Here is a 144,179-nt window from a genome sequence, read left to right on the forward strand (position 1 = left end):
GTGACATTTAAGAGTGTGACGTTTCAGTGACTACTCTGTCACCTTCATCAGACCAATGACCAAAGAAACATAGAAAAAACGTCGGTATAATATATTACCATCTCGGACACTACAGAGATGTCAGTGCTAGTATGCTTCATATTGGTCATTAGTCTGATAAAGGTTACAGTGTAGTCATCGAACCGTTACACTCTTAGATATCATTTTGGTTGTGTTTTATCACATATATCATATCTCGTTTGACTTATCTTGAGGTTCTTCAGACGGTTCCGAAGTATCAACCACCTAGGTCCCTGGCATCACCGACGATTCCTAAAAGGACGAAACAGCTGTTTGATGTCCCTAACATCACTGACGAGTCCTAGAGGGACAAAACAGCTGTACGATGTCCCTATCATCACTGAGGAATCCTAGAAGGACGAAACAGCTGTATGATGTCCCTAACATCACTGACGAGTCCTAGAAGGCTAAAACAGCTCAATGATGTCCCTAACATCACTGACGAGTCCTAGAGGGACAAAACAGCTTTTTGATGTTTCTAACATCACCGACGAGTCCTAGAAGGACAAAACAGCTCAATGATGTTTCTAACATCACTGACGAGTCTTAGAAGGACGAAATAGTTGTATGATGTCCCTAACATCACTGACGAGTCCTATATGGACAAAACAGCTTTTTGATGTTTCTAACATCACTGACGAGTCCTAGAAGGACAAAACAGCTCAATGATGTTTCTAACATCACTGACGAGTCCCAAACGTACGAAACAGATGTATGATGTCCCTAACATCACCGACGAGTCCTAGAAAGACAAAACAGCTGTATGATGTTTCTAACATCACTGACGAGTCCTAGAAGGACGAAATAGCTGTATGATGTCACTAACATCACTGACGAGTCCTAGAAGGACGTAACAGCTGTATGACGTCCCTAACATCACTGACGAGTCCTAGACGGACAAAACAGCTGTATGATGTTTCTAACATCACTGACGAGTCCTATAAGAGGACGAAACAGCTGTACGATGTCCCTTATATCACTGACGAGTCCTTGAAGGACGAAACAGCTGTATGATGTTCCTAACATCACTGACGAGTCCTTTAAGGACGAAACAGCTGTATGATGTCCCTTATATCACTGACGAGTCCTAGAAGGACGAAACAGCTGTATGATGTCCCTAACATCACTGACGAGTCCTAGAAGGACGAAACAGCTGTATGATGTCCCTAACATCACTGACGAGTATAGGAGGATGAAACAGCCGTATGGTGAAGTTTGATTCGTTCTTGCTACTTTATCACTCTCTCCTAATTTATATTAAAATGTGCTACATATATGTTATAGCGTGTGTGTCTTTTCTATAATTCTTTGTGAGTGATTCTTTGGGGAACGGAATGAAATGACAGAGTTGGGAACGTATGACCCGATCTTTATTTTTATTTTGTTAATAAGATAAAATCTGCTGAGTTTCATTAAAAGTTCGCAATGAAATTCAAACCTCAAATATTATATTCAGCGACTGTTAAAGGTTCAAACCATTTTGAAATAGAACATAACAAATGCTTCTGTATAGACGTGCTATTAACACTACATTTAGATACTGCTTCCTGTATGTTCCAGACTTTAAGTACACGCTACTAGCACTACAATCGGATTGTGTTCCTAGGGTGTAATCAAGCTTAACCACTTGCATTTTATTACTGTTTCTCGTTTGTAGTCAATCAAAATACCTACTACTAACACTATATTTAGAGTGTTCTCGTGTTAACACTACATCTGAATTCCCGTTAAGTTACACTGCGTGCCTCAGTAATCTCGATATTGTGTTGAGGAACCCGTATAAACTTTGCTATTGTGTACTCCGAATGTCCGTCATTACTCTCCGGAAATGTACTTTAGACATGAATTGCTTGTGTACTGTTCTTGGTTTTTGTACGTGGTTCATTGTGCTAAATCAACATTCACGGACATTGGGCAGAATAGGACGGTGTACCCTAGAGGAATTATACCTAGTAAGGGTACAGTGAGGACAGGTCTTCAATTCCACCTCTTTAACTTGATTGACAGATCACGATTAATGCGTGACACAACACGCTATTTGTGGTTTTTTTTTGAATTTCAACTCGAGTCCTGCCACGATTGACTAAACTTAGTAACAGAGCCAGAGTTTAAATTACACGTTTACTTACAGGAATTGATGGGATGTACCGAGATTGTGCGTCAATACCGAACGTGAAGACAGTATGTAGTAACTGAAACAGTGTCCGTCATTTAAAGATTAAACAACACGAGACCAAGTAAGATCCAACTTATCAACATGATTGTACATGGAACTGAAAATAAACTGGAAAGCGTGATAAAGGGGCAGTCAGTTGGTTACTAACAAATATCTCGGAAATGCTAAAGACACCCCCCCCCCCCCCCCGCACACACACACAAAGGAAGAAAATATCAAAATAATTACATGTAAATATATTCTTTTGATATGTATCTGTATGGATTTTATGATATAAACTGATATTAAAAAGATCAATGGAATCGAAAATATGAATAAATTTATACATTTAATCTTCAGTTCTATTACAGCAACATGTGGTACTAGCGACTGAATGTATATACATGTACATATATATAACATAATAACACAACTGACAAAGGGAGACAATTTTATGACTCGTACCCGTTACTGACCATGATGTGATTGAGACCACAAGGTGATTGGAAGTATAATACGGCATCTGAACATTATTGAAAATCGTTGCTTCATGTTTTATTGTAGGTGGAACTATCGTGTCTTTTACGGCCATTAATTTACTTTATTAAATGTTCACTTTACATTGAGGACAGCAAAGTCAGTACAGCAGTAAAGATGGTCTGAATTAGCATACCCGGTCCCAGTTTTTCAATATTTCGTAACTTATGACATAAGATGTCCCATAGGGAAGTATAACGGAATATATAAAGTTCCTTAACATAAAATTTCACATAGGGAATCAACACGGAAGTTACAAAGTTCATTATCTAAGATTTTTTCATTAAATATAAGAATGATTCCGTATGGGAAATTCTAAGTTAAAAAATCCTTTTAGTTGAGAAACGTTGATGAAACCAGAGCGAGTCTCACTATTACTGACTTTGTCTAACTGTGTAAATCGGCGTTGCATTCCTAGTTTGATGTCCATGATAATCTTTATTTGAACACATTATCCTCTTTTTATCGATTTTAAGTTGGGACTGTGGTTTCTTTTACGTGTCTCTGGAGATAGTTCGTGTCTATATTGTGTTACTCTGTCTCCTTCTGTTTGAATGCCGGTCAATGTCAATGTCGGACCATTGATCTCGAAGATCATTTGCATATTGCTATTGTTTTGTCACTGCTATCGAGACTACAAACGCAGTTCAAGCAGTATCAATACATATGGATATAGTAAGATTTCTGGTTCCAAATAAATCACTCCAATAAAGTAGACTCATTGTGGTTATGTAGTTATGAATGATTCTCAAACAAGTGTCGATCATCTGTCGCCTGTTTCTGTTTACCTTTATTTAATAGTGTTGGTTTGCAGCAGGGGACTAGGTAAACATTCTGATAAACAATATCACCAACATCAGCTGCAAAACGTGTCTATGGACATAGTAAGAGGCGACAACGTTCTGATGAAGTTTATTGAGGTATGGCTAGGTCGCCTAGAGTTGTCAGATTTTCGAAACAAATTGACGAAATTTATTGAGGTTATGCTTGGTCAATTAAACGTATTTTCGAGTCAAATTGATGGCGTTTATTGAGGTATTGCTAGGTCGCCTAGCGTTGTCATATTTTGGAGGTAAATTGATGAAGTTTATGGAGGTGAGGTTAGGTCGACTAGTGTTGTCGGATTTTCGAGGCACATTGACTGGTTAGTAATATAGAAAACAATATTAGCTAATACGCCTACTATATCAGCTCTTGGTTCTACGTAAAGTTATAATAAAGGGAATGTTTTAAAGGTATCTTGTTGGCCGTTAGAGTGATGCTGACGTCTCGTTCGGTGGATACGTTCTTATGACAGTCAAAAAAGTGGGGAAAATGTGTTTGTGAAACGACATTTCACAAGCAGAAGAAGAAGAAGAAGAAGAAGAAGAAGAAGAAGAAAAAAAAAACCCCAAACTAATTTGATGCAACAGACTGTCCTGTGGTATTTTCCACCTTTAATGGCGATTTTATGTACCATTAGTACGACAGCTGATGTGCGACGATGTCCACTTTTACGGAATGGTTTTGTTAATATTGTGTACCTTTATAGGACAGAACTGGTGTGGACATTGTCCACCTTTATAGGACAGAACTGGTGTGGACATTGTCCACCTTTATAGGACAGAACTGGTGTGGACATTGTCCACCTTTATAGGACAGAACTGGTGTGGACATTGTCCACCTTTATAGGACAGAACTGGTGTGGACATTGTCCATCTTTATAGGACAGAACTGGTGTGGACATTGTCCATCTTTATAGGACAGAACTGGTGTGGACATTGTCCATTTTTATAGGACTGGAGTGATGTGTTGGATTGTCCATTTTTATAGGACTGGAGTGATGTGTTGGATTGCCCACATTTATAGGACTGGAGCGATGTGTTGGATTGCCCACATTTATAGGACTGGAGTGATGTGTTGGATTGTCCACATTTATAGGACTGGAGTGATGTGTTAGATTGCCCACATTTATAGGACTGGAGCGATGTGTTCGGTTATCCACTTTTATGGGACTTGAGTGATGTGTTGGATTGTCCACTTTTATGGGACTGGAGTGATATGTTGGATTGCCCACATTTATAGGACTGGATTGATGTGTTGGATTGTCCACATTTATAGGAGTGGAGTGATGTGTTGGATTGTCCCACATTTATAGGACTTGAGCGATGTGTTGGATTGCCCACATTTATAGGACTTGAGCGATGTGTTGGATTGCCCACATTTATAGGACTGGAGTGATATGTTGGATTGCCCACATTTATAGGACTGGAGTGATATGTTGGATTGCCCACATTTATAGGACTGGAGTGATGTGTTGGATTGCCCACATTTATAGGACTGCATGGAGCGTGTGTTGGATTGTCCACATTTATAGGACTGGAGTGATATGTTGGATTGCCCACATTTATAGGACTGGAGTGATGTGTTGGATTGCCCACATTTATAGGACTGAAGTGATGTGTTGGATTGTCCATATTTATAGGACTGAAGTGATATGTTGGATTGCCCACATTTATAGGACTGGAGTGATGTGTTGGATTGTCCACATTTATAGGACTGGAGCGATGTGTTGGATTGTCCACATTTATAGGACTGGAGTGATGTGTTGGATTGGCAACATTTATAGAACTGGAGCGATGTGTTGGATTGCCCACATTTATAGGACTGGAGTGATGTATTGGATTGCCCACATCTATAGGACTGGAGTGATGTGTTGGATTGTCCACATTTATAGGACTGGAGTGATGTGTTGGATTGCCACCATTTATAGGGCTTGAATGATGTGTTGGATTGTCCACATCTATAGGACTTGAGTGATGTGTTGGATTGTCCACATTTATAGGACTGAAGTGATGTGTTGGATTGTCCACATCTATAGGACTTGAGTGATGTGTTGGATTGTCCACTTTTATAGGGCTGGAGTGATGTGTTGGATTGCCCACATCTATAGGACTGGAGCGATGTGAAGGATTGCCACTTTTATAGGAATGGAGAGATGTGTAGGATTGCCCACTTTTACTGGACTGGAGCGATGTGTTGGGTTGTCCACTTTTATAGGACTGGAACGATGCGTGGGATTGTCCGAGTTCAAGACATCGTCTTTATGTGACCATCGATTAAACCTTGATAACGTTAATCAAGTGGTGATTTCTAACAGTCGAGTGACCATAATGTGAGATTTGTCATCAAGCACAGGAAATTGTTCCATCACAACTCGACCTTCTTAGACTAGATGTGATATTATGTCACTTCACACAGGAACCTATCGAACCTTAACCAACTGACAGAAATTTCAAATATTTACCGTTTTTTTTTTTGTACAACATAAAACGATGAGATATCCTTGAATAGAAGTAGTTTCATGATTAGAATCAAATATTTAACGTTTAACGAATCAGTGCATATAGAATCTAAAATTATGTCATGATTGCAATTTAAAACTTTTCACGGTAAAAATGTATAAATAAATAAAATCATGGTGTATTAACCCTCAACTCAAGTTGTAACCTTAACCAGGCATCTTTACACAAAATGTCTTTCTTTCTGTTACTAATCAAATGATACACTGATAGGACATCAGGGAATCAGTTGTAACGATAGAAATCAAGAAGGTGAACAAAAGCCAAAATTTTCAAAAATACCCAATTTGTAATGTTCAAACTGCAGCGTGTTTCCGAATTTAAGCGCACCCAAAATGTTTGCCGTATAAAATAATGTAAGGAAAGTATAATTAATACGATCATCAATGAACGGATTGTTTTCCGCGGAAAAAGCGCTAAAATATGCACGTTTGCGAAAGTTTACATTCAATAGTTTGGACTTTGATTTAAACGGTAAAGCGATCTATGGAAATGAATAATAGTTTCCCGAACTCCGAAATAGTCTAAATATTCAATCTACAAAAGCAATTTTACTAAATCTATTGAAAACCATGTCATTGTGTGACCATGTTTTCCATATAGTTAAACGACGCTGTGGTTGCTCTAAAACACTTCAACAAGAAAACCCCCTATGCTGATTGTGTATTACAGCGAAACATTAATACTGTTCTTCTATGAAAACCTCCTATCCTGATTGGTATTACAGCAAAACACTGCATTGCTGAACAGACATCAACGTTAATTGTCATCCATACAAAACAACACAGCATTGCAGAACAGACATCGGGGTTAATTGTCAACCACACAGAATAACGTTAATTGTCGACCACACAAAACAACACTGCATTGCTGAACAAACGGCGTTCGTTTTGCTCTCTATGCTGATATATCATTGACACGACATTCAATGATAAACGTTATATACAGATATGTGAAATCTTTTAATCATTTTTGTCGGATAGATGGGAAGAAGACTAGAAATGTTTCGGAATGGAATTAATGTTTGAGAATGATATCAATGTTTAATAGTGTTATTGATGTTTGAGAATGGTATAAATGTTTGAAAACAGCATTGATATTTGAGAATGATATACATATTTGAGAATGGTTATAATGTTTGAGAATGGTATTTATGTTTGAGAATATGAATGTTTGAGAATGGTATTAATGTTTAAGAATGGTATTAATGTTTAAGAATGGTATTAATGTTTGAGAACGGTATTGATGTTCGAGAATGATATTGATGTTTGAGAATGGTATTGATATTTAAGAAGGGTACTGATGTTTGAGAATAGTACTAGTTTTTAGAACGGTATTCATGTTCGAGAATGGTATTACTCTTTGAGAATTATCACTAATTTTTGAGAATGGTATTAATATTTGAGAATGGTATTAATGTTTGAAAAGGGTACTAATTTTTGAGAATGGTATTGCTATTTAAGAATGATATAAATGTTTGAGAATGGTATTTATATTTGAGAATGATATTGATGTTTGAGAATGGTATTTATGTTTGAGAATTGTATCAATGTTTGGGAATGGTCCTAATATTTGAGAATGATATAAATGTTTGGGAATTGTATCAATGTTTTAGAATGGTATTAATGTTTGAGAATGGTATTAGTATTTGAGAATGATATAAATGTTTGAGAATGGTATAAATGTTTGAGAATGGTATTAATGTTTGAGAATGGTATTAATGTTTGAGAATGGTATAAATGTTTGAGAATGGTATAAATGTTTGGGAATGGAATTAATAAGACAAAACAATGGCATTATTACGTCCCGTTATTTCATTATTGGACATTTGCTTCGCCTTAGAGTGAAGAAATGTGATCACAATTACTTATTTAATGAGAATTGGCCCATGCTGCTGTTGACAATAACATTGAAATATTTATTTCATTAGAGTCTATATAAATAAACATTAAACGCTTACTAGCCTTTGAAGGTTGTACATGCCCTAACCATACTACAATAAATTCCCGTATAATGATAAACCCTTTGGACCATCCGTTTGTTATAATGATTACAGTTGACCGAATTCTGTATCTTCGCGAGCCTAATTAGTTTATACAGTGGTTGAGGTATTATGCCTGTTGGACTACCGGCCCTGGAGCTGGTGATGATTCGAACGCTGACATTTCCAGGGTTGTGCAGGGCCGTCATGTATCCAATGATTATTCTAACAAAAATATTCATAAAAAATGATAATTACATCAATTAAGGTGATTCAGCAATCTATAATTCAGGTATTGATCAAATGTCTGTACACATTGTCAGTGCTATAATGTACACTTATCAGATTAAATGTCGCTTCACGGGATTACACCCTAATGATTCAATCATCAGAAAAAGAAATACCCAACACTACAGGATTTTCTTTCATTGCTCATATGATGTGTATTTCTGTTATATTGTAATTATTTTGATGAAAGACTTAGGAAAGAAATAATTTAATTAATTGGGCATCGTACAATTGACGGTTGAAGAATATTATAGAAGGGTTTCATGTAAGATTGATCACACCACACCTATAGAAGGGTTTCATGTGATATTGAGTACACCACACCTATAGAAGGGTTTCATGTGATATTGAGTACACCACACCTATAGAAGGGTTTCATGTGAGATTGAGCACACCAATCATGTAAACCCCATTGTAGTCCCCATTTTAGGTTTGGCGTTTGTCATGTTGTAATTTCTCCTTTTGAGTGATTTCTGTGAACTTGTAGATACGATTGTCCCTAAGTGTAGTGATGATTTATAGCATTTTATTGATGTCCAAATATCATTCTGATAACGTTGATTTATTTCCCGAGAAATGATCGGTTAAATGACGTCATTATTTTTGACAAACGTCTACCGCCCGCAACTAGATTTTTATTATTTAAGAATACCCAGTCATAATATTTCTCATCAAATCCATTAAAAGCCGTATAAAACATAGATCAAAGACATGTTGAGCTGCTCATCTTTCATTAAAGGAACATAGAAGTATTACAATTAGAAATCGATCCATGATGACGAGCTTCTCTCCTGTTGAAGCCTGTCCGTTAGATAAAAGGCATGTCTAAGTGGTTCATTGGTCAATAAAACGCATCTACTCCAAATATCTCCCAGAACATATGAGAAGTGAATCAATCTAGACATGTAAACTCCATATCCAGATATGGCTTGTATGCTTTCAGCAAGAAAATGCTATTATGTGGTAAATATCAATATATAAAAATGGAAAGTAAATATTAATGAAATTTAATGGTAAATCGCAGTTCATCTTTTGTAAAAGGAAAAAACAAACACTTTTCTTAGGTATTGCCATCAAACACATATCCTATGTATGTACATGTAAATAATGACATAGAAATAGCATCCGTATATAAACAGGTTATTTTATAAGAATACAAATGGTTTGATTAGATAACAGTCTAGTGACGTCATAACGTTTTCGACCAATCAGAAAGAATCTTTCATCGCATTGTAATCCTCGTCATTTCAGCTCAGATCTTGTCTTATAAAGCGTGACGTTAGTCGAAACAATAGGACGTATAATAACTTTGTAATACACAAGTGATACTTTTGGTTATCCTTATCCTCTATGTACACAGTGAAACTGAATAATATCATTATCAGAGAAGATTCAATCCTAAGAAAATTGAGGTGAGATCCATATCCTTCCTTGGTCTTCTACAGGAATCATTCAAGATGGACAAGACATATAATTGTAGTATTTTTTCATGTTGACATTGAGTAAAATTTGCTAATCCAATCTAAACTTGCTAATGAGTCACTTTCACATTCTCTGTTTCAATAAGATATATACTCAGCATTTAATTGATTAAAGAATATTATTATATGAATAGTCACATGTCTTCTTTCGGGTTCCTTGATATGTGTTCAGGTAGTCATACCTATTCCTGGCGATGTCTTTACCAATCCTTCATTGCGATATCTTTCCGATTCCTAGCGATGTCTTTCCGGTTCATTGGGACGTCTATCCGATTCCTGGCGATGTTTTCTGAATACCTGGATAGTTGTGGATGACATATTGGTTTCTGATTTCGTCTATCTGATTTCTGTCAATATCTTTCCTATTGATGTTATTACTTTATATGATTTATCTTGATGTCTTTTCGGTCCAACCTTGTCATTTACTCATAACGCCGTGTGATCAAGTAATATTACCACACGGGTACGCACCAACGAATCACTGTGGCGTTCGTCTAGATGCTTTATTACTATCAACCACCATCAATCCGATACCTTACTATCTACCACCATCAATCCGATACCTTACTATCAACAACCATCAATCTGGTACCTTACTATCAACCATCACCAATCCGGTACCTTACTATCAACCATCACCAATCCGGTACCTTACTATCAACCATCACCAATCCGGTACCTTACTATCAACCACCACCAATCTGGTACCTTACTATCAACCACCACCAATCTGGTACCTTACTATCAACCACCACCAATCTGGTACCTTACTATCAACCACCACCAATCTGGTACCTTACTATCAACCACCACCGATCCGGTACCTTACTATCAACCACCATCAATCCGATACCTTACTATCAACCACCATCAATCCGGTATCTTACTATCAACCACCATCAATCCGGTACCTTATTATCAACCACCATCAATCTGGTACCTTACTATCAACCACCACCAATCCGATACCTTACTATCAAACACCACCAATCTGGTACCTTAATATCATCCAACATCAATCCGGTACCTTATTATCAACCACCATCAATCTGGTACCTTACTATTAACCACCATCAATCCGGTACCTTACTATCAACCAGCATCATTCCGGTACCTTACTATCAACCATCACCAATCTGGTACCTTACTATCAACCACCATCAATCCGGTACCTTACTATCAACCACCACCAATCTGGTACCTTACTATCAACCACCATCAATCCGGTACCTTACTATCAACCACCACCAATCTGGTACCTTACTATCAACCACCATCAATCTGGTACCTTACTATCAACCACCACCAATCCGGTACCTTACTATCAACCACCACCAATCTGGTACCTTACTATCAACCACCATCAATCTGGTACCTTACTATTAACCCCCACCAATCTGGTACCTTACTATCAACCACCATCAATCTGGTACCTTACTATTAACCACCACCAATCTGGTACCTTACTATCAACCACCACCAATCTGGTACCTTACTATTAACCACCACCAATCTGGTACCTTACTAACAACCACCATCAATCTGGTACCTTACTAACAACCAACAACAATCCGGTACCTTACTATCAACCACCACCGATCCGGTACCTTACTATTTATCATTTAGTGAATTTCCTCACTAAAAAAATGTCCAGGAAGAATTACAGAGATTTTCTCTTAAATCCAGTAGTGTTTTCCAAGGAAATGTTTGTCTTATGGAGGTATGCATTTATATAAAAAAAGGTTTGACCATTGGATATTGAGTCTATGTTTGATGTTTTAGGAGAACATTGATGACCATGTGTTAGGACGACTCCCAAGGCTAGGGAAGATAGAAGCAAACAGGCATGTCAGCCACAGCGTATTGCAAGGATGTTTAATCACTCAGCTTTGGAGTCAGCTACAGCGTAATGCAGGCATGTTGCTTGATTGAACTTCGGAGAGTGATGATATTCTGTTTTACCAACGTAAACGAATTACTTAATCAACATGTAGGCATTAAGTAAAAAAGACAATTCTAATCAGTCTCATGTGTGAGGTTATTTCCAGTAAGTTATGCATGCTAGTTACTTAATGATAAAAATCATCGCCTTTTTTGTATGATTTACATTTGTATATATTGCAGTTTCACAAACCGCACATTTTATAAACCTCCATCTTCAAAGTGGCTTTCATGCATTTTTGTAATTTGATTTTCTGGATACGCTATTGTAACTTATCGATTTTCTGATAAATAAATCATGCCGTTTCTTTATAGTCTACCACTTAGAGCGATTCTGCTTAAAATTCGAACACACACTCACCATATTGTCCACCGATCTATATTTCTGAATTATGCATTCAATCTAAAATAGGATATTTAATATTAATGGATTGGAATTTACACGTGAAAAAAGGTGAGTTTGGTATGACATTACATTTATATATACGAACATGAGTAAACATTACAGAGAATTGGATCTCTAAGTTCGTAATCATAGCACGGAAGATGGATAATCCAGTTTGGAATTTTAATAAAAATGTTTCCAACCTCGGCTGATTTAATCAATAACACAGCTGTATCTCAATAAGCTTGCCAATCTTCATTGCGTCGCGCCGTCATAAGTATTGATTTTACTGTAAGCAAATATGAAACTTTTGTATACATACAATACAATGTAGTATTCTATATAACAACAAAGATTGTTTCAAGGTCTCGCATAGAGGTCAAGATTGTTATAGGGTCTCGGATAAAGGTCAAGGACACTTCTCAAAAGGTTGTCGAATTGACTTGTGGGTCGTTTTACACAGAGAAATAGATCGTCATTTAATATTAAAGAAGACTTGTATGTGTAGATCTGAACATGTTGTCACTATAAGCGATTAAAAAAAACATACAACGTAAGGATAAATGCGGGACTGGAGGAGAATTCTGTAAATGCTAGGAGTTTTCATTTAATTGCAGAAACCGTATAAATATTGATTGCTGTTTGTGTAGAATAGTCGTCGACTCCTAACCAACTGATTTATTATACTTTTATACAAACATGTTAACCTTATTCCCCTTCTAAAATAACTTTGTTTGATACAGTCCGTTTTATTAATAATTTCATTACAGCTATCATAATATGGCTAAATCTAATTAATCATGTCTTTACTACTCCCAAATGACAGAGTAGCTAAATTTATCACTTTAGAGAACCAAGAGTATATCTAAAGGTCACGATTCCTACTTAACCAATCCTTTCCTACAAACGTGGAATTTCCACACTGACACATTTCGGATTGCCTACACTTAACTACCACGCACGGGCTTGTCAACGCAAACATGTGTGTTGATGATTATCAACTGTCTTAGATATGGTGCTATTAAAGCACAGCGTATTGATCAGAGAGTAATCAGCGGTGAATAGATGAGAAGAAATACGTGTGATTGTGGTAGATTATGTGTCACGTTGTTCACTAACGACTCCGTGTACTTAGATCAGGTCTATAACACCAGGACTTCTCACACCATCTCGTAACAGGTTGTTGTGGTGGTCATACTCACCACCAAACATCAATTCAGGATGACGACTGAAATAATTCATCAATGTATATCAAGTGGAAATCTAATTGGCATGGTTTGACTACTTCGTGGTTATGCATACAGTATACATGAGAAAGTACACCACCCACTCAGTACTTTGTTATTGACAGAGTTGTGTTCATAAGATATATCACAACTCACATGCCGAGTTTTATATCTGTCTTACAATATGTCACAGTAAAACCTTCATTGTAAACTCGTCTTTAGCAACCTTCTATGAAGAAGACTGCACATTACTTGGATAACAATATTGCACTATTAATATTATTGCGAGTGTCGTCTATCTTTGAAATCTACATCCAAGAAAGTCAATGCAGCAATAGCAACATTTGGAAATGAGAAATCATCATCAGAGAAAACGATGGAGACATTATGGCTACCCTAATTGTTTTGGAATGGGAAGACATTACTTTATGTTTACTGTAGTCTAAACTGATCATCGCAGGATCAAAATGCTTTAGTTTATTTATCATATCGAGATAAGAACAAATATATCCCCCAACTAGTGACGGTTAATCTAACTAGTTAATTTTCAAAATAGAAAAACACGAGCTTTAACGTACAGGGCCATGATCATAATGGGGGTCTGCAATCTTTTGTCTTGATCAATGCGATGTCTCACTTCCGCTACATCATCAAATTCTATTTCATACGACTATTCGATCTTTTCCTGGCGACAACATCTCAATGTTGACCGCTGCAAATAGTTACAACGGGGTCATGTTGATGTTTTTGATTGACAGACGACAACAAATATAATGAGCGATGGTATAAGTAGTCCATGATGAAAGGCCAGAAGTCGCGTGTGTAAACAAAAACAATAACACACTGTTACGGATTTGATCACGTGCCATATCGGTTGGTGTGTAATCTCTTTCAAAGCCTCTGATTGGTCATTTCTGACCCCCAACATATCTGATTAGATGACCTTTGGCCTTTGATCAAGGATTACTTTTATTAATCTTACTTATTTTGTTTATCCTCTGTAATTCAAGACATCAACATTGACATGTTTTATGGATTTACCGGGGGTCATCTTTGCCATGACTGGATGCGAGGGGTGTCCTCATGGAAAGGGTGATAAATATCTTGTGTTTAAGTCGTACGAAATATAGTTTGATGACGTGATGATGATAAAATAGACTACACACGAAAGAGAGATATCGCGTTGATCATGGCGAAGCAAAACGCCCCCCCCCCCCTCAACCCGCCGTGAAATATGAAATGGACCGCGATAGCCAAGAATAAAGCTTCAAAACAAAACATAACGAATGAACGACAAATGGACAAAATGGTTAAATCGCTGTCTCTAATCGTAGTCACTTGAAGAAACGGTTGCTTAGGCCCCCGGGCTTGCCTTTCCCTGATACAGTGAAAGGACGGTGTCACTCGATGCGGATATTGTCACCAACAGAATAAACAAATAAATATTTTCTTATGAATCCACTTATCTTTATTGCGATTTTTACATCCCAAACAAAAAATATATAATTCCATTTTTAAAATTTGTCTTGTACCCGTAAACGGTTAATTAATTCCATGTAACCACGCTGACATATGTAAAAGACACACATAGCTCAGCACTCCAGCATGGTTTCCGAAATGTTTGTTGAAATGCACGTTGTCTTGAATGAACAATGATCTTTTAACATCACTATAAACAATGGTAGCATACATGTACCTACCAAGCCGTTCATCTAAAATAGATAGTAAACTTTCCTTCATTACGAACTATATTTTGTCGCGTATTGATTCGGCTCATAGAATTTAGTTGATACGTGGGGAGATTTTCGTGTACTGCCTGATACATACTGCTGGTGTTATTGAGTGCTATGTTGATTTGCTGTAAATAACTTGTGTTTGCCTTATTAGCCCTACTTATTGTCATTCATTGATTAATCTTGGGTTATATTGGTTGAGTTAATTCTAATTAGACTCATAATACCTTAATTACAATATGTTGTTTAGACGTCTCGTGCTGTGAATGACCATTGTGGTAATGACAACAAGAGTTGTTGTTCCCCTTGTTTTGGAGCTCTCCGATTGTGAGTGGAAACAGATACTTTCAGTACTAGAACCACTAGTGACAAGAAACCACTAGTGACAAGATACTTACTTGTTCGAGAAAGCGTTCTAGGAATTGTTTATTGATTTAGTTTGTCATGGGTTCTATTGCTTGACCAGGTAGTATGCTTGTTTGCCATGCATTCTGTTTCTTTGTCATTTATTCTGCTGTTCTGCATGTTTCTTTGCCGTGTATTCTGTAGGTTTGACTTATAGACATTCCTTTTTTTTACGCGTACGTTTATACATTAAAACTGACTTTGTAACATTCAGTTGTTTGTAGTTTAATTCACACTAACTTTGTAACATTCAGTTGTTTGTAGTTTAATTCACACTGACTTTTACACATTTAGTTCTTTGTAGTCTAATTCACACTGACTTTTACACATTCAGTTGTTTGTAGTTTAATTCACACTGACTTTTACACATTTAGTTGTTTGTAATTTAATTCACACTGACTTTTACACATTTAGTTGTTTGTAGTTTAATTCACACTGACTTTTACACATTTAGTTGTTTGTAGTTTAATTCACACTGACTTTTACACATTCAGTTGTATGTAGTTTAATTCACACTGACTTTTACACATTTAGTTGTTTGTAGTTTAATTCACACTGACTTTTACACATTTAGTTGTTTGTAGTTTAATTCACACTGACTTTTACACATTTAGTTGTTTGTAGTTTAATTCACACTGACTTTTACACATTTAGTTGTTTGTAGTGTAATTCACACTGACTTTTACACATTTAGTTGTTTGTAGTTTAATTCACACTGACTTTTACACATTCAGTTGCTTGTGATTTAGGTTGCTCTGACATAGACCGCAACCATAAAGTTCTATTACGCGGCTTTCTGGAAAGAAACAGTTCTCATATCAGCAAAACGTCTTTATCGGACGGTATAAACAAATTAAACCGTACAGCTTGTTCATGTGCAGGTAAAATAATTTCAACAATTTCAGTTTCCTTTTTATCGCTTCCTTTAACTTGTCAATAAGCATTATTCAGTATTTTTTTTATAATATGACATTTAGCAGGCACATACATGTACATATATATATATATAATTCCTGGTTAGAATGTGGATTGGATTTTTTTCGTAAAAGAGGAACGGTATGAAGTTTGATATATTTCTCTTTAAAGGTCTGGAATTTTTCCCACATAAGAAGGTTTGATGAGGGGATCAACATGTGCACATTCCAATTTTGTGTATCTAATTAAACGGTTTAACATTGCTCAGTTCGTCTGGTGTTTGTTTATTGTCTTAACAAGTCAGTTTACACTAGCTTGTTAAAGCGTAATAACAAAAAACAACAACAATTTAATCAAGAGGTCTATGAAAACTGCTGTACTTCACACACTTTCCAGTCAAATGGTGTAATGCCGTCACACTTTATATATCAGGAAGAGGTTTCTACACTGACAAAGCATAGAGAAAACAGTCTGCGTGCGCATCTTGATGCGAGCAAGCATTAATTACAACCCGAGTGACGAATTTGCCGGTTAGTCGGCACGTCTCCACACGGAAATGTCTTCTTAAGCAGTCTATGTTTTAAGATTATGGACATACAACACGATCGGAACCAGAAATAAAACTCAATAAAAAGGTTGGCTTGAATACTAGATGAGCGTGTCGGAGATCATCAACACGCTATCCACGAGAATAAAAATACTCTTTTACTACACGTACAGCTATGAACAAAACTGTCACGAAACATAGGTTTTTTGTAGTTTTGTAAAATAATCCTTTTTATGGCTTTAAAAGAGAAGTGTATTAGTACGGTAACCATGGTTATAGGAGATCGAGAACAGTGACGAATGTTAGGTTACATGTTCCCAGTAATATTGGATATCATTACACGACCAGCATACATTTGTATAGGTGAGGCATTTGTATATCTGTGTTCAGTTTGACATTTGTTAAAATGTTACTGAGGCTTCACTAGTCGACATCATTGTATGAAATGTTTTGTGTGTCAGGTTTAAGTGACCACTATCAAATACGTCGGCGATTAAAGATTCAATGTCGATAAACAGAAACGTTTGATGTTTTCTGTTTCCATGGTGTTGTATTTCACAAAGCCTGTTTGATGACAAACATCAATATGCAAATCAATATTTTCACTAGAAACCCATCAATCTGTCAATCCTATAAAGAAGTCATCTTCCCTCTGTCATGTGAGTTTAGTAAACATCTTCCCACTGTCATTTTGGTAAACATATTTCCTCTGTCATTTGATTTGAGTAAACATCTTCCCTCTGTCATTTTAGGAAACATCTTCCTTCTGTCATTTTAGTAAACATCTTTCCTCTGTCATGTGAGTTTAGTAAACATCTTCCCTCTGTCATTTTAGTAAACATCTTCCTTCTGTCATTTGATTTTAGTAAACATCTTCCCTCTGTCATTTTAGTAAACATCTTCCCTCTGTCATTTTAGGAAACATCTTCCCTCTGTCATTTTAGGAAACATCTTCCTTCTGTCATTTTAGTAAACATCTTTCCTCTGTCATGTGAGTTTAGTAAACATCTTTTCTCTGTCATTTTAGTAAACATCTTTCCTCTGTCATGTGAGTTTAGTAAACATCTTTTCTCTGTCAAGCAGACTTATCTCCCTTTTCTTATATGTTATCAACTAATTTCTCTTTAAAGTATCATTTTTAGTGTAGTAAACTAATACCATTGATTATAACCATACCATTGAATTAATATACATGGGTATTATCATTTTATCACGAATACCATTTAAGTAAATCAAAACCATTTAAGTAAATTAAAACCATTCAAGTAAACTAAAACCATTTTAGTTGTTCACTAATTCCATTCAAGTTATTTAATACTATTTAGTATACTAACAGCATTAAAACAAACGGATACAATTTAATAAACAAAATGCTATATAACGCTTTATTATTACATAACAGGCGACCCACGTTTGAACGTTAGTATTACGGCTAGGATACCATTCCTCCGTGGATCAAAATTGATATCTTCTTCTGTTAACTGTCTAAACACAACTTGCCATGTACACTTTGTCAAAACAGGATGTTCAGCAGAACGAAGAGGTATGAATTTTCAAGACTGTTTTGTCAAAAAAGACGTTTGATACAATTAAACCACAGTTGTAATATGACGTCTAATTTAGGTTATCATATAAGGCATAGAGATAGCCGAGTAGACGGGAATATGAATGTTAGAACAACTAAATGATAATGATTATCAGTGAAGCTATAGATTATGCTGCTTTAATCAATAGAGTTACAAAATATGGTTAGTGAAATTTCTGAAATATTTATTTGGCGAGAAAGCAAGTCTCTAGAGATGGTGGACAGATAGCAGCGCCAACTGTCGGTTTCTATTATATGTGATGATATGCTGGCTTGTGTCAAATAATGGTGAAGGATTCTTCTGTTTCAGAATTAATTATGTGCAAATATGGACACATTTGGCCCCGTTCAGTGCCTATCTTACAACATGAACATGTAGGATGGGCAATACGGTTGGATGTCGTCTGATATCGGTTGCACTTGCGCGTTACAGTTATTTGTCTGTTACGACAGAATTTATCCTTAATCGAGAATGAAACCAGACCAATGTAATCGGGACGTGCAAACACATCATGATGTTACAAACTTAAAACAGATTTTGATTCCCGTCACAGATTACATCCATGTAGACTGACACGGCCTGTCAAGGCCTCGAGCTGTTTTCCTTGGTGGTACGACCAGACGGCGGCAATCCTAGTCCCTCTAGGGACCAGCTAGAGAGAGGAATCTATCGTCTTATCGTAAGTCAAGGAGCCGTATATCGGAGGCGAAGATTTTAAGTCTTCCGATTCTTTAAGATGTCTTTGTTGGTGATCCCTTGTGGCGTACGTCAATACAATTGTACAGATGAGACCGGAGAGATTGCAGACAACCAAGAGAGTATGGATTTGTCGTCGATGTCATACCTACAGTCCGTCGGGCATTGCTGTATCGAGCGATATTAGACCATTCGATGTTAATGCATGGTGTAAACTGTCTAAACATGCTCCATCTGCTGACAGCTAAATGGACAATATCTATCCTATTAAGTAGTAAGGGAATGTACGTGTGATGTTCTGCGTCTACTTTGATGAATAACATTTAGCCAAAAGATGACCAGTTATCTGCTTGCGTCCATAAATCCACAAAATATGTAAACTGTGATCCACAGGTTGTCATTTTCTGATAAATTTAAATAAGATTGAAATTTAAATTGGGAAATGTGTATAGATTATTTATTTTGTGTAACAGTGTATTTCTTTTAGATTGGAATATAGCTTTATACATTTTCTGATGTAGTACACAGAGGTAACTGTGGATGTTTGTAAGCGGATTTTGATTTAATTGAGCTCATTAACACAGTCAATGCTCCTGATATTTCTCAACTATCATATTGTCTAGGTGCCGAGATGTTTCTCGGGTTGGTGCCTTCAGAAGTCTACCGTATAGACATCGTAATATTTTGTTATCATTTGTAATAAATCTATTAAACAACTTGTTTTTTTTATTAAAATCTCGGTTCCGCAGAGCAAAGCTTACATTTTGTAGGCGTATTGACTTTGGAGTTGTTCATTCGGGTCCAACATAGGCTCAGATGTGTCATTTCATCAAATATACTTGGTTTGTTTTTATCTCCCTTTGACATGAGTCCATTATGGTAGGGATTGGTTATTAAATGTTTTTTTGTGTAATATCAAAGTGATTTCTGTATTGGTTGTTATGAGCCGTTAGTAGTGTTGATCTATATTAAGGAAAACACTTTTGTAATTATGTAGTTCGGCAGAAGTGATGCATTGTGACAAAGCTTTTAGCAATGTTGTTTAGGTTGTGATATCTGTATTTAAGATACTTGTCTCGGAGACTGTGGTGTCTTTTTTTCCTCTTTTGTCCCGATGACGTCTTAATTTAGTCTGAGATTGTGGAGTCCAGATTTTTTGTTTTTTGTTTTTGTTCTTTTTGCACATGTCAGTTTACAGTTCACTTTTTTATTCTATAGAAATCTGTGATGTCAGCATTTTTGGTTTTCCTGGCGATCTTCGTTTTTATTCTTGTGAACTTATGTGATATCAGTATTTTCACTTAATTATTATTTTGTTTTGTGAAAATTTGATGTCTGTTTTTTATATTTGTATTTTATTTTTCCTACAAGCTTGTGAAATATTATTTTTTTCTTTACAACTCTGTGTTGTTTTTCTTTTTCTTTTAGTTATTTTTATTTCTATATATTTGTGTATATATCTTATGTTTGCTTTTGTGGATAAAGTGTCTGTCTGATTTTGTTCGCTAAAATTTTGTGACTTCAATTTTACAGAATTTGTTTGATGTTCACATTCTTTAAAATCTTAATGTTTGTATGTTTGGTTTTATTCTGCAGAATTTCGTACAGTCAGTATTTTTCTAGTTTTGTAATACGGAATCTGCTTGTGATGTCTGTCTGTTTGTTAGTCCGCAGAAGAACTTGACGCATTATTACTTATTACAGGAATGCGGGAAAATGCCACAAAGTTTTTGGCACGATCTTCGCAACCGTCATAACAACAACACAAACAAAATGTAGTTCCATCTACAACACTTATTCTGTGAGATCTTTGGAGTTATTTTTGTGTTTTTGAACACGAGCAGAAGAAAAAAACCCGACAGCGAAGAGTACGTCGCGTGGTAACATGGTCCCCGACATTACTACACACTCTGATGAGGCTAATGTTGTTATAAAAATGAGTACAATTTTCGCAAATGCTTTACTACATACTGTTTAGGTATGTGTTTACATTTCTGTGTGCATTTGTAAAATGTAAAATGATGTTGATTGGTACTTACACAACCCTATCAGGTGCTATACAATATTGTAAAAGGGATCTTCCACATCATTATTATCAAATGACAATGGTCGTAAGGTTATCCAGCTTGAATCCTCGAATAATATTTAGTAAACAATATATTTGCTATAGTTTGGAAACGAAAAAATGGTTTCCTTTTTCACCATCGGCCTGAATTTGACCTAAGGATTTGGTAAAACTATTGACGACACACCAGGTTAATTATTTTGATACTGTTGTTCTTTGTAAATTGTATGTCTTGTGTCTGCATAGCGTATTTTATCATTATGTCTACAAAGTAATAAGTATCCAGATCGGATTGCTCGGATCAGATACCGTCGTTATTACCAGACATAAAGTTCACGTCGGGATTCAACGCCCCGGTTTCGTTTACTATCTATATCGATCACTTGCATTTGACACGGTGTCACTGCAGTACGCGTGTACCTACTTTATCGGTTATAAAACAACGGGTCAGGGGTCAGAACAAGCCCGAAGTGGAACACACCAGGTATGAGCACTTAGGGATAATTCAATTTATTGCAATTTCTTGCCAGTGAAATATAGAAATGTATCAAACAAATACGAACCTTATATTTTCACTGTAATGATGAGCAAGATTTTGCAATGAAAATATAAGTTTGGCAATTAAAATAGAAGTTTTTCGTTTTTGACCAATCAACACCTTTGTATTCATCTCATTGAAGCTTGCCGATTTTTTCAAGCGAAATGAAGATAGGTAGATGTGCTATTTTGCTGTATTTCTGAAATATGGTTTTGTGACAAAATACTAACTTGTCATTAGCTTTTCAAGCACAGACTCTCCGATAACAGCAGAGCACGCTTAAATTGCGTTGATCAGTCTTTTGAAAATGGCGCCATCAAGTTGACGTGGAGTAACGTCACAAAGAGATGACGTCATGAATGATGTAACTCGTGAAAATATCGATACTCTGTCCTACTCGTGAAATAAATGTTATATTCAACGGGAAACAATTCAATATCCTCTATTGACTAATATACTAAACTTATCGGCGACAAACAATGCCACTATATATTTTAACTATTATCATGAAACAGATAAACCTCACTGCTAGCCCTACACTGACTGATGATTGATTGCGACAAGAAGTTAGGATGATATCTGATAGTCCACCTTATTAAATATTAACTACAAAACATCAAATCAGTAAATATTGACCTTTGATGACGTTAACGTCAAAATGTAATGTTACATATAAAAATACGACATCGTCAATGGCTGTAAAATAACTCAAAGACTACAGTTTTAACGGTTTTTAAATAGGTTATTAAAGTAGTCATCTTAATGGAGCGATAATGACCAATACCGACCGAAGCCGGAGCTCCATAAATAAGCATATCGACAAAGTGCAATAACTTATATTTCATTTCGGTATCAAAACCAGAACACAGAATGCTATAGATATGATCACGTGACATTTAAACTGCACCTTATTCCATTACATTTACCACAACGTCATAAATACTGCATCCTTATTCAATATATTTCACTCTCGCACAACTAGACTGAATGTGTCTGGCAAATCTGATTGGCTGAAATTACGCGACGCCACCGAGCACTCGCACAAGCGTGCTATACGATGTTGTATCACTGTCGCAAAGTGCAATTCACGTGTTACATTGCATAACACGTGATCGCATGTAGACCAATCGGCATCTGTTACAAAACTGTTAATGTAACATAAGAACTATTATCGACGTCATACGTATGTAAATGGCTGAGCAAGTTAGTTTGTGGTACTTCAGGTTCAGTTAAATCAGTCAATATCCAAAATTACTCAATGAATTCAATTTGACTCTATTACAATTCGATTTCCTAAGTTCTCATCAGGATCTCCATACTGTCCTAGTAGGTCAAAACAACTGCATTATGATATTAATTAGTCGCCATTCACTAATTTTTACTAAAAATGCATTACCACTGTGGCCTTGGTACCATCTCACAATCAGAAATTATGCCATTGTTAACAATTTTGAGATATTTATACACGTATGTAAAATATATAATAAAGCTAAATTTGTGTTAAATCCATTCTATGAGCGTGTCGGTTACAACTACAGCTGTATATCATTTCTTCTGGAAAATTTGGCTGTTCTTGGAATTCAGATTACTGACGTCATATAAATGATAAGCGGGAAATTCAAACGCATTTTTGCTTCAGTCACAAAAAAGGCTATATGGATGTAAATCTAACCATTGAACACCTACCAGATGTTAGACAGTCGACATGAATACATTTTGGGTGGCAGGTAAATTTTCATGTAGCTCTAACGACATTACATTGGCCTTTCACCCATGATGATAATTGAGTTTGTTGCTTTCCATATAACCCATTTTCAAGTAAAAAGTATGGTATTTGTCAGTTGGGTATCATTTTCATAAGTTTGTAGAACTGAATCAATTGTTTAGCAAAAGTACAATGATAAAATTAGTGACTTGGAGTTTCTGTGTGATTGTTACACACGTGACAAATGCCATGGATATGTTTATAAGACTGACTTTATATTCAGTATGTATTATTTTATGTACCTATTTATAATTGAATTATTTTAGTTTATTGTCTGTGGAGTAAGGTCGCCTCTAAAGTTATTCCATACTTTCTCAAAGTTAAAGTCCTTTGTCGTTCTGATTCCGTAGTATTTGTACCTAATTGTTGCAACATATTTTTTTATCTCCAGAATTATACTCTATTTATCATAGTCAAGCACATTTCAAACTTTTCATTTACATATATATCTGGTTTTGACATAGTTTGATTACGTATTCATCTACCTCTTAGTATTATTCTTTTGTTGGATAGATTTCCTTATTTTTGAAACTTCTACTTTCCAATTTTGTCTACATTTGTTTTTTCATTTTGTTTGGCTTGATTTGGATCTCCTCAAATATCTGATTTTTTACTTTGATCACTTTTCCGGAAAGACTACATAAAGAGAGATTTGATTTGAAATTATATATAAATATTTCCAACAACGTTCAATACGCTTGTCTTGTAATGTACATTTGTATTTTTCTCTGGCTTAGAAATTTTGACCAAGATTTTAACCTATTAGGGTAGAATTAAGGGGCAATCTATCAGTGTACAAGGGGATTTTTTAATTGCAAATTTGTTGTCTAATTTTATCAGAAAAATCTACCTCTCGAGTTCCAATTTTCTGTTTTAAATTTAAATTGTAATCATCATTGTATTCGAAAAAAAAGAGAATTAAACACCTTCGTTTTAATATCATATGTGCCAGTTGTTAATAGAATGAAATGATCATCTTCGGACTAACAATAGTGATGATGAAAAAGAATTTACTGCTGCAAAACGGATTTCCCCTGTAAGGACGAATCAATGTAGAAGATCCCCTGGTGTGCCGTAAGTCAGTGGGCGTGAGAAAACATTGGATGGTGGTAAACTGTAGTAGGATTGTGGGATGTAATAAAGGATTTTTACTTAATAATGAATGTGACGATGTTCTACATAATGCAACCCTCACATCCCCACCCCCTAAAAAACTTAAAATATTCTCTAGGTAAGTATTCAAGATAATAAAGAATCATATTCTAGCCTCGAGCTACAGGGAGATCAGTCTACCATGCTCCTATCGTCACCTAGATGATGTTGTGAAGCTGCCATGATGACTTGAAACATCATTTGCACGGTTTATCATGGCGCCATGGATATCACCGGAGGCAAAAATCTGTTTGTTTTCTTGGAAATATTAGGGAGTTCATCAGCTTCACCATATCTGTTACGTCAGGAACAGACAAATTTGCCCGGGAGGAGTTTGTTTAACTTAATAATGTAATTAAGAAAGCATTGCATTTATACTTTTAGGTCATTGTCGTCGAAGAAATGTGTTTTCAAATGATCTGATATTAATTTTGAAACAGATATGAACGAGAAGGCAAAGGGTGTGTGTATCTCTTATTTGAGAGTGGCGGCGAACAGTCTTTGTTATAGAAAAACTATATAACATGCATCAAATGTTGTCTTCAGGATGGTTCCATTGCAATATACATATTCCGTTTTTCAATAGGGATTGTTTTCCTATTCATTGCCATTCATGTCTTACCGTTCAGAATTTATATGTCAAGTTTAACCAGTCGGCATATTTAGAATTAAAATTTTACCAGCCAGAATTTCGACATACAATTCTTGTTATTCAGTGAAGTGTTCCTTATATGAAACTTATCATAACAAAAACAGCATTAATGATTACTTTTGCATCTTTGATCTTCAACAGAGCCTTTTCAATGCTGTCTTTGCAAGACTTATCATGTAAGACTTGCTATTTAAATTTGGATATCATAATATTTAAGACTGTCATTCAACTATATCAAGTTATTCTTTATTATGACATTATGCCAGAGTTGCCTGAAATGGAAAAGTAACCCTTGGGGGCATAACGTATAATGACCGAGTTGTCCTAAATGGAAAAGTTACCCTCTTAGGCATTACCAAAAAATGGCCGAGTTGTCCAAAATGGAAAAGCAACCTTTGGAAACTTTGCTATAAATGAGAACGGTTATTGTTCATGAAAAACAGTGCTCAAGAGTGCTAATATCCATCCGCGAAGACGGTGATATCCTCCAAAGACGTTTATTGTTCATATCCGATAACAAAAGGACACTTTCTCAACTGTATGTTTAGAATTCACACAACCACTGTCATAAAGGATAGAAATATTGGTATCATAAAGTCAGCAAACGGCAGAGTGTGGATCAAGCACGACGGAGTGTATAGATCGGCTAATGCATGCAGTAATAACATGTATTCGTGTTCCACAGGTATAAATTTAATTCACAAACCAACATCGTAAAACAATAACGGAACGACACGCTAGTACCGACAGGTCATAAATGTTTATGGGATCGATCTAAATAATACGGTTAACACAACATACGGATAATACATATTAGTTTAATGGTCGACCTCCTATCACACCGGGGAGTGGTAGATTACCCGTTGTGATATGACGTTAAACGTATTTTATGCTCGTTGGTAGGCTTCCGTTGTCACCACCCCGGATAACGTTATAATTGTACCTAGATATACAAAGCGGGTAACGAGTTCCCAAATTAACTTTTTTGGGGGGTCTTTTTAGTTTGATTAAAAGTGACTTTGCTAGAATCAACTGGACATTTTTTTTTCAGACGGAGACTCACGTTGTAAACAAAATGTAAATAAGAACATCGCCATGTAAACGAAATCGTAATCCTCAAAAAAGATGAGACAAGGACAAAGTATGAGCATGATATAGATTTTATATGGACACCATTGGAAAGTAGAAGGGGTCACGACCAGATGTTTCGAAAGGGTGAGCGTCCTTTCCTTCGTCGACAACACCTACCATGTTAATCAAGATAAGGTTTCGTTTCTATATTTTGAATGATAATTCGTCTGTGTAAACAAAAGGCAAACCGAGCTTATGAAGCCGTCTTGACATTGTAAGTGTTGTATCAACAGCCCGGATGCCGTGCTTTCCTCGAGATTGCCTTCACACACGTGTATCTTCTTTCATATTGACAAAACGAGGCGTTTACTTGCCAGGTCACAACAGAAGTATTATCCAGGCAATTGATTATTTACCTGAAAATTGACTTTCATTTTATTGCAAATTTGGTAACATTTAAATTATTAAACGCAATTACGTATATTTGTGAACAACAATTTCTCGGAGAATTTTATTGGGAAGAGAATGGATTATAAACAAAATGTTATTCTCTATAGCACGTGATTTCCTATAGATCATTAGTTGGAAAATCTTAATTTAAAGATACTGTTGGGCATGAGCGGCTTGGGGTGATATCGGCCGATATTTTGACAAACACTTCATTCACATGCTATTAAAATATGTGTTGGATCAATGTATTATCACAACAGTTTCGCAGTACCAATAATCGATTATACGGTACCCAATTAGTGCTTGCCCAAGCGGCGTATAGCATAGATTCATTGACAAGTTTCCTTATAGGGACACAGAATCTCAGATTCTGGCACGTGGAAAAGAAGACACTGCATGTTAAGTGCCACCAGCAAATTAATAAATGTATACATTGGCTGATTACAAAGTATTTTTAAAAATATTTAAAATCCTAAAGTATGTCGAAAAAATAAATTCAAAATTACGGAATGACAAGGACAATATGTAATTGATACAAAGGTATCACCCAGTGTGAGATAGTGATATAACATACAGATAATATTACCATCACGCAATTGGAAAAAGGGACATTATACAATTGGAAACGGGGAGCCACGCGTTGGGAAACAGGAATGGGCACACAATGGGCAACAAAGGGCACCGCATAATGGACAACATAGGGCACCACACAATGGGCAGCATAGGTCACCACATAATGAGAAACAATCTCAGAACACAATGGGAACTTTGAAATCACTCAATGGGAAATTGTGTTATCACAAAAAGAAAACAATGACATCATCACGGGATGCCAAACAGTTGCCTCACGCAAAAGGTAACATTGACATACCGCAATGTTATTATGGGAACCACTCATTGGGAAACAGTGTCACCGCGCAATTCGAAACGGACATCATACAATGGGAAACAGGGGCGTCACACAATGAGAAATGTCGACATCAAGCCATGCTCAGCGCGGTAGACGTTAAACAAATTCAGTTAAATCACGCTCCACATCTATTGTATTTTCATTTTGCAAATTAGTTTACAACGATGATTCCAATTCACCTATATATACAGTGTATGTAGATACACCGTAGAAAGATGATGTGATGGTGTGCTTTCTCTGTATCACACAAACCCTGACAATAGTACGGCAATTCCCACGGCTGGATGGATGTCATTTCACATTACCAAGGTGACAGATGCCCTGAACAGTAAATTACGTTTCTTCGGAATCAACTCCCTGTGAAACGGAAGTAAGCACTACATGTCAGAACCGAACAACCTGAGCACAGCGCCTTATCAGTTCTACAGAGGAACGGCAAGGAACAAGCATCATAAACGACACGTGGTATCGTTCTAGAATAAACCCTAATTACACTCCACGTGTCACGGACACTTTAGGATCGATTATGGAAAGTTCTATATAGCTTCAGTGATTGCTCACAATTATCTGTTGTTATTTCTATTGTTGCAATTGTGATGCATGTTTTACATACGAGTGTACGGTATTATCGGGTTAGAAAGACATCGTCAACAAGAACCTAACTCACGTAAATGGTCTACGACATCCGTGTATTGTTATTTCGTAGAATGGCAGAAGGGCAAGTCCGTCTTGCCCCTGACAATCTGTACGGCTGGTATTCAACTGATATGTCAGGCCTGTTAAACACGAACAGAATGACACGTTGCAATTAATGCATGATATTCCAATTGAAAATTAACAGCTTCTTCACCGATTTAAGTACCGTTCTCGATTGAACGATCCATGTTGTAATTTGTAACAAGCTGATAGAAGACTCCCCAGTGTACAAATGTTGCAAATGAATGGATAAACTCGCGAAGCCAAAGCCAATGTGAAGTTTTATTATCATGATTCAAATTATTCGGGAACAAGGAAGAAGGACATGTTTTTTTATTGCATCAATTTGTATATTATAAAGTAAAAACACACGTTTTAATTTTTCCTTTGAAAAATTCTATCTTTATTTCTATTATCTTTTGCCTTTTTTGCAGATTTTGAGAAAAATTAGAATCGGGCGGCATAGTAATTGCTTGTAAAAGATCGAATGGTGGTACAAAAGTCACTCATGTCTATTTCCATGACAATCGATTCATTATTTCCTGACCGTGTCGTTCCCCTTTAATAGTACTCTACATCTTAGCGTTATTCTTAATTTTAAACCTGGGTTTCAACATTATAATTTTACTGTAGATTACTTATTAAGTATGTCACAACCGCGTGATGCAATAAGTTATGTACTTATTTCCATTTCTGTTTGAATAACTGAAGCCCAAAATTAACACATTTTATTTGTCATTGACGAGTTCCTTAACACCAAAAAAGTTGCGTGATAAAGCTTTATCTATCAAACATCCAGCTGTATACTGCATATATGTAACTTAATCATACTAAATTCATGTTTGTATATGTTTGGGACATCACCTCAACATTACGTTACAGTAATGTACTTTTGACGCAATTAAACTAAGTAACACACTGAATTCATGTTTTAATTGTCGTCGCCAGAATACAATTGCATACAAGAAGTTAGTAACCCTACACCAACACAGGTACACAATACAGTAAAAATGTGTTGTTTTCGAGCAGTTTTATACCCCCGTAGACTGTAAAAGTACTATTTGTGGTGTACTATCCCTACAACACCAAATACAAAACCTTGTAATACAATGTAATGGGTTCTTTATATATGACGTAATTGTGATGAAGTACTCCACGAGAACCAATAAAGGAGGTGTACTTGTACATTACCAGCGTCGATTCGAAAAACGAAAAGACACCATGAACGTGGAAGCGAAACTCTAAGCCTAATTTGGTTCAGAAATTATATATAAATGTAACAACATATATATTTACATGGATACCTATGGAAAGTACCAGGAGAATAAGACCAGGTGTTCCAATTTTTAATCTAGGTCAAATCTCGGAAATCATCTCTATTCAAAATGAAGGGTATTGTAATAAATAAATAACTCATTTACTAATAAGGCATGCTTAACTTTGACATTTTAATTAACAATGATAACAGTTGATAGATTATGCTAGCCGTTACGTTAACTTATTTCCTAACCGAGTTATTAGATTATGTTGATATACCTCTTCTTATAGAAACTCGGAACTAAATCACCATTAATTAATTAATTCGATCAAACTTGAAGAAAACTGTACGCTAAAATTCAGAATGAAGATTGGTTTATGTTACAAAATATTTCTCTTCGAACACAAAACTAGATTATTTGGTTGTATTGTCATCAAATGACAGGACACAGCGATACTGCCTGTGTTTTGCAAATATTTTTAAGTTAAAATATCTCTCCGGCTCTTATCGATATGATAAAAACCGGCTTCGCCTCGAGAAATAGACCTGGTCTAGAGAAACAAGAAGCTTGCTACATCCCCAACCCCATAATTCAATATACTGTGACGTTATATTGGGCAATTGATCTTGGCAAATAGTGAGCCTTCTGTATTAATATAGCATGCTGTGAGCTGTAGATGAGTTGTAAAAGTGTATAGAACATCTAAGGCAACACAAAATACAGTATATCAAGTGATTGAGGATTACAAGAACCGCAATGCAGTGTACCCATTTTTTTACGACATAACTGTATTCCAATAATGTAGCTAGGGAATTTTTACTTGATAATAAAGACATTATTTAGGTCAGAGGACCCAATATAGGTAGCGATTAGCATCGTTATTCCAGCTGATTCAGTTAAGGAGTTTACTAGGATTCACGACTTGATATAATTGGGTGGATTTGGCAGAAGGCGTTATGGTGGGTTTCGCGTGTCGAGTTTGAATCATCATTTACTATTTCTGTCCATGGTGTTTATGTTTTATGTTTATTATTGTCGTCATGACAGTTACCGTATTGCGGAAGAATGTTGTCCTGGTGTATCAAATATTTCAGATGAAGCTGTTGTTAAGCAACAATGGTTTGTGCCTTTTTTCTTATCTTCGTGATTTTAATTGGTAATTCTAACCCATACTGATATTGCTATTGTCTTGAACAACATATAAAAAGTCACAAGTGAAGTGATACATAAGAAAAACCACATATGTGTAAATTTGACTTGTCGGATCAACCTAATTTCATGTGCGGAGGAAAATATCACGAGTGCTGTGTTTCTCCCGCATAAGAAAAGATCTCAAATAAACACATATTGGCGGTTTTGCTTTTGTCACATACCTTTATCATTCTAAGGTTTTCTTAATTTTTGAAATACAATTTCGATTTTAGTCGCCAGCAGCGCTTGACTTATATAATCAGCAAGCCGATGATCACCGGACAGCTCCAGAAATACCAGAATAACAGATTGTTTTTTGTGCTGACAAAGACATTCCCTTGTTTCCGCAGCGTAAAACTTTGTTCAACTGTGAAACAGTCTTCCAAATTCAAACCCCCATTACTCAAACTCTCCATACTGTCCGGCCAATCATTCGTCATCTAATATAAATTACAATAGAATATTGTTGTCGTTTAAGCAGCAAAGTTTCTTATTGATTGCGTATCTAATATATTTAAGTATAATTAAAAAAAAAAAAAAAAAAGTGGATACAGCAATTTACAATTCAGATTTACGTTATATTTCGATCTGAACTAAATTCTCCCAACTATGTCGCGACGTCACAGCGCGTGCAGAACATATTCACAGTTCATAGCATGTCACATAGTATCGTCATCGTCGGACTCTGCAATTAGTAGGATTCTTTGGAATTTACTCCGAGGTAAAGTAACTTGAGAGGAAGAAGATTGTGATGATATTTGAAATTTGAAAACATTCGCACCGGAAAACATTCCCGTGTCAAGACTTTGGCAGTTTCAAAATGACCTCGGAATTGTTGAAGTTTAAACCGGTGCGACCACATTTTCATTTCTCGAATGTCCTAATTCACAGCAAGGAAGTGTTGATGATGCAGATTTTGATGATATATATGTTGTGGAACATTTTGTAGGATTTCAAGTGGCCTGTGTTTTGTGTAAAGTTCATACGATTCAATCGGACACCTGGAGAAATTATCAGGATATGCTAAAAGTTTGGGATTAAATGATCGTTGGTGAGTAGAATTCACCAAACAGTCTATTTTTAGTTTCCACTGATGGGATGGAAAAGTAGAATTCCCTTCAAATTAGCTCCGACTAGTAGATTGATACGACATCTTGTATTACACATATGTGATTCATACCCACTGAAAAAATAGACAGAAAGTTGTTGTATTACTATTGTGAGATTACATTGGTATGTGATAAAATGAGGCTAGTGTGGCTGGTCGTGAAAAAAACATAAATCTCCAAATTTATTGCTTACTCAAGGACAAATAATTTTCTAATTAACATTTTTATAACCCATTTTTGATTAATTTCAGGAAGCAATCTGTAACCCGTATTAGTGGACTATCTATTTTTTTCAAATTTGTGGCTTATTCCTGAATTGAACGACAACTGAAGGAGGTAAATTTTGAGACCGTCGACATCTTTAATTTCACAGAACGCGGTTATAACCAATAAATGGATAAACGTGTTTCAATCTCAACAACCATCACCATAATGTAACAACCACCATTTTTGTTATTTGCATATTTAATAAAATCAAATAAGTGCTGTTATTGTTGGTCATTAATTCCAAAATCAAAATACCGGTTAACACTAGCCAACTCTCAAAACAGCTATACAGTATTGTAAGTAGTTATAATTATAACAGTGTTCCCTGTTATATGTCAACAGCTTGGTTTTCTTTGATGTAACGCCCGACCACAAGCAATGGTCATTTTAGGACGGCATTTAGTATGTGGGTGTATGTGTTCAATATTTGTGCATTCGTATGAGTTTCCTTGTGGTAGTGGCGAACTGATGTGGTGCCGCCTCATAAAGTATTGTCAATGACATCAGGAAACCACACCCGAACACACTGCCACTCCCCTTCCATATGCTATTGATAAACAGGAAGTAGAAACTTCCGTGTTAAAGGTCTCTGATATATCTTTATGTAGATCAAGAAAAGAACCCAAAGCCTTCCTCACAAGGGAGAAAGCTCAACTTAAAGGTCAATTACAATGATTTTTTTTTCAAAAAGTTTAAATCACTTGAATAGAACCTTAAACTATTCTGAAAATGATTGTTCCGTTTTGTTTTATTAAATTTCACGCCAATCGCCAGGTATCGCAAATAAACAAACACCTGAGATCGCTATAGCAAAATATCACACGAGTGACTTTCCTTTGCTCGTGACGTCACTGATGACAGTCGAGAAGAAACGCGTAGCCATATTGAAATCACTGACCTGTAGTAGCTGACACATCGGGCATGGTTCAATGCGCTGCATATAATGGTACCGTCAAGTCGGGACAAGGGCTCAGCCTTTATATATTCCCAAAGGATAAGACACTGAGAAAGATATGGACGGCAAAGCTCAGAAGGCAGGATTTTTCCCCAAGCCAACATTCTAAACTTTGCGAGCGGCACTTCGAGGACGACCAATTTGCAGTGAACCCCATTGTATTGAAGTCACTTTCCTGGACACTGAAAAGAAAGAAATTAGTCCCGAATGCCGTGCCGACAATTTTCGATTACAAAAGGAAGATAGTAGAAGCAAAAAGGAAGTCCACGTTTCAAGCAAAAATGACGACGGATAGAGGTAAATTAATTGGAAGGATGGAGCATTTCTTACCCCAAGGCAAGAAACGGAGAAGGAGTTGCGAAAGAAGTGAAAGTAAAAGCAACATACGGTAAGAGATTGTGGTCTCAATTTGAAACATAAAAATGCATTTCTTGATCCTTATATGTACTTCAGTGAACAGAAGGTAAAAGTAAGTTATAAGTAATTGCTCAGCAGAGGATACTTTGAAGAATAAATAAAACAAGAAAGCTTTTCAGATCAGAAAAATGTATATGTATAACATTAATTGTATCAATTTTCATTTTACAGACAATGTTGAAGAACTTTTTGAAGACCCAATTCTTCGTAGAGAATTAAACAACACATTCACGCAAGCCAGAGCAGCATGCAACATGCAAAATAAGGAGCGCCCATCTCCACTCTCGAAGAGTTGCACCCATGAAAGGAAGGAGGACATTGTGCATAGGCATAAATCAAGATTTAATGGACTTTGAAAGTGCTAGAGTGAGCTTGATGGATATACGTTAGACTGACTTTTATAAGAGTGTAAATTCAATACCCGGAAACTATTGTCTGTTTTGTTCAACTTGAACATGAATTATATTGACATTGAAAACGTTGTGAATAATGGATTGTAATTCAGTTGAAAATAAATTGCTGGACAGTTAATAAATTCTGTACATAAAACATGTTTGACTTGTTTATTATTTGTATTGATTACTATTTAGTTCAATGATGGGTATTTTAATCCACAATATTGTGCTGATGGAAATGTTTTTCTAATTGACGACACAACACACGATGGCAACACTTTTCTGTTTCCTTTCCCAAGTCTTTGGTAAAATCCATTGTGTGAGGTTCCAGTAGGCTATGTATCTGTAGACTCTACAAAATATAAAAGAATGATGATAAGAAGGAACAACATGACTTCAAAATGGACAAGTTTCTGCTTAGTTTGTGCCATAATATTATTATCATTTAGCAAACATAATACATCCAAAAATATTTGCATGCTAGTTATTGAATTAAATTCATGAGAATTTCATCATCCATCTAAATGCAAGTCTGAAAACTGACAAACCTGACCAAGATTGTTCTTCATCTGGGAAAGTACAATGCAGGCTTGATTTTTATTGGATATGTTGACAATTGGATGTAAATTGCACCCAAAATGTTAAAGACAGTGGGTAAAAACTGTTTCTTCAGAATATAAACGTAATTAACTTACACATGGATGTCACCACACTTGCTGAGATCCTTCCTCTGTTCATTGTATCTGTAATGGCACATCTCGATGACATGCCTGTTGAGGCAGTTCCCCTTGAAACCCCCGTGATCTGTAATACAGGCCAGGCCTGCTTCCTACGCCTTTTCATGCACAAGATGTGAATATACACAACACTTATTTTCTAAGTCAGTTGGCTGTTTACACAGTTTCCACAAGTACACCTGCAATACATATAATGACTATTGAGTAGTGACTTTGACTATGACCACACAGATAATCAGTAAATTAGCGGTATATAGTAATGATATTAGTTTTCTAAAAGCTTACACGGATGTCAGAAAAGGAAACTCGTTATTGATATAAATTCACTATGAAAAAGGTGAAAAATAGTTATCGAAATGTATGGCCAATGCTAAGACGGTGTACAGGACTTCATTCCGCCATCTTGCGGCGTCACTCCACTACAGCTCAGAGGTATAGATTTCAATAGCGATTAAAGCTTATATTAATTTATCTTATTTTCTCACATTCACTGGATAACCATGGTGAAAAATTCATATACTAATATATGTAAATTAAGTAGGAACTTTAAGAAGCGTACATCTAGATTACCACTAACCTGTTCTCGTTTGCGATCGTTGGGCCATCAGAAACGGCGAACCTGTCGGAACTGTCTAATAAGAAGTCTTCTCCGTCCGAATCTGAGCGGTCAGAATCGTCATCAGATGATTCGTGTGACTTTTGTCCTTGACCTCTTATAGGTTCATACATATATGGTTGGATTTTGACAGAAAGCTCGAAGTCAACATCGTGTATATCATCCTTGCTGTCGTACACGGGTACTAGGGCCGCCATGCTGTTCTCGATTGTCATTAGTGACGTCATCAATATAGGATATCAAGAACGATAACTCGTGCCAATGCTCGATGTTCAGATGTTATTTACAGGTAAACGAGGTGACATAAAAATGTAAAAAAACTTTTCTCTCTATTCTAATATATTCTCTTATAATTGATGGATAATTTTAATTTTAATTTTCGTTAGAATTGACCTTTGAGGCTAAAAGCGAGGCAGTGTCAAGGGAGATATCAGGAAGAAAATGATGTTCAGAAAAAAACAACAAACAAAAACAACTGGAACCTTATACATGTAGTCCCCACTTAAAATTATGCAATCGGACAGGAGGCCATTTTAGGAGAAATACGCTTCTTTTAGGTCGTGTACCATTGATATAGGTATTATATGCTTATATGACATATACACTCTACCCTCTATCGTCCCACAGTAGTTGCGTCCGAAAAATATAATATTTCTTTGAATATTTGTTTTTCTTAATTTGTTCGCAATGTAACCTATTTCGTACTTTCAATTTTCTCTGTATTGTCAATAGAACCTTACCAAACATTATTCAATGTTCATAATTTCGATTGCTGTAGTGAACAAGGAACAATTTTTGCAATTGCATAATTTATAATTTAAATTTACGTTATATTTCCATCTGAAAAAATTCTCCCAAATAAGTCGCGACGTCAGAATAATTAACAGTTCATAGTATGTCATACAGTATCGTCATCGTCGCAGTCATTGATTAGAAGGATTCTTCGGTATTTCCTCGGAGATTCAGTAACTTGAGAGGAAGAAGATTGTAATGGTATTTGAAATGAAACACCGCAAGAAACATTCGCCCCGAAAAAAAAAATCCAATGGTAAGACTTGACATTCTCGGTATCGTTGTAGTTTTAACCGATGCGGCCGCATCTTCATTTCTCGAATGTCCTATTTCACAACAAGAAATGTTGATGATGCACATTTTGGTGACAGAGCTGCTTTTGGGACATTTGGTAAGATTTCACGGCGTTGATTCGTAGACACCATTGTATTATTGTTTACACTATTTACATATTTGTTGCCACTAATCAACTGCATGATCGTTGTCGGTGCGACGCCCGAATGCAAAAGTTTTGTTCGTAGAGTTGTTCGGCTACAAGGCCAGCATTGTTTGCCATTGTTTTGAACATCACAGAAAGTTTAGTTTTCCAACTGGCTGATTTTTAAAGCACTTTTTACCGTTCTCGTTATGATTAATACGTTGTAGCGATTCGGCAGTGTTCATTTCATCAGGCATATGATTTGTGTAAAGTTTATGGGTTTTCGTCGACCTTTCATTGAATTCAAAATTTCTAAATTCCGAGGTTGTCAAACCAGGCTGTAGCAGGCAACAGAACAGAGGGAAATGTTTATTTCAATAAAGTCGATATATCTAAAAATGTTAGAGGAGTTATTTGTTTTCAATTATATCTAGATATAGAATATTGTTTGTAAAATATTTCCATATCTTTAAATAAAGGTAATAAGATACAGCGGCAGTTCATTTCATCCAACCAACAGTCTATTTCAAGTTGTAATTGCTGGGATTGACAGGAGAATTCCCTTAGAATAAGCTCCGACTGGTATAGTGATACAACATCTTGTATTACACATATGTGATACAAACCCACATAAAACATGGACAGAAAGTTGTTGTATTACTATTGTGAGATTACATTGGTATGTGATAAAATGAGGTCACTATGCTGGTCGTGAAAAAGCATGAATCTCCAAATTTATTGCTTACTCAAGGACAAATAATTTTTTTAATTAACATTTTTATAACCCATTTTTAATTAATTTCAGGAAGCAATCTGTAACCCGTATTAGTGAAATGTCTTTTTTTCGAAATCGTGCCTTATTCCTGAATTGAACGATAACTGAAGGAGATAAAATTTTTGGCCGTCGACATCTTTAATTTCACAGATCGCGGTTATAACCAATAAATGGATAAACGTGTTTCAATCTCAACAACCATCCTCAAAATGTAACCACCACCATTTTTGTTATTTGCATATTTAATAAAATCAAATAAGTGCTGTTATTGTTGGTCATTAATTCCAAAATCAAAATACCGGTTAACACTAGCAAACTCTCAAAACAGCTATACAGTATTGTAAGTAGTTATAATTATAACAGTGTTCCCTGTTATATGTCAACAGCTTGGTTTTCTTTGATGTAACGCCCGACCACAAGCAATGGTCATTTTAGGACGGCATTTAGTATGTGGGTGTATGTGTTCAATATTTGTGCATTCGTATGAGTTTCCTTGTGGTAGTGGCGAACTGATGTGGTGCCGCCTCATAAAGTATTGTCAATGACATCAGGAAACCACACCCGAACACACTGCCATTCCCCTTCCATATGCTATTGATAAGCAGGAAGTAGAAACTTCCGTGTTAAAGGTCTCTGATATATCTTTATGTAGATCAAGAAAAGAACCCAAAGCCTTCCTCACAAGGGAGAAAGCTCAACTTAAAGGTCAATTACAATGATTTTTTTTTCAAAAAGTTTAAATCACTTGAATAGAACCTTAAACTATTCTGAAAATGATTGTTCCGTTTTGTTTTATTAAATTTCACGCCAATCGCCAGGTATCGCAAATAAACAAACACCTGAGATCGCTATAGCAAAATATCACACGAGTGACTTTCCTTTGCTCGTGACGTCACTGATGACAGTCGAGAAGAAACGCGTAGCCATATTGAAATCACTGACCTGTAGTAGCTGACACATCGGGCATGGTTCAATGCGCTGCATATAATGGTACCGTCAAGTCGGGACAAGGGCTCAGCCTTTATATATTCCCAAAGGATAAGACACTGAGAAAGATATGGACGGGAAAGCTCAGAAGGCAGGAGTTTTCCCCAAGCCAACATTCTAAACTTTGCGAGCGGCACTTCGAGGACGACCAATTTGCAGTGAACCCCATTGTATTGAAGTCACTTTCCTGGACACTGAAAAGAAAGAAATTAGTCCCGAATGCCGTGCCGACAATTTTCGATTACAAAAGGAAGATAGTAGAAGCAAAAAGGAAGTCCACGTTTCAAGCAAAAACGACGACGGATAGAGGTAAATTAATTGGAAGGATGGAGCATTTCTTACCCCAAGGCAAGAAACGGAGAAGGAGTTGCGAAAGAAGTGAAAGTAAAAGCAACATATGGTAAGAGATTGTGGTCTCAATTTGAAACATAAAAAATGCATTTCTTGATCCTTATATGTACTTCAGTGAACAGAAGGTAAAAGTAAGTTATAAGTAATTGCTCAGCAGAGGATACTTTGAAGAATAAATAAAACAAGAAAGCTTTTCAGATCAGAAAAATGTATATGTATAACATTAATTGTATCAATTTTCATTTTACAGACTATGTTGAAGAACTTTTTGAAGACCCAATTCTTCGTAGAGAATTAAACAACACATTCACGCAAGCCAGAGCAGCATGCAACATGCAAAATAAGGAGCGCCCATCTCCACTCTCGAAGAGTTGCACCCATGAAAGGAAGGAGGACATTGTGCATAGGCATAAATCAAGATTTAATGGACTTTGAAAGTGCTAGAGTGAGCTTGATGGATATACGTTAGACTGACTTTTATAAGAGTGTAAATTCAATACCCGGAAACTATTGTCTGTTTTGTTCAACTTGAACATTAATTATATTGACATTGAAAACGTTGTGAATAATGGATTGTAATTCAGTTGAAAATAAATTGCTGGACAGTTAATAAATTCTGTACATAAAACATGTTTGACTTGTTTATTATTTGTATTGATTACTATTTAGTTCAAGGATGGGTATTTTAATCCACAATATTGTGCTGATGGAAATGTTTTTCTAATTGACGACACAACACACGATGGCAACACTTTTCTGTTTCCTTTCCCAAGTCTTTGGTAAAATCCATTGTGTGAGGTTCCAGTAGGCTATGTATCTGTAGACTCTACAAAATATAAAGAATGATGATAAGAAGGAACAACATGACTTCAAAATGGACAAGTTTCTGCTTAGTTTGTGCCATAATATTATTATCATTTAGCAAACATAATACATCCAAAAATATTTGCATGCTAGTTATTGAATTAAATTCATGAGAATTTCATCATCCATCTAAATGCAAGTCTGAAAACTGACAAACCTGACCAAGATTGTTCTTCATCTGGGAAAGCACAATGCAGGCTTGATTTTTATTGGATATGTTGACAATTGGATGTAATTTGCACCCAAAATGTTATAAGACAGTGGGTAAAAACTGTTTCTTCAGAATATAAACGTAATTAACTTACACATGGATGTCACCACACTTGCTGAGATCCTTCCTCTGTTCATTGTATCTGTAATGGCACATCTCGATGACATGCCTGTTGAGGCAGTTCCCCTTGAAACCCCCGTGATCTGTAATACAGGCCAGGCCTGCTTCCTACGCCTTTTCATGCACAAGATGTGAATATACACAACACTTATTTTCTAAGTTAGTTGGCATGTTTACATAGTTTCCACAAGTACACCTGCAATATATATAATGACTATTGAGTAGTGACTTTGACTATGACCACACAGATAATCAGTAAATTAGCGGTATATAGCAATGATATTAGTTTTTCTAAAAGCTTACACGGATGTCAGAAAAGGAAACTCGTTATTGATATAAATTCACTATGAAAAAGGTGAAAAATAGTTATCGAAATGTACGGCCAATGCTAAGACGGTGAACAGGGCTTCATTCCGCCATCTTGTGGCGTCACCCCACTACAGCTCAGAAGTATAGATTTCAATAGCGATTAAAGCTTATATTAATTTATCTTATTTTCTCACATTCACTGGATATCCATGGTGAAAAATTCATATACTAATATATGTAAATTAAGTAGGAACTTTAAGAAGCGTACATTTAGATTACCACTAACCTGTTCTCGTTTGCGATCGTTGGGCCATCAGAAACGGCGAACCTGTCGGAACTGTCTAATAAGAATGCTTCTCCGTCCGAATCTGAGCGGTCAGAATCGTCATCAGATGATTCGTGTGACTTTTGTCCTTGACCTCTTATAGGTACATACATATATGGTTGGATTTTGACAGAAAGCTCGAAGTCAACATCTTGTATTCTCTTATAATTGATGGATAATTTTAATTTTAATTTTCGTTAGAATTGACCTTTGAGGCTAAAAGCGAGGCAGTGTCAAGGGAGATATCGGGAAGAAAATGATGTTCAGAAAAAAACAACAAACAAAAACAACTGGAACCTTATACATGTAGTCCCCACTTAAAATTATGCAATCGGACAGCAGGCCATTTTAGGAGAAATACGCTTCTTTTAGGTCGTGTACCACTGATATAGGTATTATATGCTTATATGACATATGCACTCTATCGTCCAACAGTAGTTGTGTCCGAAAAATATAATATTTCTTGAATATTCTTTTTTCTTAATTTGTTCGCAATGTAACCTATTTCGTACTTTCAATTTTCTCTGTATTGTCAACAGAACCTTACCAAACAATATCCAATGTTCATAATTTCGATTGCTGTAGTGAACAAGGAACAATTTTCGCGATTGCATAATTGATAATTTAGATTTACGTTATATTTCCATCTGAAAAAATTCTCCCAAATAAGTCGCGACGTCAGAATATATTCACAGTTCATAGCATGTCATACAGTATCGTCATCGTCGGAGTCATTGATTAGAAGGATTCTTCGGTATTTCCACGGAGATGAAGTAACTTGAGAGGAAGAAGATTGTAATGGTATTTGAAATGAAACACCGCAAGAAACATTCGCCCCGAAAAAAAAATGCAATGGTAAGACTTGACATTCTCGGTATCGTTGTAGTTTTAACCGATGCGGCCGCATCTTCATTTCTCGAATGTCCTATTTCACAACAAGAAATGTTGATGATGCACATTTTGGTGACAGAGCTGCTTTTGGGACATTTGGTAAGATTTCACGGCGTTGATTCGTAGACACCATTGTATTATTGTTTACACTATTTACATATTTGTTGCCACTAATCAACTGCATGATCGCTGTCGGTGCGACGCCCGAATGCAAAAGTTTTGTTCGCAGAGTTGTTCGGCTACAAGGCCAGCATTGTTTGCCATTGTTTTGAACATCACAGAAAGTTTAGTTTTCCAACTGGCTGATTTTAAAAGCACTTTTTATCGTTCTCGTTATGATTAATACGTTGTAGCGATTCGGCAGTGTTAATTTCATGAGGCATATGATTTGTGTAAAGTTTATGGGTTTTCGTCGACCTTTCATTGAATTCAAAATTTCTAAATTCCGAGGTTGTCAAACCAGGCTGTAGCAGGCAACAGAACAGAGGGAAATGTTTATTTCAATAAAGTCGATATATCTAAAAATGTTAGAGGAGTTATTTGTTTTCAATTATATCTAGATATAGAATATTGTTTGTAAAATATTTTCATATCTTTAAATAAAGGTAATAAGATACAGCGGCAGTTCATTTCATCCAACCAACAGTCTATTTCAAGTTGTAATTGCTGGGATTGACAGGAGAATTCCCTTAGAATAAGCTCCGACTGGTATAGTGATACAACATCTTGTATTACACATATGTGATACAAACCCACATAAAACATGGACAGAAAGTTGTTGTATTACTATTGTGAGATTACATTGGTATGTGATAAAATGAGGTCACTATGCTGGTCGTGAAAAAGCATGAATCTCCAAATTTATTGCTTACTCAAGGACAAATAATTTTTTTAATTAACATTTTTATAACCCATTTTTAATTAATTTCAGGAAGCAATCTGTAACCCGTATTAGTGAAATGTCTTTTTTTCGAAATCGTGCCTTATTCCTGAATTGAACGATAACTGAAGGAGATAAAATTTTTGGCCGTCGACATCTTTAATTTCACAGATCGCGGTTATAACCAATAAATGGATAAACGTGTTTCAATCTCAACAACCATCCTCAAAATGTAACCACCACCATTTTTGTTATTTGCATATTTAATAAAATCAAATAAGTGCTGTTATTGTTGGTCATTAATTCCAAAATCAAAATACCGGTTAACACTAGCAAACTCTCAAAACAGCTATACAGTATTGTAAGTAGTTATAATTATAACAGTGTTCCCTGTTATATGTCAACAGCTTGGTTTTCTTTGATGTAACGCCCGACCACAAGCAATGGTCATTTTAGGACGGCATTTAGTATGTGGGTGTATGTGTTCAATATTTGTGCATTCGTATGAGTTTCCTTGTGGTAGTGGCGAACTGATGTGGTGCCGCCTCATAAAGTATTGTCAATGACATCAGGAAACCACACCCGAACACACTGCCATTCCCCTTCCATATGCTATTGATAAGCAGGAAGTAGAAACTTCCGTGTTAAAGGTCTCTGATATATCTTTATGTAGATCAAGAAAAGAACCCAAAGCCTTCCTCACAAGGGAGAAAGCTCAACTTAAAGGTCAATTACAATGATTTTTTTTTCAAAAAGTTTAAATCACTTGAATAGAACCTTAAACTATTCTGAAAATGATTGTTCCGTTTTGTTTTATTAAATTTCACGCCAATCGCCAGGTATCGCAAATAAACAAACACCTGAGATCGCTATAGCAAAATATCACACGAGTGACTTTCCTTTGCTCGTGACGTCACTGATGACAGTCGAGAAGAAACGCGTAGCCATATTGAAATCACTGACCTGTAGTAGCTGACACATCGGGCATGGTTCAATGCGCTGCATATAATGGTACCGTCAAGTCGGGACAAGGGCTCAGCCTTTATATATTCCCAAAGGATAAGACACTGAGAAAGATATGGACGGGAAAGCTCAGAAGGCAGGAGTTTTCCCCAAGCCAACATTCTAAACTTTGCGAGCGGCACTTCGAGGACGACCAATTTGCAGTGAACCCCATTGTATTGAAGTCACTTTCCTGGACACTGAAAAGAAAGAAATTAGTCCCGAATGCCGTGCCGACAATTTTCGATTACAAAAGGAAGATAGTAGAAGCAAAAAGGAAGTCCACGTTTCAAGCAAAAACGACGACGGATAGAGGTAAATTAATTGGAAGGATGGAGCATTTCTTACCCCAAGGCAAGAAACGGAGAAGGAGTTGCGAAAGAAGTGAAAGTAAAAGCAACATATGGTAAGAGATTGTGGTCTCAATTTGAAACATAAAAAATGCATTTCTTGATCCTTATATGTACTTCAGTGAACAGAAGGTAAAAGTAAGTTATAAGTAATTGCTCAGCAGAGGATACTTTGAAGAATAAATAAAACAAGAAAGCTTTTCAGATCAGAAAAATGTATATGTATAACATTAATTGTATCAATTTTCATTTTACAGACTATGTTGAAGAACTTTTTGAAGACCCAATTCTTCGTAGAGAATTAAACAACACATTCACGCAAGCCAGAGCAGCATGCAACATGCAAAATAAGGAGCGCCCATCTCCACTCTCGAAGAGTTGCACCCATGAAAGGAAGGAGGACATTGTGCATAGGCATAAATCAAGATTTAATGGACTTTGAAAGTGCTAGAGTGAGCTTGATGGATATACGTTAGACTGACTTTTATAAGAGTGTAAATTCAATACCCGGAAACTATTGTCTGTTTTGTTCAACTTGAACATTAATTATATTGACATTGAAAACGTTGTGAATAATGGATTGTAATTCAGTTGAAAATAAATTGCTGGACAGTTAATAAATTCTGTACATAAACATGTTTGACTTGTTATTATTTGTATTGATTACTATTTAGTTCAAGGATGGGTATTTTAATCCACAATATTGTGCTGATGGAAATGTTTTTCTAATTGACGACACAACACACGATGGCAACACTTTTCTGTTTCCTTTCCCAAGTCTTTGGTAAAATCCATTGTGTGAGGTTCCAGTAGGCTATGTATCTGTAGACTCTACAAAATATAAAAGAATGATGATAAGAAGGAACAACATGACTTCAAAATGGACAAGTTTCTGCTTAGTTTGTGCCATAATATTATTATCATTTAGCAAACATAATACATCCAAAAATATTTGCATGCTAGTTATTGAATTAAATTCATGAGAATTTCATCATCCATCTAAATGCAAGTCTGAAAACTGACAAACCTGACCAAGATTGTTCTTCATCTGGGAAAGCACAATGCAGGCTTGATTTTTATTGGATATGTTGACAATTGGATGTAATTTGCACCCAAAATGTTATAAGACAGTGGGTAAAAACTGTTTCTTCAGAATATAAACGTAATTAACTTACACATGGATGTCACCACACTTGCTGAGATCCTTCCTCTGTTCATTGTATCTGTAATGGCACATCTCGATGACATGCCTGTTGAGGCAGTTCCCCTTGAAACCCCCGTGATCTGTAATACAGGCCAGGCCTGCTTCCTACGCCTTTTCATGCACAAGATGTGAATATACACAACACTTATTTTCTAAGTCAGTTGGCTGTTTACACAGTTTCCACAAGTACACCTGCAATATATATAATGACTATTGAGTAGTGACTTTGACTATGACCACACAGATACTCAGTAAATTAGCGGTATATAGCAATGATATTAGTTTTTCTAAAAGCTTACACGGATGTCAGAAAAGGAAACTCGTTATTGATATAAATTCACTATGAAAAAGGTGAAAAATAGTTATCGAAATGTACGGCCAATGCTAAGACGGTGAACAGGGCTTCATTCCGCCATCTTGTGGCGTCACCCCACTACAGCTCAGAAGTATAGATTTCAATAGCGATTAAAGCTTATATTAATTTATCTTATTTTCTCACATTCACTGGATAACCATGGTGAAAAATTCATATACTAATATATGTAAATTAAGTAGGAACTTTAAGAAGCGTACATTTAGATTACCACTAACCTGTTCTCGTTTGCGATCGTTGGGCCATCAGAAACGGCGAACCTGTCGGAACTGTCTAATAAGAATGCTTCTCCGTCCGAATCTGAGCGGTCAGAATCGTCATCAGATGATTCGTGTGACTTTTGTCCTTGACCTCTTATAGGTACATACATATATGGTTGGATTTTGACAGAAAGCTCGAAGTCAACATCTTGTATTCTCTTATAATTGATGGATAATTTTAATTTTAATTTTCGTTAGAATTGACCTTTGAGGCTAAAAGCGAGGCAGTGTCAAGGGAGATATCAGGAAGAAAATGATGTTCAGAAAAAAACAACAAACAAAAACAACTGGAACCTTATACATGTAGTCCCCACTTAAAATTATGCAATCGGACAGGAGGCCATTTTAGGAGAAATACGCTTCTTTTAGGTCGTGTACCATTGATATAGGTATTATATGCTTATATGACATATACACTCTACCCTCTATCGTCCCACAGTAGTTGCGTCCGAAAAATATAATATTTCTTTGAATATTTGTTTTTCTTAATTTGTTCGCAATGTAACCTATTTCGTACTTTCAATTTTCTCTGTATTGTCAATAGAACCTTACCAAACATTATTCAATGTTCATAATTTCGATTGCTGTAGTGAACAAGGAACAATTTTTGCAATTGCATAATTTATAATTTAAATTTACGTTATATTTCCATCTGAAAAAATTCTCCCAAATAAGTCGCGACGTCAGAATAATTAACAGTTCATAGAATGTCATACAGTATCGTCATCGTCGGCGTCATTGATTAGAAGGATTCTTCGGTATTTCCTCGGAGATTCAGTAACTTGAGAGGAAGAAGATTGTAATGGTATTTGAAATGAAACACCGCAAGAAACATTCGCCCCGAAAAAAAAAATCCAATGGTAAGACTTGACATTCTCGGTATCGTTGTAGTTTTAACCGATGCGGCTGCATCTTCATTTCTCGAATGTCCTATTTCACAACAAGAAATGTTGATGATGCACATTTTGGTGACAGAGCTGCTTTTGGGACATTTGGTAAGATTTCACGGCGTTGATTCGTAGACACCATTGTATTATTGTTTACACTATTTACATATTTGTTGCCACTAATCAACTGCATGATCGCTGTCGGTGCGACGCCCGAATGCAAAAGTTTTGTTCGCAGAGTTGTTCGGCTACAAGGCCAGCATTGTTTGCCATTGTTTTGAACATCACAGAAAGTTTAGTTTTCCAACTGGCTGATTTTAAAAGCACTTTTTATCGTTCTCGTTATGATTAATACGTTGTAGCGATTCGGCAGTGTTAATTTCATGAGGCATATGATTTGTGTAAAGTTTATGGGTTTTCGTCGACCTTTCATTGAATTCAAAATTTCTAAATTCCGAGGTTGTCAAACCAGGCTGTAGCAGGCAACAGAACAGAGGGAAATGTTTATTTCAATAAAGTCGATATATCTAAAAATGTTAGAGGAGTTATTTGTTTTCAATTATATCTAGATATAGAATATTGTTTGTAAAATATTTCCATATCTTTAAATAAAGGTAATAAGATACAGCGGCAGTTCATTTCATCCAACCAACAGTCTATTTCAAGTTGTAATTGCTGGGATTGAGAGGAGAATTCCCTTAGAATAAGCTCCGACTGGTATAGTGATACAACATCTTGTATTACACACATGTGATACAAACCCACATAAAACATGGACAGAAAGTTGTTGTATTACTATTGTGAGATTACATTGGTATGTGATAAAATGAGGTCACTATGCTGGTCGTGAAAAAGCATAAATCTCAAAATTTATTGCTTACTCAAGGACAAATGATTTTCTAATTAACATTTTTATAACCCATTTTTGATTAATTTCAGGAAGCAATCTGTAACCCGTATTAGTGAAATGTCTTTTTTTTCGAAATCGTGCCTTATTCCTGAATTGAACGATAACTGATCATGAAGGAGATAAAAATTTTGGCCGTCGACATCTTTAATTTCACAGATCGCGGTTATAACCAATAAATGGATAAACGTGTGTCAATCTCAACAACCATCCGCAAAATGTAACCACCATTTTTGTTTTTTGCATATTTAATAAAATCAAATAAGTGCTGTTATTGTTGGTCATTAATTCCAAAATCAAAATACCGTTTAACAGCTATACAGTATTGTACGTAGTTATAATTATAACAGTGTTCCCTGTTATATGTCAACAGCTTGGTTTTATTTGATGTAACGCCCGACCACAAGCAATGATCATTTGAGGACGGCACTTAGTATGTGGGTGTATGTGTTCAATATTTGTGCATTCGTATGAGTTTCCTTGTGGTAGTGGCGAACTGATGTGGACTTGATAGTGCCGCCTCATAAAGTATTGTCAATGACACCAGGAAACCTCACCCGAACACACTGCCACCCCCCTTCCATATGCTATTGATAAGCAGGCAGTAGAAACTTCCGTGTTAAAGGTCTCTGAGATATCTACATGTAGATCAAGAAAAGAAACCAAAGCCTTCCTCACAAGGGAGAAAGCTCAACTTAAAGGTCAATTAAAATGGGTTTTTTTCAAACAGTTTAAATCACTTGAATAGAACCTTAAACTATTCTGAAAATGATTGTTCCGTTTTGTTTTATTAAATTTCACGCCAATCGCCAGGTATCGCAAATAAACAAACACCTGAGATCGCTATAGCAAAATAGCACACGAGTGACTTTCCTTTGCTCGTGACGTCACTGATGACAGTCGAGAAGAAACGCGTAGCCATATTGAAATCACTGACCTGTAGTAGCTGACTCATCGGGCATGGTTCAATGCGCTGCATATAATGGTACCGTCAAGTCGGGACAAGGGCTCAGCCTTTATATATTCCCAAAGGATAAGACACTGAGAAAGATATGGATGGGAAAGCTCAGAAGGCAGGTTTTTTTCCCCAAGCCAACATTCTAAACTTTGCGAGCGGTACTTCGAGGACGACCAATTTGCAGTGAACCCCAGTCACTTTCCTGGACACTGAAAAGAAAGAAATTAGTCCCTAATGCCGTGCCGACAAATTTCGATTATAAAAGGAAGATAGTAGAAGCAAAAAGGAAGTCCACGTTTCAAGCAAAAACGACGACGGATAGAGGTAAATTAATTGGAAAGATGGAGCATTTCTTACCCCAAGGCAAGAAACGGAGAAGGAGTTGCGAAAGACGTGAAAGTAAAAGCAACATATGGTAAGAGATTGTGGTCTCAATTTGAAACATAAAAAATGCATTTCTTGATCCTTATATGTACTTCAGTGAACAGAAGGTAAAAGTAAGTTATAAGTAATAGCTCAGCAGAGGATACTTTGAAGAATAAATAAAACAAGAAAGCTTTTCAGATCAGAAAAATTTATATGTAACATTAATTGTATCAATTTTCATTTTACAGACTATGTTGAAGAACTTTTTGAAGACCCAATTCTTCGTAGAGAATTAAACAACACATTCACGCAAGCCAGAGCAGCATGCAACATGCAAAATAAGGAGCGCCCATCTCCACTCTCGAAGAGTTGCACCCATGAAAGGTGCATAGGCATAAATCAAGATTTAATGGACTTTGAAAGTGCTAGAGTGAGCTTGATGGATATACGTTAGACTGACTTTTATAAGAGTGTAAATTCAATACCCGGAAACTATTGTCTGTTTTGTTCAACTTGAACATTAATTATATTGACATTGAAAACGTTGTGAATAATGGATTGTAATTCAGTTGAAAATAAATTGCTGGACAGTTAATAAATTCTGTACATAAAACATGTTTGACTTGTTTATTATTTGTATTGATTACTATTTAGTTCAAGGATGGGTATTTTAATCCACAATATTGTGCTGATGGAAATGTTTTTCTAATTGACGACACAACACACGATGGCAACACTTTTCTGTTTCCTTTCCCAAGTCTTTGGTAAAATCCATTGTGTGAGGTTCCAGTAGGCTATGTATCTGTAGACTCTACAAAATATAAAAGAATGATGATAAGAAGGAACAACATGACTTCAAAATGGACAAGTTTCTGCTTAGTTTGTGCCATAATATTATTATCATTTAGCAAACATAATACATCCAAAAATATTTGCATGCTAGTTATTGAATTAAATTCATGAGAATTTCATCATCCATCTAAATGCAAGTATGAAAACTGACAAAACTGACCAAGATTGTTCTTCATCTGGGAAAGCACAATGCAGGATTGAATTTTATCGGATATGTTGACAATTGGATGTAATTTGCACCCAAAATGTTATAAGACAGTGGGTAAAAACTGTTTCTTCAGAATATAAACGTAATTGACTTACACATGGATGTCACCACACTTGCTGAGATCCTTCCTCTGTTCATTGTATCTGTAATGGCACATCTCGATGACATGCCTGTTGAGGCAGTTCCCCTTGAAACCCTCGTGATCTGTAATACAGGCCAGGCCTGCTTCCGACGCCTTGTCATGCACAAGATGTGAATATACACAACACTTATTTTCTAAGTTAGTTGGCATGTTTACATAGTTTCCACAAGTACACCTGCAATATATATAATGACTATTGAGTAGTGACTTTGACTATGACCACACAGATACTCAGTAAATTAGCGGTATATAGCAATGATATTAGTTTTCTAAAAGCTTACACGGATGTCAGAAAAGGAAACTCGTTATTGATATAAATTCACTATGAAAAAGGTGAAAAATAGTTATCGAAATGTATGGCCAATGCTAAGACGGTGTACAGGACTTCATTCCGCCATCTTGTGGCGTCACCCCACTACAGCTCAGAAGTATAGATTTCAATAGCGATTAAAGCTTATATTAATTTATCTTATTTTCTCACATTCACTGGATATCCATGGTGAAAAATTCATATACTAATATATGTAAATTAAGTAGGAACTTTAAGAAGCGTACATTTAGATTACCACTAACCTGTTCTCGTTTGCGATCGTTGGGCCATCAGAAACGGCGAACCTGTCGGAACTGTCTAATAAGAATGCTTCTCCGTCCGAATCTGAGCGGTCAGAATCGTCATCAGATGATTCGTGTGACTTTTGTCCTTGACCTCTTATAGGTACATACATATATGGTTGGATTTTGACAGAAAGCTCGAAGTCAACATCTTGTATTCTCTTATAATTGATGGATAATTTTAATTTTAATTTTCGTTAGAATTGACCTTTGAGGCTAAAAGCGAGGCAGTGTCAAGGGAGATATCAGGAAGAAAATGATGTTCAGAAAAAAACAACAAACAAAAACAACTGGAACCTTATACATGTAGTCCCCACTTAAAATTATGCAATCGGACAGGAGGCCATTTTAGGAGAAATACGCTTCTTTTAGGTCGTGTACCATTGATATAGGTATTATATGCTTATATGACATATACACTCTACCCTCTATCGTCCCACAGTAGTTGCGTCCGAAAAATATAATATTTCTTTGAATATTTGTTTTTCTTAATTTGTTCGCAATGTAACCTATTTCGTACTTTCAATTTTCTCTGTATTGTCAATAGAACCTTACCAAACATTATTCAATGTTCATAATTTCGATTGCTGTAGTGAACAAGGAACAATTTTTGCAATTGCATAATTTATAATTTAAATTTACGTTATATTTCCATCTGAAAAAATTCTCCCAAATAAGTCGCGACGTCAGAATAATTAACAGTTCATAGAATGTCATACAGTATCGTCATCGTCGGCGTCATTGATTAGAAGGATTCTTCGGTATTTCCTCGGAGATTCAGTAACTTGAGAGGAAGAAGATTGTAATGGTATTTGAAATGAAACACCGCAAGAAACATTCGCCCCGAAAAAAAAAATCCAATGGTAAGACTTGACATTCTCGGTATCGTTGTAGTTTTAACCGATGCGGCTGCATCTTCATTTCTCGAATGTCCTATTTCACAACAAGAAATGTTGATGATGCACATTTTGGTGACAGAGCTGCTTTTGGGACATTTGGTAAGATTTCACGGCGTTGATTCGTAGACACCATTGTATTATTGTTTACACTATTTACATATTTGTTGCCACTAATCAACTGCATGATCGCTGTCGGTGCGACGCCCGAATGCAAAAGTTTTGTTCGCAGAGTTGTTCGGCTACAAGGCCAGCATTGTTTGCCATTGTTTTGAACATCACAGAAAGTTTAGTTTTCCAACTGGCTGATTTTAAAAGCACTTTTTATCGTTCTCGTTATGATTAATACGTTGTAGCGATTCGGCAGTGTTCATTTCATGAGGCATATGATTTGTGTAAAGTTTATGGGTTTTCGTCGACCTTTCATTGAATTCAAAATTTCTAAATTCCGAGGTTGTCAAACCAGGCTGTAGCAGGCAACAGAACAGAGGGAAATGTGTATTTCAATAAAGTCGATATATCTAAAAATGTTAGAGGAGTTATTTGTTTTCAATTATATCTAGATATAGAATATTGTTTGTAAAATATTTCCATATCTTTAAATAAAGGTAATAAGATACAGCGGCAGTTCATTTCATCCAACCAACAGTCTATTTCAAGTTGTAATTACTGGGATTGACAGGAGAATTCCCTTACAATAAGCTCCGACTGGTATAGTGATACAACATCTTGTATTACACATATGTGATACAAACCCACATAAAACATGGACAGAAAGTTGTTGTATTACTATTGTGAGTTTACATTGGTATGTGATAAAATGAGGTCACTGTGCTGGTCGTGAAAAAGCATAAATCTCCAAATTTATTGCTTACTCAAGGACAAATGATTTTCTAATTAACATTTTTATAACCCATTTTTGATTAATTTCAGGAAGCAATCTGTAACCCGTATTAGTGAAATGTCTTTTTTTCGAAATCGTGCCTTATTCCTGAATTGAACGATAACTGAAGGAGATAAAATTTTTGGCCGTCGATATCTTTAATTTCACAGATCGCGGTTATAACCAATAAATGGATCAACGTGTTTCAATCTCAACAACCATCCTCAAAATGTAACCACCATTTTGTTTTTTGCATATTTAATAAAATCAAATTTATGTTGCTATTGTTGGTCTTTAATACTGAAATCAATATACCGATTGACACTAGCAAACTCTCAAAACAGCTACAGTATTGTAATTTGTTATAATTATAACAGTGTTCCCTGTTACATGTCAACAGCTTGGTTTTATTTGATGTAACGCCCGACCAACAGCAATGGTCATTTGAGGACGGCATTAAGTATGTGGGTGTATGTGTTGAATATTTGTGCTGTATGTTCGTATGAGTTTCCTTGTGGTAGTGGCGAGCTGATGTGGACATGACCCCCCCCCCCCCCCCCCCCCCCCATGCTATTGATAAGCAGGGAAGTAGACACTTTCGTGTTAAAAGACTCTGATATATCTATATGAAGATCAGGAAAAGAACCCAAAGCCTTCCTCACAAGGGAGAAAGCTCAACTTAAGGCCAAAAGTTAGGCAGTGTAAAGGGAGATATCAGGAAGAAAAAGATGTTCAAAAAACCTTATAAATGTAGTCACCACTTAAGAATTATACAACGTGACAGCAGGTCATTTTTAGGAGAGATAAGTTTCTTATAGGTCGTGTACCACTAATATAGGTACTATATGCTTATATGACATATGCCCTCTACCCCTATCGTTCAACAGAAGTCGCGTCCGAAAAATATGATATTTCTTTAAATAATTTGTTCGCAGTGCAACCTATTTCGTACAAGAATTCTCTCGACGAATTGAGGTTGTTGGCGATATGCCATGTTTTGTGTGTATATTACAGTATTTCTATTTTCTCTGCGTTGTCAATAAATCCTTACCAAACAAAATTCATTTTTCGTAATTTTTACATTGGTGCAGTGATACGAAGAACAATTTGCAACAATTTATGTAGTTCTGTTGTATTAAAGATGAACATCCTAATGATAAAAGATGTTAATAAAAAAATGATGTTGTTTATTTCCACGAGGTTGTATTGATAATATTGCTGTGTAATATTTAAAAGAAAAACGAGTGTATGGGAAAATCTGTTTTGCTTTGAAATAAAACTGAAATAAAACTAAAAACTTCAGTTTCTACTTTGAAAATGGCCGTCACGTTCCCAGATAATCACGAATAATAATTTATCTTACAACTGTGAATCAACTTTCTAACGGTACATGGTATATTTATGCTGCTTTACACATTAAACCTCCTAATCTTGAATTCAATATGGCTTCCTCGTCCTAGAATCTGAATGGCCATGTCAGTTCTGGTCCACATCGTAGTCCTAATTGTCAAAGTCTACATACCTAATACCTGTTAGTTGCGAAATCTATATTACTTTAGCTTTGTCTTAAACCTTTTCACTTTTGAATGCGAACGCTTACTGGCTTCCAAATGTATATATTATCCTAAAAAGTATAGAATACTGGCTACGTTGGCATATACCCCATGGGTCTCTGTGAAGTAGGACACCGGAAATAATAATCCTTGATGAGATAAATGTTGTCGAAGCTGTCATGCTGGATCCAAACTTTGCGTACTTTGCGTTGCTCTTATGCTTATGCCGTGAGCGGATATGATATCGTACAATGCCCCTGTAAATGATCGCGTAGTCATGATCATCATTTAGGTGGGTACTAATGTAGCCAGCTGCAAGTGATATTTGGTACAAAGTATTTACTACAGGATATTGTGCGAGTGTATTCCATGTTTAACTTAAGAAAGTCACAAATACCTGCAGTCTCGTCTAGTTTGACAATTAGTTACTCGGCGTTTCTGGTAAGATCGGGCTTATCTTTCATACGTTGAGCAAGGTGCTGTAAACACTAAGGCTTGCTCTCATTTTATCAGCCGTCGCCCTATCCTTTGCATCCCACTCTGGTGTTTTAACATTAACCGTTTCTCGAATGCCACTGAGATAGGCTGTTGCTATTCTAACGAGTGCCCCGTCGACATCCATGAAATAGTTGGAGGCAGGTTGAGTTTAGAAAAAAAAACAGCCATTGCTCGAATTGTCCGTGATATGACTGCACTGCCCGTCTAGATTTAGGTTTGGGTACATCAAGGTAAGCTTGTACGTCGCTATGTTGAGTCTGCCAAGGCTTTAGTTAGGACAGCATCTTTCAAATAACGTAATTCCAAATCTGGCAAAACATCCCTAAGCCCTCGATCAACAACGGCATTATCATCTCAGCCTGGAGAGACTACTCATGTTGGCTTTTACATCATTGCCGCTTTGAGGAAAACGCCCTACTGTGTCAAGAATGTAGCCATCAGGTAGAGCTATGATCATGAACTTCAACTCTTCTAGCCACAGTTGGAGATTCTCTGGAGCATGTGATCAGACATCTAAAGAAGAAAGATATATGTACCGTCAAGAATAACAGTCGCCCACTTGCCATAAAAAATGTTTCGGAGAACACTGTGTTGTACTCCAGAATGTTGTATCTTGTAAAATGTTTAAGTCCAAGGAACAATGGAACAGAAGTTATGTCTAATGTTTTTACTATGGAATGAAATGTTTTCGATATACTGGAAACTGACATGCAAAAAAGAGTTGAACACTGTTTCCACGACTTCCACATCTTCACTCAGAACGACAGTAGCACGTGCATCCTCGTGGTTGGGGTGTAAGTACCACTGTCAAAAGATGACAAACAAAGTGAATCTTTTTCTAGAAAATGTCTTTTCGTCCAACCTGTTCACTTTACAACCTACATCATCAACAGTGGAAAAATGCAGAGTAAATGAAAACTCTTGCTTTTATAGCATATCTATCATCAGTACGAATACCACCATTAGTGTTAAGAGCTTTCCCTATGAGAACAAAAACATGATGATTATTGACACGACATTTTTTTTTATAGTTTTGAAGCTCTTCATAGCAAAATGTAAAGTAGATCCTCTATGGATAATAATGGAATGTTCCAACATCAAGCAACCAATTGTGCTGGGAAGTCTGATGTTTCTAGCAGATTTCTTGGTTTTAATGTCTCTCCTAAAGATAACTTTACATACCGCACCTACACACCTTTCTCTCATTGTTAGGCGTCAGACGCTATTTTATAAATAGGATAGAAGCGCTTAATATAGTATTTAAAATCATGGACATAGAAGCCATTCACTCGAAGAAAATATAGAAAAGTAATTTTAACAGAATAATGAGATTGAGAAATCTTTGGTATATTGTTGCAAGATTGATTCAATCAATATCGGTCATGTTATATGTATCGTATTTAAAGTCTAATTATAATAAACAACGATGGTCATTAAGGATGTGGTCAGCACATGTCGGCGTTACCTGTAAGCGTGATACGGGTTATTATATATTATGAAAGGTACATCTGTAATAAAGGTTTGGGGTGATTGGGATGATACACACTTTGCACATATGGTAAAGTTTTGCTGTTTTGCAGGGTAAGTGATAAAGCTCTCTAAACGCTTCAATTATCTTTAATGGGCTGAATATGGATACATTCGAAACGTCACCAAAAAATTGATTTTTTTAACAAAATGCTTAAAAAAATCATCGGTGGTATACTTACTGTTTTAGTACTTAGTATTTAATTTATGATTTAAACTTTCCTATTTTGTTACAATAAATGATTATTTTTCTTTTGTGACAGTCTGCGTTCTTAGTTTAGTAATTTAGGCACGTAATTAGTTGATTATGGCACGAAGCAAGGTGTCGGTTAGTGGTATCTAAGGGAAAACAATTATTTAGGCCGACCCCATGGGAAATTAACGTTGCCGGAAACTCCATCTTTGACTTTTAGAATACGATAACATTGTTACAGGTTGAATATAAAAAAAACTAGAATTTAAAACGGAAATATAAGGATTAAACTGCCTTCTCTGGAAAGTTATTGTCCTATAACTCTCACAGGATTCCAGACAAATAAATTATAACGGGCTAACGTATACACTCTATAACACAGTCCCTTACGTCATACCATCTGCCTGTGATCTGGGGTGACTCCCAAGGTATTCCCAGCACAGACGGATACTCTGTAGCCGATGTTCATAAACAACAATTAATTATTGACTTGTTTCAGAATGTTCCAAAAATAGTTTGTAATGGCGGCTGTCTTTCGTGCATTATAATACTATCTAATTGGTTGGGGATGTGCTCTTCATCAGAATAACCATCATTAAAGAGACGTCCAGGGTATGATTTCTTCCCAATTTCCGCTGTTTTGCATTCTATTTCAATATGTCTGACATTTTTATTATCTGATATTTATTTATTCCATAATTTTGTCATTTTTTTTTATCATCTGACGTTTATTATTTCGGAATTTACTTTCGCAGCAAATGTTGTTAACGTCACATGATCTTTTCGAAACGCAATACAAAACAAAGCTTTTAGGAAAAAATGAACATCGCATGTGTTTGATAACAGAGCGTATGTTGTCTTCGCTATCTCGATTGTCGATTCATTCCAAGCAAGAGCGGAGATTGGCTCCCACAGTACCTCAAATGCTTTCATAGAGTGGGGTGTGCTGCCGGCATAATTTCGGTTGGCTGCTCACGGTGCCTAGACTGTTTGTAAGGAGTGTTTTGTTTGTCTGCTAACGGTGCGGCTGTTGTTTAGTAATCACTCCATTGTCAGAGCACCTGCTAACACAGTGCGTCAAATGATTATGATTATTACGATGAAATATCACGATTTCTGTGATAAATGTCGACTGTAAACGGGAACATAACTTTGATTCTGGTCAATGAAGAAATCTTCTCACGATCGTCGAAATTTTCTGTTTTCCTGAATCAATGTAATTAGATTAAACGTGCTATTAACCGGAATCGTAAATGAATAAAAAAAAACCCCTCGAGTATACTGTACGTCCTGATGTTATGCCCCCGTACTGTTCTTTGGTATCGATGCAACTCTATCTTTTGTGCGCATTTTACCCTCGTTTTGATTATTTTTGAATTACAATCAAGGCTTGTTTTTTCTTGTCTTTTGTCTCGTTACAGGGTGGCGATAAGTTGCTTCTTGAGCCTCAGCAAATTACCTACAGAACTTCGAGGATAGTTGCCAACATACGGTATATAGCTTGCTAACAGAGTGTCATTATTATTTTGCCAACAAAGCATCATCGACAATATTTTTAAATCACTTTAATGAACTCGTCTCTCATTAATATAAATGTTTTGTTAAAGCCATTTTACGTTTTGATCTCATGCGTTGATATTCAATCAAATCCAGGTCCAAATCCAAATATTCTTCAAGAAAATATATCTATGTCACATAAATGTCCATTCACTGAGAAACAAATTACACATTCTTGAAGCTTTATATTCCAATTTTGATTGATAATGTATATCTGAGACCCATCTCACTGAATGTATTTCTGACAACGATTTATCATTTGAAAATGTTGGTAATGCTTTCAGGAGGAATACTATAACAATAGTATTGATGTTCTGATATACGCTAAACAGAATATCAATATTAAACGTCGACCAGACCTGGAATCTTACAATCTGGAGCTAATATGGACTAAAATTACTATTCACAACAAAATCATTCTTTTTGGCTGTCTATATCGACCCCCTAATTTCTTAGTTAATTATTGAAATATACTTGACAATAAGCTTGGTAACTTTGTCGATACACAAAGAGACATTATTCTTGTAGGTGACATAAATCAAGACATGTTAAATCTTAATCCTAACTCACACCTTCATAAGCTTCTAGTAAAATAAAGATTAGAAAATACTGTCTCTGAGCATCTTAGGAATACATCTCTTCCCTTCCTTCCATTGCCCTGTAAGTACTGACATCAATCTTAAATCACTAAAAAAGCATACATACAAGAATTTTTTTTTATATTTTAACAATATAGACTATGAAACAGCTAACGAATGTCTTAGATCTATCGACTTGGATGCCCAAATACAAAGCTATTAACCGATTTGTACTTAATAAAAACAGTCACTTTAAGACCTAACGATAAAATGTGGAAGATAAATGATATTCGACTAAAAATAGGTCAAAGAAATCGTCAACATTCTAAAGCAAAATTACAAAATATGCCAGCCAGCTTCTTGGAACAAATCTAGAACTATTCGGAACCAGGTGATTTCTCTAACCCGAGCGACCAAATATCTATCTAAACTGCAATGAGCTTTAATTGACAAATCTATACTGCCTGAAAAATGGTGGCGAATCGCAAAATATGTAATGAACTTCAAAAACCAAAGCGAAGCTGATAATCCGTTAATCATTAATGGCGAACTGAAAATATATCCTACTCACAAAGCTGAATCATTTAATGATTACTTTACCTCCATATCCGTAACTGAGAAAAACGATCTACCCTCTGACTGTTCACAACCACCACACAATTTCAGCATCACTTTCAACATCACAGAACAAGACATCTCTGCCCAACTTCATCTGCTCAATGCTAACAAACCCGCAGGTCCTGATACCATCCCTCCTTGATTCATTAAGGCTGTTTCCCACACACATATAAAGCCTCTTCACATTATATTCAATAAGTCAATATCCTCTGGCATACTTCTTAATGTTTGGAAAAATAACCTGTTACCCTTATATATAAAGGTAATGGTTTAAGGTACGAACCATCTAAGTATAGGCCAATCTCTGTTAATCCTATTCTCAGCAAAATATTAAAAGTTCGAAATACATGCTAAATCATTTCTCTAGAAATAACATTATTTCCAAAAATCAGTCAGGTTTATTTACCTAAGGATTCGACAACTTATCAACGCCTAGCTATATATGGAACAATTACAAATCATTTGGATAAAAGGTAGAGAGGCAAGAATGATCCTTTGTGATATCAGTAAAGCTTTCGATGGTTTACTTTACAAGTTACAAACGTATGGCATAACTGGTAACGTATTAACATGGTTTTTATCTGATCTAAATAATAGAAGACAGAGAGTGGTCATTTATGGATTCAAATCTACTTGGAAAACAATACAGGCAGGGAAACCCCGAGGCTCAGTTCTAGGGCCATATCTATTTCTGTTGTTTATCGATGATATTGGTGATAATAGGAATTGAAATGTTTATTTGTTTACTGACTCTACTTCTTGATATACTCTCATTGCAGGTAATCGGCAGGAATATGCTGCCATTTCAAAAGAGGATATGAGAAAAAAAATCTTTATTGGCTGAGAAACCGGGCATACCTTTTTTATCCTCATAAAACTGTATCTCTTCTTTTTTTTCTTTTTTTTTCTAGGCGAATTGACTCTGTATTTCAATAACCTAGTTATTAACAATGTTACATACCATACGTACTTAGGTTTATTCTTCAACACAACGGCAAACTGGTCAACCCACATAAATTATATCTATGACAAAGCTATCAACGAATCAACATACTTAGAATGTTAAACATCATACTTGATAGAACATCTTTCTTAACTATTTGTACACCACATTTCTACCGATTATGGAATATTCAAATATTGTATGGTCAACTTGTAATCACTGAGTGTGACGTCTTGGAATCGATTCAATAAAAAGCAACTAGCATCATTATTGACTTAAGACGGGGAACAAACCATGCTATACTTTGTCAAGAATCTTGCTCAATACCACTTATTAAAAGTAGACATAGAAATATTGCATTTTTCATATCCATAATAAGAACTGCCCTCTTATATTCACGAGCTTTTATAACCATTTATTGATACAGGAGGCAGCTATCATTTTCGTCATAGTAGATTGCTTAATGTTCCAGCAGCAACACATCCTCGTGAATATTTTGTTATGAATTTGCTTTGATTACTTTTAAAGCTGTAAAAAGCTTTTAAAGTCAGCTGCTGTTTGACTCTGTATCAATCGGAGATTCATCCAACTAACCTTCGTTAGTTATTGATTTAAGTATTTGCCTAAAAATGCAATACAAATGCCCATATAATAATCAGGTAAACCAGTATCTCCTTATTTACCATTTCTAATTACGACATATGTTCCATGTGACAGCGTACACAACACTGAGAAAATACTCTGAACATAATTAATCTTCTGATACAAAACAGCAATGCAGGACTTTTATAAATTGCGACATTTGTTTCTTTAAATGATTTTTGTTTTGTCAGAAATGTCCTTAGGTCAGAGTGAACATGTCATTATCTCAAACTATGGATATTTTTCTGGAGCAGTACATTTATCTCTGGTTTATCGATCTAGAGACATTTAAAATGATCAACGCGTTCAGTAAAATTCACTTGGTCCACCTCCACGTATAGACTGTTTTCGTTTTGAATTATAAGGAATAAAATATCTTTCAATCATTAACATGGCTATTGTCTAGTTGTTTCAGAAATCAAATAAAATAATGATTTTGACATCTGAAAGTCATAACACATTACCAATATTTCGTCTTTTCTCTATGAGTGTCGTACTTCATTTAGAAGTGATTGGTTTGTTCCATTCTGTTTCATTATGTATATCTCTTGTGAGTATATTTCTACCATGATAAATGACCTACCTGATGTATGTTAATCTTGTATCGTAGATCAATTAAATCTATCATTAGAAAGAGTTTACTTTTACTGACTCTACATAATTACCATAAGAATTAAAATGCTGATAAGATATCCGACAGATCCTACTGCGTCATTAGAGGCTACACGTAAACAGACAACATGTTGATACATTATGGATCTGGCGGAAGGGTCAATAGGTCATTGAATGTCAATAAGTATGTGACAAGTGATTCTTTGTCCTCAAGACAAACATATTTCATCCCCTGTGGAAGCCAATGAAACCATGCAAAGAGACACACCTTTACAGTACACCTTAATGAGGATATTCACTCAACTAATTAGCACCGACCTGTCACGTGAGATCGATTATAAGAATTTAACGCGGCTAATCAATTACAGATGATTGATTTATATATAGATTGACATCCCGTGCATTCTGTTGGTAGCACATATTCACAACCGAGTCTGTTGGGACGAAATGTCAATAGAAAAAAGATTTGGTGTTGCATTGTTTAACGTTCTTTCAACTTTTAACCTCTGTGGGCGAGCTGCATGTGTGTGGTGAGTGTGTATTTTGTGAGGCTGTGGTATGTTGTATTCGTGTTTGTCTCCTTATGATAGCGCGGAACTGATATCATCTTTATAGTGATTCCTAAAGTGAATTATACTATCGACGACACCTAACATGACATGGAGACACCCCGTAAAGATAGTGAGGACTCGAAAAACACCACACAGGACACGACCGACACCAAACAGGACACGAAAAACACCACACAGGATACGACCGACACCAAACAGGACACGAAAAACACCCAACAGGACAAGAACCACACCCAACAGGACACGAACCACACCCAACAGGACAAGAACCACACCCAATGGGCCACGAACCACACCCAACAGGACAAGGACACAAACCACACCCAACAGACCCGAACCACACCCAACAAGACACGAACCACACCCAACAGGACAAGAACCACACCCAACAGACCCGAACCACACCCAACAGGACAAGAACCACACCCAACATGACACGAACCACACCCAACAGGACAAGAACCACACCCAATGGGCCACGAACCACACCCAACAGGACAAGGACACAAACCACACCCAACATGACACGAACCACACCCAACAGGACAAGAACCACACCCAATGGGCCACGAACCACACCCAACAGGACAAGGACACAAACCACACCCAACAAGACACGAACCACACCCAACATGACACGAACCACACCCAACAGGACACGAACAACACCCAACATGACACGAACCACACCCAACAAGACACGAACCACACCCAACAGGACACGAACCACACCCAACAAGACACGAACCACACCACACAGGACACGAACCACACCCAACATGACAAGAACCACAGCCAACATGACACGAACCACACCAAACAGGACAAGAGCCACACCCAACAGGCCACGAACCACACCCAACAAAACACGAACCACACCCAACAGGACACGAACAACACCAAACAGGACAAGAACCACTTCCAACATGACACGAACCACACCCAACAGGACACGAACAACACCCAATGGGCCACGAACCACACCCAACAAGACACGAACCACAAAAAACAAGACACGAACCACACCCAACAGGACACGAACCACTTCCAACATGACACGAACCACACCCAACAGGACACGAACCACACCCAACATGACACAAACCACACCCAACAAGACACGAACCACAAAAAACAAGACACGAACCACACCCAACAGGACACACACTACACAAAACAGGACACAAATCACACTTAACAAGACACGAACCACACCCAACAGGATACGAAAGACAATCAACAGGATACAAACCACGACCAACGTCACACGAACTACACTCAACAGGACAACATGTAATCAAGTCATGGGTTACCCTCCTCCACCTACCCTTCTTCAACCCAACCCTTACCCTTCTCCACCTATCCATCTCTTCCAACCCTAACCCTCCTCCACCAACCATATCCCACCCAACACTTACCATCATCCACCTACCAATCCCCTCCAACCCTAACCCTCCTCCACTTACCAATCCCCTCCGACCCTTACCCTCCTCCACCTACCAATCCCCTTCAACCCTCCAACAACCATATCCCAGCCAACATTTCCCTTCATTTCCTTTAACAACTATGATTTACGGAAATGTAATCCAAGCCAACACGTCGAAAATGGCTTTCCAGCTCCAAACAAAACGCAAGTATGGAACAAAAATTGAATCTCCACCTCCACAATACTGACTAACTATTACTTTCAGTGTGATTAAACTAGCAGAGCATACAGACAAAATCACGAAACTGTAATTCTAACTCAAAATCGATAAAACAAAAGCAAATCAGAATAAAAATATAGATTTGCATGGAGACATTTGAAGAAAAAAGCAGAAGGCGATTAAATGTTTCCGAAAGGGTAAATATTCTTCACTTTCGACGACACCCACCATATTAATCCGATAAAATTGACGACACCCGTCATACAAATCTAGGTCAAGTCGACGACACCCGTCATACAAATCTAGGTCAAATCGACGACACTCGCCATACCAACCTAGGTCAAATCGACGATACCTACTATGCAAATCTAGACCTAATCGACGTCACCTGCCATACAAATCTAGGTCAAATCGACAACACCGACTTAAAAATCTAGGTCAAATCTACAACACCCGCCATAGAAATCTAGGTCAAATCGACGAAACCTACCATACAAATCTAGGTCAAATCGACAACACCCGCCATAAAAATCTTGGTCAAATGCGGTTAACCTCACTTCAAAAAAATGAAAACTGGGGTGATGACAACTATAAAATCATATTAGGATATCGTCATTTATTAGCATTAATGAATATGAATTATGTAATGACTATTGTTCACCCTGAAATAAATATATTTACTTCACATTAACAGGTATTGCCTAATATCTCAAGATACATTCTTAATATGAACGTTATTTTTACAGTTCATTGTACTTGTCGTTGCATTTGAAATATAAAATATTTGTTTATAAAAAAGGTTTGAAAATTCATCACTCCGCATTAAATTTAAGGTCTAACCCCTAAAATGTGTTTGATGAAATACTGCATCTTTGGATTTAATTTTTATATTCCTAAAACCAATGTCAAATAGAGTTTTAGCTTTAACTGTCTTGCTCCTTTGGCGTTGATTCTGATATGATTTGTAAAAAGCATGACTCTTCCTATACATGGCGTTAATGGGATGCAAATTGCATGTCTTCAGGAGTTCACGACTAATCTGTTTCAATCTTAAAATGCAAAGTGGTTGAAAAATTCAATTGAAGTTGTAAAAATAGATTTATTTGATTCATAATTAAGATACCAACAAAACAAGAGTTAACATGAACACTTTGCTGGAGACAATAAAACTACGTATCTAAGAGACCATAGGTCTGATCTTGCTGTTTCCGAGTTGTCTTCTCCTTGAGAGAACTTCTAACAATAAAAACGTAGAAAGTACAGCGACCACAGCGAAGATGGCTGTTCCAAGAGAAACGATAACAGCTATCATATATTCATTAAGGAATTCTGTCATCATCGGAAATTTCATTGTACATGAAGGAATATTTTGATACGACCACATGTTTTGTTGGTGTTGTGGTTGACCTCACCGTTGAGGTCACTGACGCATTGTTGATTGAGCCGGTGATGGACGAGCCAGTCGAATCGATTCCCGTGGTAGTATTGCTATGTAAGGAGGCGTTAGGTTCTCCTGTTGAATTTTCCACTAGATACTGTGGAGTTATCACAACGCCAGTCGAAGAACCTTTGCCTGGAAATGATTGTGAGTTCATAGATGAGTTGCACGCCGAGGTTTCGAGAGGAAAGAAACGTCCGATAGATAGGTCCTGAACAAAAACCATCAGAGGAACATTATCCTGTGTCTCCAGTACATAAGCGCCGTCAGTGAGATTCAAAATGTTCCATATATGGTATTTTCTGTCCTCAAGAACAGTAGTCCTTACGGACGCCACAGTAGTTTTTGATTTCTCACTCAGTTTTCTGATGTCTAAGTTTTCCGACATGCTCGCGCTCATGGCAATGATACAAGTACTGTTTCCGCAATTTTGAACTACGGCTACATTACAGCCTGACATAAGGTCAACTGGGAGTGGTAAATACTGGTTCCGGTACACTTGCTGGTCATGTGATGTTCCACGCTGTACCCATGTGGTACATAAAGTTTGAATTGGCTCAGCAGACGACACAACGACTTCCGATCGACCAGTCAGGTTCACTCTCAGTGCCGTATATGCTAACATGTCGTAAAATGTGGAATTCCCTTCGCTTTTGACAGAAATGTTTCCACTCTGTGTACCTGAAACACATATATATAATATAAAATGAAGGTCATTATTATCACATAACTACTCGTCAAACATCATTACATTAATTGTGGTATGGATTAAGTATGTATAGTAATGAGGGCTAGCGGAGCTGTAATTGGTGACAGGCTCCAATTGTTTAATTGACGTCATATCTTCATGGCATAAAATTCATCGTGGTGTTTCTGTCACAATGAGTGAACATATCGCCATCTTCAGTATCATATCTGTCTGATAATATTCTGTTTCTACGATATATTACATCTCGTTCCGAAATTTTCATTAAACTTTCCTAGGGATCGTTGAAATAAAAACTCTTAGACCCTATCCATCAATGTCGAATGGAACGAGTACTAATGTAGAGTCTTATATATATATATACGCACCAGATGTACATCAAAACAATTCCACGATTGATCAGAGTTCAAATATTCAAATTATAGCGAAGCTCTTAGCCAAGAGGAATCTAACATCTGTCATTATTGACACCCGAAGCGTTTATCGAAAAATCCCTATAAAATCAGATATAATATGACTGTGTAGACTTGGCAGATGTCTGAGGATGTCAGTAATGGTCGGTTTCCTAGAGTTCTGATGCAGTAGTAACGTAAAAGACACGTCAAAAAGGATCGAGAGAAAATCGTATGTTAGACAAGAGTATTTTGTTTAAATAGCAATCATTTTGAGGAACATCAGAACATACCAGTCCGTCTAAATCATATAAACTATTTATGTAAATAATATAAAATGACGTAAACAATAAATCAATCGAAAAAGTTACTATTCCTACATGTTTGTAATTAAAGCTTATTTCATTCCATAAAGACTGCATCGTGATCTACATAAACACTATCCCTTATTTAATTATAACAGATAATAGAAATTAGATACATTGCATATAATTATCTACATTGATATAGACAGTAACCCTTAGTTATAACAGTAAAGTGATATTATTATCTACATTGACATAGACAGTAACCCTTAGTTATAACAGTATAGTGATATAATTATCTACATTGACATAGACAGTGACCCTTAGTTATAATAGTATAGTGATATAATTATCTACATTGACATAGACAGTAACCCTTAGTTATAACAGTATAGTGATATAATTATCTACATTGACATAGACAGTAACCCTTAGTTATAACAGTATAGTGATATAATTATCTACATTGACATAGACAGTAACCCTTAGTTATAACAGTATAGTGATATAATTATCTACATTGACAAAGTTACCCTCCGTGACAGATTATGATAAACCACTATACACGTGCTCTGAGTTAGCAACTCGCACTCAAATATAGAGAAACCAATCTACACTGAAATAGTGATTTTAATATTTTATTCCGTTATTCTAATATTGGAATGCAATGACTTAAATCCAATTCCATTTTCTTTATTCACGAGCGTGTTATTGTAGCATTGGATGCACAAGACATTCATATGTCGGTGATAGAAATCAATACACCTCTTTGTGAGGAATCATTACTGTTGATATTACAACACCCACTTCCTGCAATCAGACAGCAGATTCTTACAACTCATCAGAAACTAGCATTATATTTCATCATCAGGACAATATCCGGTTAAACGCGGTTAACGAGTTGACACATTAGGTTATTTTTTCAGTAAATTTCCGTTTTACTTTTATCTGTTACATGTATCAGTGCTGATTTGTCTATTGTGGAGACCTCGGAATCCGGTATAAAATATTTTTTTCATAATATAAGTATGAATTAAAAGCATTCGAAATAAGTGATGAAATCCTTTTTACAACACATGTACGTTAATTGTAATTGGGTATAAAATGATAAAGTCTATTTGATCTGAAAATTACAAGGGACGCCATGGTTTGCATTATGCGTTCATTCTAATTAAATAATATCATTATTAATTTTAGGTTGAGAATATGTTTTGATTATCGTGCAGATTATCATGCATAACATCCCGTTATAGAGTCATCCAACAACAAGTGGGGTTCAATGAGGGGTAATGCTCATTACCTATCAATGCTACTTAGGATTGCCTTAATTTCGCAACTTACTTTAGAGAAGGACCAATAACAGATCCATCGATATCTGTAAACTTAAACTTGATAAGATACGAGGTAATACGTTTGGTTCCTGCCCGAGACAGTTTATGTTTGTTATGAAGCTGAAGAAACATATCTGTCATGGTAACGTTCCTGAGGGAGAAACGTCCCATTTACCCAAGTTGATAAGAGAATGTATATGGCGGGTCTTTTATGTTGTTCAGTCATATAACCGCCAGGTATTGTAAGGGATCTTGATAGAAAATAACAAACGCCTCCCATTTCGTATATGTCTTAAACAGTGACATTTTGCAGTTATTTCGGTTTCGGCTTCTGGGGTTTATTTGATAATCATCAAATTAATGAGAATAATAACTTAGACGGTTTGAATTACAAACAAGTAAGCAGAAAGTTTATTTTCCTACAACATTTTTCATATCCGAATACATTAGACAAAATCAAGATTACAATTGTAGATTAAAAAGAAAAAGAAAAAAATGAAAATGATTAGAAAATAGGAAAAAAAGAAATGTTAAACTAATTGATATCTAGTGTGCCAACCTTAGGTAATATTTTATCACGGATAAGTATCTTATACATATTGAATATGTTTTGGTTTATTAACAATATTAGATGTTACCCATACCTGTGGAATATTGAGTCCTTCTATCATGCGAGCTTAGTAAAACAAAAATCTGATTACTGTAAACCCGGGCATTTCCGCGGGTTTTAATCTAGCAATTTCGATAGGTAATCTATACGCTGGGGGTTATTTCCGCGATCGATGTACCGTTTTCCTTTTACACGTGTTCAACATACGTCACAAATCAATACGCCCTGGGGGAATTGCCGTAGGCATTCCAGTCCTGTTTCAAGTATTCAAGTGTTTCAAGTACATTCTATGTATTATATGCTATCAATTATGTATTTTGATTATATCACAGAAAATGGATATGTCAACTATGTATATAATGTATGTGAACTGGGTACATTAAACACAAGTGACACTGACGTCAGGGAAGGCATTATTTAACGGATGTTAATAAAAAGTATGGAAACACTAAACAATGTACAAAAAAAGGAATCTTCAGGTTTTCTATCTCCTGAGCAATTTTAGATCGAAATTTGATTACAAATGCCGTCAATACACAGGATGATATTAAGTATATAAATTACCAGCATCATGATTCTCTGAAAAAAGTCAACAAAACCACGAAATTCAATTACGGTTGGTCGTTGTATGAGTCCTTAAAGCATTGCAATTTTGCAAAATGTGTTTTTTTCTAATTACGTTTTATACATTTTCGTATAGATACGAGTATTCATATCCAATGAATGAGCAGTAGTCAAAGCTGAGTATTAATTATACTTTTAGATCTGCACTACAACAATTGGTTACATAATAGATAATATCTATTAAACAGCATTTAATTTCAATAGAGATTGGATGTGTGTACCCTTGGGAATTAAAACATACAAAACTAGTACTGTCATTAAAACCGTTCAGCCCATGTACTTACGTAGATGATTTATAAAAGCTTCAAACAACCTTTAATCAACGTCATCTTCACAGACTTAATTGTATCGCACATATCATCAATGTAGTAATTTAAAACAGTAGGACCAGTAATTGACATTATAAAGAAAGTCAACGAACTTATCCAATCGAAATTCAAATACACTCAGATAAGTTCATCAAAAAGTACATGCAACCAATACATGCAACCAATATGCAGTTAACACAGATTGATTTCTTGGATGGATAATCGTACATGTAACAAATCTAGTTACATTTGACCAAATTCGAAGTTCACTCGATGGGTAGGTTGTATTTTGGAATTTTCATATAATCGATCACTGTAGAGAGTTTGTCTAATATATTGTGCTGTAGAGAGTTGGTACAGGACGTTATGCTGTAGAGGGTTTGTGTAAGATGTTGTACTGTAGAGGGCTTTTGTTAGACGTTGTACTTTAGAGAGTTTGTGTAAGACATTGTGCTGTAGTAGGTTTGTGTCAGACATTGTACTGTAGAGGGTTATTGTTAGACGTCGTACTTTAGTAGGTTTTTGTAAGACGTTGTGTTATAGAGGGTTTTTCTTAGATGTCGTGCTTTAGTAGGTTTTTGTAAGACGTTGGGTTATAGAGGGTTTTGTAAGTCGTCATGCTGTTAAGGGTTTTTGTAAGACGTTGTGCTGTAGAGTGGTTGTACAAGTCGACGTTGTGCTGTAGAGGGTTTGTACAAGACGTTGAGCAGTAGAGGATTTGTACAAGACGTTGTGCTGTAGAGGGTTTGTACAAGAAGTTGTGCTGTAGAGGGTTTGTACAAGACGCTGTGCAGTAGAGGGTTTTTGTAGTCGTTGTGTTGCAGTGGGTTTATACATGACGTTGTGCTGTAGAGGGTTTGTACAAGACGTTGTGTAGTAGAGGGTTTGTACAAGACGTTGTGCTGCAGAGGGTTTGTACAAGACGTTGTGCAGTAGAGGGTTTGTACAAGACGTTGTGCTGTAGAGGGTTTGTAAAAGACGTTGTGGAGTAGAGGGTTTTTGTGGTCGTTGTGTCGCAGTGGGTTTATACAAGACGTTGTGCTGTAGAGGGTTTGTGAAAAGCGATGTACTGTTCATGCTGACATTGTGGACACGTCTTTCAAAACAATTACAATAATCAATCAGTCTATAAGCAATGATCTAGCCGGACGTATTCCGCTTGCTTTATCCATAAAGGATTATCAGCTTTATTAGTACAATCGACATTACCGACATATACACCATACACATATAGGATAATCTTGATCAATTAAGTGTTATATTAACTTGAATATTAATATTAGGAGGACCTACCACTGATAACTTGGCTTTCGATGTTGTAATAACATAAATAAATACCTGCCGAGTACAATTAAAACTATTTCGGTAAAGGTTTTGAAGATTTGGTATGATATTGTTTGTATTTACACATCTGTATTTTTCTGCTTTCATTAACTTCTCTCTTGAGCAGTAGATAATCCTCACATACATGGAACACCACTTCATAGGTTTTTATCACAGATACATATCTACTAATCACTCAAAACACTTCAGCAATAATAGTTAAAGTGTTAAAAAAATACTCATTGATTGTTTTGGTGTTCATGATGTATAATTTATTTTCGTTCATAAAATCTGTTTGAATGAAAATTTTCGAATCTAGGGAGAGAAGTAGGCCCAGATGATAAAACCGTGTCGTTTAATTTTCGGCGTCATGAGTTTAGAGTCATCCACACCACCTAATACTAATCTAAGATACAGGCATAATTTGTTTACAATGTGGTAAACTTTTTTCAATTCCCACTTGATAGTTGGTGGTATATATACACACTCAACATACATGTACTTTCCCGGAACTATCAGTACCCGCATGTGCCACAAATACGGCTTCAGTACAATTATTTCTCTCTCTCTCTCTCTCTCTCTCTCTCTCTCTCTCTCTCTCTCTCTCTCTCTCTCTCTCTCTCTCTCTCTGATTTTGTTGAGACTGATTCACGTTTTGTATACATTTTCACGGGAAGTTCCGTTGGTAGATATTTTTTACTATACTACTTTCAGGGACGAATGTACAGTAAACATTACACAGATCTAACCTTACGGTATACAATGTCACAGTGATTCGTTACCAAGGACGTGCTCCAAATAGAATGATAACAGTGAAAATACCATCTGATTTGGGTTCGAAAGATGCAGGTTGTGAAGATCTGGCCAATCAAATAATTTAATCGGAAATCAGTCTTGCGGTACATAATCCCTGGCGAGTTTGATGCCTGTTATGTTTCATTGTGACCAATGTTATTTTCCTTCTAGGGTACTAGGTATTTTATATAATTTACAATCTTGATCTCAAATATGAAATATATATACCAAACTTAAAAAAAAAAAATGAAATAAAAACAAAACAAAAAAAACAAAAACTAAAACAAAAAACAAACCAAAACAAAAAACAAAAAAACATTTATACTAATGCAGTTCAGTTTATATGCTCTTATCTTGAACGCATTGAGAAAAACAAGAATTACAAGTTCTTTTTTTAGTATTGTGACATATTCTATTGTGCAGTTTCCAGAATGGTTTAGCATATGTTTTGTTAATTACTACTAAGCTTCAAATCGGATTTAATACGAATCGACAAAACCATTAAAAAATACTCAAACGCATCAATTGTACATCCAAACAATTACTAATTTTGATATGGAATGTGAATAGATTTAGGATTTTAAAAGTATTGTATACTTCTTTTAACGCCCCAAAAGTTAGATCATTATGCCTCTGAAACAACTAAGGTTACGCCATGTTTCTGTAAGTCTAGCAATTACATCTAAGGCATTTAATTAATCTATTACATCTAATGCATTTAATCAATCTTGGTTAAGATAAAATCTAACCAATATTTCCTCTAACAAAATATTGAGTGTTTTCCAAGAAAGGTGAACGGGCACTAAAAGTTCATTGATGTTAACTATACGGGAGTATTTTGCGCTAAAAGTACGACTAGGGTCCATTGAAAATACAACGAAGACGTAAAAGCGAGAATAATTGAATTTCTGACCGTCAACATCTTTGTTGAGTTTGATAACCAGATCTTCGAACAGACTGTTGGCATACCCGTGGGATCAAACTTTACCCCTGTGTGGGACGATTTGTTTGCATACAAAGCTGATTTGTTCAAGAGTTCATCGGAACAGGTATCAGAGACCTTTCAAAGTACTTCAAGTTGTTTATAGGTATATTGACGATGTGCCATCTTAAAACAAAAAAAGTGTATTGATCATGTTGATGGCGATACATTCTAGAACTTGAAATCAATGATAAAACGATTTCTTTAACATTAGCCGCTCATCATGAATTCAATTTCCCAAAAGTTCCATTTCTAGCTAGGAATATTAGCAGCCTTTAGTGTCACATGTGTCACTTGATTGGATAGTCGGGGGAGAGGGATTATTATCATGATTTTACGAAGAAGGAGAATTTAACAAAACAAGGTTTCGAGAGATGTAGGTTGATGAAGACCAAAAAAGGTTCATGGTCGAAATCATGATATCATTTACTTTTTACATTTGATAGGTGTCGTCAAGAACGCATAAGACGCTCACCCTACTGGAACACCTTGTTCATTTCAAGAATCACCATGCAAACCTAGAGTTTTGTTCATATTTCCCCACTTTTCTCGATTTTTTAATAACCATTTCTCATGAAATGCATGGAATTTATGATTATGAGTCCATACTATAAAGTAAACGAAACTATTCATGAAGTAAAACGGGAAAGGAAATCCCGAATATGGTAAAGAATGTAAATCGAAGTCAAAGATGGGGAGAGTGGACAATGATCTACCACCACTGTTTACCCTTTTTATATATGTTGACAGTACGAATATATTGCACATCTTCATGTATATGACGACGTCACTTGACCACCAAACGGGAATTCATACAGCGTATCAACCATTTCAAATGACAACAAGACTTTTCAATCAATATCATTTGTTTGTCAGATCAAAATAGATGTTTTGATATACAAGTGTAGGTTGCTTTTAATAAATTCTGAATCAGCTCACAGAGTGGCATCAAATATCGGATGATCGAGTCTACCAATGGCAGCATCTCCTTAACTACTTAATACCATTGGATAACATTTTAACCAATGAAAATAGTAGGGATTAATAAAATGTTGATAAAGCTTAATGTCCATTATGTTTGTACCATTTTTTTTCTATTTTCATGTATTCTAAATTTACTTTCTGGTCACATATTTACTCGACATTTACAAATCTATTCAGTAACATAAAGAAGACAGGCTTAAAGACAAGAATAAAAGCGGAAAGCCTTTTCTCCAGTGTTTCCAATAGATTCGAGCTATATATAGTCGTGTAAGGGTAATACAAGCTTTAACGGAAATTATTTCCACTTAAACATGTTATGTTTTCCGACTCAATATGACCAAAAACGGACACTAGGAGATAACGAAATAATTAATTATGTAATCGTATAAAAATCCATATATTTCGTCTGAATAGTCAATGAGCGTGATTCATTACATTCCTATAGGTTATTTTAGCACATAACGACAATTCGTGTATTATATTAAATTTATTTCCTTATCAACATGATAATTTCCTGCTTCTTTTATTTTGATTTCAAATAATGAAAGCCTTGTGTTAGTGCCGGCCTTTTTTGCATTGTACCGACATTATTTAAAAAGACTTCATGTTATGACAATAAACGTCCATTGTTCTGATCCATTCTTTATGTGCTGTTTGGCTAGTGTCGTGGGCCTGGGAAGTATTTACACCATGCATATCGATTTAGAATTAGTAAACATAGTAATAGGATTGGTATACTGTTTTGGTGACATTCGTTGACAAGGAATGGTTGCCAAGCAATGTCTCCTAACAATTATGACCGGATTGACACAATTTATTTCACAAGGTGACATGCATGTATGTGAATGTCATAAATGACTTCAAAGGTATCCGGGACCGTTCACATGAATTTCTTCATCAACTCGGGTGTTAAATGAATGGACGACAGCATGGTTTAGATGAAGACAGTCGCATTTCACCGTGAAAGAGCAATCAATAGAGGATCAATGTTACTTCTCGGACCATTTCACATGTAAATTATCCTTATGTGACGACGTTGGATTAAGCAACAATCAAGCTCAACATCGGTTGATATTTATAACGTAGTCAATACAAGAGAAAACATGGATATACAGAGCCTAGAAGCCATCGCAATTTACGACTTAAATGTAAGACAGTAAAGCTAATGTAACATTAAAAAAGGGTAAATTTCACCTGAATTCAGATGCAATAATATTAAGATTACTCGTTAAATTGTGATTCCCTGCCTTTCGTTTCATTTACAACATTGCTTGATATTAACCGGCGCATATCTATCAAACATTGCCGAATATCATGAGTTCCGCTTAACAAGTTGCATATATATATATATATTTTCGCTGCGTATCGGATTAAACTCACCTATAAATTTACATATGTGGACAGTGTCGTTTGACGGCGACATGATGTGGAACTCATGACCCATAGAGTTGGTGGATGGAAGTCGTTCCCACGTAAAGTCTGTACTGAAATTGCAGTGGCTCCCCTGCATCACCTGACATTACAACGATACCAAAACACTGGCTGCTGTTCATTCGGACACCATCGAGTGTATACGTAGAGTTCAACAATACCGTGTCGTAATTGTTGAATTGCATAGAGGCGACCATCTCCATGGAAGTATTCGAAGAGACGTTAGTATTCATATATACATTGACTGTTGTATTATCGTTCATCCCCACTAAATAAACACCTTGTTCGCCGTGTTGACTTGCGTCGTCTAGCAGAAGCAAATAAGATGTCGCACGTTGATGTGATGATGGGATATACATGACATCACCCTTGTCTGACAAGATCTGCATATTAGGGCGAGCGTCTGATGTGAATCGGTGAACTGAAAAAAAGAAGATATTGTGCATTAATCTGTCTTTACTTACCGATAACAAAAGTACAGAAAAGAAATAAAAAATAAAATCAGTTCGTCATATTTCGGTGGTCAATACAACTGTTAAATTGAATCCGATCGTTCGAATTAAACACTGCCAAAGTAACATGTACCACCAATGACCAGTAAAGGGATATTATTGACTAGTGGAATGTTTCCTGTTTTTTTTTTATCCGGAGAAAACGACCTCCCATACGCAACGCAAAGGCAATCAACCAATGCATTCACGATTAAAGCTTCGAATGCATTGAGAAAATAAACCTAAGAGGATAAACTTCACATTGTAAAACACTTCCTCCAACATATGGTTTAGTAACCTGCATTGATTTGAACAAAATGCAAGTAAGACGGATAGTTATTGAAGAATAAGCAGCTGAGTATGAACATGAAATATATCTCTCGACTGTAAGAAATGGTTTTAATGTCAAATACCCGGCACGTAGCAAAGCAGGTGGTGTGAGGCGCCTCGGCGTTTTACATAGCAGGTCGTGTGAGACGCCTCGGCGCCTTACAAAACAGGTCGCGTGGGACGACTCGACGCCTTACAAAGCATGTCATGTGAGATGCTCCAGAGCCTGGAAAGTAGGTCGGTTGTGATGCCCTAGTGGTATTTGCATCACTCGGAAGATCGTTATATTTTGTCCGATATACGACTTTGAATCCGTAATCTGACTGCTGAAATGGGAGAAGGCCAGATCACAGACACAGTTTAGAAACAATTGACCTCTAAATCACCGAATAAATAGCGAAAAAAAACCCGTCTTAGTCGGGCTTGGATAATTATCGTTGCTGTCCAGGGGAAAGCATGGCTCTGGTGCATCACATTGAATGCCGTCATAAGTGGGAATACTTATATGATCTCCATACTGAATCGGATATTATACTCGGTGTTCCCGGATCAATGATGACACCAACACCGACTAGCTGTCCCTGTTGTAACCCTTATCTTTAAAATTTACTACCTCGGCGGTGTCGTACCCAGCATTTGTCTATTTGACCCTTGCTGTTACAGTTGATGCCGAGGTTGACTGGTACAATCTATTTTAGAATGCTTCGGAGATTATCGATAGTACTAGTTAGATGGTTCGTTTACCATCTTAGTAATTAGAACACCAAATTAAATACGCGAGAGAACTGCAGCGACAAGAGTAACGATGTTTTTTTTTTTATATATCGGTAAACAGGACGATTTCGGGATTACAACCTGAGTAGGTTTCGACGTTATTTTATTTCCTTATATCATTGGCACTATTCGAATTACAAATGGACAACCGACTCTGTTGAACATCTTCTAGGCTAAGCAACCAAAGTAGAATATGTTATCAATTATCATTAATATATGGACACAACTCACTTCTTAGAATCCTATGATAAGACCAACAGTAATACTGATGGGAACCTCCTACCTTATATTTGATTTTGATTATATTTATGCGTATATGTGAGTTTACAGTGAAGAAAAAGTATCATATACATGTCACACCATTCACCATCCATAAAAAAAAAAGAAAAAAAAGAAGAAAAAAATGGAAAAAACTGCCAACAGCAATACATTCAAATAAATTCATATTTCTGAATTAGGAGCTGTAGATATCTGTATATCCTATCAGCTCATTGAACATCATGACTGCTATATCCATATTAGAGCTGATAATGTTTTTGTACCATGAATTATTACTATTGTTATCTATGAACAACATAAATAATTTTTATTATTATCAATCAACAGCTAAAAAGATTATATTTAGTTATCAATCAACAAAAAAACTCTATTATTCAATGTTATCAATCAACAACATAAATGATTATTTTTATTTATCAACTTACAGCAGAAATGGTTATTTATTGTTATATCAATCAACAACATAAATGATTTTTATTGTTATCAACTTACAGCAGAAATGGTTAATTATTATTATCTATTAAAAACAGAAATAATTATAACTATTACCAATCAATAACACAACCGATTAATAATTGTTATCAATCAAGAACACAAACTATTTTTACTTGCAACCAATCAACAACAGAAGGTATTATTTATCATTATCAATCAACAACAGACATGATTATAATTATTATCAATCAACAACAGAAATGGTTATAGTTGATATCAATCAACAACAGACATGATTATAATTGTTATCAATCAACAGCATGATGGAATATTGAGTGTTGTCCATCAACAACACAAATGCTTATTTATCGTCATAGGTCAAATGCAACAATGTTTTTTGTTATAAATCAGCAAGAGAAATAGAAATAATATTGTTATCTTTCACACACACAAATCATTATGTATTATTTTTGATTGATAACAAAAATGAGTATTATTACAAACAAAAAACATGATCTATTGTTGTCTATCAACCACAGAAATGAATATTTATCGTAAGCAGTAAACAACATTGGTTATTTTTCAAAAGTACCTATGATATCAAAGTATCACGTCATCCTGTTGATGAAAGTGGGACGCGGTGTTGTTTATGATGGTAAGACACTGTAGTTCAGTAATGACATATTGTTGGAATATAAATTATTGTTGTTGCAAGGAATACTTATCAATGTATATCATGTGCTTAAAGAATAATCGCTCTATGCAAATGATCAACAAATGGATCGCAAAGACAAAGAATAGAAAATATATATATATATATATATATACTATTAGTTTGTGTAAAAATGTAAAAATCTAGTGATAACCTGCCAATATGGACTTGTAAACTTAGTCAATATACGCTATAAACCTCAGCAAATAATGGTATCTTACAATGTACAATGTAATTGTGTTAATATAAAAGGGAAGATATTCTACAGAGACAATTGCGCGATATCATTTAATTTTACGTCACAGTAGTGTTGTTATTACAATGATATTGCTATATTTATGATATTGGCGCATTACATAGCAGAGCAGACAATTTATATGAAAATTTGTTTTACTACAAACTACAATATATTATACTTTCGACACATTTCATTATTAAAAAAATAAATAAATAGAAAATAATATAAAAAACCATCATCACTGCGAATTAGTGTCTTAATTTTTGAATGTAAAATCAGTAATGATATTGACATTTGACTTATACGGTATCAGTATTTCTTTCACAGTGAAAGCTCTACTGTATGTATGATATTAGGACAGAGCGATCACCGGATGAAACCTAACTTGCTAGACATTCACCAACATATCCCTAATTGCCCAGTATCTGATATCGGCGAAAATAGCACCTGCGCTCTGAAACGGCTATCTGACGCAATATCCTTCTCGGGTAGTTAATACGTTCCGTTTATAATCCGAGTATCTAGCAGACAAAATTAATTTATATTGATACATTGCCATCTTATAATTCGAATAAGCAGACGAATATTTCATTGATTCTTTCTGTATTAAATATGTTATCAGAAAAGTCTTCCTGAGCGGCTTAACACCGGAAATGACTGTCCTTGACCTTGTGTAGCCTTTGACACGACTTATATCAACTATACATACGCAATGCGAAGATGTAACGAGATTGTGTTTCGGACTGGATTGGATCTTTACATATAATAGTTCGGTTCAATGAGCTTGGTAATCTATTAGGTCTAGCGGCTTTCCTTGATAAGTATACGTAGAATTGCATTCCGAAAGAAAGTCTACAGGATAAGAGGAAACATTGGCTAGCAGCCTGTGTAAAACCTTGTCCGATTAAAGTCAACATGTTCATATTATTTTTATTGCTATGATATAGCGTCCAACAATTGGTATCGCAGAACATCCTTGTGCAACATGCCTGCATTTATACCGTAAAGAAACTCGTAATTAAAACTTTTTTCGGTTTAATTTCAAAGAAAAAAATCTTTTCCGTGTAATGAAAGCTGACTAGATCACGCGAAATCCCAATATGCATAGTAATTAAGCGAACATGGCAGCATACCACTGGTAATCACCTAAGTAAGGCGACACTATTATAACTTCTTTCAATTAACAACCTTTGCATAAAGGCATACGGTCATAATTATTGAAAAGTCCGAGAACACGCTGTGATCAATCGCTAATAGGTAGATGCTGCCGGTTATAGGGAGAAATTAATGTAGTTTATTCTATATGGAATATTCCCTTTCTGTGACTTCAATATTATCACCAACATCAGGAATACTTGGAAAAACTATATGTTTCAAGCGAGTAATTGGTACCTAATTGGTAGGTACAATAACAAGGATAATCATCCTTGTTATTGTACCTACCAATCTGTGTTCCTTTTAAACCATCCTGGTTAGTGTATCGACAATGTGTGTTCATTAAAACGCATCCTGGTCAATGACATACTTATTTTTAAAACTATTCTGGTTAGCGTACCTACTTTAAAATCATCCTTGTTAGCGTACCTACTTTTAAATCATCCTGGTTAACGTACCTACCAATATTTGTTCCTTTTAACTTATCCTGGTTAACTTACCTACCTATATGTGTTCCTTTTAAATCATTCTGATAAACATATCACCAATTTGTTTTCCTTTTAAATCAGCACGGATACTTTACCTACCAATCTGAATTTAGATATTTGTATGCATCTATTTGTATGATTCGTACTCTTGATACTTTGGATTTCTCGCAGCACCAGATAATGCTTTTTAGTGACGTCATCACCGATTGATGAAGCTTCTTATCTCTAACAAAATATAAGTTCAAGAAAGGTTAAGTACATACCACGTGATAAAATACGAGATGATCTATACATCACGGAAGAGTCCAGTGTTAGGTTTGTGTCGTCTGTATAGGTTTCGTTGTATCTAGTAGACATAGTTATATACAGTGCTTGTCCATCTGCGACATTAGGGTACGCTTGAAGTGTCATCTCACAACCGGAACTAGCTGAACCGTATGCAAGAGGTGCGTAGTAATATTCGCTCACGTCGCCGGAATTAACTGTGAACATAAAAAAGAAATGTCTGAAAATTTTTCTGAATTATTTTCATATAGTTTGTATATCTAGGAATTAAATGAACACATATTTTATTACATCACTGCTTCCTACACACGGTGTTTAAATGTCTCAGTTGATTCTGTAATCGTGTTCCCTGTATGACGATTCCCGTGACACATGTATACTTCTAACGGAGAAATTAACAAGAAAAGGTTTCGAAAGATGCAGGTGGATGAAGAATATGGGGCAGTTTTAGGGTCGAAATTATGTACTTAGTTTATAATGTTATATTTTTTTTACGATATGAAGCCAGACATGATCAATATTGGTTGATTGCCCAATTGTTCCAATCTCAACACCATTAATCCCATTTTAAAAAGGGGTGTTTCCCGTATCTATGTTTGTATTGAAGAAGTCGTCGATGAGGCAGAAGACGCTTGCTCTTGCGGAACACCTGGGTGTTATCTTCATTTATTTTCTCAATGCAAATATAGATTTTTTATACGTTGCACTCGTCTCATTTTATCGATTTTTATTTGGAATTATGCTTTCGTTATCATGTTGATGTTCCTTGCTTTTATGACGAACATTTTCTAGAACCTTTTTTTTAGAAAAAAAAAATGAAATACTTATTCAAAACCAAAAATTTAATTCTAGAGTTTTTGAATGAGACTCCTATATGTTTGGAGAAATAAGGTAGAGAGATAAAACACAAACAACAGTTTAATCTGATTACATATCGGTTGAGAAACGGAAAGAGAAGAAGGACCCCCTAAGAAGGCTTATAATTTACACTCATGATGCCACATTTTACTGTAGGACAATCAATACCTACTACAAGATTGATCAAATCCTGTCAATTACTTCCATCATAAATTCTAGAAGTAATGTGCTAGGTACATGTACTTGTGCTATAGATACATTTATGTACTTTAAACATACCTATATGTATTTGTTAGGAAATGGAAGTGACAGACAAGCATTCCTACCTCTAGTCAGGGAAACCATCCACATGGCTGCCATGAAGCTGAGTGCCGCTGAAAAAATCAAAAGGATGCTTGTCATTATTCCTGATATATTTCCCTCTCTACACTTCTTTTGTGAACAAGTTTTAATACAAACAGCTTTTACTACAAGTTGACATTAATACGTGTACATACACATTCATCACGAATATACATTCCGTATGCAAATGATCCCTTTAACAGAACAAACCATTGTTATGTATTCATATCAACGTCAGTGAATCAATTGCTCAAAACAAGGATGTATTTTTATTTCAACAGTAGCAACATCATTTTATCGATGTAGGGCTCAATCTGTAGATTTCCTACATAGCCATATAATTAACAATATCGTATCTTCATTTATCGATCTACTAAATGCTACTTATATTTCTAATATGAACGACACCGCAGTGTCATATCATAGGCTATTGAAGGTTCTACTATACTACTATAGGTTTAGTATAGCGCGTTACCGAAGGGATAGGATTTCCTATATCTGGCAAGGTACTGGTGCTATCTAACGTCTCAAACTACAGTACTTAGGACGCTGGCTTCTTGTGACCTTTTTTTGGCTTTTTTGTGACCTTTTTTTGGTTCGGCAAAGATTAAAAAAAAAAAATAATGATTAAGATTGTACATGATTATGATAGGTTTAACAATTAAAAAAAAAAAATATTTTGAGATGTCCAGTGGTGTTCTGGACATTTTAGTCATTTAATAAATTGACAAACACTCTCAATTTTATTTTGGTATTATATTCACATGTATGTCTACAAAATGTTTAGAGAAAAAAACCCTGAGCTTTAATGGCAGTCGGTGTACTTCTATTCAATTATAATCTAACCCAGCAAACACAACCACATTTGTGCCATTCGCAAAACCACAGTTTTTCCCATCATAACAACAATGTGCCCCGCTGATATCAACAAATCAGCGTCCCATTGAAATGGACAACACAAAATTGACCTGTTCTCATACACACGTAAATGTCATCCTCTGTTATGAAGAAAACAGCAGTATACCACTAGCATAGACTGCAAGACAGTTCCGCACCATCAGAAACAACATAGCGTTCCACTGTTAAGTACTACACGACAATACCTTGCCATCAGAAACGACAACATAACGTCAACTGCTTAACGGTACCATGAAGTGACTTACCATAGGAAACAAAAACAAAGTGCCTTACCACAGGAAACAAAAACAAAGTGCCTTACCATTAGAAACAACAACAAAGTGCCTTACCATTAGAAACAACAACAAAGTGCCTTACCATTAGAAACAACAACAAAGTGCCTTACCATAGGAAACAAAAACAAAGTGCCTTACCATTAGAAACAACAACAAAGTGACTTACCATAGGAAACAAAAACAAAGTGCCTTACCATTAGAAACAACAACAAAGTGCCTTACCATTAGAAACAACAACAAAGTGCCTTACCATTAGAAACAACAACAAAGTGCCTTACCATTAGAAACAACAACAAAGTGCCTTACCGTTAGAAACAACAACAAAGTGCCTTACCATTAGAAACAACAACAAAGTGCCTTACCATTAGAAACAACAAAGTGCCTTACCATTAGAAACAACAACAAAGTGCCTTACCATTAGAAACAACAACAAAGTGCCTTACCATTAGAAACAACAACAAAGTGCCTTACCATTAGAAACAACAACAAAGTGCCTTACCATTAGAAACAACAAAGTGCCTTACCATTAGAAACAACAACAAAGTGCCTTACCATTAGAAACAACAAAGTGCCTTACCATTAGAAACAACAACAAAGTGCCTTACCATTAGAAACAACAACAAAGTGCCGTACCATTAGAAACAACAACAAAGTGCCTTACCATTAGAAACAACAACAAAGTGCCTTACCATTAGAAACAACAACAAAGTGCCTTACCATTAGAAACAACAATACATCGCTCCACTGTTAAGCACTACACGACAACGCCTTACCCGCATAAACAACATAGCGCTCCACACCACAGGCGCTTGCATAGAAAATGTTATTTTCATTTTTTTTGACAGTGGTATGTGTAATCTGTGTACTTAACAGATTACACATACCACTGTCATATAAAAAAAAAATGAAAGTCATATTTTCTATGCAAGCGCCTGTGCTCCACACCTGACCTCACCAAACACATGACCTCATTCATTACACACAACACTGAAGTGTAATTAAACACACTATTATCTCGTCATTGGATACACTACGATAGTATTTATTAATAAATGTTTGACTATGTGGTGTATTTTGCTACTTATTTGACACCACACCCTGGAAATAGAATACATACAGTAACCTTAACAAAACATAATGCAGCTTTCTCATCAATTGATATTTGTCTGATTGATATTATAAAATAATCTTAAAATAAAATTTAGTCATATTGATAGCTTTAATGATTTTAAAAATTATCTTAACTATGATGAAATTAAATTGAAGCCTGCAGTCTTTATGCTACATTGAGCTTCCTGTAGTGGACCATGTATAATTGTCACCAAGACGCTGATTGGGACCAACAGGTTTCCTTTTCCGTGCACGAGAGATGATTAATTGTCTCACGCATGTATGCTTGGAATTTCAATTGATTTTTTTAAATTCTTTTTATTCTAATTTAATTTTGGCATGTTTAAGGCATGAGTTTAATTAAGAGCATGGCATTTCCGTTAAATTAATCTAAGATCATGACCACAGAGCTCAGAAAAACCGTCACACGAACCCACGGCTTAAGTGATCTCCTGCTGAATTCTACCGCTGAATTGTTCCTAGTTTTACACATAGTTAATTCATAATAATCTCCTAAATAGTTATTACAATATGTTAGTCTGTATCAGATTTTTTCTGGCGAACACTATTCTGAAGAGAAAAAGCTACTGTATTTGTAATGACATTAAACGATCACCTGAGATATATTAGAACCAGGCGCCACGTAAATCAATAGGGTATTCTTGTATTTTACACTTGAAATTAACAAAACCTCATTTAGTAGTACCACCATTGTAAATGCATCCATTGATTTAGATAATAGAGATGATTTCACCAATATAACGTGTTTGCACTCTTATATTTTGTTCTAAATCCGTACACCAAATCGTATCTGCCGTGTAAACAATTCAATATAGACAATTAGCACGTGCTGAAGTGAAGCTAACCGTACTTGAGACACACAAGTCCTGATCAATACGTACAAGATGAGGTTGATGAGGATAGTAAGTAGGCCATAATATCTTGACAGATTGACAATGGATCTCATTGTCAGCCTAGTCTATTTATAACTTATCCTAGGATTATAAGGTTTAAATACACAGGTGAGTTTGAGATAAGAACCGGGAGTTATACAGGTACTGATTAGGTAGAGCGCCAATGATGCCACCTCACTCAGGTGTCATGGTACAGGTATAGGTAAATGTAGAGCATTTAGGTTATATATACCATTATAGGCCTTACAGCATAAGGTACAGGTAAAGGTAAATGTTGGGAGAATGATGTAACCTTACAGGAAAATGTACAGGTATAGGTTAATGTTGTGAGAATGATGTTCCCTTATAGAATTAAGGTAAAGGGATAAGTAAATGTTGTAGGAAAGTACTCTTACAGGATAAGGTACAAGTAAAGGTTAATTTTGGGAGGTAGTACCCTTTCAGGATAAGGTACAGGTATAGGTAAATGTTGGGAGGTACAACCCTTTCAGGATAGGGTACAGGTATAGGTAAATGTTGGGAGGTAGTATTCTTATAGGATAAGGTACAGGTAAAGGTAAATGTTGGGAGATAGTACTCTTACAGGAAAACGTATAGGTAAATGTTGGGAGGTAGTATTCTTATAGGATAAGGTACAGATAACATATTCGGTAACACAAGGTATAAGTAGATATATGTATTTTTTTTCATTTCATATTTCTACTCAATTTAAACAACAAGAATATTTCTTTTTCTTGCATGACATCGAGCCTTGTTTGTTCAGTCTGATTTAACACTTGTTACACTTGTTTAATTTAGCTTGTGTCTAATCAATTTGTACATATTTAAAAAACAATCAAATTAAATAATGTCTAGACCACGCTATGATAAATAGCACATCACCTATTGTACATTGACTACCGTGATCTTGGAAGTATAGTTTTCATTAATTAAGCAAGTAAATAATGTATAGTTTGGAAAATCGGGTTTTATTCTCCCTGTCTTTTTTCCAGAATGTCCGTTTACATCTAATATTTTTACAGAGTGTCCGTTAACATTTTATATTTGACCGTTGTCTTGTTGACAGCGACAGAGAATTGCGGTATATTCATGCTTTTTACCAATTTTAATGCAATCAAATAAAAGGAGTGAAATCAATTAACTTCGCAAACAAAACCTATGTTATTCGGAAATGCAATGTTCAGAGAGCACTGATTTATGACTTTTAACGCCCGTTCTCTATAAGTTTAAAATAATGCTTATTTATTTCAGTGACGAAAAAGCAAATATCTAAAATACAACAGTACCACTATATCACAAAGGACAGTAGCTGATCCGTGTTTGTGGTGTACGACAGCAACAGTTAGTCATTTACATGTACCATGTATATAATACATATTAATTCCACTGAGAACTCTTCATTTTTGTAAAATCCTGAATAGCAAAACTAAGAACATTCACCCTCAAGCGGAGGCGATAATAAGGTAATGGGCTATGAGTCGATAGTTAACCCTGTTGTGACCGCAGGGGTATGTCTGTCTGGACGCGTATCCTGGACTGATAAATTTACAGCTTCCTCAGATGATGGAAACGTTCCAGTCTGGTAGGCCAGTGTATTTATGACGGCAATAATTCAATGTCCGATTCATATGTACATGGACATGGAAATTTCGACAGCGGGAATTAGCCTTTGCCCGTGGAAAATCTATACGGTATGGATCTGATGGTCCTTGATCTATTCTCTAAGGTTTCTCCTGAGGGACGTGGACAATACAGAAGACGTATTTATTGTCTGGATTCTGAGGCTTAACAACTGCTTAATACATTAGCTACTAAAATGGATGTTTGTATGATACGTCACCAAGCAAATCTATATTCAGCTTTCTTGATAAAGACGCTCTTTAAATAAAAAAAGACATCACATTTATAACAAGCAGAATGTTTCAAGGTTGTTTTTATATTGGAAGTTTTTTTAAGACAGAATTTTGGGTTTCCTAGATACTCTAATTTTTGACTTAATCACGATTATTGACGAGTCCTTGACACTTGGCTATGTGATACATTAATTATCACCGGTAATGTACCGATCAACAAATTCCTATCTAATGGGGCTGAATTCATTAGTGTGTCTATTTTACACCCATTTCAAATGGGTGTTAATCGAGATATCACCATAGCAAGTAGATAAACTACGGTACTGACATAATAAAACAATCTGATGCACGCGCATAGAATAGATACACAAATATTGTATATCTGTTTATGCACGTTAGTGATTTCTAGCTAAATGATCCGGCATTTCTGAAAGTTGGCATGTTGTCCTACAAGCAATGCTCAAAAATCTTAAAAAAAAAGCTAGTGTTAGTATTTGAATTCATATTTTCAAATAATGCATTCCCGCTAAAACAGGCATTTCTACCGACCGAAACTTCCTTTGCAGTCACGTAACCAATACAATTAAGTTAATATTTGAAATGTTTCTTACTGTCTTGACAAACAATCAACAATTACACTCGGAACTCTATGAATGTGATCCACATCCGAGGAGCCCCAATTCCGATATTCGATACATTTTTAAGTAAATTTGCAGTTGACTGTTTTTTGTTTGTTATCACATTACATTCCTATTGCCTTTTCCTTCAAAAGAAATCGAAACTTTCCACTGTTATTTTACATTGGAAAGGACGAAATTCATTTTTGATATTCGGTAATACAGATTTTATTCCTATCTGATATATAACATATTAATGCTATTCGGAACAATTGACTCCTTAACTAGTCAACATGATGGTATACGCATTCTTAGACATATTTTTACAAACTGACGGACAATCTTTGTGTTTAAGGTAATATAGACGGTATATGGAACTTCTGCCTATAATGACTACTGTACACATGTACTTAAAATGGCCTCATATAATCGTTTTCTCTTGCTCATTAGCTAATCGTCCGCTGTGCTTTGTTTGATTTATTGAACCATACTGATGCCTAGCAACGAGATGAAGGTAGCTGATATAGGGTAATCCATAATCTATTTGTGATGGAAAGTCATTGTAATCAGATCCATGACCATCGCACGGTCCAGTAAAACGAAGTTTACTTTTATCAATCAGAATAATACGATAAAACATGTCTTTTATCGCCAATGTTGGAAATGCTCTTCGTAAAAATATCGTTGTATTTAATAGGTCAGCATATGTATTCTATATATTCGTCTCTGTTACTATTACAGTATGACCATTATCAGAAATGGGGACACAATAAATTGCTGCAAGTCTGGATTTTTCTTCATTACTTGTTTTGCTTTTTTTCAAATAGAAATTAAAACGATAGAATTCCTTTTCATAGTGTAAGCCTTAAAAATAAGTTACTTATTAGATAACAAAATCATTATCAGACAAATACTTCAAGAAAAGAAATGTCAGAAAATCGAACAGGTATACGTACAAAATGTACATGTGTAGGTATCATTGAGATAATCTATGAATGCATGAAGAAATTCAAAGGTATCGGTGTCCCAACTAAGAACTCATGAATAGATGAACTCTTTGAATCATATCATAAAACACATTTTAATGAAACAAACTGGAATCATTTAACTAGAAAAAAAATGTTTTATCTAAGATATCTAATGCTACACGATTGACTTGTATCTTTCTCCATTTCACCGATTTGGTAAAGACAAAATTCGATGATTGTACTCGATGACCTACTTGACCGGAAGCTATATTTCCCAAGATTTTAATAAATATCTAAATTAATGCTTCATTAAAAATCACACACATAGATATATATATCAACAAGATCTGAAGTAAACAATATAGAAATGAATGTCTGATTTAAAGATTTTTCATTTGTTTTATTCACCCTTGATATGTTCCCATGACATGTGGAGAAAATAGACGCGAGCATTTCAATTTAAGGATATAATTCCAGGATAGAATTTACCCTCTTGTTTTGGATACTTTGTCATATCCTCAAGGCAGGAAAAGATTCTATTAGCCCACAGGTCAACCAAACAGACGAGCGTGCGGTAAAACATCACATATTTATCGTAAAAGTTTGTGTGCGTTGCTGTCTAGACAGTTTCTAGTCATGAGTAACATACATTTATCTTTTATTAGGATTGTCCAGGCATGTTGTACTTATCTCAGGCATGTTTTCGGTACGTCGAATGAGCTACGCACAACAGGATACAATATGTGTCTACCATTAAATGACTGGGGACACACATGATGTACCTGGTAAAGACGACGGACTTCTGTTATTTATAGGATTTGATATATTTTTCTCATGCTATGATTTCTGGAAATTCGGTGGGTACGCTACGCTTTAGTTAACAAAATGCAACAAGAAAACAAATAAAAGCAGAAAATCTGACACCCAATCGATGAAATAAAGGCATTTGATAATAGAAAATGTGTAACTGGTTTTTTTACATTAAGTAGTTACCATTTATCATAGTTATCGTGGTATTAGGAGAAACTATTTTTCTCTTAAATCATATGCGAAACACCGCGTGGGTAGGAGAAGCAGGTATACCATTATCGAGAAAGGGAAAGTTCTCTTAAGGGAAATCAGTCTGAATTAACCAGACATGTCGTTATTCACCAACATGTATATGCCACAATCAGAATATATAACATGACATTTAAGGTAAAAGATACGTGCTTTGAATCTTTCGTTACATCTATCTTTTTTGAAAAGGAAAAAAGAATAATGCAGGGCTACAGTAATAGCGGTCGTATATTCCTGATGGTTTTATGAGATTGATATTTATGTTAAATATCGGAAGCAAAAAACACACCTGTCGCACGATAATCATTAATAGTCTATTGGGTAAATTTCTGAATTCAAATACGCTAAAACTAGATAGACATATTAAGAACAAAGACAAACCACAACAAGTTGGAAGGCATAGTCCATACAGTCACTGGAGGCACTGCTATATATATACAACCATATTTAGTGTGAGTAAGCTATACTCAATTACTAAATATGTACGGCTATACAATCGACATCTAGAGGACATCGAGAAATAAGTGTGATATATTCTATATTTATAAATGACAACGCTATACACCCTAAAGGAAACCATTTAAAAATGTTATATTATCTTCGAGCTTTCTGTTTTTTCTCAACACATCCATTTCTACTCAGGATTTTCCGATGTAGCGTCGAAGTAGTATGTATTTCCAAGAATGGTGTTTTCACTGTTTGTTGACGTTGTCGTATAGCTCTACTGTTTGTTGACGTTGTCGTACACCTCTACTGTTTGCTGACGTTGTCGTATACCTCTACTGTGTGTTGACGTTGTCGTATATCTCTACTGTTTGTTGACGTTGTCGTACACCTCTACTGTTTGTTGACGTTGTCGTACACCTCTACTGTTTGTTGACGTTGTCGTACACCTCTACTGTTTGTTGACGTTGTCGTATACCTCTACTGTTTGTTGTCGTTGTCGTACACCTCTACTGTTTCTTGACGTTGTCGTATACCTCTACTGGTTGTTGACGTTGTCGTACACCTCTACTGTTTGTTGACGTTGTCGTATACCTCTACTGTTTGTTGACGTTGTCGTACACCCCTACTGTTTGTTGACGTTGTCGTACACCCCTCCTGTTTGTTGACGTTTTCGTACACCTCTACTGTTTGTTGACGTAGTCGTATACCTCTACTGTTTGTTGACGTTGTCGTACACCTCTACTGTTTGTTGTCGTTGTCGTACACCTCTACTGTTTGTTGACGTTGTCGTATACCTCTACTGTTTGTTGACGTTGTCGTACACCTCTACTGTTTGTTGACGTCGTCGTACACCTCTACTGTTTGTTGACGTTGTCGTATACCTCTACTGTTTGTTGACGTTGTCGTACACCTCTACTGTTTGTTGACGTTGTCGTACACCTCTACTCTTTGTTGACGTTGTCGTATACCTCTACTGTTTGTTGACGTTGTCGTATACCTCTACTGTTTGTTGACGTTGTCGTACACTTCTACTGTTTGTTGACGTTGTCGTACACCTCTACTGTTTGTTGACGTTGTCGTATACCTCTACTGTTTGTTGACGTTGTCGCATACCTCTACTGTTTGTTGACGTTGTCGCATACCTCTACTGTTTGTTGACGTTGTCGTACACATCTACTGTTTGTTGACGTTGTCGTACACCTCTACTGTTTGTTGACGTTGTCGTATACCTCTACTGTTTGTTGACGTTGTCGTATATATCTACTGTTTGTTGACGTTGTCGTACACCTGTACTGTTTGTTGACGTTGTCGTACATATCTACTGTTTGTTGACGTTGTCGTATATATCTACTGTTTGTTGACGTTGTCGTACACATCTACTGTTTGTTGACGTTGTCGTATACCTCTACTATTTGTTGACGTCGTCGTACACCTCTACTGTTTGTTGACGTTGTCGTATACCTCTACTGTTTGTTGACGTTGTCGTACACCTCTACTACTTGTTGACGTTGTCGTATACCTCTACTGTTTGTTGACGTTGTCGTATACCTCTACTGTTTGTTGACGATGTCGTATACCTCTACTGTTTGTTGACGATGTCGTATACCTCTACTGTTTGTTGACGTTGTCGTATACCTCTACTGTGTGTTGACGATGTCGTATACCTCTACTGTTTGTTGACGATGTCGTATACCTCTACTGTTTGTTGACGTTGTCGTATATATCTACTGTTTGTTGACGTTGTCGTACACATCTACTGTTTGTTGACGTTGTCGTATACCTCTACTATTTGTTGACGTCGTCGTACACCTCTACTGTTTGTTGACGTTGTCGTATACCTCTACTGTTTGTTGACGTTGTCGTACACCTCTACTACTTGTTGACGTTGTCGTATACCTCTACTGTTTGTTGACGTTGTCGTATACCTCTACTGTTTGTTGACGTCGTCGTACACCTCTACTGTTTGTTGACGTTGTCGTATACCTCTACTGTTTGTTGACGTTGTCGTACACCTCTACTACTTGTTGACGTTGTTGTACACCTCTACTGTTTGTTGACGTTGTCGTACACCTCTACGTTGTCGTATACCTCTACTGTTTGTTGACGTTGTCGTATACCTCTACTGTTTTTTGACGTTGTCGTACACCTCTACTGTTTGTTGACGTGATGGTATGCCTTTTTCTGTGTGGTGATGTTATGGTATGACTTTCATCGTGTGTCGACATACTGGTATTCCTTTTACTGTGTGTCGACATTTTCACAGATTTTCCCTTACCAATGTGTGTCGATATTGGGCTATGCCTCCTGTTCCCTCCTTATATTGTAAATGCTATGCAGCCCTTTTTTGAAAGTAAAGATACCCGTTGATGATAATTCCTGTTGTTGCCTTTGATATATGTCCTTTAATCGTCTGTCTGGCAGCTGCTCTCTCTACATTGTTTCCACTGTCGTCGGCGACCAAGTTCGAAAAAAAAGCAATAAAACCCAGACACATTCTTTCGTTTGACAGTATAGGGGTTCGAAAATGGTGTTTTGTCCCCGTTGTTTAAAAAATAACCCATCGAGGTACGCAACCTTTTGGACCATGTAATTATGAAATATTGACATTAGAATTTAAATAATTAATTTTGTTTATGTGTATGTATAATGGTATCCGACCTAAAACAGGAGTTTACTTTTCCCTCTTACTTTGTATCGTTATCAGACGTTTTGTTATATCTGTGATGGTAACACTATTACTTGTCATACCCTTCAGCATTCTCTGATGGTAAAACATTTTCACTTGAATACGATCGACCTTTAATAACATCCGCCGTCAGAATAGACTGACTGAAGTTTATTGCCGCGCTCTGTCAGATAAATGTCACCCGCCATACCGGCGTCGTTCGCATAACACAACATACGATAAAAGGCCCGGTTATATAATACAAACTGTATATTGTGTTGTGCCTATGGAATTTGAAAAGGTTTCCTGTACATAAATGATATGAGGAAAACTCGAGATATAAGCAATATAACTTTGTATTGTATTTCCTTTACAACTGATTCAAATATGTATGAATTGCTTCCAAAATAGCAACTTTTGTCGTAAGATAACGATAAAATCTTTCTTATTGAAATTAAAATTCTTCAAAATATGTTTTATTATTGATTAAATAAACCAAAATTTTCTGAATGTGTCCCTGTATGCAAATCAAAGTCATGTTCCCTATGTTACCTATCTGACAATATTCCATCAGTTTCTTTTCTGTGAGCGACGACTGAAAAAGATGGCACAAAGCGATCTTAGTCGCCTTGGAATAACGCACTAATGGAACTTCACGACATTTTACTGTCAGCATTCATGTTCAGATTCCGTAAGGCATGGCATCTAGCGATTTAATTGAATTAGCATCAATCAGATGGTAGTAGGTTTCCCTTCACACTGACCGACCAGCATACGGCCCTAGACAAGTCACAGAATATCGGTTATACTGCCCCCCCTCAAACAAACACAGACACGGATTGAATAGCATGCCGGTAACATGGTGGTGGCTCAGATGGACCAACCAGCATGTCAGTTATATTTGGATACTAGTCCCGGACCAATTGGCTTGTCGGTTATATAGTGGCCCTCACACAAGGTCCAACAACCATGTCAAATTGAAGTGATACACGGTTACATGTGCCATAAATTGTATTATGAAAAATACCGGATTCCTTTTAATTGGAATCAGATCATGTGTTCCAAAGGTCAATTTTATCATTTATTGGAACTTCTGTGATAGTATAGCCCACATGTCTGTTACATAACGACCTAGCACAAGGACTAGCCGTATGGACTAACCCGCATGTCTGTTACAAAACGACCCACCACAAGGACTAACCCGCAGGTCAGTTACATAGCGACCTAATACAAGGATTAGCCCGCATGTCTGTTACAAAACGACCCACCACAAGGACTTACCCGTTAGTCTCTTACATAGAGACCCAGCACAAGGACTTACCCGTTAGTCTCTTACATAGAGACCCAGCACAAGGATTAACCGTATGGACTAACCCGCATGTCTGTTACAAAACGACCCAATACAAGGATTAACCCGTATGTCTGTTAAAAAACGACCAAGCACAAGGACTAACCCGCATGTCTGTTACAAAATGACCCTCCACAAGGACTAACCCGCATGCCTGTTACAAAACGACCCACCACAAGGACTAACCCACATGTCTGTTACAAAACGACCAAGCACAAGGACTAACCCGTTAGTCTCTTACATAGAGACCCAGCACAAGGATTACCGTATGGACTAACCCGCATGCCTGTTACAAAACGACCCAATACAAGGATTAACCCGCATGTCTGTTACAAAACGACAAAGCACAAAGACGAACCGGTATGTCTCTTTAATAATAACCCAGCACAAAGACCAACCCGCATAACTGCTCAATGTGATACACGGTTACATGAGCCATAGGTTACCGGAATACCGGAATCCTTTAACTTGAATCGGATCAGGAGTACAATATTTACTCGTTAGTTGTGTAATACGACATATCAAAGCATCTTAATTCACACTGATCGATGATCGATCGCACTGACGAAAATAACGAAAATTCAATATTCAGTTTCCGCTTTTTTTTTTTGTGAACACAGCTCAGTTTGGGATGCACTTGCACATCATAATTCGTAATGGCAATAACGTTTTTTTTTTTGAGGAAATATATTCCATTCCCATGGCAAAGATATTTTCTGATTTTTTGAAAATGTTTTAATCATTGACAGGGAAATAAGAAAAGGAACCAACGAAATATGACGGGAAAACAAATCTATAACATCTCTAATAGGGTAGGATAGAGACTTCCTGATTATAATTCATCCATGTATTGTGTAAGTACCATGATACTGAGGTATAGATCAGTAAGATATCACTACGTCATATCCTGGGACATCAACTAGAGAGGTTACAGAATGCTGATGTTCTGTTTTATTTATCACATATATAACTGCTTTCATTGTTTTCCTTGGATACAGTATTCTTTTGGTTCACCATGGAGGCCTCATTGTCAGTCATTAAATCGAAGAATTAATGACTAAAATGGCTTTAAGATGCCTGCTATTCCCTTAATGATACCAGGTATCTGTGTTATATTTCGGTTCATTAATTGAAGTGAATATGACATACAGAACCTAACTAGAGGTATTGAAACGTGTAGTTGCTTGGTAGCATTGAACTGCGGTTGTGTTCGTGTATTCGTGGCAATGAAAAAGTCTCACAGCGCCAACTGAAGACATGTTCGTAAGAAGGGGTTGTTCTCGTAGGTATATCGTTTTGCCAATTTGTCACAAATGCTTCTGTCTGGGAGCATGCTGCGATTTGTCACGAACATTTTGTCATAATCCAGGTCAGAGAAGCACTAATGAAGAATCTTCTATTGTCAAGTCAGTTTGCTTGTACCTTCCGCAATCATCATACATTTAGAACAAATTTATAAAATAATAACTCGTTAGGCATGTCAGATTATACTCGGCAAAAAGTAAAAAGAAAATCAATGTTCTGAAAATGCCGTCAGTTATAAACATCAAAACAAACAGGCGAATCATTATCCTTGGATCTTCCAACAGACTTTTGGCATATATATGGAAACAATTTGTGTCCTTCTGCTGATAAACTGGTTTGTGTTCTCAAACAAATCTGATTACACAGAAGAACTAATCAGAACAGGAAATAAATACAAAGTTCTTTCATTTCACCTATGGGTATATTGACTATGTGTTTCTTCAAATAGCGAAAATTGCACTGACCATGTCGATCGGGTATCGGTATACCCTGTAGAACTTGTAATCAAGGACACGGAAGACTCCTAAACATCAGCTCATACCTCGATACTTCTCACGACTAAACTGTATGGCAAACATGATGCTTTAAATTTATCAATTGCTAACTTTCTATCTATTGATGGTAAGATGGTAAGAGCTCTGCTTTCCCCATCTAGAGTGTTCACATGTTCCATTCGATTTCCAAGGATTTGTTCCCAGTTTCACTTTCTTTTGCGTGACAGATGATGACTACTGACGAGAGAAACAAGTTGATAACGTCGAAGAAGCAGAATACGCTTACTCTTCCGGAGCCTCTGGTCCTATTCTCCTTGTATTTTTACAAATGTCTCTATGCAAATCTTTATGATTGTTTACATTTCGTCCTCGTTTGATAGTACTATGGTTCAGTTAATACGTCAGTTGTTTTGCAACTGTGACTTATCTCCATTAAAACTAACTACCGTTCATTATATACTGGACCATCTGTTTTCACTACCAGTTAAGTCTTGTTTTTATACATATATTTGATACTTTTAACGATTTAGTTAAGAACTTGTCGGAGGTAAACCTTTTCGCAAGCCGATTTTTGTTTGTCTAACATTCTCCTTTAAATTGCAAACGTGGGACTCAAAATGTTATCATTTCATGCTTAAAGATACTTCTACATTTGGCTCCTATCTCATCAAAAAGTCATAGAAAAAAAAAAGAAAAAAAAGTTGCTTAATGCAGTTTGATATAAGGGCGATTGTGTAAAAGTAGCATACTCTTTTTGCCTAGGCGATCGGTACTGAACATGTATGAGGGGCGCCTTGGTGATCACCAAAACATTTTCCTCGAGTACACTTGTTTCGTCTGAAGGACCCATCGCGCAAGTCCGTGCGGACCGACAAAAATGACTAATATCATTTTACATAATTTGCTTGGCAATAGTGATAAAACAAATCACTTCCAAAGCTTAGTCGTATAATATATCCATCACGAATTTCACATTTAAATATTTTCTCTAATGAAGACATATTTATTACAACAAATTACGTCATTGGCATGCACACATTATTAAAAAAATATAATGTACACATAGATCGACATCAACAGCAATGTCGATATCTTATTGGATAAAACAATTTAACCTTCTCTCAGATGAAAATCAAAATGTCAACATACGTATCTCTTACGCTGATGGTAGCAATATGAATACATAAATGAAATGGACTATGTTCTTTCAGTGTTGTTGTCTTTCTTATGTTATTTATTCAGTTTCTGTTTTACTTTCCTCTAGATCTGATGTGTTTTCGGTTGCTGTTGCTTTTAACGCTGGTCTTGTTTTGATGTATTGCCAATATGGTGAATTTACTAGAAATCCCTGTTATTTAAAATAAGATTCCTTAAATTTATCGCCAACATGCGCCAATAAAATCCCATTTTCATTATTTGAAACTCAAGACAATAGAGATTATGGTGGAGTGTGACGTTCAATCGTCAACATTCAAGGTTAACCTGACATTCACAAAACGTCACAACGTATATAAAAAATAGTCTCATTGTTATAATGATGTGTTACAACAGGTTGTAATTTGTCATTTAAGGCGGCATCATTTAGTGTTCAACTGGGCGGATGTATAATGATGACGAATGTTTCAAACGTAACCGTTCTCCAATCGATTTTTATCTTCAGTCAAACTTGAAGTTGATGGAAATGTCCCTCGTCACATCAATTAGGATACATTGTACAAAGCTAGATGTTTTTGTCTCGGAATTAAGCATTAAACGTTGAACCAAGAAGAAATAGAGCTATCGAAAGTGTTGTTGTTTGTTGTATGGTTTAGAAAAACGTATTTTGCCAAAATAACCGAGAATATTTGTGTTGTGCTAGTTTATGATTATGCAAGAAACTTTATTGTTATGAAAACACACAGACTCAGTTTACTGGTATAACACACAACATAACCTCAGTTTACTGGTATAACACACAACACACAGACTCAGTTTAACTATATACCACACAACATAACCTCAGTTTACTGGTATAACACACAACACAGACGCAGTTTAACTACATACCACACAACACAGACTTAGTTTACTGGTATAACACACAACACAGACTCAGTTTAACTACATACCACACAACACAGACTTAGTTTACTGGTATAACACACAACACACAGACTCAGTTTAACTACATACCACACAACACAGACTCAGTTTACTGGTATAACACACAACACACAGACTCAGTTTACTGGTATAACACACAACACAGTCTCAGTTTACTGGTATATAACACACAACACAGACTCAGTTTACTGGTATAACACACAACACACAGACTCAGTTTAACTACATACCACACAACACAGACTCAGTTTACTGGTATAACACACAACACAGACTCAGTTTACTGGTATAACACACAACACAAAGACTCAGCTTACTGGTATAACACACAACACACAGACTCAGTTTACTGGTATAACACAACACACAGACTCAGTTTACTGGTATAACACACAACACACAGACTCAGTTTAACTAGATAACACACAACACAGACTCAGTTTACTGGTATAACACAACACACAGACTCGGTTGACTGGTATAACACACAACACAGACTCAGTTTACTGGTATAACACACAACACACAGACTCAGCTTACTGGTATAACACACAACACCCAGACTCAGTTTAACTATATAACACACAACACAGACTTAGTTTAACTATATAACACACAGCACACAGACTCAGTTTACTGGTATAACACACAACACAGACTCAGTTTACTGGTATAACACACAACACAGACTTAGTTTAACTATATAACACACAACACAGACTCAGTAAATATATAACAAACAGGCTCAGTTTACTGGTATAACACTCAATACAAAGACTCAGTTTAACTATATAACACACATGCTCAATTAACTGATATAATACTGAACACAAAGACGTAGTTTACTGATGTCATACAGAAAATGAGGAATACATTTCCTGATGTCATACAAAGATTCAACTCTCTGCTGCCATACCAAGCTTACATTTTATAGATACAGTATCGTGATATGCTTTACGTCGTCGATGACCTAGTTTGCTTTGGTCTACATATTTTTGGTAGAAATGCCTTACAAAATAAGTAAATATGACAGGTGTTCATCCTTATTAACGAAACATTTATTTGAAAACTCCGTTATGTACTGAATCAATAAACATAACAACTGTCAGGAAAAATTAGAAAATTACACAAAACACTCCTACAACATTTAGTTTAAATGGTGCCTGTAAACCATAAAAACCGAAACAAAAACAGAACTTCCGCAATTTGTGTACAGTTATATATATATATATACAGTATATGTCCTTTCTATAAATATACTACCACAACTATTGCCCTACCTGTGTCTTTGTTACGGTTCTAAAGAAAAATAACCACGAGGATAAACGACATTTCTGAATATGTGTCGTTTCTTTAGAACCATTGCAATCGAAACCACCGCCATTTCTATATATTTGTGTCGTTTCTATAGAAACAAAACCACAACCACCGCTATTTCTTTATATTTGTATCATTTCTATAGAAACAACTACCACAACCACTGTCATTTCTGTATATTTGTATCATTTCTATAAAAAATAGCCATCATAATCACCGTCATTTCTGTATATTTTTATCATTTCTATAGAAACATAACCACCTAAACCACGGTCAATTTTTATATTTGTATCATTTCTGTATATTTGTATCATTTCTATAGAAACAACTACCACAACAACCGCCATTAACACCACCACCGCCATTAACACCACCACCACCATTAACAACACCACCACCACCATCACCATTTCTGTATATTTGTATCATTTATATAGAAACATAACTACCACAACAACCGCCATTTCTGTATATTTGTATCATTTCTATAGATGTGTATCATTACTATGGAAACAACTACCACAACAACCGCCATTTCTGTATATTTGTATCAATTCTACAGAAACTAAACCACCACAACCATCGCATTTTTTTGTATATTTGTATCATTTCTATAGAAACATAACCACCTAAACCACGGTCAATTTTTATATTTGTATCATTTTTGTATATTTGTATCATTGTTATCGAAACATAACCACCACCACCACTAACACCACCACCACCACCACCACCACCACTAACACCAACACCATCACCATGTTTGTATATTTGTATCATTTCTATGAAAACAACTATCATTGTCACTGCCGTTTTTGTATATTTCTATCATTTCTATAGAAACATAGCCACAACAATCACCGCAATTTCTGTATAACCATCACAACTTGTGAAGTCAACATTGGTGTTTCGTATATATTAACCAGGGGACATGTTCATATCCATTATACCGTATTTATTATCCTGTATATTTTCCGCACGGACATTTCAAGATGAACGTACATTATATGAGTGAAAAAAAAATCCTTATTGATAGCTTTGTATATTTCTCATTTTAGGCTATTCCATGTTTAAAGACGTATTAGGTCCCTAAGTGCGTAAATATAGCACGCTGTGATGACAATATACTCCTGGGTGTAAAGTAATTAAATCGTCTAACGATAGATCAGATCTTTTCAATAATTATTGATAAAATAAGCACAATTTTCTACCTCATTTAAAAGCAATAAAATCGAGGCGGACTATGAAAGAATTCATTTATCGTTGCACAATACTTACCTTGAAAGTTAAGGTCCGGACAGAAAAGTGTCAATTACCATCTTAATCCATTACGTTTTACAGTCATTCTTGTTTGCCCGTGGTCTGTAGGTGCATATTTCACAGTAACTTCCTTCAATTAAGTAACTAGAGCCAACATCAGAAACAAGAAACCCTGTGATAATCAGCCCAACACTACGCCCGAGTTTGTTTCTGTTGAATAATATTCCGTTAGTTCATAGGCGCTGAAGTAGTAATAGAATTGTATCCCGAAGACATTTTCGGTATCAAAGAAATAACGCACCAAACATGATAACACGCGCATTGTGGTAAAGCCATGTCAGTGATGCTGCCTTGTGTAGTTCTGAGAGGCCACAAGTCTTAAGTTAGTCCAGGTAGTCGACATTGTGTCGTTAATGAATAGTGTGATCATCAACGCGCGGATACAACTCATTTATTACATTGAGTTTCTTAAGGATCAATCCTTGTCTAAGAAGAAAAGCAACCATCAAACACACAAAAGGTGTCCTGTGTTGTCGTAATGTCTGTTAATGGCCAGATGTCCAGTCCAGTCTGTTTATCTCCGCAACAACAAAAAAAACCCCGGCCTAAGTGACAGAACGTGTCAGATATACTCTCTATTCTCCTTAGTTGACGTTTCCCCAGTAAACATTGCTGGCTTATGGAAGTGATTTGAGTGATGTTCGCTGGCCTATCTATCTATATAGGCCTATTACGGCTCACAAACTGTTGGCTTATTCCTGCCGTGATCGATAGCGCTGTGTTTATATACTGTGGCCTTCTTACGAACGAACTGCATGTGTAACGCCGAGCCGGCCAATCGTTGGCAGCAGTTTGTCCAGGGGAACAGCAAACATAGAAAATACTTGTTAAATTAAAAATGTTATCATTACATAATATAACGTGTTACGTTTACATTTGTGAAGAAATGTAAACCAAAAATATTTATTAAATGTAAAAGCATTCCATGACATTTCGATGGTTTCGAGGTTTCGATTATGACATCATAGGTATTGTTAGTAACAGTTCATTACATTAACAAATCACCACGCTTACAGGTAACAACTGCTAGTCATTCCGACTTAGACTAACTGTATACTGTTTCAATTTGAATCTCTAGTTTGATAACGGCCAGCTTTATTACGTCAGGTGAATACAACTTGATGCTCTTTCAATATCACATGTCTTACGCTATAGCTACTTATCAATGTGGAGCATCATTTCTACCCTGTGTATAACATAGGTACTCCGCCTTCAGTATAAATGATTGATGTCGAGTAAAGATACCCTGCGAATGCAATTATGTTTAAATTACCCGACTTCAGCAGGCAAGAAACACCCACTTATATTTTATACAGTGAAGGCTCAGTAGCATTTCGCAACTAAAAGTAATCAAATTTGAATTTCAAACGTTCCCACTTCTCTATATATACCAAATTGATGTGTACATGGTGTTCTACAGAGTAAATAGCAGCACCATTTAATTTGTAGGTAACTTTCTGCTATCAATTTTCTAACTCGGGATCAGGGGATAAGTGTCATTTATGTTATTACAACGTATGTTTGGTAATACTTGTATTCAGAAATGATACGTTGCTGGTCTCATGATAATTCATTTTAATTCCTTTAGGTATACACGAGTAAACATTCAGGTAAAAACCCGAACCTAGCGAACACTTTAAACAGGTGAAATAACGTAATATATATATACTAGATTTGTCTGCTTTGACTAGTCAGTGGGATTCCTCTCAGCAACATCTGGTCTAATATGACGTCATGATCAAATCATATTAAAATGACGTCACACTTAATTATCTGTACAGTATCACTCATTACACATAAAGAGAATAATCCAGTACTTGATCGGGATCGATTTACCTCCGTGGAGGGGTTATAACATGTTGCCCTTGACTCAGATCAATGGATTTCAATTACACACATGTATTATATCGAGTTAATCTGTCACGTGTTTAGTGAAATACAGGTAATATATGGCACGTGATTAAGTGTCGATTCAAACATGGCTGATATTACTTATGATTAGGTGTCTAGGTCAGGCAATTTTTATACTGTGTGCAACAAGAGGTCAACATTGATCACACTATCCAATGATATGGTTAACAGTAAAGTACTCATCATCTTACTATTGAAGCATTCAATAACACAATGGCGACTATAACACTCCCCATACAATGATAATACGATATACACTGGTCATACGTACTATAACACCTTGTTATAGTAGTCAATGTCCATACACTGTCCATACGTAATATAACACCTTGTTATAATAGTCAATATCCATACACTGTCCATACGTAATATAACACCTTGTTATAATAGTCAATATCCATACATTTGTTAAACTAGTAAATAACCATACACAAAATACATACATAGTTCATAGTAAAACACGTGGCCAATGGTGATATACAGTATTACGTTTTAAAATACTATTACAATGATATAATACACAACATTACATTCACATAATAATTATGTAATACAAGTATACGTCATTGTGTGTTTATTGTAAAAAGGATACCGTAATTTATCAATGACGTAATTAGACGCCAAGTGTTAAAGTTGAATAGAATCTAACATGGGTATGTTCCGTGGACAGGGATATCTCAACCAGAGTGTAAGAGTTTGGCCAGTCAGCACTATACTTGGCGAGTGCTGGCCGGCCAAACTCTTACACGAGGATTGGGATATCTTCGTTCTTGAAACAGACCCATGTTTGATTATTTTTCTCAGATACATGCAAGCAAATGTAAGATTTTATGAAATTTTTCATCGCGCTATCTTCAATACTGCATGGAATGTGCGTGAAAATTGATGACGTCATCATTTACGACATGGTATATACGCAACGTAAAATGATGACATCACGTTATTTCGAGCAGCGTCATATAGTGCGCCCCAGCTGCCTTAACAGCCTGTGTGAAATGGATAACCTTGTGAAGTATGAATTCTCCTGTACGTCATTGTATGATCTGTGTAGACCAGATTATATATCTTCGTGTGATTATGCGTCCAATGTAAATTGTTATATTACCATGACGTCATTAAGTGTCCAGTGTAAAACATGTAGCTTTGTGCGATGTCATTATGTGGCGAGTTAAAAATGGTAGGGGAAATAGAGTACTTGATTAACGTTTTGAGTTTGGTCTTACTATGTCCTACAAAGATACACATCATCCTGATAAGCACAAAAGAAAAAAAAAGTTCCTCTAACCGATAGTAGTAACATGCTACCTAATACTAAGTTTCATATACAAAAATGATTCCTGTATTTACCAGACAATTGATATTCGATCAGGGCTGAAACCAGACTGGAACACCAGTTATACGGGACTCGGGACATAACTGTAAGAAAATCCGGGGGTAGATCAATGTGTTCAACAGCAGCAGGTCGCCACTTAGATCCTGAATATACACAATGACAAAACACTAACAGAACCCTCTCACAACTGGCGCCAACTCTCTTAATTTTACAGCGGCTTTGATACGTCAACGTAGTACAACGACGCAGTGCCGAGTACGTCATCTCGCACGTCTCACTTTAATTGTTTTATATTATCTCCGAGAAGAATTACAAAAACACTAAAATATACTTTCGGTATTGTCCATTATTAAGCAAACTCGTTATATCATTAAGACGCTGATTTAAAAAAAAAATTTAACACGCAGATAAAGTTAAGGCATGAAAAATTGTGAATAAAATAACAATAATATATCAATAAGGAGTTCTTATATTTTATCCTATATTAGCATTATCATAGTAATACAGATGTCTCAAAATGGTTCATAGATTATTACCGTTAGTTATCGGGCTTTAACCCAACCATCGCGTATGCCAGTTCCATCGGGACACACAGTCAGAGCTGCTCTTCGGCGATAAAAGCCTGAACAATATATTTACTACACTGCCCTTTCACGTTCTTATTCACAATTGAGAGGACTGGAACACAACCGAGTAATGTACCCTTCTCAACTTTACAGGAAAATTCCGGAATTCAAACTAGCAGTCTTTGATCACCAGCCTAGACCGCCTTGCCTCCGATATATGTCATGGTGATATGTATTGTTAAACCATAGAAAAAATACAGTCAAATAAAACAAACATCTATTTTAACATAGCTTTATTTTACTTTAAAAAGAAATGTCAAATTGCAGCAAGAAGACAAGTATAATTTTTCGTTGAAGCTTTAGACGTTTCATCAACATACTTAACTTCATTAAATTATTTTGATTATGATTGGCAAAGTTTGCCACAGGAAGGCATAACATAATCTAATTCAAGGGAAAACCTTAAAGACCCCTCCTTAAATTCTGTAATGTTTTCCTACGCCTGTTCTTCTCCTAGATTCTTAATATTAGTAATCTTAAAGACCCCCCCCCCCCCCCCCCCTTAAATTATTTAATGTTTTCCTATGCCTGGTCTTCTCCTAGGTTCTCCATATTAGTAATTTGAGTTAGGACTACGGTTTCGTTTTAATATCGGTATTCTCTATTGGTTTTGTTCTGCGTCTTGTCATATTGAGATAATTGGCCTTCATGAGGATGAAAAGGTTAGGAGTTGTGCAAAGAAACATGTATTAAGGGAACGAAACTTCAATATGTTTGGTTTAGGCATAATTGGTATGGATATAAACGGAAATGATAAAGACGATCGATTACAAAGCATTCCATAACTTTCTGAACAGAAATGTTTATGACACAACACATAATACCATGTATAAGACACGTTAGGTTATTACAGACCTCGAGCACACCTAAAAGGTCAGACGTCGTTGAAGGCTGGCTTATCACGACAACTTTCGTTTCCTTGGACGATGTATTGCAGGTCATTGTCGTAAATCCTGTTATAGATCTTGTAAATACAACAAACATTTTTATTGTCTATTTCACTAACCGTCCGTATTTGCATCTGCAGCCTGTTTTGTTGTATAATTCGATTGACCCATTTTGGATGACCTTTCAATGTATTAGGTTTCATAAATGATTCGCTATACCAGCTGCGCCAAACAGGGTTTTATGGTTTTAAGTGGATTAATGCTAAAATTCGTAGGGAATTGCAATGTATAGCCATTACTAAGAGAGCATATAATCCCAATGGAACTAAAGGTACAGAATAAATATTTCATTATGTACGACAGTATCTATACTAAGTGTCATAAACACATTTCCAAACTACGAATATGAGACGATTTATATATACGATAAATAAGGCAACTCTGGGAATATGAAAAAAGAGGAAAATTCATGCCACAAATAAATCATCATATAGTGCTAACTCTGCAGTATAAAATACATATATCATGATTTGGGGCTTTAGTTTAGATAAAGCCTACTCACTTTAAATCAACAAAGATGTTACAGCACGGCTGTCTCAGAGACCATTGTCAACGAGAATACGACAAAGTCTTCCCGGAGATTAATTCTTCGTTTTCCTTGTATCTCAAATCCAATGATTTCATATAAACAAAATTATAATGAGAGTTAAAGGGTTGAGACTGTGAAACTTCATATAAAACAAGAAGTAAACACTGCCTAATAATAAACGACGGCGACAATAAAATTCATATACTGTCTCCATCTACCAGAATAAGCTGAAACTCTGTGTTATAATTTTTCTATCTGATTGTTTGTTTGCTTGCTGGGTTCATCGCCCTGTTAACCGATATAGTCATTTTGAGGCGGAATCTCCTTGCAGTAGCTTGTGACTACCTCACTGAATAACATATCGGAGATCCGTCGAAGCAATCAAGAGCAATTAGAGTAAAGTGCCTTTCCCAAGGACACTATCACGACAGAACACAGAGGCCCGTTTCAGAGCTTCCGGAGAAACACAAACCAGCACGAGTAGGGACTGTCGAACCACGCACCCTTGATCGCCACCTGTGATTACGCGAGAAGCGCCCTAACCGACTGAGCTATCGCGGCCCCGTATTTCTCTATCTGAAGGCGATATTTCTCACGGACACTCTGATATACTGGAAAGCTGTTAAATATCGAATCAGCCATCTCATAAAAATAGTGAAAAATATGGAAGATAATGTGTCTTTAGACAATAAAAAATTACAAACTAGGAACGGTTCCCGGTTAACCGGTTGGAAGACAATGCGTGTCGCCCATGACGGAAACAATCGAGATGACAACCTTATGTATACGATTATACCTGCCTGCAATTTAGAGGGGACGCACGGCCATTAAACATAATACACCTTTGAGGGTTAGACGATTTACAGGATCGGGCAGGATCGGGCAGAAACGGACAGAATCGGGCAGGATCGTAAACTAGAGGGACATGGGGAGCTTGTTCAGATGCTCTCTTCGGGAATTAAAACATTAAGTCAACTAAAAACTGGTCTTAGTGTTTTCCTATGATATTGTCAGTGTATACTGGAAAATATTTCTTACAAGCTGTACAAAGATATCGTTAACAAAGCATTAAAACAATTTCCCCGATGCCATCATTACTACGTCTGGGTTTTTGGTCGTATTTCAGAATAGTCTATAAACACAGTTTTGGATTGATTTTCGTTTTGTTTTGAACATTTAGGAGACTGTAACAACATCGCATTTATGTAAATATTACAAGGATCATGTGTATTTAAAAGAATACGAGAAGAAAAAATCCTACGGAAGAGAGTAGTACTCGTGGTAATGCGGTTTCCGACATTACTACACACTGTGATAAGGCTAATGTTGTTGTAAAAAATCAGTACAATTTTCGCCAATCCGTACAATTTTCGCCAATGCTTTCAAGCATACTGAATGTAAATGGTGTTTAGCACTATGTTTGGAATAAGGTTATGCCGTATGATAGTGAAAACAAATTCGGAAAAAGGGGAAAGTCAAGACAAATAAAAAGTTTGTTTGAATTTCTCAAAATCTATATTTCATTCCCATGTTTGCCTCGCACATAACATAAGTTTTTCATACCAAGAGAAGGAAGGCAATATTTCATTTTCGATAAAGTAATTATTTTGAAAAGTGTACATTGATTTGACCTTTTTATTGTTTACCATATTTACTATAAAATTCTGTCAGTCAAAACTATGTAAACAGTTAGCAAAAATAGATAAACGGTAACGAAATCGAACGAAATAAAACATCAAGCAATTCTTTTAACGTGAATTGCACTGGGAATTATTCGCTGTGGGATAATATCAGACCCGGGACGAATCAGACTATTTATATTTCCAATCAAACTTATTTGGATGTTAAACGCATGCTCTCAACGGACCATGTTAAGCCATGATTCGACCATTATGACAGGAGTTAGGTACGCCATATGTATGAGTGGGCTGTGTTGATTTAGTAATGAAATCATAGCGGGGAGCTTCCCATGCACCTTGTTCATTTCAGGCAGCTAACGATATCATTTTCTTTTGTTGATTGGTGTTATTTGGAAAACAGTTTTTGTTTTATTTCCTGTCCCTAAAAGTACATATTTCCCAAAAGTAATTCTGATTTTTCGCTAGTCATTAAAGACACTAATGAAATAAGTTGTACAATGCATGGGCGGTGTATTTGGTTAATGTAGTTTCCATGAAGTAATATAAGACTTGCTCTGATGGGAAATCAATTAAAATAGACGAAATGCACAATAACGTCATCATGCAGGAACAATATAAGCCATATAATTCGCTCACAAGTATATTACATTGAAACACAATGTAATATGAGCCATGGAAAGGAATTGTTTTTACCACATGGTGTAATGTTATTGTTATACGAAAATGGGCAGTTGTCATTGTGTATAAAAGATTGTAAATTAGTTTTTCTTCCGTATGAGATTTTTTAAAACGAGTCTAGGCGTTTTATTTTTGCGAGCCTTGCTGAGTTTCATACAATCTCATAGGTCTATGACTTTATCACAAAACTCAGAAAACTCTCATTAAGACATGTTTAAAAATCAAAATTGGCAAAGACAGAATCAAACGGATAAGCCATTTTGTTATGTCATTTTAAATTCATGAGGTAACGCCATTGTCCACATCATGACATCACAACATGTTTGACTGGCGTAGCCAATGGAAAACGCTCCAGAGTATACTGTAAAAGTGGAAATGTTCGCGGCGTGGAAATTTTCGCTTATTTCGCGATCATTAAATCTCCGCGAAAATATCCACACGCAAATATAATAACACGTGAAAATATTGACACGCGAATATTTCCACATCCAAGACGCAAGTTCCTGCAGTAAACCATGTCGTCCGTGATGTATAACGTTGTCATTGTCGGTCATTTGTCTGAGACATGGCTATGCTAATTTGAATAATTAGTAAAATGATAGTATTTCATCTAGTTTAATGTTGATTGATCATTAAACTTTCTTCATTCCATGATAATTACGATCGCTTCTACGTTACTGTACATATCAATCGCAAAGCTGGTCGGCCATTGTGTAGCTATAGGCCCACAAACAGCACACGTTTCATTTGTGACAAAATAGATAAACTTGCTTGTATTAGAAATGTTAATGTTGAGTCTCCGCGTAGTTGTATGTTTTATTTGAATCAGAAACTATCGATAGTTAACTGTAATGAATGGTCCGTTTAATATATTGAAAATAACAAGAACATACTGTTAGGCTACTGTAGAAATAGGTCTATATATGTTGGTAAAATTAGGTCAGAACATCAATAAGTCTGCTTTTAAATTGCCAAGTCGTATTTAATTACTACCAAACTTATTTGATACCTGCAAAATCAACTATCGCTAATTGGGACACCTGGCGTTGTTTTGACTAGACATGAATGCATATCACGCACTCGGCATAGACCGCGAGTGACGCCTCTTGTGTCCTGTCTACCTAGCTTGAGGGAGCAGGTTTACAGGTAATAGTTTGATTAGAAATAATTAAGAGGTGTTCAGTCGCAATTAAATATTGAACATACTTAGTTAACACTGCATTCAACAATACACGGATGATTTCTTAATTTACCACACAGTACGAGTACTGATAACGCATGCTATTTATACATTTTCGGGGCCTAAAGTTGCAATCAAGTGCCTCGTACGTGGTGTATTTTCAATGTAAAGACTAAATCAACGCTTAAATATCTGATATATATTAATGTTTTTTTTCCTCTCACATAGACTTAATGCCAACCAATTAACCTAAACGTGTCTGTTGATCAAAGTTTGGTATATTTACTGGACCGATCGTCGCGAGCTTTCAATGGAGTTTGCCGAAAATAATCTTACTTTATGTACATGGCCAATGACATCGCAGCGCGAAAATATATTTTCATCATGACTGACAGCGCGAAAATATCCACACCGCGAACAGTTTGGAAGCTGACTAAGCGAAAATTTCAACGCGCGAAAATATCCACTTTTACAGTATTACATTTTAGTAGCATATGCAAATATATTATATCCGTGAGGTCATTTGATAAAAAGCCAGTTAAGTGACTAGATAATGATAATAACAGAATCATATAGAAGGGATGCATAATGATGACTGAAACATTTCTTTAGCTTAGATTTATCATGGAAAACTCGAAATAATGACCAAAATATTTCTAACGTAGATTCCTTATATGAAATTAAGTAATCCACGTCACTACAGCTCTAACAATAAACTGTCGAGTGGTAAGTTACATTGCAATTCGGTTATATAAACGCCTACAGTGGGAAAATAGCTGAACTTTTTGTAATTAAGAAAGAATATCTCGATATACATATATCAATCAATTTTTGTTTATTTAAGTGTCATATACCACAATTACATTGTACAAGTATATAGTTACAAAGTATAAAACATAGTTTGATATCGGGGTTAAATCATATTAACCATAATAAAATATAAAATATTGAAATTCTGAAAAAGAACTGGTACAATAATATATATTTATATATATAAGATAAATAAAACCAATCACTAAATCACAAATTCCAATCCAGAAAGCAGGTGATTAGGACAGTCCCTACCTACCAAACTCTCTGAAATCGTACTGTCATATACATAATGATTAAAACACAATTGCTGCATGCAAACACATTATGTCTTTTAAAGTAGTATTGATTAAAATGAATAAATATGCATAATAAATATTAGATTGAGTATGCATAAAAATGTATGTTTCTTGTTCTAGATACAATTAACTAATTAACTATAAAAATGATTTACCCCATTATCATATATATATATATGTATTGTACGAATGCCATTGCTCTTTACCAATGAGATAAGACGTTGGTATATTTGTAATGCAGTATGTGTTCCTTTAGTAAAACACATCAAACACAAAATGATGGATTTCATTGAAATATTTCCAAACACCATTTTGTAGCAGTTTTTCCGAGGAACCGCACATATATAGAAGTCGCAAATTATCTTGTTGTTTATTGTACAATATATTAGGTTAGATATATACAGACTATAAATCCATGCCTGTATGTTTTCCATTGGGCATTTTTCATTGCCGTTTTGTATTATATACCGTACATTTATTCTTCACAAATCAATATACTCTGTTACCATCTATATCATTCTCACCTGTTTACCTTGCAGACGTAAGTGGATATCAATCTCCGTCTTTAATATATCTGTTAGTATTGATGTTCTGTGGTTGATTTTAAATATGCCACATTTTGTTTCTCAAAAATTCTTTTTTTTTTTTCATTTTTGACACATGTTTTTAAAGATATTTTATAGGATCTAGTAAGTAATTACGACGGTATAATCCATTATGTGATTGTAATTTACTTGTGTCTTGATAAAGGGGGCAGATTGCCTCCAACTTAGACAATTTACTTGTCTGTACTGTCGTTAAAACTACTTGACAAATTATATATATTTATAACATACTGCGTTTGATTTTCTTTAACTGTAGGCATAAGCTGTATTTCGAACTATTACACGGCTAAAATGACTATTGCACGGTCACGTACAAACTACTGAACAGCTGTGATGTTTTGGAATTTGATCACATGCGAACTATTGAACACCTTTGAGGTTTCGAAATCTAGTCCTACCCTTTCAAGCATTTAAGTCACTAAGATGTCAACACTGCCAGAGGCCTACTCGATTTGCACTATTCTCCTTCTAGAATATATCTTCCGGTCACTCGATTTATAGCTCTTCTGCTTCTGGAAGATCTTCTACCTCTTCCGTCTCGAAGCTGGAAGATTTATCTTCCAAGATGGCGGCGACCATGTTGATTTGTGCGAGTGATGGGCTTCACTAGAGAAGGATTTATGACACATACATGCACTTGTTTGTGTCATAGTGTTATGTTCTTCCGGTTTACCCGATTTAAATATAACGGAATGCGATCTTCTGAAAAGGCTTCTCTTCCGAGAAGAGTGCAAATCGAGTTGGGCTCAGACGACAGACAGAGTGACTTCTGTGTCTACAGGATAGTCAATATTTCGGTGATTCTAAGTGTGTTTTAGTCATTATGTTATAACATGGGTGTCTGTGCAATAGTCCAGAATATTTGACCCTCGGTACTGGTAATCGACCGAATTTCTGTTGCACTCGGACTTTGGCCTCGTGCAATAAAACATCGGTCGATTACCAGTACATGGTGTCAATATTCTGGACTATTGCACAGACACCCATGATGTATTTGTATAATATATATAAAGCAGTGACATCATGTAAGGGAAAATCTTCAGCACATTTAGATTTATTTCCTTAATACCACTGAGGTACTTCATAAAATCATTCCTGAGTGCATGTTTTGTGATTTGTACATATCTTGTGATTGGTACATACTTTAATTTAAAATTACAGTTTCAACTACAATCCAGTGTGCTTTTGTTTCTATGACAATTATGCAAATATGAAATTTCATTCTGTTTTGTTTGATTCTCTCTAACAAATATCCCATTTGAAGATTTCTTGAAATTATTCAGTGTGCTTCTTATCGATTAAATCTTACTATTATATTCAAGTCACGATCGTAAGGTGATATGTTGCTTAAATATTCCAACCCACCGCCACCTCTAAAGCGGTAGATTTTGTTTGTCTTTCACCTAACCGCTGTAGAATATCAGCGCTGTTAATATGATTGCTCTGTAGTGGAACATCCTGATATGTTTACTGCAGGCAGAAGTTGGATTTAAAGCAAACACATATCGAACTGCAAGACAAACCATTTCCTCGGGCGCATATTTATGTCGTCGATATTTCTCCAAAATATTGTAATAGACATTTACCTTATCTAATTTACGTTTCGGGCCTAACCGCAGTAGATTTCCTGCTTTAAAACTTACCGGTTTATTGAATTCCAGTGGAACTAGATAAGAATCTATACATTTTTCTGGTTTGTCGATTTTGGAAAATATCAATTTAAAAGAAGACTGGCTTCTTGCCAAGCGGAATTGAATATATTCTGTGTGTAAGAATAGGGACATATGTCATTGTGAGAAGCTTTGGGAGTGTGGTCCTGGAGAAAAACTAAAGGCAAATACATGACAGATGGTTACTAGGTTTTCAAATCACATCCATGCCACAGGCCTGCATGAATGAGCAGGATGGAAATTGGATTCCAATTTTAAAATACCCTTTATGACTATTTGAAATCACATAAGCCAAGAAAATGCCGTACCTTGGTAAATTTCGAACCTTTTTTTATGTGAACGTCATCCATTAGTCATTATGGTATCAGATAGTTGCAATGATACAACATCCAGTTTGTGTAATATTAAGGATCATGTGTGTGGTGATTTGGATACATGCACAAAGTTTAACATTACAATAATATAACACTTTTGTATGTTAAGGCTTTGTAAAATACTTTGTTTAAAATGTCTACATATATAACCCACTCTCAAAATAAGGTGACTGTTCAAATAACAGCATTTGTCGGTATTGGTCAGTGATGAAACGAGGAAAATGTGTCATGCCCCTTTTCAGGAAATGCAAGCTTCTTCACCTAACTACAAATGTATTTGGAGAAACACTAAAACCTAAAAAAATTTTCTCATGTTAAAAGTAAGAAGTCAAAATGTATTAATTATAAATAAATAATGAAACAGGCATGCTGGGTATTTCTAAAGCAATGCATTTCAGGTTTTTAAGTACTAGTATTACTTTTTTGTGAACTGATATGTTCTTGTGTGCATTCCGCCTTCGTTTGACCTACTTCTCGATGACAAGAGCTATGAGTTATAACTATCCCACAATTGTTTAAGGGTTATACGTATAGCAGAATGATATTGAATTTCAAACACGACTAAATATCTAGAAAAATCCATAAAACTAGTCATGTAATATACCAAAATGTTTGTCTGATCATGTAGTTTCTTAAAATAACATATACTTTCCTGTAGATCCTACCGGTTTATTCTGTAGAGTTACTTTGTGGTAAGATGTATCATAATTCATAGAAAGTCACACAAATAACCAAACCTGAAAAATGTTATGCTAACAAGTGTATATAGCACAGGGTAGGAGCATTTGCTTGATTGGATTTGACTTCTTGTACGTATAAAACACTTATTTTGATTTGACCTTGAAATGCAAATAGTGGCTGTGAATAATTTTACACAAATATGGTATAAAAGAAGATATATCAATAAATTAAAATGCCACAATATCATACTTTTAAGAGATATGATCACAGCAAGACAAAACTTTTTAAGATAAATTGTTAAACTAATGAGTTTGGGGCCTTTTTCAGAAATATTCATAATTTACCCCAAACTCAACGGTTGAACTTTTTTTCTTCTAAAAGCAGTCTTCTTGCCATGTCTAGAGTTCTTTAAAGTGTCTAATAAGAATGTTTTTGATGTTTGAAATACTCCTTATAAGCTATATTTATCTGATATCATTCATAACTGCCATTTGCATTTCAAGGTCAAAATAAAAACAGTGTTTATGCATAGTAAAACCATCTGGTCGAGTCAATGTTTCTTTCTCGTGCTTAAGACACATGTTAGCAAAACGATCTGGCTGTTTTGTGCAAAATATGCGATACAAATGAGCTAATTAAGTCCCCCTGAAACATGCATTTTTCGCATGTTTTGTTGAAATTTACAAACAGCTTAACAAATTACATGTCAACAGCAAGTCCCATGGTTTGTAATGATACATTATATATGTTCATCAAGTTACTTCTGTTAAATTGAACCATAGTAGGAATGTATAGGCTTTAAAATACCACTGTTTTGACTGGATTTGCTGCTAAGATGTCCCTTAACGCACAACAGGTAGTCATTTATGGCCTTGTCTATGACTGTGGTTTGAGAACATAGATACATAACATTGTCAAATGCGAAATGAGCAATAAAAACATACAGCATCAGCGGAATATAACTATGTTATACAGCAATGGTTCTTTGCTTTTCACACTCTTCAGAGATGGTAGGAGTTGTCTCACCTTTATCTAGCCTAGTCCTAGGTGGCGTAGGATAACTGATACTGTTATGGATTGATATTGACACTGAGAATGGATTATTTCTGAAAATATGTATAGCATCATCAACAGGTGTCAGAGCGATAGAACACTCTCATCTCTATCTCGTGCACGTCGTTCATCATATGATTCACGGACACAACATCTTGCGTCCGAGGTGTGCTGTTATTGTCTACTTATCGATTGCGTTTAAACTTTATAGAACTAGCTTAAAAGCTTTCACAGATTCCTGTTCATGTCACGCATTCCATATGTAATGACGTGGAAGATCTGGATGTACTTATATAATGTTGTGTTTCATTGAAGGTTACATTTATCAAATTCTCCCCTGAAATGACACAATTTGCAATTGAAATAGCACAACAGTAACGAGCAAACCTCCAATAGGTTTTACCAAAATTATGTTAGGCATCTTCGTAAAAGTACATCGTTTGCATTTTATCACATTATATGTTTTGTTTATCAAATAATAATTAGGTTTGGAACACTTAAGCGAAGAGAGAACTGAGTATAAATCATTTAACATATGGTAATTTGAAGTGGACGTGGTAAATAAAATAATGATGTAGTATGGAGAAGTTGTAATTGGAATTGTAATTGGATAACAAGAGGAAACTAAGGAAAGTGCAAAAACTAGGTTAGTGCTTTAACCAATATCAACATAACTTTGTATTGAAACAAAAAGTAGTAACATAACGTTTCGAGAGATACAGATTGAGGAAAAATATAGGAAAGTGTTTCGGCTGGTTTTTGATGTTACCTTATTCCGAAATATTGTTTTCATTTTTCTTTATCAGTGTGAAAATGTTTTATACTCGTTGATTGCCAAATTGTTCCGTTTCTAACACCATATGTTGTTTTTTCATATTCCATTTTTATCAAATAAGTTTAGTTTTTTCACATTCAAGCTTTTGACAACATGTTCATTGGAAAACGTGTTATTAACTGGACTTAGATATACACTTATAATTTAAGAATGGTCTCCCGTGCGTGCGTCATGCATGCATATAGTGAGTGCGGATGTGTGTTTTGGGAAGCTGCGGTATGTTCATGTTAAGTCTCCTTATGATAGTGTGGAACTGTTACCGATTTATAGTACTATCTCTCTGAAGCATGCTGCCAAAGACAACCAGCAGAAATGACGACGGGCAAACCAGTCGTCCTGCTACCAAAATAATGAGTGCTAAGCAGGTGAAGCAACTACTATTTTAAAGGCTCTGTTATGTCTCGGCAAGGGGACAAACCCAAAGTCTTGCTTTCAGGGATGAGCTCACAACTAAAGTCCAAAAACTGAGGCTTTATCAAGGGAGAGATCGTTTGTTTGAAGTCTCTCAGAATGTCTCTATTTTTGCAACCTGCCAAATTTATCTTGCGGTTAGATATCCCCATGTTTTCATATTGGTTTGGCAGTCTCTGTTGGTTGTTTGGTTAAAAGCTTACCAGTTATCCCCATTTATTAAAAGAAAACTGCTTTACCTGGGTTCTGCTGATTTTCCCCTCCCGTATTCTGTGTCACCTCGCTGAATACGTTTTTTTTTTTATTCTCCCGAGTAGCTCCTTTTAGATTGATTTGTTAGATTCTTGGTCAGATGTCCTCCGATTGTCCGTCCTCGGTTTCTGCCTCCCGGTTTTACCTGCTGGATCGGTAGTAGCTATTGTTCTTAGTGCTTTTCCAGTCAGTCAAGTGTTTCCTTCATTGTCTTAATAGTTTGGACTCTCCCTATTTGGCCATGTTTTCAATCCATAGCTATGTTCTGAGTATTCTGTAGTGTTGCAAACGAAATCCACCAGATTCCAAAAATAATATTTTATTGCAATGGTGATTTAGGTTCATACAACCAGTTAGCATTTAAGAATACAGACGAAAGTAACAAAGAACATACGTGTTAACTAGGGACCTTTACATCGCGTGTTTTGCAGAGAAAAACCGTGTATGGAATTTGAAGCAAAGATAATGCGTATGCTTGTTCAACGTTTATGTTGACATTGTGGTTTTTCCTAAATCCTTATTGTTGACGAATTCTTATGGGTACAGAGTTATCTTATATCTCATATATTCTTTAGATTAGTGTTATCTGTTTCTTTTGTTTGTAGTTGATAGCGTACAGAATCAAGGACATGCAGACGATGTTAATGAAACATGAGCTCAAACAAAGATCTAGTGTGGTAGTTGTGGCCATAACCATAGGATCCTTGCACGTCCCAGCACTGCCAATGACAAGTTAGGCTAATGAATCGGGCAGTTATGGTAACGGATCTTTCATTCATCACTTTACCACAGCGAAACTGCTCGACTAATCATAGTGATAGCGTTTCGACACGTGTCCGGAAGTGTCTAAAGCATGCACCGGAAGTGAACGTTATTATGGGAATTATTCGGTAATGAACCAAACTGCTGATATCGACACATTTTCACATCAGACGTCATTTATGGAGACATGAGCCGAACTTTACTGTGATAAAGCCGAATTATCTCTATGATTACCACTGGTCGATGGTTCCAGCCTACAATACCCCACTAAGATAAGTTAAGAACGCAACCTATCATATTTCAAGCGTAGCAATTGGTCGCAGATAATATTCTTGGTAAGCTGTACGATACATCGTTTATACCTTTACGGTATAATATAAATACATTTGTTTACGTATTACTATTCATAGCCAAAACCTCATGATTATAATGAATGGACAATAATTAAATGAAATATGTAAATTATGATATGTTTTTGACATTATTTAAAATATGACGAATTAATCACTTCATTTGGCCCATGATGCAGTAGGATTTATTAAGACAGACGACGACACTGTTACAAAGTTGTCGGGGGATTTAAGGTAATGAAATAGGATTACGTGTAACCAACCTACCGTTCGTGCGTTCTCTGATTATTTAGCCGTGCGGTCTAATGCTTATTTATCATTATATCATCAAGGTAACATCATTGTGGGATTACCAAGGTTGTTAGGGCTTAATATCGCATGTTTAATGCGTGTGTGTGTTCGGTCTTCCATTCATCGGAAAAGAAGAATACGCTGGCTCCATACGGGTTAAGCGAGGTTGTAAAATGACGAGTTGGGCCATTATATGCTGAGGCACGGTATACTCAATGTCAGAATAACTTTGGCCTCTGCATGTTAGATCAGTCATCAGTAATAGGAAACATTGTGTAGGACAATACAGGTTCTTAGCTGCTATGAAATGACAATCCGTCGTAACTCTTATCCCCCTACCGACCAGGGGACATTCTAAACAAATTATTCCATATAACACTGTAGGTTCGGCGTTGTGTCCATACAAGGTAAATATATTCCCGTTTCCCCTCATTCGAGAACAAGAAGAATACTTCGGCCATGCAGAAAAAACACCAAAAATAAATTGATTGTGTTGACCCAGGAGCTTAGGTGACGTACATGTACTAAAAGAATACTTTTAAGCAAAGGTAATGTTCACGTAATAATGGACAGACTACCTACGGTCATGGTTACATACTAATTGAACAGATTACCCAAGGTCATATACATGTAATAATAGAATATGTTAACTCAAGGTCATGTTATAGAAATAGAAACATTTACCCTAGGAGCTTACGTCACGAAATGAGTAAGTGTATGGTGTCCCCTGGGAGTAATGTCAGGTAATAAAAGACATGTTGGACCCTGGGGCGACGGTGATGTAATAATAAGATGATATTGAATTTGAATGTTTTTTTTCCACTTGAATAGCATGTATATTTCACAAGTATGACCGAATATCAGTATTAATTATATTTAACGGAAAAAAGTAAATTAGTACCTTAAAATGCGTTTTAAAAAAAGATTAATAAACCCCGATGGAATCAAATCGAACCATTCTAATTTCAAATGGCATCGCACTTGACATTTTGAATACATTGTTAACCTGGTCAGTTTTGTAATAACAAAACTGTAATATAATGTATGTCTAGTTAAGAACCGTATAGTATGCAGTCAATTAGCAGCAAAACAACGACGTAGTATACCTTCGTTACATTCGTACCCAAACAAAAATTAGGCGGATATTATGTTATGAATAATCATAATTCTGATACCGAAAGTTACATCACCACTTGTGATTCGACAGCAAGTAATATGATATACGAAATATTCCATGGAATAATTTTAACGGTCGCCATATTTAAAATCATCAAATAGTTGAAGCAGCTACAATGCGTGTTAACACAGTAATTGTTATAACGTAAGTTAAGAAATTGTATCTTGGAGTTTATTTGTAGTACTTATATTTGAGGCTTACGAAGTTATTTGAATGCTATGATATAAACATTCTCTATTGTTTTTGCGTAACTGTAAATAGTAACTTTAGCCTATCTAAAGTGAGTTATTCGAATTTTGTAGTCTTTATTTTAACGCCTTCACGAAAAAATATGACAGCGCTATGAAGCTAAAGATTATGAATTCACACATCTTTATGTCGCACAAAATGATCATTGTTCAATTTTCGATTTAAAATTATCTAGACAGTGATCAGCCTGCCAAGACCCAGGTTTCTAACAAAAGGTCTTTGGAATCGTTCTCACCTTCAGTCGATGGTGACTTCCATTTTGTCGCAGTGATTTTCTTCTGAAGATAACATAAACCCAGACAATGAAGGCAGAAATATTCCCTAGGAAATAGCAAAAATCTATTCACATTTAATATCCGATAGAAAAAACTTAGGCGTATTATGTCGACTATTTTGATGTATGTATCCCCAGGATGAAAGGAACCAAACGATTCTTACTATCTATTCGGTTTAGCCAGTAAATGTCAGGACTATAACTTCCCTCTTAGGTTGATGAGGGCTTCCAATTACTATCTGCGTCTCGTCAACACACATACATCTTAAATAGTCACCAATTTCTACCCCACACAGGTATTCACACCCACATATTAACTAACATACGAGGGCTAATTGATATGTTGTGAGCCTCATATTGAAAGATTTGAATTTTACTGGACATATTGTATTAATTTTCTACATAATTCCCTTCAGTATCTATACACATTTGCTAGCGGTGTTTAAGGGCCTCAATGCATCTTTTATAGAACTCCTTTTCTTGGCTGTTCAGAAAGTCAACCACTGCATGTATGACGTCACCATCGGACTGAAAGTGGGTGCCTGAAATAGCTGTTTTCAGTTTTGAAAATAGATGAAAGTCTGATGGAGCGAGATTAAGTGAATAAGGCAGATGCTCAATCAATTTAAAGCCACTGTGGTGAATGTCAGCCATGGCATTGCCGGACTTGTGAATAAGGGCATTGTCCTGATAGAATAACACACATTTAGTGAGCTTTCCGTGGCGCTTAAGTTCAATATAATTGCCTCAGAAGTGAAGCATAATATATGCCATTGATTGTTTGTCCCCTTTATAGATAATCTATCAGCAGAATACCATCTGCATCCAAGTAAACCGAGGTTATAGCCTGCGCAGCTGATGGAACAGTCTTTGCCTTCTTTAGCGGGTGAGAGCCAGGGTGCTTCCCTTGTTTCGATTTTCATTTGGCCTCTGAGGTAAAATGATGAACCCATGTTTCATCCATAGGTTGCGAAGAAAGTTGGCTGAATCTTCCTCACGAAGGTTAAGACTAGCACGCGATAATGTGTGCCTGGTGTGCTTCTGATCAACTGTCAGAAGTCTTGGTAACCATCGGGCCGAAAGCGTTCTCGTTGCAGGATCCTCGGTCAGAGTGGAATGTACTTTTTCGTGTTAAATGCAAAATCTACTGGTCTATACATCATTCTGTGACTCGTCTTTCAGTCATAACAATATCATGAACTTTATTGACCATTTCTTGGGTTGCAACATTGACATGCCCTCCAGGACGGGGGTCATCCTCAAAGCTCTGTCGACTGCACTATAGCTTATGAAGGGGTATCTTTCCGAAGTGTTGCTACCATATCATTTTGGAAATCCTTAGATGTTAATTCTGTTTGTATGCAAATATATTATATATGTTGCTAAAGCCGCTTGTCTTCTTTACTTCTCTAACCGAATGAGACCAGTCCTTTGGTACACGGCCCTATATAGTGAGAGAATAGTAGGACTTAAAAATAACATCCTTGAGTACCTCCTTCAATACGAGGGTCACAACATATCAATCATCCCTCATATCAATTGTTGGCATTATCTGGACGGCTTATCATTGTATACCCGTAGAAATTTGACGGCGTATTATGCCATAGCGTCGGTGTCCGTCCGTCCGTCCTTTGGGTCGTTCGTCTATCCTTCAATTATTTGGTTTGGTTTTAATTTCTTCAGTAATATATAGTTGTGTCACATAATATATTATTTTCCTAATTTTGGACATGGATGTTCGCGGCGGGTATAAGAATAACATTATGGATTAAAATTGGGAAAGCATTTTTATCGATTTCTTGAACTTTTGGACATGATTCCTTCTTGGACAAATTTCCTGTTTATGCTTTAATGCAAGTTTCTTCAGTGGTCGTCGTTCAGTCAGATAATGTGATATTGTTCTAATTTTGGAATGGATGTTTTTCTGGGGTTTAACAATTATATTATATGAACATTTTTTTTCTTCTATTTTTTTAATTATTGGTCGGACTTTTCCCGGCAATATTTCTGTTAAAGTTTTCGGTGAAAGGTTCAGTCAGATACCATATTTTATGTATTGCAGTCCTAATTTTGACATAGAGGTTTGGGGGTTCTTCAGCAATGACGATATGGATTATTTCTACGCCTGGCGTATCATGCAGCGGTTTGATATACTCTTAATTTGGTATAGCGGATCATTTTTCACTACATTCCGTCATTCTGTACCTGGATGACACCAACTTAGTTCGATGTTTTTAGAATTATATGCGCTTGTTGAATTCCAGATCTTTTAAAAGATTGCTGTACCGTTAAACGTCGGTGGAGTAGCTATATGTATCTACGACTAAATACTTCTCTAGAAGTCGTTATTTCTTTGTTTACTCGTTCTTTACAAGCAACTTTCACAATGCATTTTCAACATTGCTTAGCTAGTTTTTGTGTAGAAAACGAGTGGCCTATTGATTTCCACATCGCAACAAAGCAAGCCTAATGCTTATGTGCTGAAACACTAAATGAAAGCACATGCTTTTAAGAGAGGCTACGCGTTTGTTCTTTAGTTATACTCTTCTAAGTCTATGGCATAAATGAAACCACCATTTATAATGCTGACCTGATAGCAGATGCAAGGAATGTTGCTTCACACTCGCAACGGTTTGATTACTGTTTTGTTGTTTTATTTGTGTTCCAATTTGATTTAAACTTGAAATAATAATAATAAAAAGCATGAGGACCCTTGATTAAGGAGAATAGGACCTAGTACTCCGGAAGGTAACCAAATCTCCACTTCATCGACGACAACCGCCATACATGTCAAGGTCAAATCAGGTTATAAAAACGAGAATTAGGGTGCTAACAATTGAACCACTTGATATATAAATCATGGAACATGTCGAATATGATATTGCAAAATATTTTTCTGGGCGAAAAATCTATATCTATAATCGAAACTAATCGAGAGACTGGAAAGACTCATATTACAGTATAGCATGAAGAAGAATAAGGGGATATATGATAGAAGAAAATGTTAAGTGGAAGTTACGACAGAGAATAATACAGTGCTATATAATTAAGGGAAGTAATTTCTGAACGACATACGGGATAGAGGACACTCGGAAGATAATCGATTGAAAACGCCTTGAGGAAAAAAAACTTCGCATTATGAACATGTTGTAGCTGCATCTAATTTCAATATTTTAAAATGAACTGGATATATTTTTGAAAACATAACAGATAAAAAAAGAAATATATATATATACCCACGTGTACCGGAATTTTCTTCACATTATTTTTCTTCATATTATTTATGTCATTGAGTCTGATATAGAGGCGTGATTCAACGTCCTGCATCAGAACTTAACTGAACTTAGCTTATAAGTGCTTTCAAAGGAGATTAAGATCAGGAAAGAGTTTTTTTCTGGAAGTAGACGACTTATATAACGAAAGTCGTTGTTTAAGATTAAGTTAAGATTGATTGAAGTGGGAGTAGTTTGGAGAAGAAGTGATGGTATCTACAATCCTGAGAAAGTCGAATTAAAAACATTCCTCTTAACTTCAATGTTATCACTAACTGATGGCAAAGCATTAGTTAAGCGGCTGATGTGTTTAGTTGGTTACATATAATAGAGATTATAGATAGTTCTGTTACTTATCATCATCGCTTAATATAAAATATGTATGTTGGTGTGAAGATCTTGGTTTGCATATATATTGCACCAAGGATCAATTATGTCGTTCTCATTATCTCCTCCTCGGCGACATTGCAACGAGGCCTTGTCTATATATTGCCCAGGTGCAACAATAACATTGTATTCTTTAGAGGTCCCTTGGAATAGGGCCAGGTTGTCTGAACTTTCCGAGTAAGATTTATAGGTTCCTAAACTGTTCAATTGGTGTGGACTTTGGACTTGTGTTGGCATCCCCGCGATAACGTTTTAGTTGCTAATGTTGTCATTGGACCATTCCTATTAAAGCTTATGCACACTTTAATATTTTCTAATATATCGACCTTTCATATTATCCTTTGGTGTAAGCGCCTGATAATACTTGATACAATTTGTATATTTGAAATAAAAAACAATTATTAAAAGTCAACGATATAAATGGACACGAGATTCCAGACGGATGTTGGCGCTCTTCATTGATTTTTTTTAATTATTTCCTGGCACCCCTTAACTACTTGATAACAAGGCAAAACTTTATATGAAATCTGAGAAATAGTAAGGTATCAAAGTTAAACCGTCAAAGTCAGAGATTGCTGCCTGTCGGCCATTTTGTTGTCCTGATCAGTCTTAAGATTGAACATGTATAACTAATGGCCAAGGGAAACCTACCAATACCATTTGAGAAAGAGCCATTGAGTACTTTCTCAGAAACAGTTGTTACGGCAACGGACGGACGTACACACAAGATTGACTTATGGGGTGTAGTCTTTTATCTGTGAAGTTGTGGGGTGCAACGAATACGTTTTAATCAGATATGGACATCACATTTAATTTCCGTCATTCTGTCGCTAAAAAAGCACATGCGCAGTGATGTTTAATGATGAATTATGGAAAAAACACAAAATTACATTAAATTTCATCTCCTATAGGTGACGAAGATGTTTGCACGGAATGAATCGTTGATTTAAACTATTGTTTATATAATGTCTCCCGAAAAAAAAAAGAGTTCGTATCAACGTTTATACATGTGTTTCAACAAAATAGCACTGCGGGTCTGGGTCTGGCAAGTGTTTCTTGTGAAGGTAATGTAACGTGTTATTATTATTGACATGGTTACGTGGCTTGAACTTAGCATCCCAAACGTGAAAGTTTAATGTAAAAAAGCGATCAATGTCTCTGACGCATTTGGCTATTTCAGACATGTTGATGCTGTAAAACGATTTTATCCATAAAACGTACAACCAATTTACTGTTGGATGGGATTCATCGGTAGCCCTCCATGTCTAGACAAACTCAAATAATTATAAACTAAACGCAATATAATGAGCAGTTCCTTACCAGTGTTGTATTCGGCAGGATAGCATAATGGCTTTAGTCTGCATCGTCTCCCATAAAGCTTCTTTCAGTGTTGCAATAATAGTTTTTCTTTAAAATATGGATCATAGTTACAATTAAATAGTTTTGATGAAAGGCAAATGTCGTCAATTATTGAAGACGAATATCGTCTGTTATGAGGACACTTTAAACGCTCGTGCACATTATTGATATGATTTAAAAGACATTTTCTGAGTATTTGAATTTAATAACCAAACTGATTTATGACAAAAATGTTTAAAGTGAAAGTAATCAACCACAAATATTTTGTGTTGTGTTTTAAAACTAGGATTTCACATGCGATGACGCCATTGTCATTAATGATAAATGAAGTCATTCTTAAAAACCTTTCCAAAAAGTTACAGCAAGTTTACATGCATAATGAGTAGCGGTATACAAACTACTTGTCAAATAGTAAACTGAACATCCATTTTCTTAACGTTGACAGGAATACACACAGAAAAAAACATTCCCAGAAATATTCATTTTTTTCTTGGCCGATTTTCTATCGACTGTTAATTGGTTTCCGGTTCTGATATTGTTTTTCTTATGTGTATACGTCCTTGTATATATGTACGGTAAGTTGCGTGTACCTTTTCGGAATATATTTTCCTTTGTACGACCTTAATGTCTCTGTTATCCGAAAATTGTTCATGTATCGTTCTCTTTTTATCAATTTGAGTAAGGACAGTTGTTTTGTTTACATTGCAACATTTTCTCGCGTTTTGTGTGTGTCGGCAGGGGTGTAACGGCAGTGTCACAGAACAACGATACATGCGTTTTATTGATTGACTTGAATACCACAATAATTTCAGCCTTTACAGAAAGCATCTTAACCTTTAAGACGTACACTTAATTCTAAACAACGAGTAGTAAAGTGTTTTAAAATTAAAATGGATGGAAGAGAGGCATATATTTAACTTTAATAGTTGTATATATGCAATAGAAACAAAGGGAATGCTATTTTTTCTAACCGAAGTCTCTCCTGAGTTCGGTGTGCTTGATGTGTCCTTATTATGAGAAAAAATAATAGCAGATTTCAAAAGCTGAGAATATTTGAAAATGATTTAAATTTCATTGATGTCTTGACCAGAATAACAATAGGTTGCTTCATTCAATTTGAAATTTATCAGTCCCTGGATTATATGATACGTAAATGGTTTCCAATTTAGATCACTTGCTACCAGACCAATCGCACTTCGTTCTGTTGTAAGCCTCCACATTTTATTCTACTTACAGATTTCCGTAAAAAGGTCGAAGTCTCACTCCAACAAGTGGTATTTACTCCGTCTCAAAAGTTTCATCATTTCCAATCCTCCGTGATGCAAGACGACTATAATTTAAGGTTGTCGGTCTTTAACGCGAAGATAAATGTGCCTGAGTCGTGTTTTGGGAGAAATAGTGACCCGTATATGTGGTGTAGGCCTGTCATTGAAGCGGCCGATGGTAGATAACCATTGATTTAAGCACGTCGTGAGCTTTACAGGACAATCATTCATGTGTCTATAATGCTATTATCTGTAAATGCATAATATAAAACTGCTTATTATCTAGTTTTAGAAAAGCAGTTCAAAAGTGTTATCTGAATCGTTAAGTGTACCTAAATTCCTTTGATTGTTTGCTTCATTGGTAATTTGTCTCGGATGTTACAACTGTAACAACTATATATGGTGAAGAGAGAAAGGACGCTTGGGTATCTGCCTCCCGGGCCTATTCCTTGCCCTTGATGGCGTCTTACCTCATTACGTACCATCCTGGCATCATGTATCGTTAAACATTGTAAATACATATATATATATATATTACATACATTCTCTCATATGTAATGAAAGTAAAGAGATATCAGAATGTGAACTTCGCCTTCAATCTTTTTACGATCAACAAACTACAAAACTTTAAAGACAAAAACTTCATTGTGATTTAAATAAATACACGTAGTTCGTTGGAAAAATATTTCGTAAAAAGTTAGAATAAACAGAAAATTTGGTAGGATGTGCTCTCTTTAGAGTGTATGAAAGTCATATAGACGTCAATTATCTCTAAAATGCCACATTTGCTTGCTTTAATGATGATTATTTGAAATATTGTTTTCAAAATGTAACCTTTCTGCACTGTTTTCGCTTTGGGTGTCAGATTTTATGTCTATGAAATTTGTTCGCGAATAACATACTTTAAAATCAAAATTTATCAAAACACAAAATTATTACTTCAGCATTAAAGTCAATATTTGTTTAGACTCATAGGGGTATGGAAAAAATGTGTGCAAATTGTATGAATCCGCGTAGATGCAAACAAACGTTTGGAAACAATTTCAATATTACTACTTTAACAACGACCATTAAACTGAGCGATGTAGGTATACACAGTTTGATAAACATTATATATTCTTTTGCGATATGAAGTCAAATGTGTTCGATGTTTGTTGATATGACTACTGATTCCGTTGCCACGTTCCTAGTTCTTATTTTTTAACATTTTTTTTTCAGTTCAATATTTATTTTTTTCAAAAACATAAACAGATACAAAAATGTCCTTATACCTGAGGACTAACATTCGCCATACTTCATTCATAAATCACCCATTTCATTCACGCATTCATTCATTCTCTGTTGATTATTTCCCGGATAACTTTAACATTTGTGTCACAGGAAGACATACACAATCGAATCACACGTTTATATAATTATACACAATATTTATAAGGGGCCTAGTTCGTATCTGAGTATGAGACGATATTTGATCTAGATTAGTATTGTATAGTATATAAATAAACAAGACAGTACTTTTAAGATAATCCCAGGTTAATGTTCATTGTTTTGGTCAAGCCGCTCAACTTTGAACCATTGTGGTAATGAGACGTTGACCTTCTCATATAGTAGGCATGATAACTTGAAATATATCGAAAATGAATATGTTCTTAAAATCTAAACAGTCCAAAAATTTTCGTTATCATATAAGGAATGGAATTTATTTTTTCATCATTCATGAGATCATAACATCATTTGCTTCCATATGGATGATTTCCCTGTCCAATAAATGGCCTCTCATACTGTAAGTGAAATTCGTAGATTTTTCTGCATTTGTTCGCCTTTTCGCTTCCTCTTGTAATCTCATTTCTATGCTCCTTGCAGACTTTGTCAGATCGTTGTTTATCATCATGGGTTTAAACTTCTATGCATTATTTATAGTTTTTTTTTTTTATATTTCTGAATACAATAGCCATTAATGATCCAAACGTAACTTGTCTTTCCTACTTCCTTCACGTTGTCTTGTACTAATCCTTGCCGCTGCATCTTCTTTATATTCCTCAGCTACGTTTTATTTCGTTAAAAGACAGATATTAAATCCATGATATCTATTCTGTCACCTCCTTGATCTGCTTTCTTCCTCCCCTTTCATTCATTCCAAAAGTAATAACATAATTATCTCTTCTTATTTTATCTTTCTTTTCCTTGATTATGATGCCATTCGGTTCTACGATACATTCCTGTCTCTAACCTGCCTGTGACGAGTGGCCTGTTCGTAATCTACATGTGACGACTGGCCTGTTTTTAATCTACATGTGACGACTGACCTGTTTGTAATCTACATGTGACGACTGACCTGTTTGTAATCTACATGTGACGACTGGCCTATTCGTAATCTACATGTGACGACTGGCCTGTTTGTAATCTACATGTGACGACTGGCCTATTCGTAATCTACATGTTACGACTGGCCTGTTTGTAATCTACATTTGACGACTGACCTGTTTGTAGTCTACATGTGACGACTGACCTGTTTGTAATCTACATGTGACGACTGGCCTGTTTGTAATTTACATGTGACGACTGGCCTGTTTGTAGTCTACATGTGACGAGTGGCCTGTTTGTAATTTACATGTGACGACTGGCCTGCTTGTAATCTTTATGTGACGACTGACCTGTTTGTAATTTACATGTGACGACTGGCCTGTTTGTAATCTGTATGTGACGACTGACCTATTTGTAATTTACATGTGACGACTGGCCTGTTTGTAATTTACATGTGACGACTGGCCTGTTTGTAGTCTACATGTGACGAGTGGCCTGTTCGTAATCTACATGTGACGAGTGGCCTGTTTGTAATTTACATGTGACGACTGGCCTGTTTGTAATTTACATGTGACGACTGGCCTGCTTGTAATCTTTATGTGACGACTGACCTGTTTGTAATTTACATGTGACGACTGGCCTGTTTGTAATTTACATGTGACGACTGGCCTGCTTGTAATCTTTATGTGACGACTGACCTGTTTGTAATTTACATGTGACGACTGGCCTGTTTGTAATTTACATGTGACGACTGGCCTGTTTGTAGTCTACATGTGACGACTGGCCTGTTCGTAATCTACATGTGACGAGTGGCCTGTTTGTAATTTACATGTGACGACTGGCCTGTTTGTAATTTACATGTCACGATGGGCCTGTTTGTAAAATACTACTTCCTACTACGTATATTTTACAAAAGCATTGCATACACATATATCACAGTTAATTTAATTGTTAATATGCATTTCCCCTGATTCAATCAATCTGTAATATTGATCTCCGCTGTTTCCCGCGTGCCTTTTTCGGGTAGACGATATTTTTATTACATGCATAAGCAGGCAAACATACAATAGGTTATATGGAAGTCATTTCATGGCCGATTATCTTATCCTCACATTAAACGCATGAACTAAATGGACTTGGTGCATTAAAAAGGAATGTCAGAGAGCACATGTCAATATTGTAACGACAATACTTTAGAATACAATCCTTACAATGTGTATCAACTGTACGGCTCAGAAAGACAACAACAAGAACTTTAGAACAACAATCAAGCAAACAACACGAATGGCAACCTTTGGAAACTAGACACCATCGCCAGTATATTCAGAAATCGGCAAGGTTTCATGTTACGCTGTGTATAGTTAGTGATGGGGCGCCGTAATGTACTGTCTTGACCATTAATATCATGATCGAATTTGACTTCGGATTGCGCCCTTGTGTATTGCTGGTCTGCTATACTTTCCCCAGTAGATGTATATATGTATATCCTACAATAACACGTTCCCGTTTGCCTCACTCTGCACGCCAATATAGCATGCATACTTGTTGTATAGTCTTGTTTGCATTTATCATTTGTATGTAGTTTTGATAAACAAAACGAAACGTTTCCTTCAAAATATCTGTAACGTGGTTAATCATTGTGTGTTTACTAATCAATATATTTGTATGTAAAACTAACAACCAAACTTATATGAACATATACTTTCAGCCAACTGGGAAACGTACTCTTTTCCAAACATTTGTTTTTCATTTCGTTGAACGAATAGGGTGATTACTCCGACACAGATAAAATTTACACTTGTCGGAGGGAAGGCGATTCATAAAGAATAAGCCGATCTACAGAAAGTGTGATGGGAAAACAACAAGAAAATGCCGATCTGTAAACGAGATCGTTTTCCTAACCTGACTCATCATCGATTCAAATGGCAAGCAATAACACGATATACATGTATGTTAACATGGAGAGCCTTGAAAAGTATAAAGGTCAAAAGACTTTCTGGTGAAACGTTTATGGAAAATTATCGTGCAACATTTTCTGTGATTTTTTCATTTGACATTCGTCATCAAGATCTTATTGGTATTTGATAAAGAGGGTTTGACGCGTTCAAAACTAGTCACTATGGTGTTTGCAATGATAACCACTGAATCAGTATATCACAATATCGAGCTAATACCTTCAAAGGTTGATTCATTAGTTCAAACGTTAGGTCAAAGTCGATAAAGCATAAAAGTTCACACCTGTCAGTGATACCATACACAACCATGGAATTGTAAAATTGTGTATTTGTCACAGAATATCCGTTATCCTATAACGGTTAAGTAGCCGTAGATACGTATATGAGACATTGTTTTTTTTTAATGTAATATACGCCACCGCCTACTTAGGTTTTAATTTAGTATTGATTTGCTAATCATCTATAGAAACCGTTATCGCGAAAAACGCCGCAAAGTCGACGCCATGACTTGGTAACACAATCTCAGTTAGCATGACTAAATAAAGCGATATTGTATAACATGGAATTACTATCACGCTGAGGGACTTGGAATGCATACATCGCTTCAGAGAAACAAGCTCTGCGTTCAGGATAATTGGTGCTTTAATTATCAACGAAGGATTAAAGGAAAACAGTTTAAAAGTTGGAAGGGAAGTCTATGGATTTATGATGATATTGTTGTACAATTGTACTCGGTATGGTCTCATGAAAGCGAAAAAGGGGAAATATATTATCAGAACATCACGAAGAATTTCGATAATGCATCTTAAAAAATGGAATTTGATCCACTCCATGCAAATTGCAGGTTCCCCCTGTTCAATTTTATTGATATATGTTGTGTATAATAATGCTCAGATGTCGTCTGTATCTTTCTATGCACTGATAACGTTGATTGGAGACGAATTTCTACAATAGTCATCTTTCCATATCACAGCGTGTTAAATTTAATGTACTGTATTGAGAAATGAGGAGTACATGGTGAAAGATACGCACTTGTATATAATATATATGTCCATGCATATATATATCTCTTCTAACGATTGGACAGATTTCTTTTTTGGTTCAGTAAATTGACATGCAATCATAACTGTAATATATGACCTTCCAATGGAGACAATTAAACGAAATCAAATATTACAGGAGGTCTCTTAATCAAGGTTCAGGTAACAACTTGAAGTATGTAGGACTGGGAGAGAAAACATGTCACATAGGCGAGGGAGTCGTTTAACTCAGATTCATTATGGCAGGTTTTATAGTATTCTTAATTGCATTTGATTAAAAAGACATCGAAACCATAAAGCATCATGATTGATTTAATCCATTGAGATACCGAACTCACATACTACTTTTACTACAGTTCAAAATCAGCCAATAAGGAATTTAATCATGGCATAAAAATAAGAGGTAAGAATATACTAGGAGACAGCGGACAATCCTGAAAGCCGAACACTTTACCATGTGAGTTACTGTCACCTCGGTAACAGTCCAGTGAGTAAGAAGGATTTACGTATCTTGCAGATAAACAAGAACGTTATTTGAAATATCTATATTTGATAAGTTTGTGTTGAAGTGCGCCTATTTTATCAACATTTTAGTTATAATTCTAAAACTTCTACACGATTTCATGCTGCACGATGTTGAAATTATTTTGACTCAATGTAATTCACAATTGTCTTGACAAGATTCAAAGGTGGTGTTTGAGAGCACAGATTTAAACACTATGAATTATTAGAATTATCGTGACTGAATTAAACGTCATCTGAAATAGGAGTTATGTTATCACACACGCTATAGGACTTTTAAAATATCACCAAAACCAAGAATTTATAAAAGCTTCATAATGGTGTATCAAAGATTCTGTTTCTAAACACTGGTATTGCCACACTAAACACAGGCTACCTGCACATCTCCATTCGTCATTCATCGTTTGTATTTGCAAAGAGATATTTCCCGCTGAAAACATTTTAACCAACTATCATTTATTGTGCAGTGCATTTTTCTTGGAACTCCCCTTCTAAATTTTCACATTTTTGGCACCTAACATCATCAAGGATTTATTTTGGGGGAACACCTGTTTTATTAATTAAGCTGTCAAAATGATGGCACACTGTTTAATGTGCTTATTTTTGCCTGTTGTTTTGAAGGTACAACACATTAACCTTACGATCATATTAAAATACATTTGTACCTTTATGTTGGTATTTTTTATCAAATTTGACATGAAATCTCATACATTATTTGATGAAATGACGTCCGTAGGCTTGTAAACCAATCTGTAATTGATAATTGAATAGAAATCACAAGTGGTACTGTTAATATTAGGGTCGACAAGACCAATCCCAGTGTCCTAAACAAGGGTCGACATTCCATTTGTCTGAGATGTCATACAGCAACCAAAACAGGCGTACGGTGTTCACCGATCAGTCACGTCCTGGAGACGGAAACTGCCTACTACACTCGGACACTCTGTGACGTATGCAAGTGCCATTCCTCCTGGCACGTGAAGTAGTCCCTCCCGATTTAATATGCTAAGTCTAATTATAAGGTACGAAGTACATCTGATATGTTGGAAGCGACAGCAACAATCAATGTAGACAGTAGATCGATGAGAATTTTTGACAGACACTCACGCCACTGACAGCACATGTTCCTATAAAAAGTATAAATTGATTTTATTTTCACGAAGACCGCTTATTCATCATTTTCGTGTGACAGGATGTCAATTTTTATCTATTATTAAATCTCCTAAGTAATGTGTTCAGACAAATGTACCACGGGCGTAAAACTGGAAAGTAAAGGGTTAAAACCAAGTACTTAATCAGCCTAGAGCCTTGTTATAACACACTGGAGAGTCTTCATCAATGTGTTCACGTGCTTCCAGAATAGACGACGACGACGACGACGACGACGACGACGACGACGTTAGATACTTTATTGAACAACCTGATACTGATCCAAAAGCGCCTTTGTCGTAGTTATATCACCAATGGAATTATCATCAGGCTGATTAATACGATTGTTCTAAACAAGACAAGGTTAGACCTTCAGAACGTGCCTATAACATTAGAATATGAACTGATTCTATACACAATATCAAAGCCTCACTATCTAAGTAAGCATATTAAAAGTTAAACATTGTTTTTATTTAATACTATCTAAAGCATATAAATATCCCCCCCCCCTCCCCCCGGCTGATAAATCTGAACGTGCAACTAAATCTATGTTCACCTTACAAAACCTTCCGACGTTGATGATGCAGAAGGTGTCCTTGCAAGGCACACGAGACCGTCCGAGCGTGTCAATAATATATTCACGGTACTCTGGCTCCGAGTACAGTGCAGCAAGATCATAAGTACTTATATACTTTGTTGGTTTACTTGGCTACTTACCCAATAATCAAAAGAGGTTGCTGTCACAAGCGCGTGTATTCATGGTGTCGTGGTATTACTTTATTTTTGTACCTGTATTGCGAAGTGGTGATCTGTAGAAGGTAAATGAGCGCGCACGATCAGGAGCAATGCCGATGCTCTGTCAGGCCGTGTCGACGGAATAGGTGTTTTGACACATTGTAGTCTGTGGTAAGTCTGTAGGTATCCATTTTGTCGTAAGTTTGTAGGTATTCATTTTGTGGTAAGTTTGTAGGTATCCATTTTGTGTTAAGTTTGTAGGTATTAATTTTGTGGTAAGTTTGTAGGTATTCATTTTGTGGTAAGTTAGTAGGTATCAATTTTGTAGTAAGTCTGTAGGTATCAATTTTGTGGTAAGTTTGTATGTATTCACTTTGTGGTAAGTTTGTAGGTATCCATTTTGTGGTATGTTTGTAGGTATCCATTTTGTGGTAATCATAGTCTATGTTGTATAGAAGGGGTTATTTAACATTACATTGTTTTCCATGCATTAGACAACTTGCGGTACAATATCGTTCCAAGAATTGTTTTTAAATAGTTTATGAACATTTTTCTAATCGCACTTCCAAATATAAACATGTCCAATATGTAAATTAGTTATTTGGAAGGTATTTAGGTAATTTGTATATTTTATTTAACTTGATAAAACTTCAGCGCTAGTTAAATTTCATGGTATGGAAGCCCATAAGGAGCGTACGGTTAGTGTCTGTATAATTTTGGTAAACACATTGGTCTGCACTTTTTCGGACACAAGGTGCCAGTATTACATTTCCCTGCATCAGTATTTACTATCCGAGTGCTAATTGCGGTATTGACGATTCATTTTAGGGAATTATTGGAAATGCATACTTTGAAATAAGGTGTAATATCATATAGTACATCATGTATATGCTTATGTGTTAATGTGTGATTGTGTGTAGCAAGTACATGTATGTTGATGTTTCAACAGCAACAATGCGGACTGGAGACATGTGGGACAAGATGAACAGAGCCAACTCGGTAATGACATGGGACGAGACCTACCATACTGGACTTCATTAAAATGTAACGCATATTGAAGAGAATGCGAAGATTGTGTGGACCGAGAGGGAAAGTATCGACATGTTTCGATCATATCGTATGTTGATAATTGTAGCCATATATCTCAAACTTGGAAGTCACCAGCAATCCAGAGGCTGTCCAGACAGACACGTGGTAGTTTGTCTGTGGTTTCCCTCTCTACTTATACTGGGGTCAATCGGACAGACTGTCACTACATGGTCTCTACTACATGATATGTAACTTGTCTCCATATTTAGTCGATTCCGGAACGCCATCTAGGATGACGTGTGCAGAGACATTCAAATGTACATGCTAGATGTGAAAGTGTAATGTGTACATTTGTATGTATTTTGCTTTTTGTGTTGCGTTTTATATATAAAGCTACTATTGTTAAACATATCCCTTATTGAGTTATCTTTTAACTGGAGAATAACCTCGATTGTCCCACGTTACAGTGGTATCAATGGAATCAGCTAGAAATTAAGATCGTATGCACTGGGAACAGCAGATTCAAATCTCGCGCATCAAGCTCTGTGTTCATCTATTGATATAGAGGTTAAAGTGTATCGAAGTAATCATAATTTGGTTATTGAATGTGTTATACAAATGTACTTTGAATTTCATGCGTTTATATGAAATAGAATAATTACACACACTGTATAAAGGAACCTTGAACTATATGGCTTCGGCTAAAATCATTAATCATTAATCTGGGATAGAACCATGATTAATCGTGTTCAGCCACGCCCCGTTTCTAGTCAAAACCATATAGCATCAAGTTCGCCTCCGCAACATTTATGATACATTTATGATTGATGACTTCTGGGATTGGAATAAAAGTGAAGAAATCGAAAAGGATGAGTTAGTTGAATATATTAAACAAGAATAGTAAATACTGTTCTTACCGTCATTTATAGATTGAAACGTTCATTCCGTCCGTGTGTAGCATCTAAGTAAAATCCGAAATGCAATGGAACAAGTGCACCAATTTCACATAACGGTAGGGCCTATACATAGAAACACATCAACACTGATTTGTCAAAACGTACATATTGCTATGCATACTGCAAAGTAAATCCAAATATGTCGTTAATCTTCGGTAACAGGACTTTCAAACCAATCCAAACACGCCGCTTCGTCAACATATAGATCGAAGTCTCGCCAGTAGGGGCGTGGCCAATTGACCGACTTTGAAAGCTTCTTTCTGATTGGTCAGTCCGCTACAGTATAACAGTTCACTAGCGGAGGTCACAGAGTACTTAACAGCGTACTTGTAGCGATGAAAAACAATGTTTCTAAATATCTTTAACAGTAAACGTGTTAGAATGGGGATAGTACGTTGTTTTTCGTGGCTATACTGGCGAGTAAAACATGAAATTTGGTTTAAACTCTCGACCTACCGGTCTCGAGTTCAAACCAAATTTCATGTTTTAATCGCCAGTATAGCCACACAAAACAACGTACTATCCCCTAAATAAAATAGAGGAAGCCATTTGGTTGAGCCATTTTCAATTCATGACGTAACGTCATTGTCCCTATAATGACGTCACTGGAAAAGCCAACGGAAATCACTTCAGGGTATATTACAAAAGTTATATAAAGTTAAATGGGCGAATTCACTGAATATCAGGCCATGTAGGCACTAAAATGATATCTACAATACCGTTGGTACTTGCGAGTTGGTATAAACAACAAGTAAACAACAGTGTACCTATTTATGGAAATGGTAATGAAGCTATGACGTCGCTTGTAGTGTCGTAAAGTATCCACCAACACCGAGTTGATTTATGATAAGGCCACAGTGACGATTAACAGAGCAAGTGCAAATCCATGTACATTGCGGACGTCTTGAGTGTTAACAACACCGCAAGAAGTCATCAACATGACGAATTGGTACGTAGTCAGATACAAACGACTTAAGTCCGGTAGTTAACACCAGACATATTTACATTTCTATTGTTATAGACTGCTTGTTAATACTTTATAGACACACAGTCCTGAGATGTCCATAACAATCGGTTAATGCGGTAATACCATCGTACCTGTGTGGTATGAACATCGGTTGCTGCTACCAGATTTAAAAAAAAATGTGAGAACAGATTTTAAACGACACATGGTTATATCAGTAAAACAGATGCATAAGTAACATAATATATTTCCATTTGGTTGACATTGGCACTATATCGCCTTACCAAACTAAACATAAAGCTGTCCAATCATAATTGTCATATAATTTTATTTGCTGAATGATATGAAAAACAATTTTCGTGACGTCGTTTTGTTTGACGTCACTATATTAAGTATATGTTTAACGTCAATAAAACTGGATTACCATACCCAATTGATCAATGTAACCCACAACAACTTATGTTCATTGTAGTTACGTTGAAAGAGAGGAATAACCTCACGGTAGAATATATTGTTGAAAAACGAAAATCAAAATTGATAATTTTGTATTTATTTCAACGAACTATGATTCTTTTTGGAGCCGTCGGAGTGTAGTCGTGACGTCACAAGAACATGTCTCATTGACAGCGCGAAATTTGACTTTGAAACGCAATAACACAACTATAACTTATAACGGAAATACAAGTATAAAACTGCCCCTTTCTTTGTCATTAAAAAGGAAATGCATAGAAAATGCAATGGTTTTCAATTGTACATGTATATACCATGTGTGTACATTTCACTCGTATGTTATAGTATACCGATATTTGTGTTCTGTCATACGAGTGATACTTTTATTATATTAAACCGGAATCACTCAATTTCCTCTCTATATTACTTATTTTTTCAGATTTTCCTTTATATCGATTAGTTTGAATAGTATCACGTGCTCGCCATTTCTATTTTTGTCGTGCACGCGGAAATATTGTTTCTAAAAATAGATCCGGATGTTTGGCACTCTGGTTCGTTTTGCGAATCGCTATCTTCTGTCAATAACAATGTCTGCGAATTCTAAGCTACGGATGTTGGAAATGTCGAAGGCGGACATGAAAGAGTTCGCCGGTGAAATTATTATTTGCTGGCCAAAGATATTGACCTAGATTCGAAGCATATTACAGGAATTTCTAGACAGGACATTCACTAAATTTACATTAGAAATTTGGGATACAGATTGGTTAAAACAATTCGACGTTTATTGTGTATCGACAAGGCATTCAACGACATCTCCTGTCAGTAAGGGAAGGTGTTGCTGTTGACTGCCACCCACCCATTTCAGATTTAGATCCGTCAGTACCTTATAAGACACGGGAGCCTGAAGTTGGTTCCTAGTTCCGAGTTCCGAGTTCCGTTTAAGTAAAACGGAACTCGGAACCAGTTCCCAGTTCCGTTTAAGAAAAACGGACCTGGGAACCAGTTCCGAGTTCCTTAAAGTGGTCGAAGGTATGTTGTACATGATCAATAGAGATTAATGGTATGGATTAAAATCCCACTCGTCAGTTAATCACAGGTATAATGAGTTTGTATGTGTCATAAAAAATAGTACCATGCTGTCATTTTTGTCCGTGAGCAAGAAATATGACTCTAATGTAGGATACCTTATGTCTGAGTACATTGTAATGTATTTTTATTGTCTTTTTCAGAAAGTAGTAGGTGCCCCGTCAGAAGTGTGGTCGGGCGTACACAAAGCATCTTAACCCGGAGTACTGTGCCTTGTTCTAGAAGCCGAGAAATGGTCAGAGAGACGGCATATATTACGCCATTGCTGTGACATAACCCTTAAGAGACGACGATGAAGTAAAATATCCACTGCTGGAGATATCTCTCAAGAGTATACCAACTATTCATTAGGGCCTACCACTGTTCACCTTCTAGATGTGATGCAGTTTCTAAGCAGACACACGTCTGAACTTGTCACAAATCTGAAAACTCACTGAAAATATATAATAATTAGACAAGTAAAAAAAAACATTACAGCGGATCAGGGAAACTGTCCAATTCTACCACTACCGCCACCGACAGTTACACCTGAAGGGAATGACTGCTATTCCCCACTGGTCTCACTGAATAGCTCACAAGACTAAGTTCTCATGGTTGACATTAGCCACGAATCGTCATATTATGGTCTCGACCCGCTTTTCAGCAGCTAATGCAAACTTAGTTTATTTTACGACATTTGCGAAACAAGTTGAATTAACTTCTCATCTCAATAATTCTTGTTGACACGGATGGAAGCGCGCGAGGGGTCTTAATGTGGGAGGACCCAGGGTTTTCCCTCCGAAAACCCCTGTGGTCGGACAGTTGGCCCCCATACCGTTTCACGTCCGATCGGGTAATTGATCCCCGTGCTCTAATTTCTGGAAAAAATGATATTATTCCAGATATAATATAATTATTTATCAGTACTTTGTTGAATGTATATAAACCTGATAGAGTAATATCGACCTCAAGCACTATGACAACTTCGTCATCGGTCGATATCATTCTATCAGGTTCATATACATTTCATATACATCGTCAAATGCCCGTAATTGATAAATATATATATATACTCAATCTCTCTCTTACAAAGAAATATAAAATATTGATGTACGTATAACTTCATATACAGTTTGTTATATAAGTAATCCTGACGGTTGATGGTACTTCTACAAATGTACTACCTGTTGTATTTTATGCTTATTGCAAAATCTTGTTTAATTGATTTGAAGTAAGTCAATTTAAAGTAAATGTTCCAGAGCCCATGAGAGTCGGCAGTACCGTACTTTCACACTAGGCATAGACAACAAGCTCAATGACACCACATCAAGCATCTGGGGCTGACAAATCCTCCTGTAAAAAACACAACCGTTATAGTCGCAAGCCGCCTACGCCTGAGTGTTTGATATTCCTATGACGCCCCTAACTTGCATTTGCACTTAGGAATGACATGCTGTCTTTTGGGTTTCCAAATTCATGTACCAATGAGTGGAAACATCTTGCTCAAGCCTGATTGACTAATTGTAACTTCTAGTTCTCGTTCTTCTGTATCAGACGCTGTACAATTACGATAGATCCTTATCGGATACACAATGTCAGACGCAATAAACAACTCACCTCCATCTCCTGTAACCGTGACGCATTTCCACATAAATACATTGCATTAAGATTACGTAATGGAGAAAAAAAGTAATACAATAATTTCGCTTATGTGCATGCTTTCGTCACATAACTGACGAAGGTAAATGATACTTAATTCATGTCTGATAACGTTTAAAAATATGATTAATTTCTAAAAAAGATAAGTTGCTTTACCAATGAAAAACACAATGTAAGCGGCCGGAATCAAATATTCTGTAGACGGTCAATTATCAGTGAAAGAACGAAATAATTGCTGTAGAAATAACAATCCGCCATCATGGTTATCAGCTGATTTTTTTTCGAATGTTCGCGATCTTTTGTGATAACTTTGTCCTGAACATGCGAATGGGGAAAGTGCTTGCGGACAGCCTCACTAATGAACTGACACCAGATGTCAGCAGGTGTAGTTAACTTGAGAATATATTGAAGACATGAGAAGGCGTAAATTGTAAAATTTTGAGCAGTGTATATTTTTTAACAGAATGCATAATTGCGAAGAGAATATGGAACAGCTATACCTCACCTGCGATTTAATTGATCTATAACTGAAAATGTACAATGATTTAGGTAATGGGTATATAAGAAAAATGCATTAAGGATTTTTTTCTCTTGGTTGTTGTTATTTACTGGTGTGTAATCTACAACTTTTTCTGATACATTTGTATTTTAAATGACGTACGTTATTTATAATATTTATTTTTTGGCAGTTTATTTATCTATTTTTGTATAGGCCTATACGTTTCTTGACCAGAAATCAATAATCGCCATTAATTTGACGTTATACGCACTGACGGCACCGCTGACAACTGATAGAATAGCAAAACAGCGAAATCCCATTTGGCGGGAAAAGTTGCCACGTATAGGAAGTAAACATAATATAGTTCCACAAAATCAACATCTTTTTAATATGTCGTTTCCTTGAAATATTGAAAACATTTACAACTTCAATTCACATATATAGTTTTTATTTGCATCATCGTTTATCAAAAACATATTCACAAAACATAACGATTAGAATAAAGCGTGTGTGTTGATTCGGGCCCCAACCTCACTCTCTGTCAACGATGTATTCCTACGCGCCAGACTAACGTTTAATATTGGTAAGGCCAAAAAGAGAGTAAACACCGGACATGTAAATGTAAAAGCTCAATAACATAAATTATATATGCTAGTTTATCCATATAATGTAATCTACTGTAAACTATCCCTTTGGAAATCTAGTTTAATTGATGAACTCTCTTCTCTTATAAATCATAACGCCGCTGTAACAGCCAGTCAAAAGCGATGTTGCTAACTGCGACGTCATTTTTATGGGCTGATAAATCTATTGAAATGCATGTTACAAGCAGGGTTTAAATATTCATTTATAAATTCAACGGTATCTCGATCATACTTCTTTTTTCTATATTTTAAACTTATGAATTAATTAGCGTAAATATAGCTACATGTATAGTACGCATGGCTAGAGATTATTATGCTTTGTGGTACTATATAATTCGATACTAACAATGTTCGTTATTTCGATTAGTAGTTTACATTCATGTTGTTAGGTCGGAGTGTGAAACCTAATTAAAGGCGTTCTTTCTATACACATATCGATTGAGTGCAAAGGCAATATGTCATAATAATAGACAATTATGAAAACCCGATTTACGACTAGAATTTCCATTTGAAGCTTTGAATCGCAATACATGATTAGCTGCAACCAGTTAACCTAATGCATTGTAATTGTGTGTGGGGTGTTTCAGTAAGAAATTCTATCCACTGTGCCTGGTCATTACACCATACCATCGTCCGACAATGATAAATCGTCAACAATACAGCGATAGCATTTTGATTGAACAGTTACATCACGACCCACATGTGCCGTATTCCATTCTGTTTCCCTATCAAATATAGGAAATCGTGTAGATCTAGTTATCAAAGATATAACCTTTTAGAGATCAGCTTTGTACTACCAAACAATAAGGAATGGACCAATTTAATTTCTGTTATGTAACAATATTCTTAAAATTATTCATAACTCAATTTTTCTTCAAGCTTTAATTTTTCGTCCAACACCGGTCTTGCAATTTACACATACAATGTCGATGGTCATTTCTCCTCCAACGGTCTTCTCCATTCCACTCCAGTCAACTCCATTCCTTAAAATTCCTGCAGGTAGACATTGATAATTGATAATCCATGATCGTAACTGGCGACCATATTTACTCTCTTTCTAAACAACATTCTTCTACCTAATGCCCCCTTTGAAAAAGCCCCTCTCCTTTTTGTATCGAATCAATCATTATACTTTCATCTGTTCAGATAATGAAATGCACGGGATCATATTAATTGCAGATACCGATAAAGATTGTTTAGCACTCACCGACAATCTGTAAGAGTAAAGGTGATATGTCCTTTCGTGTCTTCTCTGTCGTACACATATCCATGGTTACCGACAGATATCACAATACCCTCACAGCATAGCATGTATGATCATGTTTACCGGGTTATATATGTAACTATGTCTGAGATATCTAATCAGAAATAAAAAAGTGCAATATGTCTGTTGTAGAAGTGTCAAATATTTAATATGTGTGGATTTTAAAAGAGAGGGCTTTGGAAACATAATGCCCCGAAGATTGTTATGAATGTGCGATGAATGATAACTGTAAATTGCATCTTCTTATTACTTTTCGTCAGGCTGTCAATTTCTCTCACCTATAAAATACTGAAACAGCCTCCCCAAACAAACCACTGGTTTACGTACGGGGTGTTATGGATACATTCGACATCTTTATTCACCTTTCCCAGTCAGACTAATACACCATTTGTCTTTATCAGATTTTATTTTTGTCCATAGAAAAAGATCTTAGAGGAACACAGCTCAAGGCGACAGACGTTTTATCCATATATGTTGTAATTAGTAGCGGCCTTTAGGAGTGGCACACGTCTAAGACAATGTGTTACCGTATGGATAGACAATGTGTTACCGTATGGATGTCCCAGAGCGGACTGGGACATCCTCTATCATATTTATTGATGTATTGTACCGCAGCATGAAAGGCCATACTCCTAATCCATATATTTAAAAAGTAGACCATCAAGAATGGCATTATTATTTCAGTATCGATTCAACTATCTGAGGATAAAATCGTCCCTACGTAAAAAAGAACACAAGGAATCTTAATGTTGGTAGTGCGGAGAGAATCATGTTATCAAATTATCAACGGATTTCGAGTGGAACCATGGATCAAGGCGGGCACCTGACTTATACTCCAGTGTGTGCTCATATTTCAAAACTAAATCAGATATTGATTGTGAATGGTATACCAGCCGCCACGATTTGACTTGATGGACGATCCGGAGAAAGGACAGTGGAGAATAAATAGGCTGGGACTGATGATAAACTACAACTGTCAGCACGCTTATCCGCCACATCACAAAGGTCTTAAGACTTTTCTATTTTGACAATGGATGAACTCATTATTGTAAAGATTCCTAATATCAACTCACTTTTAAGTATTACACTAATAAATAACTGCTATTGCATAGCCAAACGGGTTTAGAATACATGAATCCGTTTCAGAATCAAATGTCTGAGTTATAATTTTGAAAGACTGTTCTAAGACTGAACATTTTCTCCCGTATCCAAGCTTTATGTTTGATTGTTTTCGGTATTATTCAGCCTATTTCAGTTCTAAGAGCCGTGCTTTGATTCACAGTGGCAGTCCATCATTATCTTATGAAGATACAGTAGTCCATTAGGCCGAGAAGTAACAGTTTATAGATCTAGATTTTCATTGGACGATAATAGTCATATATAAGAGGATTCTGTCCAAACTGCAAGTCTATGAAGTCAATTATCATTTAAACTATATTTACATTCTGAGTGTTGGTTCTTTATATTAACCCCAGCTCTGTACCAAGTGAATACAACAAATATTAAACCGTAAAAAAAAACACTATGAAGACATCGTTTTATTTCCGTAAATTGTGTTTTTTTTGCTATCTATTCACATAATATAAATCTAATTTTAACAACAATTATTTAATTTGATATTATTTGATGTCTTTTGTTTTTGTTTCGAATAATAATAATAAAAAAAACCCAACAAAAACTGGAAATTGCGGACGGACACTGTAAACGATCACATGGTGCATTGGCGGGTCACAGGCTGTTCTATTAAATTTGCATATTTTCGTATACATGTCTATCAAAAGTAAAAAAAAATCAACATGACTCTGTTCTCTATGTTCTTTTTCTAAATAACCTACCCTTATGTAACTATATGAATTGATATGCGTATCACGAGATATTTAGATAGCTACTATTAATCATAGCCGTAAAAAACCCATTCAATACCTATATGACAATCCATAGAGCCGGGCTTCAGTCAACTATATCAGCCCATAGAGCCGAGGTTCAATCAACTATGTCAGTCCACAGAGCCGTGGTTCAATTAACTATGTCTGCCCATAGAGCCGGGGTTCAGTCAACTATATCAGCCCATAGAGCCGAGGTTCAATCAACTATGTCAGGCCTGAGCCCATAGAGCCGAGGTTCAACCAGCTATTTCAGTTCATAGAAGTGGGATTCAATCAACTATGTCTGTTCATGGAGCTGGGGTTAAACCAAGTATGTCAGCCCATAGAGCCGGGTTCGCTTATCTATATCAGTTAATGGAGCTTAGTTCACTTAACTGTTTCATTACACAGATGAGCGGTTCACTTAACTATATCAGTTCATAGAGGTAGGGTTCACTTAACTATGACAGTTCATAGAGCAGGAGTTCAATTATACTCAGGTTCAAATAAAAAGCTAAAAAAAGATGAAAAGAATTTTGAATTCGAAATCGAAAACATCTGAATGAATCGCGAAGAATTTTGTGTAGTTTACTTAAAACAAAAAGTGGCAAGTTTAAAAATAAATGAAAAAAAACCCAACAACATACATACATACATACATACATACATACATACATACATACATACATACATGCAAGAGTATTTGTATCTCTTCCGCATTGATTTTGACGTTAGCTAAACAAAAACCTTGCTTCAGATAGCCTCGCGCCAGTCGACGGAATCAAGTCCAATTTCAACCTCATTTCAAGATATATGTTAATTGTGAATGCAGCGGCAAATCACCTGTCAGTAGGCGACGCTGTTTTATAAGAGAAGCTTGACCAATCAAGTGACAAGGTGTCATATACAGACCTGCCCTTGGGACAAACTAGTCTTTTTAGTGTAATTTTATTTTCACCACTTCTGGGATACAGCAAAGACAATAAAGGAAAAGTGTTTATCAACTTTAAATAGTGTTTCAATATAACCGTTTGAAGCATACTGATAACCGTTTGGACAATTAATATATAAACTTTATTTTATTCATTCAATTCATACATATACAATACACAATCATACAATCATAATGTGAATATGATTCGGAAACAAATATAAGACTTATATGAATCCGTTTCCTTTTATGACACATTGAGTAAACGGCAGCAAGTGGGAGAATACGTAAGTGAGCAATGTAATACTTGAATAC

General features: G+C 35.9%; 6 protein-coding genes and 1 long non-coding RNA gene across 7 annotated transcripts; 5 read left to right on the forward strand and 2 right to left on the reverse strand.

Moving 5' to 3' along the window:
- Positions 1-38,472: 38,472 nt before the first annotated feature.
- LOC117336534 (THAP domain-containing protein 2-like) lies at positions 38,473-39,280 on the forward strand. The gene is made up of 2 exons (XM_033897146.1): positions 38,473-38,803; positions 39,096-39,280. Exons 1-2 carry the CDS (start codon positions 38,473-38,475, stop codon positions 39,278-39,280), a joined length of 516 nt encoding a protein of 171 aa, XP_033753037.1.
- A 4,151-nt stretch (positions 39,281-43,431) lies between these two features.
- LOC117336536 (THAP domain-containing protein 2-like) lies at positions 43,432-44,239 on the forward strand. Its single transcript, XM_033897147.1, has 2 exons — positions 43,432-43,762; positions 44,055-44,239. The coding sequence occupies exons 1-2, from the start codon at positions 43,432-43,434 to the stop codon at positions 44,237-44,239; spliced, it is 516 nt and encodes a 171-aa protein (XP_033753038.1).
- A 5,218-nt stretch (positions 44,240-49,457) lies between these two features.
- Positions 49,458-50,679, reverse strand: LOC117336537. Its single transcript, XM_033897148.1, has 3 exons — positions 50,528-50,679; positions 49,908-50,129; positions 49,458-49,563 (listed from the first exon to the last, which is right to left on the reverse strand). Exons 1-3 carry the CDS (start codon positions 50,677-50,679, stop codon positions 49,458-49,460), a joined length of 480 nt encoding a protein of 159 aa, XP_033753039.1.
- An 11,046-nt stretch (positions 50,680-61,725) lies between these two features.
- LOC117336538 (repetin-like) lies at positions 61,726-62,073 on the forward strand. The gene has a single exon (XM_033897149.1). The coding sequence runs from the start codon at positions 61,726-61,728 to the stop codon at positions 62,071-62,073; it is 348 nt and encodes a 115-aa protein (XP_033753040.1).
- Positions 62,070-63,020, forward strand: LOC117336539 (putative uncharacterized protein ENSP00000383309). Its single transcript, XM_033897151.1, has one exon. It carries the CDS (start codon positions 62,070-62,072, stop codon positions 63,018-63,020), a length of 951 nt encoding a protein of 316 aa, XP_033753042.1.
- A 1,343-nt stretch (positions 63,021-64,363) lies between these two features.
- On the reverse strand, positions 64,364-100,273 carry LOC117336376. The gene is made up of 5 exons (XM_033896882.1): positions 99,572-100,273; positions 80,885-80,932; positions 79,679-79,897; positions 74,463-74,934; positions 64,364-65,403 (listed from the first exon to the last, which is right to left on the reverse strand). Exons 4-5 carry the CDS (start codon positions 74,590-74,592, stop codon positions 64,604-64,606), a joined length of 930 nt encoding a protein of 309 aa, XP_033752773.1. The 5' UTR covers positions 74,593-74,934; positions 79,679-79,897; positions 80,885-80,932; positions 99,572-100,273; the 3' UTR covers positions 64,364-64,603.
- Positions 100,274-132,620: 32,347 nt separating this feature from the next.
- On the forward strand, positions 132,621-133,971 carry LOC117335356. Its single transcript, XR_004534332.1, has 2 exons — positions 132,621-132,709; positions 133,488-133,971. It is a non-coding gene; the product is annotated as an uncharacterized LOC117335356 (long non-coding RNA).
- The last annotated feature ends 10,208 nt before the right edge of the window (positions 133,972-144,179 follow it).

The sequence above is a fragment of the Pecten maximus genome, chromosome 10 (genome assembly GCF_902652985.1).
Source record: "Pecten maximus chromosome 10, xPecMax1.1, whole genome shotgun sequence".
NCBI lineage: Eukaryota > Metazoa > Mollusca > Bivalvia > Pectinida > Pectinidae > Pecten > Pecten maximus.

Bases quoted from the DNA above. Each gene is read 5' to 3' on its own strand.
- LOC117336538 (XM_033897149.1), top strand. From the start codon at position 61,726: ATGGAGACACCCCGTAAAGATAGTGAGGACTCGAAAAACACCACACAG.
- LOC117336539 (XM_033897151.1), top strand. From the start codon at position 62,070: ATGACACGAACCACACCCAACAGGACAAGAACCACACCCAATGGGCCA.
- LOC117336534 (XM_033897146.1), top strand. From the start codon at position 38,473: ATGGTTCAATGCGCTGCATATAATGGTACCGTCAAGTCGGGACAAGGG. The intron at 38,804-39,095 runs GTAAATTAATTG...TTCATTTTACAG, and splicing joins AAAAACGACGACGGATAGAG to ACTATGTTGAAGAACTTTTT.
- LOC117336537 (XM_033897148.1), bottom strand. From the start codon at position 50,679: ATGTATGTACCTATAAGAGGTCAAGGACAAAAGTCACACGAATCATCT. The intron at 50,130-50,527 runs GTTAGTGGTAAT...TATATATTGCAG, and splicing joins ACGATCGCAAACGAGAACAG to GTGTACTTGTGGAAACTATG. The intron at 49,564-49,907 runs GTAAGTCAATTA...TATATTTTGTAG, and splicing joins AAGTGTGGTGACATCCATGT to AGTCTACAGATACATAGCCT.
- LOC117336376 (XM_033896882.1), bottom strand. From the start codon at position 74,592: ATGCAGGGGAGCCACTGCAATTTCAGTACAGACTTTACGTGGGAACGA. The intron at 65,404-74,462 runs GTGAGTTTAATC...TATGTGTTTCAG, and splicing joins CCACATATGTAAATTTATAG to GTACACAGAGTGGAAACATT.
- LOC117336536 (XM_033897147.1), top strand. From the start codon at position 43,432: ATGGTTCAATGCGCTGCATATAATGGTACCGTCAAGTCGGGACAAGGG. The intron at 43,763-44,054 runs GTAAATTAATTG...TTCATTTTACAG, and splicing joins AAAAACGACGACGGATAGAG to ACTATGTTGAAGAACTTTTT.